The 143,436-nt window shown below is 40.1% G+C and overlaps 9 protein-coding genes across 15 annotated transcripts in view; 2 read left to right on the top strand and 7 right to left on the bottom strand.

The window, feature by feature from the left end:
- The window catches only part of LOC146630817 (inactive rhomboid protein 2-like), a 49,464-nt gene extending 29,902 nt beyond the window's left edge, over positions 1-19,562 (bottom strand). The window contains exons 1-2 of the mRNA XM_085354972.1: positions 19,441-19,562; positions 367-507 (exon numbers count right to left, since the gene is read on the bottom strand). Of these exons, the coding sequence (XP_085211098.1) occupies positions 367-489 (123 nt within the window). The 5' untranslated portion in view covers positions 490-507; positions 19,441-19,562. The remainder of the gene's footprint in view (positions 1-366; positions 508-19,440) is intronic.
- Positions 19,563-22,159: 2,597 nt separating this feature from the next.
- On the bottom strand, positions 22,160-38,615 carry acox1 (acyl-CoA oxidase 1, palmitoyl). 5 transcript variants are annotated; one of them, XM_085354974.1, is made up of 14 exons: positions 38,402-38,615; positions 37,097-37,256; positions 30,997-31,157; positions 29,829-29,936; positions 29,613-29,732; positions 29,382-29,497; positions 28,803-28,972; positions 28,255-28,417; positions 27,415-27,605; positions 26,966-27,145; positions 24,855-24,960; positions 24,107-24,250; positions 23,742-23,948; positions 22,160-23,538 (listed from the first exon to the last, which is right to left on the bottom strand). In XM_085354974.1, the coding sequence occupies exons 1-14, from the start codon at positions 38,508-38,510 to the stop codon at positions 23,488-23,490; spliced, it is 1,986 nt and encodes a 661-aa protein (XP_085211100.1). In that variant the 5' UTR covers positions 38,511-38,615; the 3' UTR covers positions 22,160-23,487. The 5 variants fall into 5 exon arrangements, with proteins under 5 accessions (XP_085211100.1, XP_085211099.1, XP_085211101.1 ...); XM_085354973.1 differs by lacking the exon at positions 30,997-31,157 and adding an exon at positions 33,155-33,315; XM_085354975.1 differs by lacking the exon at positions 30,997-31,157 and adding an exon at positions 33,656-33,816.
- Positions 38,616-38,679: 64 nt separating this feature from the next.
- On the top strand, positions 38,680-43,591 carry ten1 (TEN1 subunit of CST complex). The gene is made up of 3 exons (XM_085356120.1): positions 38,680-38,831; positions 42,193-42,350; positions 42,989-43,591. Exons 1-3 carry the CDS (start codon positions 38,743-38,745, stop codon positions 43,132-43,134), a joined length of 393 nt encoding a protein of 130 aa, XP_085212246.1. The 5' UTR covers positions 38,680-38,742; the 3' UTR covers positions 43,135-43,591.
- A 1,865-nt stretch (positions 43,592-45,456) lies between these two features.
- Positions 45,457-60,626, bottom strand: evpla (envoplakin a). The gene is made up of 23 exons (XM_085356121.1): positions 60,591-60,626; positions 60,287-60,463; positions 55,640-55,739; positions 55,395-55,549; positions 55,085-55,208; positions 54,297-54,428; positions 54,122-54,163; positions 53,657-53,818; positions 53,393-53,500; positions 53,206-53,301; positions 52,975-53,085; positions 52,185-52,331; positions 51,916-52,070; positions 51,724-51,821; positions 51,436-51,608; positions 51,009-51,184; positions 50,707-50,845; positions 50,425-50,618; positions 49,934-50,084; positions 49,650-49,733; positions 49,228-49,335; positions 49,051-49,143; positions 45,457-48,931 (listed from the first exon to the last, which is right to left on the bottom strand). The coding sequence occupies exons 2-23, from the start codon at positions 60,355-60,357 to the stop codon at positions 45,542-45,544; spliced, it is 6,009 nt and encodes a 2,002-aa protein (XP_085212247.1). The 5' UTR covers positions 60,358-60,463; positions 60,591-60,626; the 3' UTR covers positions 45,457-45,541.
- Positions 60,627-63,050: 2,424 nt separating this feature from the next.
- Positions 63,051-77,168, bottom strand: srp68 (signal recognition particle 68). The gene is made up of 16 exons (XM_085354978.1): positions 77,036-77,168; positions 76,561-76,627; positions 76,100-76,213; positions 75,710-75,905; positions 74,725-74,807; positions 74,490-74,599; positions 74,287-74,366; positions 74,003-74,143; positions 68,402-68,500; positions 68,174-68,238; positions 67,533-67,686; positions 67,288-67,382; positions 66,939-67,068; positions 66,483-66,558; positions 66,348-66,397; positions 63,051-65,616 (listed from the first exon to the last, which is right to left on the bottom strand). The coding sequence occupies exons 1-16, from the start codon at positions 77,121-77,123 to the stop codon at positions 65,389-65,391; spliced, it is 1,776 nt and encodes a 591-aa protein (XP_085211104.1). The 5' UTR covers positions 77,124-77,168; the 3' UTR covers positions 63,051-65,388.
- Positions 77,169-78,062: 894 nt separating this feature from the next.
- On the bottom strand, positions 78,063-81,345 carry polg2 (polymerase (DNA directed), gamma 2, accessory subunit). The gene is made up of 8 exons (XM_085356122.1): positions 80,551-81,345; positions 79,902-80,007; positions 79,570-79,675; positions 79,229-79,414; positions 78,791-78,928; positions 78,605-78,685; positions 78,348-78,448; positions 78,063-78,254 (listed from the first exon to the last, which is right to left on the bottom strand). Exons 1-8 carry the CDS (start codon positions 81,026-81,028, stop codon positions 78,089-78,091), a joined length of 1,362 nt encoding a protein of 453 aa, XP_085212248.1. The 5' UTR covers positions 81,029-81,345; the 3' UTR covers positions 78,063-78,088.
- A 1,002-nt stretch (positions 81,346-82,347) lies between these two features.
- On the bottom strand, positions 82,348-96,971 carry LOC146630823 (putative ATP-dependent RNA helicase DDX5). Of its 2 annotated transcripts, none has more exons than XM_085354980.1 (13): positions 96,775-96,971; positions 94,336-94,516; positions 94,088-94,184; positions 93,843-93,976; positions 92,038-92,103; positions 91,449-91,590; positions 91,196-91,356; positions 90,740-90,912; positions 90,362-90,472; positions 89,398-89,459; positions 89,236-89,295; positions 87,576-87,797; positions 82,348-83,194 (listed from the first exon to the last, which is right to left on the bottom strand). In XM_085354980.1, exons 1-13 carry the CDS (start codon positions 96,813-96,815, stop codon positions 82,743-82,745), a joined length of 1,902 nt encoding a protein of 633 aa, XP_085211106.1. In that variant the 5' UTR covers positions 96,816-96,971; the 3' UTR covers positions 82,348-82,742. The 2 variants fall into 2 exon arrangements, with proteins under 2 accessions (XP_085211106.1, XP_085211105.1); XM_085354979.1 differs by having other exon boundaries at positions 94,336-94,519.
- A 33,336-nt stretch (positions 96,972-130,307) lies between these two features.
- On the top strand, positions 130,308-133,181 carry LOC146630824 (uncharacterized). Its single transcript, XM_085356123.1, has 6 exons — positions 130,308-130,452; positions 131,065-131,166; positions 131,246-131,641; positions 132,525-132,661; positions 132,785-132,885; positions 133,040-133,181. The coding sequence occupies exons 1-6, from the start codon at positions 130,308-130,310 to the stop codon at positions 133,179-133,181; spliced, it is 1,023 nt and encodes a 340-aa protein (XP_085212249.1).
- Positions 133,182-140,499: 7,318 nt separating this feature from the next.
- LOC146630825 (nuclear factor 7, brain-like) lies at positions 140,500-142,143 on the bottom strand. Of its 2 annotated transcripts, XM_085356126.1 has the most exons (2): positions 141,892-142,143; positions 140,500-141,546 (listed from the first exon to the last, which is right to left on the bottom strand). In XM_085356126.1, the coding sequence occupies exons 1-2, from the start codon at positions 142,141-142,143 to the stop codon at positions 140,500-140,502; spliced, it is 1,299 nt and encodes a 432-aa protein (XP_085212252.1). The 2 variants fall into 2 exon arrangements, with proteins under 2 accessions (XP_085212252.1, XP_085212251.1); XM_085356125.1 differs by having other exon boundaries at positions 140,500-142,143.
- Between the last annotated feature and the right edge of the window lie 1,293 nt (positions 142,144-143,436).

The following is a 143,436-nucleotide window of genomic DNA, read 5'->3' on the forward strand; positions in this document are numbered from 1 at the left end:
GTGATCAACGTCAGCTCAGATGTAGTAGTCATCAATTTGGATTTCAGCCAGTAACGCTCTTCAGTATCACTTAGCAAATTACACTTTTACTTCGGTTTTTTAGTGGCTAGCCACCGGAAGGCATCCATGATAGTTCATTTAGCATGTACTAATATCTTGTAGAATTCATTGTGTTAAATCCACAGAGAGCAGCAAACTTCAGAGACAACAGAAGCACAGACCTGCTCATGAGTCAGTCTATATTTTCAGAGTTAGGGTCCATGTCAACCCTACGTGTTATGTGACAACACATTTAAATAACTGTTGCATGATACCAAGCAGTGAAGGACAGGGTCAGGTAAAAAAAAAAAAACACAACCAGCCTACCTGGGACATCACTGCTTCTGGTGGAGGGATGGCTATTACAAGGCTGGGTGGCTTCTTGCTCTTTAAACGACTATCTGTTCGGCCCTGGTACGGAGGAGGCTCCTCCCCTTCGTGTGATGCCATCCTGTCAGAGTGCTGGAGCTGAAAAAATCATGACAAAACAAAGTTTGTATTATTATTTGATAATCTGCATATATGCATGTCTACGGTGAGTCTCCATACATCAAACCTCCAGTAGGTGCAGAGATTTACTGGCAGGTTAAAACATAAATGGAAATACAGTGTAAGACAAACACGTTGAAGTCCGGACTCTGGGAGAGGCTAATCCATGACTGATACTGCTCCACTGTTTTTGTCTGTCCAGGTCTGCTTTTACTGCATTGGCAGTGTGTTTGGGATCATTGTCATGTTGAAAAATGAAGGTGTTCATAATTCCATCAATTTTGACAACATCCACAACACCACTGGCTGAAATGTAGCCACAAACCATGCCAGAGTATCCACCATGTTTTACAGATAGCTGCAGACATTAATGGTTAGCCTCTCTCCTTACCTCCTCAGCATATTCATTTTTTATGTTTGAATTATTCATAGGTCAGTGTTAAGTAGTGCAATTAAAAAAACAAACCCAGGTTGCTCCAAAAATAGTACAAGACTGGACTGACAATGAATGTAAAAGCAGCCAAAGTCCACAGAAAATCTCTGAAAACTTCAAGAAAGTCTGGGGAACACTTCAAAAATAAAAAATAAAATAAAAATAATTAGAAAGTCAGGCTCCTTGGAAGTAAAATATAAAATAATGAGGTGTGGCACAGTACTGTAGGCTTCAGTATTACTGTTCATAAATATAGTGATTAATGCTTACTTACAAAATGTTGTACTGAAATATATCGAAAGAATATTGAATGCTCTAGCAGAGTCTTTATTTAAACTGGATTTATGAGCATGCATAATATATATTTATTTATTTTTTTATTTTTTTATTTTTTTCCCTCCCAGGTAAGGTCAAGAAGAAAAAGAAAGAAGAAGGACACATAAAGAAAGAGAATAAAAATGTCATATTTAGAAAATGAAATGCTTTTGTTTGCATTTATATCAGGTCTCTGCTGTGGCAGTGGACCTAATGCCTTCCTTCCTACAGCCAACAATAACCGAAAAAAGGAAACCATTACAGTCTATCCAAACAATCAGCCTCTAACAGCAACTGGCTCCCTTCCAGTTCCATCTGCTACTAAAAGGGGAAAAAAAACACTGCCAACTTTCTTTGCTTTTGCTTTCCTTGCTTTTTGATTCAAGGCAATTTCTTAAGTGATTCTTTAAGGCTTTGCACAGAAATTGTGCTGTATTAAGAAGAGAAACCTTCTCTTACATCAAAGTGTTCAGGTCACTTATGCTTATGTAATTTTAAAGGATGAGGAAAACAGGGCAGAATGATACATCTCCCGAGTGTTTCAATTACATGTATTTAGCCAAAACATCAAATAAAGCAATATATTTGTTTAAGTTTATAGTTATAAATATTCATTTTATTAGTAAAATCTCTTTGTAAGAAGGTGATACATGTGATACTACACTCAACAAAAATATAAACGCAACACCTTTGTTACTGCTCCCATTCCCCATGGGATGGACGTAGAGACCTAAAATTCATTCCAGATACACAATATAACCATCCCTCCCAAACAGTGGTCACAAATCAGTCCAAATGTGTGGTAGTGGGCACATCTGCTATATTGAGATAATCCATCCCACCTCACAGGTGTGCCACATCAGGATGCTGATCTGACATCATGAGTAGTGCACAGGTGTACCTCAGACTGCCCACAACAAAAGGCCACCCTGGAATGTGCAGTTTTGTCTCACAGCAAAATGCCACAGATGCCACAAGCAATGAGGGAGCGTGCAATTGGCATGCTGACAGCAGGAATGTCAACCAGATCTGTCGCCCGTGCATTGAATGTTCATTTCTCAACCATAAGCCGTCTCCACAGGCGTTTCAGAGAATATGGCAGCACATCCAACCGGCCTCACAACCGCAGACCTCGTGTAACCACACCAGCCCAGGACCTCCACATCCAGCAGGTTCACCTCCAAGATCGTCTGAGACCAGCCACCCAGACAGCTGCTGGAACAATTGGTTTGCACAACCAAACAATTTCTGCACAAACTGTCAGAAACCGTCTCAGGGACGCTCAACTGCATGCCCGTCGTCCTCATCGGGGTCTTGACCTGACTCCAGCTCGTCGCCGTAACAGACTTGTGTGGGCAAATGCTCACATCGATGGCGTCTGGCACGTTGGAGAGGTGTGCTCTTCACGGATGAATCATGGTTCACATTGTTCAGGGCAGATGGCAGCTGAGAATGTCCCAGTTCTTGCATGGCCAGCATACTCACCGGACATGTCACCCATTGAGCATGTTCGGGATGTGCTTGACCGGCGTATACGACAGCATGTACCAGTTCCCACGAATATCCAACAACCTCGCACAGCCATTGAAGTGGAGTGGACCAACATTCCACAGGCCACAATTGACAATCTGATAGACTCCATGCGACGATGTGTTGCACTGCATGAGGCAAATGGTGGTCGCACCAGATACTGACCGGTTCTGGGTCCCCAGACCCCCAATAGTGCAAAAAACTGCACATTCCAGGGTGGCCTTTTGTTGTGGGCAGTCTGAGGTACACCTGTGCACTACTCATGATGTCAGATCAGCATCCTGATGTGGCACACCTGTGAGGTGGGATGGATTATCTCAATATAGCAGATGTGCCCACTACCACACATTTGGACTGATTTGTGACCAGTGTTTGGGAGGGATGGTTATATTGTGTATCTGGAATGAATTTTAGGTCTCTACGTCCATCCCATGGGGAATGGGAGCAAAAACAAAAGTGTTGCGTTTATATTTTTGTTCAGTGTATATCTTTTCTGGAAATATACAACATCATGAATGAGTTATTTATCAAAAACAACTGAATGCGAAAAAAGAAATGGAAATACAGCACTAGTGAAAAGTTTGGACAATTAAATACCTAAATATTTTAACTAAGTGATGCAAAAATGATGTAATTATGAGACCACAGGCAGCCCTGCTCATTGATTTTTAAACAGTTAGAGGGATAGCTCCACCACACAAGAAAATCAGTCATACTGTGACTCTGCTCAATAAGGAGACTCTAAAAGAATTAAAGATCTTTGACTTCGAATGAAAAAGCAGCTGATAAACAATGATGTCACATAACGGTGATCAATAGTCTCCGTTAATCATGATACATTCGAGGTGGTGAGTAATCGCTATTGTTTTCTCAGCTTATTTTATTGATTGAATGTAATAATGGTGATCTAATAGCTTAAGCTTCTCCTACTAATGCATGCATTAAAGAATAAAACAAATACCTGTATTTATATTTTTATAATGCAATTGCAATTTTGTCAGTTGTAAGAGCAGCACACACAGCTAAATAATTAGAAACTTGATATTTTCAAATCAATGCACTTTAGTTAATTTTCAAGTTCTAAAATGTCAATCTCAGTTTTATATGTAAAAACAAACAAAACAAACTACAATTAACACTTTTTTACAATTTAAATAATGTGAATTAAGACTAAGCAATAGCAATATAAAGTTTTCAATCATGCAGTGCTGTTTCTGCCAGTCTCAAAGTGAATCATTTCTGATTTCTGACTTTAGTTCAGACAAAAACAAACAAACGTGAAAGTCACTTTGAGCTGCCGCTTCAACCATTTACACTACTTACAGTTTCTGTTAATGTAAGCTGTGGAGATTATGTGCTTATATCAATAAAGCTCCACACCACACTGTAGAAAAATACTCAAAGGACCAACAGGATGACTCCTTTTAATATCACTTTGTCTCACTGTCAGTGTTTACTAACAACAAATCGTATTTATTGAATTGCATTGCGCGGATGACACAAATGACATATCCTCAACTTCGTTAGCCAAGTTGATGGAACGGAGCTGGTGAAATAGGACTCATTATTGTCTACACAGGGACTGAATTATACCGTCAAACTTACTTATCTTTGTCTCCCTGTCTTTACAAATCTCAGTTAATGGTGTAGCAAGCAGCCAGTCTATTCCTGGAGCTCAGAGTGTTTCACATAGCATTACACAGTGCATTTCCAGAGAAATTCAAGGCATTGCAGACATAAAACACCACACTGAACATAATGTCATTTTGCTTGGCTTGGCCAAAACATCCATTATGTCATTATGGTGTTCAGAGCCCTGAATGCTGTCCTGGAGTTGTGGTTTATAAAATCAATGCGAGTCCCTGAGTGTCTGGGACAGGAACGGCTGCAACATGGAAACCTGACACCAGCTCGGCCTAGTTTCCACTACAGAGCTGAGGAATGGCTGCGCAGGGCTAACCATAGTGTAGGCAACACTTACTCTGTCCACATACAAACAAAAAACACCATTTCTAAAATACCTTTATGTTATTACGAGTGTACATTTCAACACGGATCTCAATTAGGTGTGCTAAATATTTGAAGCTTAGACAGAATGCCTGGTTCAGCCCTCCAGAGACAGAAGAGGTTACTGGCAATCCAGCCTCTGGTTCAGTAGAGTAGTGGGCAGGGGCTGGAAATCACTCAGATAATGAAATAGCTAGGAATTTAGCTAATGGATGGAGTACTCGGGTCTAACCAAGTTTATCAATGTATGCAGGCAGTTGTTAGGGTCCATACTAGAAAACATATGGGTACAGATTGTAGAAGGATAACAGCGACATATAAAGAATAGAAACACAAGAATTGTATTAATTTTTGCAATGTTTCCCCCCCACATACACTTTACTTGCTGCCAAGGTAATAATAACTGTTATCCAATTAATTTTTGTGTTTATTTTTACTCCATTTGTATTTTTTTAAATCTGAAACTATCACTCACCCTTCACACTCATTTTGAAAGCTCACTTGACAACATTTTTTGAACCCTGGACCTTTCAAACAGAGAGAGCAGATTTACTTGAACTTCAATTATAATGATGTGTCTCTGTGATATAAAAATAGTGATATAAAAACAAACAAATACACAAAAAACCAAAATGAAAAAACGAAACAGAAACCAAGGATTTGTTTCCTAAGCGTCCTTTAAGCCACTTCAGTGGGACTTTAAGCCACGTCAGCCTTAGACTAGTCTAACTCTAATACAAGTATAATGCATTATCCACCACTTTATGTTGCAACTCTACATGCATTATTTTACAATTGAGCATCATTTTAAGCTAATTTAACAAAGATGTATTTTAGCTTCTGTTATGATAACAGAACATAACACAGCCGTGTCAATTGTTAAGAAATGTTGGTATGACAGCTGAAATCAACAGCAAGAAAAGGATCCTGGCATCCAACTTTTCAAGTTGGTCAAATTTTTTTTTTTTTAAAGAAATTTGGAAAACAAAGAAAACAAGTCCGGATCCTGTTCAACAAAATGTCAAAAGGCATTCTTGTTTGTTCTTCTGTAACTTCATGCAAATGCAAACAGATTGCCAGCATGTTGTCATCAGTCTGAATGAGTCTTTGTCAATGAGCACAACTCGAGGGGACTTGACCCAACTGGCTGCCAGCTGGTTCTATTCTGCCTTTATTCCCATAGAAAAGGAAGGTTAATGAGCATGAAAGTAAAAGTCAAATGTGAAGATCTATCTATGAAGACATCAACCAATATGCCATTTTTGATGATTTATCAAAATTTATTTTAACTGGTGTATTACTAGAAACAGATTGGTTAACACCATGGTTATTGTGCTCTCTGCCTGTCAGAGAGCACCAGGAACGCTAACAAAGTCATATGAATGTGACCATGTGAGAAAAAAAAAGATCATATATGAAACTAATTTAGTCACGTTATGAAACCCTATGATCTTCTCTAGCTGTGTGAAAGCCTTTACCTCAACCAGAAGCAATGACATCAGAGCATATTTTCTAAAGCACCGAGAAGCCTCCCTTTCAAATCCATGTGCATTCCTTCTTTCATGTTGCAGATATGTTTCTATAAAAACTGAAACAGTGATACAAATCAAAAGCCAGCTGTTCAGGTTGGAACTGAATAAGAAACAAGTAAGATGTAAGATAAAACTGTTTGCTTCCACAGAACAACAAGAATAAACCACAAGAAAGACAACTGGAGGGGGAGTAGATTCGCTGAGGAAAGGACAATGACCACAATGACATAATCAGCAGTTTGTCACATGATATGGAAAGTACTGACACATCTTTGCCTCTCTAGGGTCTAATAATTCAATGCCTCACCTAACTGCTCCCTACTTGACCATTGACCAGCAGGGATGAATGTGCATGTGAGTGATGTCACATGGTCCTCTGAAGGGGTGTCATCATGGTTCAGTTTCCCCCAGTGTAAGGCCTGTCCTCCGCGTATTCTTGGTACACTGTCTAGTTTTAGCAACATGTATGGGCTGCAGACGCACACAAGGCACACTCTCTCTACCTGTTAAACCTCATTCACAGCATCTTAATGCATGTGCAATCATCCAGGTAAGTAAATCCCAAAAGGATGATTCTCTTCATCTGGACGTAGCGTTTTCAGTGGGAGAAACATTTTGTCAGTCATCCAAGTGACTTCTTCATTCTCAGCTGACTGCAGGTTTCCCCAACCTTATAAACACTACATTTGCACAATGACTGAACGTAGCCCACTGAGTAAACAATAGGCTGTGAGGTCAGTTTCTTGATCATTAATATGCAAATTGTCACGACCATTGATCAACAACCACTGATCAAACCCACTGATCTCATTCATGGTCCACATGAGGAAAGATGATGAGTTTCATTTTATGCCACACTCGCTTTGCACAGCAACTTAGCGATTCCACTGATCTCAGTGATCAACAATGGTCACCAATCAGCAATAGCTGGCAAGTCAAATTGATATTTAACCAGAGTTCCCCACCAATGATCAGAACAAACAAACAAAATCAAAAAAACTAAACAGAAACCAAGGATTGGTTTCCTAAGCGTCCAATGGGACTTTAAGCCACTTGACTCTTAGACTAGTCTAATACTAATAAGTCATACTGGTTATTACTTAAATAAATAAAAAATATAATTCATCATCTACCAATTTATGTTGCAACTCTATCAGTACTAGATTTATATTCATTTGAATTAACCTCACTATGGTTTCATGTTGACATCCATGGCACATATGCATGCAAAGACTCTTGCAACACAGAACTGTCTGGCCACACACGCAAGTTTATGTCATTACCTCTGCACTGAAAATGAAATGCATGAGTCATCTATTATCATGACCATCATAAGAAAACCGAAAGAGCCAGTATCTGTCTGTTATTCTGATTACAAATTAGACCTTAATAGAACTGGTGAAGGTGAAAGTGGGATGGAAGGCGAGCATTTTTTTAATATAGGAGGGGACTGAAAAATAACTACAGGACAAAAGACAGAAGTTAAGAGTCAGGTTAAATATTATTAATGAATGCCATTTTAGCTGCTCAGGCTATATCTGTCCACTTATAGTTACTATTACACAACGCTCTCACGTGGAGTCTACGTTCTCTCTCTGGAAGTGAGAAATAAACTCCCACTGTGTGCTCTCTCACCAGTGTTGTGTTTTCTGTATTTGGGCCATGCAGCATCCACCTCAGTCCCATTCTCTGACCTGGCAGCAATTCTGTAGTATCATTTACTGGAAATCGCACAGGGGGGTTGACAGGATGATCGGACTATGGCAAAGACCCAAAAACCTAGACTGCACTACTGGTACAGATAAGAGAGGGAGAAAGAGAGCAAACTGCTGACCTTCTAGTTAAGGCATTGCCCACACTGGATCCAGTGTCTCAAATTACTATGCATCACAAAGGCTGTGGTTCCCACCACACTAAAGTCAGCCTCAGGAGATTTTCAGGTACTTCTTCCTGATTTTGAGGTTTGGAGGTGACCCAAAAGTCAAACCCGAAACCCATGCTTGCAAACCTGTTAGCATTCTCAATGTGCTGTAAGTAGGAGTTAGTTCAACTTCATCTGCTCCTGTGAGTCTATTGCTGTAATTTGGGAGCTCATCAGCTAGTCTGCTGACTTCGAATGGAATTATACTTGGTTTTGGATGTGCAACAGGACAGCTGTGCATAATAGTCCTTCCAATTACACTATTTCAAGTCTGCTCAAGTCTCCCTGAAAGATGCATGTGTGTGCATGCACTTACATCCCCTGATGACTGTGAACATATGGAAACACGTTTTAACAAGCTAATAAAAACCCAAATTATTGCAAGATGGAAAATGCAACATTGCTATTGCTCTCTATGAAGATTGTGTACTTATATAAAAATTATGTTTAGGTAACTGCACTTGGCCAACAAGAGGACAACAAAAGGGAAACATTAGTCTATGTATAATATAAAATATAAAACCACAAAAACAAAATATCTACTACGTGTTTTGGCAGCAACTCAGTGTGTATTTTTGGCATATCTGAAGCAGGGGAATGGTTGGAAAAACAAAATCGATTCTGTGTGCCTCCACAGCAGTAAAAACAATGTTCTTGGTGTTTACTGTGTGGAGAAAAAGCAGAAGCTTGCTGAACTGGGTTGACTTCAATGTTGCAAGTACCAAGCCCAGAATTGTTTTTCTACATTTCCATTTTAAGCATTCTAACCAGAGGAACTTAGTAGTAGTTGCACAAGCCTTACATTTGCTTCATGGATGCACATAGTGAGTACTGACAGCAGCAGGAGTTACCAGAGTGCCATGCCACTACATCCAATCAAGTAGTGGAGCTATGAGCTAAAGACAAATGTGAAATCTGAGTTGACTGCTGGCTCCTGACTGCAGACAGCTTGATAATGTTATCTGCACAATAGGCAGACTGTAATGAATATGTGTCATCACTGCTCAGATCGACTGTGCAAGGCATATATCATTTGACTGAATTGTATTCCACTCAAAGACTCAGCCTTGTGAGTTATTGGCCAATAAATCCTCCAAATGTCTCTGATCATACAGTTCAGTGATATCTACCAGGTGTGCAAAATGGTTTTAAAAGGCGTGTCATAGTCTCCATGTCCACAGGTCTGCTCAAGTCCATTTGGGTCCAAGAAACAAACAGAACAGAACAAAGATCGTAAAGCTTCATCCTGACCTCTGTGTGTCTGATTTTTTATTTTATTTTTTTTGCAACCATGTGGACTTGTGTGTAGAGATAATTCAATACAGACAATGCACCAGCAATTAAACCTGACTTTACTTGAATATAACAGGACTGATTACTCAGCCGCAGTAGCTGACTTTTGTTAAGTAAGGTAACCAAGCATAAGAGCATGGCAATAATCAGAAGACGGCTTTCAATCACCAATTCCTCCAAGTGTTCTTGGTTGCCCCCAGAATAAGGAATAAAGCACCGTATGAATGTGTGAATGTAGCCTGAACTAAAGAAGAATAGAATAGAATAGAATAGAATTCAACTTTATTGTCATTGCACATGCACAGGTACAGGGCAACGAAATGCAGTTTGCATCCATCCAGAAGTGCTTAGTGATATAGATATATTACAATATATATTAGCAATAATATAGATATGTAAGTATATTACAGAAATGGGTCTATTATGTTATAATGTACACGGTATGAAGTATGTTGTGAATATTCTATAACTATAAGTATGTACAGGCTGTAGTGAGTACAAGCTATGTACAGGATATGGACAGGATATAAATATGAAAAACTATACAGAATATGAAATAAATAACTTTACAGGAATCTGAGATATACAGCTATACAGAAATGGGAACTATGCAAGTTGTAAACAGTTGTAGGGTTAAAAATTATCGTATGTACAGAATGATTGTTTACACAGGGCTATACAGTAGTGCAGTTAAGGTAAGTGAGGGTGTGGATAATTTCTACAGAGGCTATATAAAGTGCTAGTGGTTGTGAGTGGTGGTTCACTCCATGTTATTATTGTGTGTTTGAGGGTACAGTTGTCCATTGTGTGTGTGTGTGTATGTTCAGTCCATGAGTTAACGTGGGTCAGATGTCAGGAGGCAGAGTTCAGGAGTCTGACAGCTGTGGGGAAGAAGCTGTTCCGGTACCTGGTGGTCTTAGTCCGGAGGCTCCTGTAGCGCCTCCCAGAGGGCAGGAGGGTGAAGAGTCCATGTGATGGGTGACTGGGGTCTCTGATGATTTTCCCAGCCCTTTTCAGACACCGCTTCCTGTAGATGTCTTTTATGGCAGGAAGTGGTGCTCCGGCGATGCGCTGGGCAGTTTTCACGACCCTCTGCAACGCCTTCCGGTCCGAGGCAGAGCAGTTCCCGTACCAGACTGTTATACAGTTGGTCAGGATGCTCTCGATGGTGCAGCGATAGAAGTTCACCAGGATGTCTGAGGACAGGTGGTTCTTCCTCAGAGTCCTCAAGAAGAAGAGGCGCTGGTGAGCCTTCTCGAAGGCTCGAAGTACTAACTATACTACTAGTCTTTTTCCCCATCTCTGCCTTCACTATATTTGGACTAATGGTGCTTACACGGCAAGTTCCAATTTAAGGCAGGAAAAACTCTAAGCACGATAGTGGAGGAGTGATTATTCTCAGAAAAGTATTTAACTTTTAGCTAACTTTTAACTCTTAAAAAAAAAAAAATCTTGATAATAGCCTTGAGTGAGCCAGTGATCATGTCACATGGTTGAGCTTCCAACATGAGTTAAGACCTAAGATGCACAATTACGCTTTACTTTTTGTCATAAAGACTTGTGAATTTACTTCTCTGTTACTTCTATTATATAAAGACACTGTTTTTTTTAAAATTACAAACCCTACTCCAAAACTGCCTTATATGCTTTACATTGAGTCATTTTATGATTTGCACTTATATTGTCAAATTAGCATGCAGAAGAAACAGCTGCTGTTCCCAGCACTGACTTGGAGGCTAAATGAGGAACTAACCCACATTACTGCCTCATAAGTTCTTTTTTAACATCAAGCCTTACACATGCACGTAAAACTTGACAGGCACGCATGCAAAAAGCAATTCTACTGTTCTACTTAAACACATTTGTCTTCAGAATACTTGCAAATAAACAGGAGTGCACTGGTGCAAAACTGTTCACTGAAATGTGAGCTCTTACAGTTTGCTAATGAACAGTCCTTAACCTCTGCAATATGCCACACACATCAGAAAAGAATAAATATGCATGGACACAAATCTAAAATCCATAATTTCACACATGCAAGAACTAAAAGGCTTAGAACAAGTGTGAATCATATTATGAGACATCGGTACAATGAGGAGTGAGAAATGAATAATAACGCAAACTGTAATTTATTTCATTATTAAGCTGAGAACAGCTTTGAGGGTTGAACTCAAAGAAGAAAAAAAGAAAAAAGTTCACACCCTCGCACAGACTACGTCTCACATCATCATTAAGAGCGTGGACAACTCTGCCAAGTGCCAATTTGTATGTGGGACTTGTCTACACCAACACTGCAAGCCTGGACTGTAACATTAACATTGTGTATTTATGCTGGCTGTAGCTCTAAATGAAAACAGGGTAAAAAAGATAATTACATGCCAATAGAAAACGACGCACACTACATCTGAATCTTATGTTATTACATTAGCTGATATGGTGCAATCAGACATCATCCAACATTTCTACATACACATTGACAGCGCAAAAGAACAACTGTTTGCCTGGTGGTAGCTGCAATTAGGCGTCGGGCTGGTTTGTTTCAGCACAATTTCATGTTTTTCATTGGTAAAAACCAGCAACTGGGGTTGTCATGACTGAGCTGAATAAAGTTAAGGCACAGGGTCTCTGTTGCCTTACTTAACAGAAGTATAAACATTTTTCTGTCATTTCTAGGCTTTTTTATTTATTTATTTTAGGTTTTAGCAAATTAAACCTCAATTTTAAAGTTTAGACATCTGGTGAATGTCCATTGGGGCATGGCCAAAACCTCTTTTGGGTTTAACCTGGGGTTCAGCATCTTGCCTAATGATAATTCAACACATGGACAGGAGGAGCCAAGGATCAATCCACTGATTGGTATATGACCCGCTTGACCACCTGAGCCATATGTGATGGCTCAGACAGAACAGTGTGTATGAAATCAGTTAACTAGAATATGTGGCTAGATAGTTAGAAAAACATTCATGTGCTGTCCAAGTGTTACCTCAGGCCTGGTGTCTAAACCAGACAATAATCTGACTGTCAAGAAATGGTACAGTGGTATATATATTCATCATCTGTTATTATTAGTATTATTTCATCAGGTCAGAACAGTTCTTCACTTCTCAGAAAGAGACTGACTCACTGGCTGACCTTTATCAGTCCAAACTTTGCCTTCTAATTCTCACATTTAATGGTTTCCATTCAACATTTTATGGCAAATACAGGGGTGTTATTACTTCAGCCCTTTAACTTCTGAAAGCTGAGGCAACTGGAAGGAGAAATGGGACAAAGTTTTGTCTGTTAAAGGTGCTGAACATCAACGGCAGCAGTCATATTCTTTACTCCACTCAGTTACACAATCAGCACATCTATACTGCTGGGCAGATGTATGCAAACATGACTCTAAACAACACGCTATTTGGGATTAGATTCCTAAATTCACAGCCACATATTTATATAGACTTGTTATAGTCTATATAGAGTGTTTTTAAATATTCTTCCAAACAATCAAGAATCCAAAGTAAAGGACTCATAAAAAAAAGAACATGCTGCTTATGAAAATATATTTCCATCCTATCTAGGCTTGTTAATGGAGCCTTTGTGTCTGGTCAAACAGAGATGGCAAAGAAACACCGTGCTGTAAACGAATGACTAGACACGATAACGAAAGGACTGTGAAAAAGACTCACAACAACCTGGCAAGCAGCCAGCAGCATACCTTAAAGCAGCGGTCTCCAACCCCCGGGCCTCGGACCGGTCCGTGAGTCGTTTGGTACCGGGCCGCGAGAGTTGAGGCTCAGGTGTGAAATGTATAGTTTTCAGGGTTTTTAATCGGTTTTCAGCGTTATTTTGTTATCGTTTTTATCGTTAACTCGGTTTTCCTGGGTCTTTTCACGTGTGTTATGAATAAATCTTTTTTTTCGGTACCGGTACTAGTTTTATTTTGTTGTATTTATCCGCGACACCTTAAAGGCCGGTCCGTGAAAATATTGTCGGGCATAAACCGGTCCGTGGCCCAAAAAAGGTTGGGGACCGCTGCCTTAAAGGTTTTATAATATGTGACAGCGTGAATATTAATATAGAAACAAACAACTACATGCTAGAAGGAATATAGTAGATTACAGCATCCTTAGCAAAGAATGAAGTCATAATCTTGCAGTGCATGCTGCAATCTATCCTCATCATTATCGAGTTTTGTTTATGTCCCGCAGCACGTACATGTCTGTGGATGGGAGAAGATATAAATGTAGCAAGAGAGTGACCTCCCAAACTCCACTGTTAAAGCCAGAATCCAGTCCAGAGTATTCAGTCATGTGGAATAAGACAGGGAAAAGTGCAGTCTGTGCAAAACCCTTAAAAAAAATTTAAATAAAAATAAAGAGTGGGAAAGAAAATTAAGTAGAACAAAATAAAAGGGACCTCAGTAAATCACTTAATGGAATGAAGACAAATAAAATAAGCTTACTAAATGTAACCAAAAAAGGAGAAGCACCGAAAGAGTCAGATGGCATTAAAGTGGCTCAGCATAGTGGATGGTGCACACCCAGTGCTTCTGAATGTCTAATAAATGCACCTGTCAAAATAAAAAGGAGTACTCTGCTTTAACAAAAACCTTTAATGTAATGTTAAAGCAGAGGACTCTTTTGAAGTGAGATTCTCTTGGCTTTTTTTTATAGAAGAGGTCTGATTGTTACTGTTGCTAGGTGTGTAGGGTTAAAACTCATCATGACTGAGCCGACAGTCATTATGCAGGCACAACAGTTGAGTGCTACTGAAGGCGTAGGAGAGTGTGCGAGTTTCAGTGGTGTCTGTACGTCTCCAAAGAGTGAGAGCAACAATCAAAACTGCCCCCTCATTCTTCGCTTCCAACCACAATACCTCTTGATGATGACTGGCTCTAAACAAAACCTTAAATCTTTACTAATACCATTACATTTCTTTGGCTGACGATGATAGCACTTTGGTGGCTAAAACAGATCAATCGTTCCATTTCAGATCCATTAGAAGATGATAAGCACGTTTGAGAAGCACCTTGACTGTGACCTAACCCATCTAAAACGCTGCACCTTTTCCAAGAGTCTTCATGCCCAAACTTGCATACCAGCAAGCTTTGCAATGCTGCAGCCTTGGCCCACGCCATGAGTTCCTTACAATCCTTAACATGAATAACTAATCTTACACAAAACAACACATGACACATGTGAATGTTGAAACGCGACACTCAGAAAACTGCTAGCGTAAGGCTTTTGCCAGATAAATTCCTCTCAGCTAGCCCAGCTTGCCTTTTTTTTAAAAAAAAGCGAAACAGATGAAGCAGTCGCAAATCTGCTGCTGCAGTGCCAGAGACAGAATATGAGTGAGGACATTTTGTCTCCCCTCCGAAACTGGCATGAAATGTGGAAGGAAATTAGCTTTTCAATGCCGCAATAAATATGCAAAGTGGACATGGACTCCTCTGCACTTTGAAGACTTCTACATTATCAACAAAAAGCTTTTTTGCAGATTTACGCGTCTTTGGATTTCAAAGCATTCCTAGAATGTTCCCATATTTTCAGATAAAATGTCATGCATTGTGGAATGAGGTTTGGCATGGAGGAAAAAAAATCCCAGCATATGAGCCAGTAGCTTGATACTCCCGTAACTTAAGTGGGTGGTTTTTTTTTGTTTGTTTGGGGTTTTTTTTTTTTTTTAAAGGGGCTTACCATTTTCTGGGTGTGTTCTTAGCTGAAAACAGATAACATCATGGAAGACCCCCAAAAAACAAAAGGACAAGCTGAGGGCTTTCCATACTTACCACTATAAATGCATGGAAATGAATGGTATCTTTTCCAGCCTTTGTTGTTGAGAGAAAAAGAGGACTGTGGTTTGACAAATGGGGAAGTAACAAAAAATGAAAACTTAAACCTCTGAGCAGATGTATCTGACAATCACAGTTTCACATGAAAAGAAACCCCGTAAGGTTCAACGGAGGTAGAACCTAACAGCTTGTTTCCATCTAAAGACGATATCTCATTTTCTAACTGAACTATTTCTAAAAGTTAAAACTTCCGACACTGCTCAGTCACGCTAAAAGAAGAAGTTACTTTTCATTGCTCCCTTGTCACAAAGAAGTTAATTTGGCAGAGCTGGCAGAGTTTTTGTGTCTCTGGCTGAAACCAAACAGACAAAACTGAACCAAGAAAACTTTTGAGATTAGACCATCCACAACACGAGGACAGTTATTAAAATGCCACTGCGTAGTTTGGATTACTCGCTGTGGAAACAGGTTAAGGTTAGTTGGTTTGACAGTGATCCTTGTCTGAAGTGTTAAAACATTTTATTTTCAGGGCTGGAGTATATGCCACCCAACATAGGATCAATACGTCATCAATTAAGAACCTTTAAAATCAGTTTGACAAACAAGTAAAAGCAGAACACGCAGATAACGCATATCCCATAACGTCCAACAAAACTGTGTACTTTTTGAGAAGTAAAGCTAAGCAGATTAATGGCATGACTTCTGAAGGTAAAATAAACGAATTTGCTGACCTTTGACTTGTTAAACTTGAGCTTAGATCCTTTTGTGTTATTGCTGATTGATAAAAACGGGGACATGTGACATTTTTGGCTTTTTTCTGTGGGAGGCTGTCAAACAAGTAAGATGAACTTTCTGAATGAAACTAGGCTACAGTTTTCTTTTGTAAAGAGGTGACAAATGTGAAACTGGTGCAAACATCACATGACTCCAACCACACAGAAACAGCTGTTTGCTAGCCATTACATGGAAACACCGTGCCTTCTGTGCCTGTTTATGTGCCAGTGAATTTCCTCTTTTTTCTGAATTTCCTTCATGATTGCATAAAGTTAGTAGAAAGTTAATGTAATAAGCATATACCGCAATAATTCTCTTTTTATTTCATGTTGTACACAGAGATGCAGAGATAATACAGGTTTCAGTTTCATCCTGTGATGTCAGTGAGGCTGGGGTGAGCAATATAACATAATGATTTCATTACATGACTTTAAAGTCAAACTGTGTGATGATGTGATACTTATTGCAGTGATCATTTTGATCATATCACCCACCTCCCTCCCACATATCAGGGGTGGGTGACAATGACGCTACACTAAATTTCAATTTTAAAATTAGCTCCTGAAGTAACCGTGATGCTTCGAACTACTTGCAAACCATCATTAAACAAATATGCAGTAAGAGGCGGTGAAAGAGAAGACCTCCACTGAGTATAACTAAAGTATATCTGCAACACTTTTTTGTCTCGACATTAATCAACATGTGCTTGATATGTGTTTGCGTCTACACGGCTTTCTGCCTCCAACCAGTGAATCAGAGAAGGTTCAATGCTCTTTTTAGTAACAAAAACAGAGTAGACAACTCTCTACAAGAGCGATGTCAAACACGTAGCCCTCCAGAAGGTCCAGTTCAGCACCATGGATGGCTCTGCATTGTGTTCAGTCATTAATTATGTCATGTTTTTCAGTAAAACTGATATTTCTGTCGTAGTGTTGGTGCCTGGATTACTATAAAGAAGTAACAAAGTATTTTTGGATCTAGACACATTATTTGAAACATAAAGACATAAAATGCTATTGTTCTATATTTACAAATCCACTATATGTGAAGATTTTGTGCCTGTATAGCTCCACTGTGTACATATCATAGTAAAAATGTATTGACAGTAAATGAATGTGTCAAAACCTGAGATCTATTATTTAAAGCTGCCTCTTTTTTCCCCCCCATTGATGTTCCTGTACTTCTTTACAATGTTCTCAAAGAAATTTAGAGGGATATGTTTCCTCCCCCCCCCCATATAGGTTATTAAATTATAGCTTTAGCCCACTTGAGATCACACTGAGCTTTGTGTGTCCTATGATAACCCAGGACTTAATTCCAGGAAGTAGGTTTAACAAACAACTCTGAATTTGTTAACCATAAGTTAATGGAAAACCCACGTTTTCTGTTCTAGAGAGTTAACTTAAACTCTGAGTTAGTAACCAAGGTAACAGACTCTGCGAACTAAATCTGCTCACTGGCAGATTTTTGTCAACATAGTCTAAGTTTCTCTCTGACTCCTCCCCTCCTGCTGCACCCAAATCAGCTGACTGACCCTCCGATTCATTTTCTCATTCGTAACGTTCTTTAAAATATTTAACTGATCGCTTTTACAATACTTCAGTTGTCAGTCTATATGGACAGAGAAAGCAATTACATAGCAGATTTATGATCAGCTCAGAATAAATTGCCTCCATGTTTCTAAGTATGTGACTCTATGGACAGTACTGCAGCTGTCAGCCAGTTTCCCTCCACTGTAAATATTTTTGGACTGTAACAATCACTCTTTAAAAACAACCTTATCTGTCAAAGCTTTAGAATAACTTACTGGTTAAGGATTATTTATTTGTTGTGCTGTTTTTGGTCACACGGATGGAAAAAAAAGTTTGTCATACTCAAAGATGATTGATCTGTGATTAGCCTTTCTGAAAGTTCTCAAAGGTTCTCAAGTCTATTCTTAAAAGGTTTTTTGAACATGCTTCCTGTAATACGACCCTGCTCTACAGTGCATAAGGAGGGAAACAAACAAAACACAGGAAGTCCTAAAAACTGTGGTTCCTTTAATGGGCACATCCAGCTGGCTCCAGAAGAGCGTCCCAAAAGACTCCCACATTAACATGTCCAACTGTACAGCATTAAAAACCATGCTTACTGCGAGGTATAAAGCCTGTTTTGGCCTCTACTGACAGTTTCCCACCTAAACACAAAACCATAGTGTTTTTTTTTTCTCTTTTAAACATGTCCAACTGAATGCTGGAGTTAAAGGTGTAGCCACTTTAAATGACAGGTGTCCCAACACAGGAAACTGAAGCTGGCTGCTGTCTGGCAGGCTTTGGGTCAACAAACTGAACCTCTGAGTGTTTGTGCAAACTGTCCAGAAAGTTTCTGCTTCTCTGTGCGTGAAATTGTAGAGTTTTGTTAGTCTGGCGGCAGCAGATTTGCAAGTCTGTGGTACAGTTAATAGATGCAGATTGCTAACCAAGCCCGCTAGCTAGAGGATACCGCAACATGCCACTATCTCTCCCAAATATGGTCACATGTGGCTTCAAAAGATTAACACAGCTTAATGCTGAGCCTTCAAAAAGACTCCAAACCAGTGTGCAACGTCTTTTATATACAGTCTTTGGTTTTAACTTTAAGTACACTGACACTTGAACGCAACTATTCCTACCTGTTGTGACTTGGTTAACTTCTAATCAGCATTTCAATAACTCACCGCCCTGCCTCTGTTTTGGTAAAAACTAACAAATGGAAACACACATTTTCAAAATCAGCAGTGACACACAAATGGTTTCACGTTAGTTGTGTCATACTTTCATGTGAAACCGTCCGTTCCTGTCATTCCGGGGAAACATGGTGTGTCAAACCCACCTCTTACCTTCCACGAAAAATAAATGGGAGGGGTGTAAGGCTTACGGCAAATTCAATTTTTCGGCACACGGCGACTACGATTAACTTTAGAGGGAGAACATGAGAAAATCCAAGAGGATTAATTGCATTCATATGCACTTGTCCCAACAGGCAGAGCAACAAAGGGCTTGCCGAGGCGTGCTTTCAGCCGCTACTCTAACATTAGATGTAAACGACCGTTGGAAGCTAACGCCGACACTGGAAATGTCATTATTAGCAGTGCTGTTTGTTCCTGTTTAAACGCTTTGACTCATCTAGGATCGCATACAAAAAAACAGTAAATATTACAGCATTAGTACACCTTATACTGAGCTATTAGGTGCTTTCATATTAAAAGCGTATTAATAATGACCGTTGACCCCCGACCCTAAGTTAAGTTTTAGCGATTGCAGCGTCACAAAAACCAAATAAAAGAGCTGTAGAGTGCTATTCCACTCACCTCCAGGAAGAAATGCCTAGATTATAATTCATTAGCAGAGAGAATATATCCGAAATGCAACGATACTGTGGGTTAGTGTCCAACAGCGTGTCACTACTTCCCTCTTTCTGCTTCCAACATCCTTGAAGAAACCAGGGGCGGAGCTAGGACCCCCCGACACGGGCCTGAAAGAACAGGAGCCCGAGAAGCAGGGGCGGTGTCAGTATATGTGTTCTTGTCAAAGTCTCCACATACACAAAAACTAACCGAAATAATACTGGTTGCTTAAAAATGGAAATTAGTTTTACTCCTTGTAACTTTGGTCAATGTACCAATTCTTTTGCATGTGTTTCTTGAGGCTGGGATGTTATGAAGTTCAGCCTGTGTCATAGTTTCTTTTCTGAACTTCTTAAATTTTGAAACATAGTCACATAGAGATGGAGAGGACATGCTAACTCCACACAGAAAAAAGCCCCAGTCAGATGGTGGATGTGAATTCATGACCTTCTTGTTGTGAGGCAACTATCTATGTAGCTGTCCCTAATGAAATGACAGCTTAAATAAGAGTTTTGATATTTACTGGTATAGAAAAAGGTATTCCCTCCTACAAAAAAGAAAAAATAGCTTCCATTTATGCTTATTGTATTTACTTTACAAGGGAGTTGGGATGATGTCATTCAAATCAAATACATTTTTCTTGTTCTTCACATGATTACTGCCAAACCATTAAACGTCACACTTTGTGTGTGTGCATATTTAATGTTTGTCCCATACAAACATACCCTTTAGCTTACATTTAGAGCTTGTTGTGATACAATCACCATTTGGTGGCAGAGGGTGACAAAGATCATTTACTTGATCAGAAATAAATATAGTGGTGCTCACATGCAGCCATGAATATCATAGTGTTTTGAAACCTGATGTGAGTAGCAAGGTTTAAATCAACTGAATTCTCAATAATCCTCCTAACTCTTAGACTGACCATTATTTACAAAATGAACTTCAAGGTTAATTTACATACATCGACCCCTGCAGGCCATTAAAAGAATACAGGTTTAATGTATTTCTGAATTAGCTTCACTTTTTATAACCAGAAAATACATCCATCTCTTACATGTGCATCATAATAATGGATGTTATAATATAGCTTATTATATAAATAGACAAATCTATTTATCATAAAGTAAAAAATAATAAATAACTAAAGCTTTGAAATAAATATTTTGGAGTGCAATAGCACCCTAACCGTAGCCAAAATACCAAATAAGAAATACATAATAGTGGATACATAACAGTGGGCTACAAGCAGAATTTAGAAACACTTATAAAACTTTTAGTACATTAAAACTGTACTTCAGTAAAGTACTCAGAATAGAGTAATTGTAAAATTACATTATTACTGCAGCTGTCCATTGCCCCCTCACCACACTCATATGCATAGAGGTCATTTACTCCAACTCCTACACAAATATGCAGCATGCTTCATTGCACTGTCTGGTAGCTTATTCATTAGCAAACAAGCTGCTTATTCTACATTACAATCCTGTGATTTTAATAGCAATGTGTGTACATTACTTTGTTACCCATTCAAAAATCAGTCTTAAGGAGTAGTGAACTACATTTTGCAGTAGTTGCTTTGTATTTGGACCAAAGTCATATTTGCATAGTAATTCAACAAGTTCAAAGACTAGTTTACTACTGAAATATTTCTCATTACTATGTAATTTGTTAACCATTAACAGATCAAGCTGTTGCCAATTTCAAAGTAGTAAGGAGTAATTCTGCAGCTGACGCACCTGCATTTCTGGATGTGTCTGATCAGTTTTATTTTATTATTTTGCAATGATGTTAAATTTTCGTTCGTGTAAACTGTAAATGTTTTTCCATGTAGGTTTGCAGTACTTCAGGTACTCGTGTAACATTGCCTACTATATAGCTCGAAAAACATTCCTTTCAACACTTAGGGAAAAATAATATATAGAAACCAAAAGATCAGTGTGAATACAGAATTTGCCTCTAAAGCAAAGTTAAGCTTCTTATTCTCCCAAAATATTTCTGCAAATACTTGCGAATATTCATTTAAAGGAACTCCAGGATTTTAGTGTCCAAACAGTTGGAAGTAAAAATAAGATACTGTTGGTCAAAGCCAGAAAATTCTGAACTGTATACATGTCACTCATTAATTTATTTCTCCAGATTTTTGTGGACTTTTTTGGTGGGTTTAAAAAAAACAAACAAACCCACACACAATGGTGATATTTCAGGTCATGTCTTTATTTGCGAACCATAAAAACTGTTCTTACTCATTGAAACATGTTTTTATTTTAGCTTTTAAAAAAAAAAAACAACAAACCTCAAACAGCTTACTCTTATATAGTGATCATTGTGACCGTTTAACAAATCAAAATAGTTTTGTGAAAAAAACAAAACAAATGAAATGCAATTACTTGTGAGAATATTCTGAATTAGAGTCAAGAAGAAGAAAATAAAACTCCTCCCCACCCACAATGACTGCACAAATTAGAAGACCAGTGTTACGAACAACTTTGTCATCAGAACTTACAGCAGACCCAAACCATTAAATACAGGATCGAAACAGAAGGAGTCATGTGATAACATTCTGAATTAATGGTCAGGCACATAATTATTATACAAATCATCATCGTCTACAGCGAGGTTTTAGATTTAAGCTCACTGCCCAGCAAGTCATTTACAAAAAAAAAAAAAAAAAAAAAAAAAAAAAAGTAATTTTACTGCTTTGCAGCATCACTTAAACAATTGCACTCTGAGATAAAAGGAACATTTTAGTAAACAAATTCATTTAGATTTCTTAGATTGAAATATGTTAGAATAAATGAAAAAACAAAAAAAAAAATCCATCCAGACCTTAACATAATCATGCTGAGCATTTACAGATACAGAGCCGATACTGTCAGAAACTGAAGCTTTGAGAATCCTAGCGTGCTGAACTTGATCTTCTCTCAGCCCCAAATTTTTTCCACCGTCTCAAATGTGCACACTGCCTCTCAGCTGTCCAGTGAGCTCAGCTCCTATTTATGGAGCACCAATACGGCGGACTTGCCATGTGACATAATGTTGGTCATTGTGTGGGAACAGATGCGGAATAAGAAATAAGAGAAGAGGCAGACAGATTCACCTTTTTGACTGAAATAAGACAACTGGAGGATTTAGGCAGTTAAAGGCTTGTGGGGACTACAGCTGGTGACGTGGGTTTACAGCCGACTGCAGCAGATGCTGTTAAAAACGGCCACATTTCTGGGGTACAGATGCTGAACATTTGATACTAAAACAAAATCACAGATTTCAAGTGAGCCATCAGTTAGCAGTGACTTTTACGATCATTTTATTACAATAAGTGACTGAAGAATCTCTCTTTATGAAAAAGTTTTTCAATCGAAAATTGTATCTGAAACAAACGGAAGTCTGCCATGTTATTGGTTGAATCTTGGTTGAATCACTGATGTGAAACTACTCCTTAAGCAGTACCATGATTGATAAATGTTATGGACAAACAAAAGCCTCTTCAAATAATTAAGAACAACAGTTTGTCACCCTGATTTTACCATTAGCCGATTGCCCACATTATGTAACAATCAGACATTCTGTACTTGCTAGAAGAGAGAGGGAGAAGAAAAAAGGAAATTTCAGGCATGCAGCAAAGAAATTGAGGGAAAAAAAAAAAAACTGACCACAAATAATACTTTGCAGTAGATGTTCTGTTCAAAAGGCAGGTCAGTCTAAAATTGTAAATGTGTGATTGTTAGTGTTAAAGCTATTCTTCAGGTCTCTCAGTGGGCTCACTTTATCAATTTTCAGTCTTGGTTGCATTTCCATTTCCCTTCATAAGACACATCTACTCACTTTAAATTCCCTTCTCTCACTCTCTACTATCTTATAGGGTTAGTTCGCCATCTACCATGGCCTTAAGAGGGCTAATATTTGAAATATACCAGCTGGTAGCTAGTAAAAAGCCTCATGGGATAGATTAGTACTGTTGAGCCTGCAGAGTCAAAGGGTCCGGCCAGGAGGTGAGGTTCATGGATCAGTTCACAGTTTGGACCGCAGAGGCTTCAGGTACTTGTGGAAAGATTCGTGTACCTGTAGGGAGGGGGAAAAAAAAAGTTGCTGAAATAATGCATTGCATTGTACACAATGATCACACAAACAGGTTTAGTGTGAGGTTGGATTTGCCAACATCTTCATTTTCATATAAAACACACTCGAGTTCCACGCTGCTGATAAATGCAAAGAGCAGCTTAGCATTAACACTGTGACCATACAACCTCGTGGGCTCGACTGACCTCTGTAGCATTGAGGGGGGATTTGCGAGCCCACTCGAACATGTGCTCATAAACATTCCCATCGTATCGTCCCAGGACCGAATTCAGCTTCTTGTCGTGGATGTCAAAGGCATCCGCCAGGGCCACAGCGTTGGGCCTCAGCTGAGCCAGCAGCTCCTTGATTCGACTAGAAATCTGCATCACCTGAGGCACACTCAGCAGTCCGGCCTAGAAAAAGAATTTGAGAAAAACAAAAAACCAAACCCACAACACCAGCAGCTGTAGAAATTTGGATCTTAGATCAGACCAAGCTGAGCAGTAGAAAGAGCCTTGAAACAGCACTGTTGTGCTTATCTGCTGACCACACACATGATGATTTTGCTTACCTGTAGGAAGTCTCCAGAGTTCTTTGTGATGCCATACAGGGTGTAGAGCAGAGCCAGGGTTGACAGCACTGAGTGTACTGCAGTATCAGCAACCTCCCCAAGCTTGTCAGTAAAGAGTTTCACTACAACATAGTGACAGTGGGCCTGAACACAAGAGAGAGAGAGAAAAAAAAAAGAATATACATATACACACACACATATATACATACATACACATACACGGGGCGATCGTGGCTCAGGAGTTGGGATTTCGCCTTGTAATCGGAAGGTTGCTGGTTCGAGCCCCGGCTTGGTCAGTCTCGGTCGTTGTGTCCTTGGGCAAGACACTTCACTCATTGCCTACTGGTGGTGGTCAGAGGGCCCGGTGGCGCCAGTGTCCGGCAGCCTCGCCTCTGTCAGTGCGCCCCAGGGTGGCTGTGGCTACAATGTAGCTTGCCATCACCAGTGTATGAATGTGTGTGTGAATGGGTGGATGACTGGATATGTAAAGCGCTTTGGGGTCCTTAGGGACTAGAAAAGCACTATATAAATACAGGCCATTTACCATACACACACACACACACACACACACACACACACACACAAGAAACAGAAGAACCGAAGATACTGACTAGTAACAAACAACCTCCAACTTTAGGGCAATATTCAAAGGGTGACAGATGTTTTAGATATTCTTTTCAAGTAAAACCTTCCAAGGTTAGTCATAATTTATTCATAAAAAAGGACAATCAAGCAAAATTGAACTTACATTTGAGGCTCTGACCAGGTCAATGGCGCTGTTATTCCAGGCATCCTCCTGACTCTTCCTGCGTTGTAGCTCCTGCTGGATGCTCTTCGCTGCCAGCTCCACTAGACTATAAACACAGAAACATAGCGTGCATTAAGCAACAAAGCCAGAATTACCTCCTTGTGGTTGTAGGTAAACTGCAGTTTTCCATCCCAGTATGTCTAGACTAAAATGTGTACCGAATGCTCTTCAATGGATCAACATTAAAGATTAGCGCTGACCTACAGAGTTGCATACTGAATACAACTAAATGTGAGTACGATCAGTCTTCCCTTTTCGTTCACAATTATAGATCAAAGAGTGTTTCATGTCACACTAAAGTTGACTTTTAACCTTTTGTGATGGAAAACAAAAAAAGATGAGCCCCTCCTATGACAGTAACTAGTGTTTGCATAATAGACTTAATAGATAAATAGCAGGTTTACACCAAAGACTTGGAGGAAGATAGTACACTAGTTAACCTACAACATTCAAGCTTCAATGAATACATCTAAAATTGGGCTTAGACAGGGATTATGAAGTCCTGGATTAAGGCAAGTAAGCTAAAAATGAGGTTTTATGCTGTGAAATAATGATAAAAAAAACAAACAAACAAACGTTTTTGTGGCATTGCTGATGTTATGACAGATACTGTAAGAGCGGTTTCTTCTTTGGTGGTAAACAAAACAAATGCAGGGGTACAAAGAGAGCATTTTACAACTTGGGGAGGCAGAGCAGCCACCAACCTTAAACACAAATTAACTGAATTAGTTTGAGTCCGAAACGATACAGTATGTGCGCCCTTTGGATGAAACGAGAAACTTCCAGGTGCCTCAAATAATCAGAAACACGTGGATTAAGATAAAAAGGGGAGATGAGAGAAGTTGCCTACGCTCCCTGACAAACACTGCTGAGTCCAAGTTAAACCTGCCTCCCTGATGGATTTATTTAATCTTCAATTTAGAGACGCTTTAATCCTCCCTCTTGCAATCGCCTTAGTTAGAGCAGGCAGAAATGTACGACTGAGCAAATGTCAGACTGTGCAAGTCCATTTTTAAGAAACACCAAACAAGCTTTTTAGTCTGGTTCTTGACTAAAGCCTCACCCCTCCCAAGCCTTACCTACCTGCCAACACAGAGTCAGTGTTTGACACCATAACACTCATTTAGTTTTTTCAGATATGTCAACTCCTCTTATGAAAAACTAGCCTTTTACTACTTTCTTTTCATCTGTTTAGTCCCAATACTTTAAGCATCATTTTCTTAATACTATTAAAAAAAAAAAAAAAAACACCACCACACCACCAACAACAACCACCACCACAACAACCACCACCACCACCACCACCACCAACAACCAATTATAAATGCATATTTGCCTTTTAACCCTCTGATGTTTAAAGTTGGACCACATTTAAAAAAAACCCCACACTTCCACCACAGTTGACACTCCTTGCCGGATGGGTTTCGATAATGACAACTGCATATCATGTCACATGCAGGAAATGACCAACAACTGCAGGTGTAAGTCAGACTTGCACTAGCAAACTGAACTATTAAAGAGATCAGTAGTGACGACTGCAAAACTTGTTTTTAAAAAGAAAATACGGTGTATAACATTTAAGGAAGGACAACACTCAGTGGAAACCCATTCCTAAATATGAATGGGAATCAAAAAGCAACTTTGTCAGAGACCATCGTGATCATGGTTCTCAGTTGTGAAGTGGCAGCATGGAGAGGGCATATTTTACCACCCCGACTGCACTTTACTGTGTAGAAATGTTACTATACACAGTAAAATACACAGATTTCTTCTCTGTACACAGTTTAAAATTTTTTGTACACAACTTCTTTTATGGTTTTTCATTTTTCTAATATCTCCAATTGACTTTTCTTCCTGACTTCTTCCTTTTGCTGCTGGAGCGTGAATTTCCCCAGTGTGCAATCCAATGTTCAAGTTCCACCACCTTTTCTAATGTACGAACCCAGAAAACCTGTACAATTCTACTAGATATATAAATATTAAGGGCAAATAAAAGGAAACGGGTAATATTTCATGTAACAAGGTCATCATCTTTCCCACTGCTTTCTTACATGGCTGCTCGGAGTTTGTAGACCTCCGTCAGGCTAGTCAGGTCATTGATGTCAACCACTGTTGGCCTGGCAGCGACGGGCTGTGGCTGCACCCTCCGCACATCTGCTTCGTTCAGGTATGACACAATGCCGCTCAGCTGCTGGCCTGCCTTAGCCTGTTTGTAGCTCTTCACCAGGTATCTGCAGACACGAGTGTTCAGTTTAACAGTTAGATGCGCGAGATAGCTAGCAGCTGCGTTTCTATCAATTGAAAGCTTTACAGAAATATTTACTGTACCTATTAGAAATAAAAGTTAACATATCTTCATTTTTCAACTAACTGCATGTTTTAGTCATCGGTGTGAAGGTGAGTTTATGAACGGAGCTTATATGTTACACCACCAATACTGACACATAATTCAGCTTCAGTAGTTCTCTAATTTGTGGTCTTAAATGTCACTTTGCGTTACCTGGCAGTCTGCAGCATCATGACTGTATTCTCTCCTTCGTAGGTGCAGGTAGGGGTAAACTCAACATAAATGTCCGGCAAGGCACTGCTTCGAGAGTAACCGTGGCCACCACATGACATGCGGCACACCTCGATGGCTGAGGTCGCTTCCCATGAGGTGAAGGCCTTCAAACCCGCAGACAAGGCATGGAGCTGTGAATTAGAGAGCAAAGCAAGTGAAACAGATTAATTCATAGCTATGAATGAATTAAACTTAAGAAATGGGAACAAATATATGGTTCTGAGACAGGCTGGACTGAAAGTAAGTGAAAAAAAAAAAAAAAAAAGCAGTCTGTCCAAAGAAAGAGGACAGGCTACCATTCCACCAAAAACCAGCAACCGTGCCATCAAACAAAACCATATGCGACACAGATATGCTTCAGAAATGTCTGGTAATTGCTTTTCTAACATTTTGCTCAAAATTCCAAACAGATTTGGTTTTTTTTTTTTTTTTTTTTTTTTTTTTTAAATGTAAAGTGTAAAAATCTATTTAAAAAAAAAAAAAAAAAGAAAGAAAGTGTTTTTAAATGTTATGTGATTAATCTGTCCATTGATCATCAGCACAATTCCTCACTTAATTCTCATTCTAGTACACCCCACCCAGCCCCCAACTTAATTTAGACCCTGACCACAGAAGTGGGATCAACAGAGTGGGTGAACTAGTCCCTGAGAAAAACTCCTGCAGTGGGAGAAGGAGGAGGAGGGGAAGGAAAAAAAAAAAGTGTTTTTAAATGTTATGTGATTAATCTGTCCATTGAGCAATTAAGCTTTGCTGCCCCACATGAGGATGGCTGGTCAGTACCTCAGGCATCTCGCTGAAGTCTCCCTGGTTGATGTCTTCAGTAATGCGGTGGTAGGTCTGCCTCATGTACTGGCCAACAAAAGTGAAGGCATAGGCTGTGGCCAGCAGAGGGAACAGCTTGTACTGCTGTGTCTGATAGTCGAGGATCTGAGGCTCTGGCTCTCTGTGCAATAGAAACACAACTTTTTTTTTTTTTTTTTTTTCATGATTGAAACAGTGACGCAGACGAGCGAGACCACCGAGTTTAATGTCTCAGGTCTTTTTTTTATAGTCACCTATGCAAAAGTTGCAGATGTGTCAATCCTAGCTGTTTGCACTGCAGTATACTTCACATCACATACCGCTGGGATTCATTTTTCCTTTATGCTGATATTCGGGCAAACTAGGAACCACTAGTAGAGTGAAGTACTTTAAAGTACTAGTGTAACGTTCAGCCTGTTCACTTGATTTATTTCAGCTCAACTACAAATTTGTTTTTACTCACTACTTTTGAGTCATGAGATGTTTGTGCAAATGTTTGCATTGACAGCGATCAACTGTCCACTGACCCTGGCCGTATTTCAGACTGGTGACGCACGGCACTGTAGCGGATGGCAATGGTGGAGGACTTTGCAAGGGCTCGAGCTGACTCGGCGACAATCATGGAGCGGATGAACACCATGGTGCCGTAGGTCAGCTTAGTACTTGGTGGTTTCACATAGGTTCCATCTGGCTCCACCTGGTGGACAGAGTCATATTGAAGCCCCACTTGAAATGTATTTATTCTGTATCCATATAACCACCAACAACACCAAGTGTCAATGTATATTACCAAATTGAATAAGTATTTTTTGAGTAATTCTTGCAAGGCATTTGCAAATGTAATCCCAATGAGGACACAATTTCTGACACTCATCAGTTAAACCACCACTGTTAGCACAGATTGGCGCTTGATTATAAAATAATCTGCAAGGAGCAAAAGGACAAGAAATGGTTGAAACATGACCAATAACTGTGCATTATTGCAGTAACGGGGTATAATTTCAAGATCAGCAATTCCCTTCCCAAACATCACAAACAAAGAGCTGAGGTAAATTAATCCACTCATGGCGAATCACTGCTGTTAAAAAGACAAACTTTCATTTCACCTTGGCGTATTTCATCAGCATGTTTTCCCGTGGAATTCGTACGTTCTCCAATTTCAGGAAGCCGTTGTCAACCTCATTGAAGCCAAACTTGGGGCCAATGTCGCCAACAACAATACCTGAGAGAGAAAGATAAACAAAGCTAGTAAGAGAAAAAGTGAGATGGACAGAAAGGATGATGAGGACTTACTTTACAAATATCACATTCAGAAAGTCATCACAGACTGTGGTTACCTGGCAGGGGTAAATGTGTGTTCATATCTCTGATGGGTACGATGAAAGCATGCAGACCATGGCAGTTTCCAAGAGTGTAAAGCTGTGCTAACACTATGGCATGGTTGGAGGTTTTCCCAACTAGAAAGAGGGTGAAATGGTTAAAAGCAAAACAAGAAAACCCCACAAACGCTATTCATGATGAAACCCCAGACCTAACGGAGTCAAAACACTTACGTCCTCCGGGCCACCACTTGATGGAGCTCACAGTGGGACTGTTCAAGACAAACTCTTGAGTGGCTGGATCATATGTGGCTGTGGTCTCCAGCCCTCTAAGGTGTGTGCCTGGAGTGATTCAATATGTCAAAGGCCACCAGACACACATGCAGAGAACACAGTTAAAAAGCAAAAGTAGTGCATCACAATGCTGGTTAGACATTAGCAGTCGATCTGATGATTTTTATGCAAAACTACTACTACTGTTAACAAACATGCCTAGACTAAAAATTACATTTACAGAACACAACTTTAGCATCAGAGATGGAAAAAAAAAAATCTAAGTTTAAACTTATAATAAATTGACAGCACATTTGGCCCTTGAGACTTAAAAATGGAGTATCCAGTATAAATTTACTTAAGTAAAATAGCTGAATCCACTTCTCTCCGAGAGAAGCTTGTAGGTGTTTGACAGATCTTAATTTTCAATCACAATTTTAAGATGATTCAGTTCTATGCTGTTTAAGCTGGATTTTACTGGTTTTTAGTTAAAGACATAACAGCCCATGCTGTTAAAGTATAGTAAAGATTATTAGTGAAGACAAGAAAACAAAACAAAAACACAAACCAGATAAGAAGAGCTACTGTGGAACAGGAGGGGTGGCCAGGGAGTAGAACAGCCAGTGAGAAACTACTCAATGTTTCTCTGTGTTTACATTTTTTTTTTAAAGTTCTGAAAGGAAAACTTTACACTTGTCCAGTGGCCCCGTGGACACAGATGTTATGCAAATGAATCATTAGTTTCAAGATTTTTTTTCTCTTTAACAAAGAAAACACTTCCACTGTTAGAGATATACTGGGTGAATTTACCATCATCTAATCTTAAAGAGCACAGTGGTTTAACTCTTACTTTGTTTGCAGCAGTTCTCTAGTTGACTAAATTTACCTAAATTCCTTGAAGTGTCTTTAAATAAACCACTTGTACACCAGCGCATATTTTGGTTGGTGAATATACATATTTGAATAATAAACCAGTGTTGAATGCCATGCGTAAAATAAGCAGCACTAAGTTCTTTCTTACTTTAAATTGCAACCAACCTGACTCAATAGTTTGTGGGAATATCGACAATGAAATTAAAAATGGCATCGTGTTCCTAACTGGCCTACTCTGTTTCGGACTTCATTTTACCGTGGCCCATCTCAGTCTGAGCGTAGGTGCCGATGATCTTTAGGGTCCAGGCGGGCATGAAGAAACGGTCCATTTGCTCTGGGGTGGCCTGGTTGAGTAGTGTGGGCAGGAACATCCCGAGATGAAGATCCAGGGGCTCTGGCCTGTCAGGGTGCACACATCTTGGCCACGCAAGGCAGTGGGAAATGGGGAAAAAAGCAGGTTGTAATGTAGAAAGGGCGAGGAGAAGGGACGCAGATGGTGGAAATGATTATGAAGAGTTTAAGACCACGTTAGCAGAGATGAATGAGAAGATAATGATGCAGTTTTGTATCCGCAGGAAGAATTATTTACAGGAATTGAAATAGTGATGCAAGAATAAAAGACATGTGCACAAGCAGCAGAGAAAGAGGTGACAAAGACAAATTAAAACAATTTGTCAGCATGACATGCATATTGGAATTGCTGATTTGATCATGTGGTGAGAATCTAACTTCAAACTTCATAAATGCCATTTTCCAAAAGTTTGTCTTTAGTAGCTGGATCTACACATTTACCCATACCACTGACAGGGATGACCAAGACTTGAACTTTAGCCTACTCTCAGTTTGGGTTGCTCAGTTGGCAACAACTCAAAGCCACCAAAAATGTTTAGGGGAGTTGAACGGATACATAGATGTAAACTGGACCTGCTTGTTACAACGCTGACAGAATGTATATTAATTAAGTCTAAAGAGATAACTGGTAGTGTTATTTATATGCTCGTTTTGAATATGATACTAGTCACATGTTGGGAAATCAAGTTGGGATGGGGCAGCCAAAGTGGAACATTTAATTATTAACATGACTTTGTAGTTACAAAAACAAAACAAAAAAGGATAGTGCTTTCTTTGGTCCTGAGATCATTTACAATGGACAAAAATTGTTTAATGATTTTTGGAACCCATGGTTAGAGTGTCCTGCAGGCTAAAGAGGAGAAGGAACATTAAACAGTCCAGTCATTGAAAGGATTCAGTGTGTCGTGAAAAAAAATAAACAAAACCAAACAAACAAAAAAAAAAACCCAAAACAAAACAGAAGCAGTTAGTTCCTAAACAAAGGAGCAAAAATGTGCCACCCCCAACTTTAATAAAATAGTGTAGCAGGCAGCAAATTCAAAATGAGCAACTGTTGCCAACACACAGTGCAGAGTTTTTATTTTTTTTTGCATCATTTTCAGTGAATATGGGGTCTAAATCGCAAATTCCAGCAGTCTGATATTAGGAATAGCCTCACAAGAGTGTTAAGGCACCCTTGACCACAACTAAGTGTTCTCTCTAACTGACCCAGTGTAGGCTCAAACCAAACTGAACTGGTGAGTGAATACAGGGGTAAATATTAAGTGCAGCTTTGTGACAGATTTACAAATTCAAAATAACATCCACCAGGCTTTTTAACAGAAAGCCACCAAACAATAGCTGCTTGGCCTACATTCTCTCTCACATAGATTTGCTAATTTCTCAGATTACAAAGAGACATTCAGAGGCCTCATTATGAACTCATGAGCCACAAACTTCTGCAGCTTATAATGCTGCTTCTCTTACTCTTTCAAGACTTCATGAAAAAGACAACTGAACTAGTTTCATGTTTCTAGTTCCCATCATTTCAAATCCACAGGCCAAACAAAGACAGGCCATCTCTGATCAGTTATTCAGTCTTAATTGTTAAAATCATGCATAGAAAAGAGTGCAAATCAGGGGAGCAATCAAAATATACACAAGCTTCATAATCGGGGCATTATCAACATAGAAAGGGGAATGAAAGAGTCAGTGGGAAGGAAGTAGACTTAGAAACTGCTTATGGGAAAGTGTTGATGACATAAAACTAGTTTAATATTTAGGGTCTAAATGGGAACTTCTACTGAAGCTACGCTAATAGCATGGATAGATCTACATGTAGCGTCTTTTAGAAAAGCATGCAAACTGCAAACACAATCATAAGGACACACATGCAACTACTTTGGATTTTCTCAATATTTTGCTTCTGTCAAACACATACAAGAAATTAGAGTTATGGTTTTAAATGTTTTATTCTTTTGCTCAAATGTGACTGCTGATCATTTATCAGCAGAGGATGATAAAGTTTTGTCCAAGGGCCTTAATCAACATTCAGTAAGTTCAAAGCTAAGTCCAGGACTGACCGTGACCCATCTCAGTTTGGGCATAAGTGCCCATCACCCGGTAGGACTCTGCCAAAGGCAACCATTTCTTTTTTTGGTGATGGTCACATTGGCTGTGCAGGAATGGGATGAACATGGCAAAGTGTAGTCCCAAAGGCTCCTGATTGTTGCCTTTGACCATACTGGGTAAAGGGAAGTGTACACAAGTGTGGTTCAGACAATGTTAACTCGCATATTAGACATGGATAATTTGATTACATCCAATTGGAAGTTTTCTACATACATCAAGTTTGGATCTGTCAAACACATACAAGAAATCAGAGGTATTCTTGGTGTTAAACACTTTTCCCATCCTGCTTAAAATGGCATTTTGCCTGGCCTTAGAGATCATTTATTAAACTTTTTTGGGGAAAAATAAAAATTGTAAATTTGAAGTGTTTCAACACAGAATCATTAAGTTTTGTCTAAGGAACTCCAGAAAAATTAAGTTAATTTGTGTCAAAAGCTAAATCCAAGACTGACCGTGACCCATCTCAGTTTGGGCATATGTGCCCACCACCTGGAAGGACTCTGTCAGAGGCAACCATTTCTTTTTTTGCTGAGAGTCACACTGGCTGTGCATGGTTGGAAGGAACACCCCAAAATGTATTCCCATAGCCTCAGGGATGTTGCCTTTGACCATACTGGGTGAATACAAGGTCAGATTTACCATCAACTCAAATGTTAGATGACTGCATTATTTTATGACATCAAGTTTATTTCCTATATAGTGATATTAAGTTTGGATCTGTCAAACATACAAGAAGAGAGAGACACTCTGTTCAACAGTTCCCAGTTTTGCTAAAATAAAACAACCCCAAAATAGTCTCGTCTTCCCCAAAATATAACTTAGATTAAACTCTCAAAAGTTGCAAATTTGAGGCATTTTAGCACAGCATCATGAAGTTGTGTCTAAGGGTCTTAAATAGTCAAGCCAATAAGTTTAAAGTAAATCCAAGAATGACTGTGACCAGTTTGGCCAGATTTTACCAAGTGGAGCAACCCCCCCACACACACACACACAAAAAAAAAAAAAGCAAAAATGCAAGTGAAGAGATCTAACAGTACTCATTTTAAAACAAAGATGCATGGACTTTAATGTACAAAGTGTGCTAATTAGCCAGTCAAAAATAAATATACCCAATGAACCCAGTAAATAACCAAAACAGTGTGTGCATTAGGGCTGCCACAAACGATTATTTTGATAGTCGACTAGTCACCGATTATTTTTGCGATTAGTCGACTAATCAGATCATCATCCATTGGACGTAAAACATACAGCTTATTGCACCAGCAGCATCTGCTCTTATATAACTATCATTAGCTTACAGCTTTAAGTGTTTAAGGTATGTGCTAACTAAAAATAAAGACAAGATGATAGTTTGTTTCAGTGAAGTTTAATAAACTCCTTGCTATCTAAAATATAACAGGACACTGGAGTATATTCTGGAGCATCTCACACTTCTGATAATCAGTTGTCTGCTTGACGTTTATTCAGCTGTGTAAAAACTAGAACTTTAATCTCAGCCAAACAGATTTACTCAGGAACAAATAAAATACTAAAAGAAAAAAAAAAAAAGCCAAACAATAAAATTTTTAAGTTATCTAAGTGACTCATATGTTTAACCTGAGTAGCGAAAGACGGCAGTGGGTTTGAAAACGATTTGCCGGGAGTCCGGTGTTCTCACGGCTCTAGTTAGCCTAGCCCCCGGCTAGCTATCGAGCTAGTGGGTAACAGACGTCTCCGAAAACGTCGGAGCGCTTTTGAAAATATGTGGTGTCTTGATAAACTGAGCAGATATTTGAGGTTTCCACAGCTACATTCCCGCCTGAAAATATGTTAAACGTTTATTTTGTGACCCAGAAAGAATAAGAGTAATATTAAAACTAACTAGCTGCCGCCATTGTTGGAAACTGAGCTGGGCCGTGCTATGAATTCTGGGACACAGCTTCTTCTTCGGGGTTTAACGGCAGCTGGCATCCTTGTACATGCAGTGCTGCCATCTTCTGTTTCAATCCGTTATTACACTCTTAAATCCTACTACATATTCCTGCGTCTTTTGTGATCTTACAAAGCTTCAAACGACGCGTCGACTATTAAATCAGTCGTCGACAATTTTGATAGTCGACATAATCGTGACTAGTCGACTAATCGTGGCAGCCCTAGTGTGCATGGAAATGCAGATTTTAAACATGTGCTTCTCTACAAAAGCATTTAACAATTCAGATGAACTGGAGGCAGTGGAAGGAAAACCAATAGGGAATGTTTGGTTTTCTTTTTTTCTTTTTAAAAATGGGGCAACCCTCTTAGAAATTGCTGGGGACTGTGTGCAGATAAATCTGTACGATCTCTAGACAGATCCAACAGCTCAAGTGAAATACATGACAAACTATTACAGCGATTGTGTAGATAATGAACAAAGAACTTTGCTTACAGTCAGATCCTGACCCATCTGCTTTTTTAATAAGTGGAAACATTTTTACCTGTATGTTATGCAATGTTGCAAGCCAAAGCCCCATTAAAAGCTGTATTTTGGCAGACATTTCAGTACAGCATGCATTATGTGGTAGTGGGGAAATTTTAAAACATTTAAAAATTAAAACAAACAGGTAACGTGTCATGTTGCAGAGCTCTGTGTGTATGCACCTCTGAGAAAAAGGCACAGAGTTGCTCTTGTGCTCTTTGCAGTTTTCATTGTGGATCAATCTCTATGCAGAAATATGACATTCAACCTGAAACACTCCAAACCCATCTGCTCACTGTTCCTCATCAAAATATGACAATAGTCTTCAGTAATATGAGGACCAGAAGAATGTGGGGCTCAGCTCTAAACATGCAGGGTGAGAACTCAGTGACGAGCTACAGATCATTTGGGGATTTTTGACTGTTAATAAATCTGGTCATGTGTCTTGACAACTCAAAGGATTTGTATGAATATGTGCAGTTTACAGTGGAAGTAAAGCTGCACTGCATGGTAGAGCTTTGAAGAATTGAGTTTAAGTAAATGCACACAGCTCATGAAGAAAGCGCACGATACGTGGCAGATTGCTGCCCTCTAACACAATTTTAATCTTTTGCGAACTTTGCTCCAGCTGCTTTTGTTGTTGACTTAGTTGCCAAGACTGGTTTAAAAAAAAAAATCTACTTGATTGGGTTCAATTTGGAGGGGGGAGGGGGGGCTCTTAACCTCCTAGGACCTGGCGTCCACATATGTGAACATCACATTTTGGGTTATTTAGACCAAAATACTAAAATTTGCTCTACAAGGGCCTGATATCCACTTACGAGGACATTATACTGCTACTGTTCTATCGAAATTTTAAACAAATATCCTCATAAGTGGCTCTCATTTTTCTCAGAAACAAAAATTAGGTAAAACTTTTTTTTTTTTTTAAGTAATTCTTTGTTTTTACATTCATCAGGTTCCAATCAGCCCAAATATCAAAGAGAAATTAAAAATGCATGCCGTGGAAGAGTTCGGGTCTTAGGAGGTTAATTAAGAAAACTATATTAGGGCCGTTCATGTAACATCTGTGACACTGTTTGAGATTATTGCTCGGGAACAAACATTGGTTTTCGTTGCTTTGCATATCGCACACGAGCTGACAGAGAAGGTGGGTGGATAATTTGATTACTGTCAAAGTACAGTCGGGGTGTAGTAACATTAACGTACACCACATACACGATACTTTACCTTTGAGCCTCACATCATTTGCTTCATAAGAACATTTCGTTAAGCCTTTTTATGAGTATACGCTGAAATGCACTGAGTGTGATAAGCCCCCCCCTCCCCACTTATACTTCTACAGATGAACAGCATCTACACACAAATGAGTGGATTTAAACATTTGCAGGCTGTTGTTTAATAACAAACCCATTTACTTTAACAGTTGGCTTTATGAGCAGATTCCTCTACCACATACCTCTTATAGTGGTAGATCTCCTCTGGGTCAGCAATACCATACTCTCTGAGCTTCAGGATCATTTGGGCACTTTTTCTAACGGCTTGGTCATAGCGCTCACTGCGGGACAAGAAGTTTGGGTCTTCTTCCTTAAAGTCTGGGTCGCTGAAAACGAGTGACTCTACAGTGGAAATTCAAACATTCATGCATTAGTAAGGCAGCTACTAATTGAACAGGTATGGCACGCTGAAAAGGATGAATCCCACAAATACCTCAAGGCCAAACACATAGTAAGCCTGTTTCACCAGAATTGAGTAGGACACAACCACTCAGCATCCTATAATAAACTGTAAAGAAGTCATTCGCTTAGCAGAATGGTTTTAGTGTCCCCCCCCTATGTAAAAGACAGTAATTACATTTCTAAAAGAGGTCACATGGGAAGCTGGGATTGCTGCAAAGGTAACTCTACACATAAGCTGAGTTCAGTTCTGCTTAATATCAATAACTAATTCTTTCTCTTTATGAAGTTATTGGTGTGATTCTCCAGTCCCATGTGGCCCCTTGGGAAAATTAATTGTTCCCCCCTGTCCTGTGATCCCTGATGACACAAGAAACAGCTTCCGTTAGCTTGGCATTAGCAGTTTATCAGTTTACATGAGAGACACATTAACCTTTACTAAAAAAACACTGCAAATGCCCGTTTATTGATTTCCACAATGCCAAATTCCAGCTTGAATTTGGACATTGGAGTACCGGATGAAAGATTTCACTGTACATAAATATACCTCCATAGTAATCAGTATGCGCCTCAAGTTGTACGTGCTGAACTAACATTACACGGGACGTGTCAGCAGTTTGGGTTCATCTACCGCTGTCCACAATAAAAAAAAAAAAGAAAAAGAAAAAAAAAAGAAGTGGGTTAAAGTGCATTGCTTCAGTACAGTGAAACGCATGAAACGTAATCATAAATATAAATGACACTAAAGCCGAATTTAGATTCGGATCGCATAAAAATCATTGTGGCACAGTCACCTTCAGAAATGCCACTTTAAACTAATAATTCTGAGACTGATATCTAAAACATATAAAAGTGTGTTGCACCCCGGACACTAAAAGTCACCTGCAGGTTATGAGAGCTGCTAACACCTTAGCTAACAGCCGATGGAAACACGGCTGTGCTAACATTAAACTTCTCTTACCTTCACGTGAGTGTTTTTTACTTAAATACAAGTACAGGTCCCATGATCGTATTAAATCAAAACAGTCAGCAGCACCAAACGCGTTAAAATAACATGTTTTGATCAAGGAAGACATTTACAATCTCACCAATTTCTCGCCTTCTTCTGGTCTTTTCTGGGCCACCGTCCAAAATAAAGGTCAGTTTTTCGACGTCAAACGTGGCATTTTTTCTTTCCTTAACGATATCAGGATTCATGGTTCCGTCTCAGACTGGAAACAATACTTACTACTTAAAACTATGAAGCGACCCAGATCCTAAAACTCCTGCAAACTGACGGCTTCTCCTGAATCGGCCTCTTATCCACGCAGGCGCAGAGAGGCGGAGGTAAGCCACGTGACATGTAGCGCGGAAGTACCAAGTCGTCTTCAGTTAAACGACTCTTAAATTTTAATCATACAAACCAAACATTTTTTTTTAAGAAATCGGGATGCTGCCCTTAGCTGCAGTTTTTCATTTCCCCTGGGAAATAAACTCTGGAAGCGTGGAGGAAGGACAATCAGTCAGGACATTTGGCAGGTGGGTTTTGTTTCAAACTAGAAAAAAATCTTCCGTGTGTGGTTAATGAGATCACGAACAGCCAGTTGTGACAAGCATAATATCTTGTATATACCTGATCTAATGTGGTCAGAGAGGACAGAATCAGACTTATATTAGTAGAGCTACGACTTTTGGTTGTATTTCAGTAAATTCGATATTTAATTTAAATTTTCTAAAGCATCTGTTTGTTGATTTAGCCCACACACCTTTATTCTTCCATAGGCATTAAGAGGGTAAGTAGCAACCAGATGCTGAGAATCAAATGCAGTTGAGCTATTGACCATGGGTAAAATGTGAACTTTTGACAGTTTTCTGGCTAGGAGCATTCAGATGTCTTTTAACATGGTGCCAAGGAGGAAAAATATCAACAATGATCTTTGATCATTAAAGCAATCTTCACTGCTTATCTGTCTGAGATGGATTACAAGACCAACCAATCTAAAGTCCATCGTTCAATAGTGAATTATTCACAAGTGGAAAAATATTCAAGACCGTTGACAGTCTTCCCAGAGGTCCATGCCCCATCAAATTCAACTAAAGGTCAGCCGTCTAATGGCCAGAGAAATAGAAAAAATGTTAGTTGTCAAAGTATCTTGAACTCTACAGGCTTCAGTTAGCCTATTAAATATTAAAGTTCATGATCATACTATTAGAAAACAAGACCAAAGCGGAGATATTAGACTATAATGAACAGCACCACATTTGGCAAATCAAATGCAGCATGTCAGCACGAACATTATGGGCCATAATTCCTCCACAATGATATTAGACACCGATAAAGTCATTTGTCAGAAAACGATTACTTCACGTTACTGTTGTTAAAGGTCAAACCACCTTCAAGTTACTGAATCATGAGGTGTACTTAGTTTTTCACTGCATGTGTTACAGTTAGAGACTTATTATACTTTCACAAATTAAGGCAATAGGATGCAGTACAAGTAAAAGGTGTTTGTAAGATAGTTAAAGTCTGAAAAACTGTTATTAAAACCATACAGTTTCTGAAAATTTCTTCTTAAAAATGAAAATCTTTGAAAATGAACTTTCTCTGCACTCTAGGATTTTTGCTGTCTTCACTGACTGGCAGCAGCACTGAGGGTGGTAGATGTTGACTCAGGCAGAAATGACTGTGTAACTGACATTAATGATTTCATAGCGCTTCTCTGCTCATACACCTTTATTTATCGTTATCCCCTATTCTCCTGTTTGTCACCTAAAACGTAAGTAATTTATAAAGTTTACTTTTATAATTAAAAAGTAAACATATGTCTGAACACAGACAGAACACAGACAGTGGAAAAATGTCAGTCCTAGTTTTACTGGATCTCAGTGCAGCATTTGATACAGTTGACCACAACATATTACTCAAACGACTGGAGAACTGGACAGGTCTTTCAGGAACTGTACTAAACTGGTTCAAAACATACTTAGAAAACAGGAAATACTTTGTATCAATAGGTAACTTCACATCCGAGCAGACAAGTATCACATGTGGAGTTCCCCAAGGTTCCATCTTGGGACCCCCTCTGTTTAACATTTACATGCTCCCACTGGCACAGATTATAAAGAACAACAAAATAAACTACCACAGCTATGCAGATGACACACAAATATATATCACAATGTCACCAGGAGACCGAGGCCCTGTACAGGCTCTTGGTAAATGCATTGAGGAAATTAATGACTGGTTGTGCCACAATTTTCTCCAACTAAACAAAAACAAAACTGAAGTAATAGTCTTTGGCGCCAAAGAAAAACGATTACAGGTCACCAGAGAACTTCAATCTATACATCTAAAAACCACAAACCAGGTGAGAAATTTGGGTGTAGTGATGGATGCAGACCTAAACTTAGAAAAACACATTAAGACAATAACAAAATCAGCTTACTATCACCTCAAGAATATATCAAGGATAAAAGATCTGATGTCTCAACAGGACCTGGAAAAACTAGTCCATGCATTCATTTTTAGTAGGCTTGATTACTGTAACAGCATCTTTACAGGTCTACCTAAAAAATCAGTCAGACAACTACAGCTCATTCAGAACTCTGCTGCTCGAGTCCTCACTAAGACCAAAAAAGTGGACCACATCAGTCCAGCTCTGAAGTCTTTACACTGGCTGCCTGTCCGTCAGAGGATAGACTTTAAAGTTCTGATGCTGGTCTATAAAGCTCTGAATGGTTTAGGACCAAAATACATCAGTGACCTCCTGACCCAGTATGAACCTTCCAGATCCCTCAGGTCATCTGGATCCGGTCTTTTATCAGTTCCCAGAGTCAGAACCAGACACGGAGAAGCTGCATTCAGCTTTTATGCTCCTTATATCTGGGACAAACTCCCAGAAAGCCTCAGATCAGCTGAAACACTCAGTTTATTTAAATCCAGGTTGAAGACTCACCTGTTCTCAGCTGCATTTGAATAAAGCACCAAATCCACACTTTAAGCTTAAATTTCAAAACTTACATTTAACTACTGATTTTATCTACTGTTCTGATTTTATCTGTTTTAATTTAATATACTGTTTTGTTTGTTTGTTTGTTTGTTTGTTTGTTTGTTTGTTTGTTAAGCTTAAATTTCAAAACTTACATTAACTACTGATTTTATCTACTGTTCTGATTTTATCTGTTTTAATTTAATATACTGTTTTGTTTGTTTGTTTGTTTGTTTGTTTGTTTGTTTGTTTGTTTGTTTGTTAAGTGGGTTTAGAGCTCTGGGTAGCTCCCCAGCTGGGTCTAGACTGGGTCTAGAGAGTATTTTAAATTCAGGGAATTTAAAATAGAAAGTAGCTCGTCCACAGAAGGACTGGTAGCTCCCCTTACGATAAGGGTTCAGATCGCGCGAACAGGTGTGAAATGTGTGTGTTTAGTTAGTTTGTTTGTTTGCTTGTTTTAATCAATTTTAAATCATGCTTTTTATTTGTTTTTGTTTCTAATGTCTCTGTAAAGCACTTTGAATCACCTTGTTGTTGAATTGTGCTATACAAATAAATTTGCCTTGCCTTGCCTCGCCTTATTACTATCAATTTAAAAAAACAAATGGAGCAGATTAAACATACAGAAGCTACTGTGTTGTTCACACTTTATGGCCCCATTGGCTGTTCATTAAACCACTAAAACATACACAGATCAGCGATTATATCTTCTACATAGATTTAGACCGTACTGCCCTGTTTACACACTTTTTAAAAAAAAATATTGAAGGGTAGCTTTTGTGAACCGGTTGTGTAAATGATTATTTAAATTGTAAATCATACAAAGTTACTCTTGTATAGCTCAATAACTAAACCACGGATCTGGAAATGAACCAAATTCACTTTAAAATGTTTTACTCATTTTTTTTCAGACTTGTATGCTATCAGCCTGAGGAGTCCAGGGCTACGCTGTCAGCACAGCATGCTTCTAAAGAGCACCGTGTGGTTGTCCACACCTTGTTTGTGGAGCCCTTCAACCCCATAATTGGAGCCCAGTACACTGTGCTGGGTGAGATAGAAAATGATGAGAGTAAGAGAAATATTTCACACAGACAGACAGTGTGCAAAAATGTTGCAGGGGACTGTTCAGATGTTAATTTACCCTCACATAACTTAAAAATGGGAAACATTAAGCAAGTGTCAGTTTGTCCTGTGTGTGGTTGACCTGATGCCAGCTTTAAATGCTATGTTTGTTTGTTTGCGTTTGTTTTGGAGCGACCGTGGCTCAGGGGGTTGGGAAGTGTTGGGAAGCGTCTGTAACCGGAAGGTCACTGGTTCGATCCCCGGGCTCTCTGTCCTGGTCGTTGTGTCCTTGGGCAAGACACTTTACCCTTCCGCCTACAGGTGATGGCCAGAGGGGCCGATGGCGCGATATGGCAGCTTCGCTTCTGCCCCAGGGCAGCTGTGGCTACAACCGCAACTTGCCTCCACCAGTGTGTGAATGTGAGAGTGAATGAATAGTGGTATTGTAAAGCGCTTTGGGTGCCTTGAAAAGCACTATATAAATCCAATCCATTATTATTATTTTGGGCAAATGTAAATTGCAGTTCAGTACCAGTGAAATTTCTTTGACTCTATTTAGCTTTATGCTGCCTTTTGAAAAATTTAATTCAGGGATGATGTTTTAGTGCTATCACCTGCCTGTGTTTGTAACTTCTTGTCCTACAGGAGTCGGTGCAATGGTCCGTGCCCGTGTGCTGAACTGTGTTGACGGTGTAAACATTGCCCTTCTGGAGAAAGCCATCACTGAACAAAGAAACTTCTTCACAGAGAGGGAGCGCAAACTGGGTGCACAACCTGCAGATGCAACATGATCAGGGACTTTATTCATGTGGTTTCTTTGGTCATCAGAGCTGCAGTGATGCCCCTTGCTGTGCTGTCTGAACAGTGAACTTAATAACTGTCTAAATTTGCGTAAAAGACACGGGTTCACTTCTGAGAGTTTAAATGACTGTCCTGATCTGGGATTTTTCTGCACTTGATCAAGGGATTGCTTTTAAACAGCTAAAGCCCCGCATTAGTGGGGCATTATTAGATTTTCTTGTAGGGTCATTAAAGAGTTACAAACAGATGGTTTGGGTTTATGGCTCATAAATATGTCACATTTTTAGTTTTGTCTGTGATTCTGAAGACTCAAGGTGATGATTCGGCATGGACACAGCTTTAAAGATATGAGCAAATATCCGTATGCATGTAATATGATAAAACTTCACTATATGTCCAAACATACTGGGCCATCAGGAGCAGCTTGGCCATGGAAACATCAGTGCCAGAAGAGGTTAGGATTCTGCAGCTGTTAAGCCAGCAGAGTTTTGGTGAATATTATGCATTGCACCTCAAGCTGGTGCCCCCTTTCTGTAACTGTGCGTTGTCTGCTACTTTGAGACTGAATTGCGTCCTAAAAACTTTGCAAACGTAATATTGGGAAATCTCATCTGACTGTTAAAGTTTAGGTCAGGTTTATGTTGTCTGTCCCATTAATTTTATCAGCCAAGTGTGTTCTTAGCAGAAGTTAATATTAAGAAATGATCAGATGTAGAAATTTTTGTACAAATTGAAATAAAGGATTGTTTGAGTCATCAGTGGCTTCCTTTTAAGCCCCTTTTTGGAATCTATCATTTGCCTTAAATGTTTCATGAAAACAATTTTAATATTAGTCTAAGATCACCCAAGTAAATTTAAAAATACAGGTTTTATTGATTAATTTATTTAATATTTGATGATTTAATTTATTAAGGAAAAAAACTATCCAAACCTACGTGGCCCTATGTCAAAAACTAATCCCCCCACTTTTTAAGTCATGAATTAACCGTGATTGAAAACTTTTTGTTGGAAAGCTGGGTTCTAGTTCACTAACCATACCCAAGCCTGATCACTGTCAGGCAAGTAGAATAAAAAAACCCACTTAAATAGAACCTGTTTGATAAAGTGAAGCGGCCTAAAAGAACTCACAAAGCAACACATCATGCCACTGTCTAAAGAAATGGCTGAGAAACAAAGTTACTGACATCTATCAACCTGGAAATGGTTACAAAGATATATCTAAGGCAGTGTTTCCAGTGAACAACCCTGTGAGCCTTTATTCACAAATGGAGGAAACAGTGGTGATCCTTCCCAGGAGTGGCCAGCCAACCAAAATTACTCCAAGAACACATCATCAACTCATCCATGATTTCACAAAAGAACCCAGAACAACAGTTAAGGTCCGTGTTATTGATTCAACAACGGGAAAAATACAGGACAAAGATGGGAGAGTTCCAAGATGAAAACCACCGCTGAACAAAAATAACAGAGAGTCATTGCATATTTACCAAAAAAACATCTTACTGATACCCAAGACTTTGGGGGAAGTATTCTGTGGATTGATGAGATAAAAGATAAACTTGGTGGAAGGGTTGTGTCCTGTTGCATCTAGTTGTTTCATAAAAAGAACATCAACCCAACAGTCAAACATGGTGGTGGTAGTGTGATGGTCTGGGGCTCCCCTGCTGTTTCAGGACATGGACGATCAGTTCATTCACTGAAGCCCAAGCTCACTTGGACAACGACTAAGAGCACATCAGCAAGTCTACCTCTGAATATCTCAATAAGCAAATAAAAAAGAAGGTTTTGGACTGCCCAAGTCAAAGTCTTGTATTTAATCTTGTTGAGATACTTTGGCATGACCTCTATTACACGATTATATTATATTTTTCTAATATTAAAAGATGTTTGATGATCTGAAACATTTAAGTTTGACATATATAAAAAAAACTAAGAAATCAAGATGAAGTAAATACTTTTTCATAGCATTTTTCTTTACTTTAGAGACTGCACAGCATTGAAAATGAGAGTCCATACACTTTAACCATTATAATTTATTTTATTGATATTTGTTTCTTTATAAGGTATCAAACAAGATAAAATTCAATGAACAGTTTTGAAGAAAACCCAGGAGTAATACAGAATCAATTAATCTTGGCAAATACCATTGCACCATGTCCCAGTATCCCTAATAACACATTAATATTAAAGATAAACTTCATTTATACTGTTTTTAAATTAAACCAAAAAAGAAAAATCTGCCCACATCAAACATTTTTAGTAAACAAAAAACTCAGCAGCAGTTATTTTGGCTAGAGAGAAAGCTTTGCAGTAGAAGACTTTTCCTGAGTCAAAATGTCCATTATAAGTAATGTATGGATTTCATATAGAAAAGATGTCTCCAAAAAGTAAACATATCTAAAATCTTGCATATCTAGTCGAATTGTACACTGGACTATAACCAGACCCTTTGGAAGAGGCAGGCAGCATTGGTAAGCCTGTATTTGGGTCTTTCCTGCAGCGATTCAGAGCTTGCTTGTAGTTGATTTTCTCCTTTGTGATTGGGTCTATAATATCTTTGATGTAGGCGGACTCAGTTTCCAGGTCTCTCATTATTGTGTTGTCAATCATTCTGGACCCAACGGCATCCAAGATGCTAACTCTGTGACCGGTATCTGGATCGACCAGCCCTCCGGTCAGGTGCTGAGCCTCCATGAAGCGAATGGCAGTGTCCTTCGGCATCCAGCCTTTCTGAACAGCCTTTCCCACAGACAAACGCTCTTTGGTCACAGGGTCTTCAACTCCAGTGAAAGCCTTCTGTGCATTGAGCAGTCTCTGGATTTGACTATCCTCGATGAGGGCTCTGTTTGCTGCCTTGTGAACCGTGTATCTCCCTTTATTGCTGATGTCAATGATTCCTCCTGTTGATGCCTGAGCCTCCAGAAGTCTTTGGGCAGTTGTGGAATCAATTAGCTTACTCACGGTGGCATTGCGTATTGTGTAGCAGGTGTCAGTGTCTGTATCTATTATTCCAGCAACTGGGTAGGTTTCTTTGGCAGCAGATAGGTTAATAGGTGCTGAATTGAGTGATGTGGTGGATTTTGGGGTGATTGAATTGAACTGGGACTGCTTCTTGTTGTCACCAGCGACGAGCAAGGCAAATTCTGAGATGGGAATTTTTCCTTGTTTGTACTGTTGCAGATCATATTCTGTCAATCTTCTTTCCTTCAGCGCATCTTTGATGGAGTACTGCTTTCCACTCTTGCGATCCTGGAGTACAGATATCTCCCCATCAGGTCCCAATGAAGTGATCGCCTCCCAGTCACACTCAAGCTCTTGCAAGTGAATGTACTGCGGACGATCAATCAAGCCCTGAAGGTAGGCATCATAAGGAGACATGTCTTTGCCGGTAACTGGGTCCAAAATTGTGATCTTTGTAGAGACATTGGTCTCTTTGGTTCTTGTTTCTGCACTCTCCTCTCTCTGTAGGTTCTGTATAAGCTCACGGATGATGCTATCTCGCTGATGGATCTTGTCTTTTTCGTCCAAGATATCCCTCTCCAAACGCATGACATCAGACTCCATCTTAATGCTTCTCTGTCTGCTCATCTGTGTTCTTTCACTCATCAGTCGGCTCTGCTGCTGGAAGGACAGGCTGATATCGTGCCTCTTGCCATCAAGGGATCTAAGTTCACGAGTGAGGTCTTCCTTCTCTCTCTGTAAGGCATCTCGGTTCATAATCAGGGTTGTCTCCTCTCTTGAAGTAGCAGATTTGCTGTTCATTAGGAAATGGATTTTGTCATTGAAACGTCTAAGTTCATCCTCGAGGTCTTGTCTGGCAAATTTACTTTGAGACACCTGTTCTCTCAGGCGATCCCTCTCAGCCTCAACTGCCTGGTCTTTTTCAACACGGACAACCTCTTTGTAGACTGTCCTCTCACTGGACTTCTCTTTCTGCAAGATTTCAAGCTTTATGTTGATGTTACGGATTTCTCTCTGCAGTCTCAGAATATCACTGGTTTCCTTGTCCATGTCTGACCGCAGACTGCTTGTCAGCCTCTCCAGTTTCGGGTCTCTCTCCACCTTGAGCACCTCCTCGACAACTATGTTTTCCTCAACAGGTGGTGGGGCATTTTCCAGCTGTGAGATACGCAGTTTAATCTCTCTGACTTCAGACTCAGCTTGAATCCTCTTTTGGCGTTCAACACTCTCTCTGAGGATCCTCTCTTTCTCTTCCACCTTTGTTCTTAACTGTTGTAGCTCCAGTTCAAACTGACGCCGGTTCGTTACTTCTTCATCCAGGTTCCTGCTAAGCCTTTCATGCTCGACCATTTGCCTTGGGTCTTTCTGCAAACGAACAACCTCTTGGAGAACCACCTTCTCTTCTGGTTTCTGTCTCTCCAACTGGATGTATTTATTTTTCAGGTCAAACACCATCTCTTCAATGGTGCGCCGAATCTGTGTCTCTTCCCGCACATTATTTCTCAAGCGGTCAAACTCTTTCTCTTGGAGTGGATCGGGCTCATACTTAATAACTTCTCTGGTGACAAGTTGGGTCTCTACCTTTGACTTTTCAGCCTTCCACTCATCTCTCTCTTGCCGGAGCATTCTCAGCTGGTCTTGGAGGGAGTCGTAATTGCTGTGTAAATTATGCACCTGGTCATTTAGCCTCTGAATTTCTCTCTCATTTTCGGGGCTTCTTTCCTCTTTAACCACCTCTTGGAAAACTTCTTTTGTTTCAATTCTTGGCTTCTCTGACTGAATGATGTTGAGTTCAGTTGTCACCTTGGTGAGCCCTCTTTCAAGGTCAGAGCGCTGCTTGCTGCAGTCTTGTATCTCTTTGCGGAGCCGCATTATCTCCACCTCTGTGTTTGGGTCTATCCTGTAGATCTCGTTAACAATTTCCTTCACCTCAACTCTGGGTTTCCATTCGTAAACTTCTCTGTAACGGTTGTGGAGCACCGTCAATTCATTGACCAGAGAGTTGTTTTCAATTCTCTCTTCCTCCAGGCTTGTTCGAATATTCTGGGATTTGTTGATTAGGTCTTGGTCTTGTTCAATCTTTTTGACTTCTTTAGTGATTATCTTAGGCGCAATGTTAGGAATCAGCCTCTCTAGTGCATTTATCTGACTCCTTGTTTGGAAGATGTCATCATTGAGGAGCTTGGTCCTTTTGCTCTCGTCAGAAATTTCTGTCTCAAATGTTCGCACTGCTCTCAGCATCTCTGGGTCTTTCTCCACTTTAACCACTTCCTTCTTAACCACCCTCTCTTTGATTGTTGGCCTCTTCTGCTGGAGAATTGTTACTTCTGTCTTCATCTGAATATGCTCCCCATCCCTCATCCGAATTTCTTCTCTCATCTTCGTTATTTGATCTCTCAGCTTAGCAGCCTCTGTATCCAGCTGGGGATCTTTCTCAAACTCTGTCACCTCTCTAGTCACCAGTTTTGGTGGAGCGCTCTTTACGGTTTCTGCCAGGGTGGTGACTTTTTTGTTTGTAACCTCAACCTCAGTTTGTATGGTGGTGCGCTTCATGATTTCCTCATGTAGCGTCTGCTGCAGAGCCCTCAGATCACTTTCCACTTTTGGGTCACGGTAGTACTTTAGTACTTCTTTCTCCTCGACACGTTCAACTCCACGGCGACTCTTCAAAGACAAAAACCTGTCTTTGAATGTTCTCAGGTTTGTCTCAGCATGAGTCCTCCTCTCCTTCTCCTCCTCCAGCTCTTTTACCAGACCATCTAACTCAAAAGCACTCCTTTCAGACCGCACTTGCTGCTGTGCCACTGCTTGAACTGTCTCTTCATTCTGCAGCAGGAAAAGCAAATTTATTCAAAGTAATATTATTTGCAATGTAGCTTTAGTTTTATGGAAAGCATAATCTAAATGCATACAAAAGATAATAAATTCATTCACTGTTTTCTTACTCGTGATATGAGATTCTTAGCCAGGCCCATCTGTTTTTGGCGCTGGGTGTTTTCAGCTTTTGTTTCAGCGTAGCGGTTCACCAGACTCTTTTCCTGTAATAAGCAAACCTCATGTCACCTCGATCTATAAATAAATGTGAGAAGTGTGTATCATGTTGAAAAACACACAGACATTACCTCTTTCTGAATAGCCTCAGACAGTGTGGGCATACGTGGTTTCTTCGGAACGGTGGCGCCGGCGTCCTCAAGCGTACTGTTGTACGTGTCAACGTTGGTCTCGTACTCCTGCAGAGACGTGAAGATTTAAAATCTTTGAATTGTTTCATGTCATTTGTTGCCTATTTCAAAATCTTTAAGTACGAGCCATGTCTGCTAATGTTAAAATTAAAATGTATTAATTTACTTTCTGTGTTGCCTAAAATGCATTTATGCATTCTATGCTTTTTTAACTTTCAACACATTTGTCTTTACACTGGATGCCCTTCCTGAGGGAAGTCCCATTAGCCCCAGGATTAGCATTTCCTCCCAGGGTTGTACCGCTACACCATGGTTCCATAAATTATTGTATTATATTATTTATTATAAGTTAGGAGTCTTACATTGAGGAGTTCCTGCAGGTCTTGAGAGAGGCTTGTCACCTTTTCCATGTCAGCTTCCTTCCGCGTCAGGTCGTCCATCACCCTCTGCAATGAGTAGGTATAGAAATATTAATCACCTAAAGTTACTGTCCTGTCATAATCATAGTGAATTTCTACAGGTTCATATTGAGAATAATGTTTATACATCCATAAATCAAAAAGACATTATGTGTGGAGTGGGTAGCCAGGTTGTTATTTTATTCTTATGTGATACTTAAAGGTAAATAATCAGAAGACAGTCTCACCTCTTGAGAGCTCTTCTTAGCAGCAATCTGAGACAGATCGTCATTGGGGCTTATCTTGTTTGTTGGCAGGTTGTCCAAGAATGAGTTCAGGGATTTACATGTGCTCTGGAACTCCTGGTTCTTTCCTGCAGTTTCGAGTAAGGTGCTTTCTCTGAGAGGAATATGAGAGGTATTAGGCACATTATGAGGTATTGGTGTGTTAGGTACATTATGACAACAGAAACGCCTTATGTAATGAAACCTGTTTTACCTTTTAGTAGTGTAGTAGCACATTTTTATAGGTTATATATAGATGTATATAGATTTATAGATGAAGTACAGATGAACCCCATTGCAGGTTGCAAATACCCGATCTAATCGTAAAGGTACTTCTCACTTCCTTGTTGCTTGATTTAAGTGATTTAAAAGGCTGATGAGGGAAAACCACTGTAGTCTGTCTTTCTAATAAAGCTGAAGGGACTGAGATGATGTGTTCACAGTCTGACTCTCACCTCTCCTTCAGCTGGTTGGCAACATTGGTATAACGTGCTTGTAGCTGCTTGACCTCTGTTTTCTGGCGCTGGATGTCCGGGCAGTACTCCTGGTAGTCCTGCTGCAGAGAGCTGCACAGCTGCTCTGTGGTCTCCAGATCCTTGCTGAGCTTCTTCATGTCATTCTGAGCAGCTGCCACAGACTTTTGCTGGCTCTAAACACCACAAAGGAGATGTTCAATTCAAAGTGAACATTAGAGATATGCAAGAGAATTCAAATTTGTATGGTCAAGACTTCCTTACTTGAATTTCCTCAGCACGGGTTTCAATTGCTTTTGGGCCATTAGGGATCGGACCATCTTCACTCAGCCTTTTCTCAAAGCCGGAGACGAGACCATCCACCTTCTTGATCTGTTTCTCCAGGTTAAGTGAGGCATTTGCTCTGCAGAAAAGAAGATAAATAAACTACTAAATATACTAAGGTTATCTGTTATCTAGATCATCTACTCAAGTAACACAACTTAACAAAGATGGATAGAAGAATGAAAAACTGATTTTAAAAATGTTGTTCCAAAATCAAACCCCGCCATAAAACAAGCTCTTACTTCTTATTGTAAAGGTCAGCAAGTGCAGCAAGGTTGTCAGACTTGTTGCTGGCAGCACTGAGTTTGAGCGGCAGTCCCGAAGAGGTCCCGTTGGGATCTTTAGCCAGCAGGGGCTGCATGCCAGCCTGTGCAGCCTGTTGCTGCTGCTGTAGAGCCTGTAGTGTCTGAGCAGTTTGCTGTAAAGAGCATCCATACAACCCTCCATTAAACATCAGATATAAGTATAATTCACAGCATAATCATTTCATGCTGACAGTCTGCAGGAGTGAAGAATCCCTTTATGCTGTATAGGGTATGAATGCATACACACACATACGAGGATAATAACAGCAAAATAATGGCTTTTATATGGTTTGTTTTAGTTTCTTGGTGTCACATGGTGAATGATATTTAGCTGGTGCTGATGTTAGTTTGTGTTTTTTCTCACCTCCTGCTCCTTCATCCTTTTGGCCAGATCACCAGCGGGATCACTGCGGCTCAGCGGGGCTCGCAGACGGCTCAGCATGCTCTCCTCAGCTTTGGCCAGGTCATTGTCCAGCTTGTCCAGCTGCTGAGAGAGGGCTGCTACTTTGGGGTCCATGGGGGCAGAAGACACTGGGGCTGAAGGAGGAAAAGGAGAGCTTTTTAAATGGTTGATCTCACTTTAGTTGTGGTTTAAAGATGCAGTGATTGCATATAATGAGGACACTTATGCATTTAATTAATTGACAACAACCTAACTGCTGGGCCCTGGAGATTTCTGATTTGTTATTCTTCAGGGAGTCGGCCAGAGCGGCTCTTCTCTTCTTGATGTCTGCAAGCTCCTGGCCCAAACTAATGAACAAAAAGAAAGGGGCGGAGTCAAAGAAAGGGCAGACGTCGGATGTGCCATTTGAGCTGTTTAATAATAAAGCTTGTCAGCACTTACAGGTCCACTTTATCAATGGCCTCTGAGTCAGGTGGTGGGATCTGGAAGCAAACTCCTGGGAATTTTTTAGTTTTTCCATCAGTGGAAATGACATTCCAGTTCGCAACGTCTGAGTTTGATTTTAAGGTGAACTTGTCTCCTCTTTGCAGAGAATCCTAAAAAAAGAACGATTGATTCAGTCAGACAAGTCACTTTTCAAAGTTGTTGTTGTTTTTTACTGCAGCCACATGCAGTTAGAGTTTTACATTTAGACAAACATTGTTCCCCACCGTGCCTGTTTCCCAGTCGCACAGGGACTTCACAGTGATGGCTCTGCTGGGGGTCGTACGTCGCAGTTTCAGTGGAGCGATGGTGGTGCTGCGTTTCCTCAGGTCAGCCAGCAGCTGTTCACATTTCTGCACATCTTTCTCCTCCGCCTGGTAGGAAAAACACGCAAAGATTAAAAAAAGATTCCAAACATATCTTTTCACATAATTTTTCTGCTGGGTTTAACAAACTTAGTGTAATATCCCACAAAATGAACCTCTGTTTCTTCCTGATTTCAGTACCGTGGCAATGAAAGACTGCTCTATAACACATCTCAGTCAGTGGGTGGTGGCAAACCAGGTGTGTGAGCACCTTTAACTCATTTTATGTATTTGTTTTTGTTAGTTCTGGTGTATATTGGCAGGACTGTAAAGTTTCATGTGACCTGCCCAGCAAATTAACAGTTTTCCTTCAGTCTGCTGTGTTTACACCTTATATTTTCTCATATATATGTCCATTTACATATGAATAAATAAATAAACTTTGAGAATTATTCAATAAATATAACTCAAAGACTTTATAATTTCCCTTTTTAGGCTTCCACTGAACAGAATCAACTTTTGGAGACTTTCCCTGTTTTACTTTTGAACTTTGGAGTCTCCTTGTCTCCAGCTTTGCCTGCCCCAGTGCCTCATTTTCTATCCAAATCTCCTTCTCATTCACTTTTTTAAAATCCTCACTGCTAGCTTGAAAGAGGGGTGCAAGCTGAATTTCTTATGTGTGCTGAGTTGCAGTACTGGTGGCTGGACGTACCTCAAGCTGCAGCAGTTTCTCAGTTTTGCTCTTCTTGCTGAGAGTCTTGGGGTCCAGGGTGCTGTTGAGCTTGGTCAGCGACTCTGACAGCTGCTCGCTGTCATATTGGTACTGAAAAACGGAACAAAGCACACTTTTTGTTTTGTTTTGAGTTTATGCATAAAATCTGCAAATGGTGATGACAGAACAGGTTGCAAACTGAGCACTGCATTGCGATGAACTCTGTCTCACCCTTTTGAAATCCTCCACGCTGTCCAGGTGCGTCTCTTGACAGATGCAGAGATTGAGGAATTTCTGCCACTCATTTCGTACATCATCTCTTTGAGCCTGGAAATATAATGAAGGGAGTTGACATACCTTTAAACAGCATTCAGGATGAAAGAGTGAAGCTGATGTTGTTAACGGGCTTTTCAAGTACCTGTATTGTGTCGCTTGCGGGGTGCTTCATCTCAACAAGTCTCTCGCCTTCGTCCTGGAGTTTGTTCACCTCGGCCTCGTGGGACAGCAGACTGTTGTTCTTGAAATTCTAAATGAGATCAAATCAAAATTGATGTATTTATGTGTGGATTCATCCAGGTACAGAACCAAAACAACTTCTGTCACACTGGACAGGCCACACCTCGTGATTGGTGAGCCTTTCAATTCTATTTTTCATCTGACTTAAAAACGCATTAATCCTAACCTCATACTGCCTCCGAACGTCAGGAGGGTCCAACATGTGGTCACTCCAGTCTTGCTTTTTGATCTTATTCTGCTCTTCTGCCAGGAAGTTCAGCTCCTTGTTGCAGCTCTGCATGTACTCGTATAGGCTATTAAGGTAGTGACGGCGCCACTTGGAGTTGTCCTTAGGAGAAATAAATTAAAATGGAAAGACAAATGAGTACCCCTAAAATAATTTTTTATTCATTTATTCATGTATTAATTATTATTTCTTTCTTTCTTTCTTTTAATTTTTTTAATTTCTTTTAATTTTTTTTTACTTTTTTGGGGGAAATTTTAAGCAGAAATTTACATTTTTCATTTTTTCTCCAACAAAGAAAAAAACAAAAAATAGAAAAATTCCCTCACAGCTTTTTACACTGCCAAAACCAAAAGTGAAATAAGACTTGTGTTTATCTTTGAACATTAAGTGACTGAAGCAACTCACCAATAAGTTGTTGTACTGTTTTTTCAGAGCGTCGTATTTCTCCTTAAAAAACAAGACAGCGAATGTGAGCGGCTGTTTGAAATGCTTTTTGCTTAATAAAGGACACAAGCTGCAATCAGTTTTAAGTAGAACACATCATGCAAGCATGTGTTCTTGTGTAATCATGCATGCAGACCTTGCTGCCAGCAGAAGCGAGGCAGAGCTGCGTGTTGTAGGCGTCAATCTCTTTGTGTACGATGTTGTGAGCAGCAATCTGCTTCTCCAGATCAGCCATACTAGGGCCAAACTGCTCCACATCCACCAGTTTCTGAAAGCACAGACACCAGAAGAAAGCAGTTCATGGAAATGTAGTGATGAGATATCAAAGGACAGGTCTGACAGGGTGAGGCCGGTAAATCAGTCAGCTCTGCTTGGGAGATTTATTACAGTACAGACAGGTGCAAAACGAAGAAACAAGTGCATTTAGATTACATTAGGATTAAAGGATACAGTTAATGTTATTTATTATTAAGCAATCCTGTGAAAGGGTGACTGCCATTTTCCCCACCCTGTAGTTCCTAATGGAGACTTAAATCTTTTTAAAAGACTGCAAATATTTAGTTTGATTTTTTTCAAAACACTTGATGTCGAGGGGGTTTGCAAAGTGGCTTGCAGGGAGAACAGCAAGGGTGGCCAGGTTAGTGCTAGCTAAAAAGGGAACTATAGATAGAATTACATAGAAATTACAGATTGCTGACATCATGTCAAAGGAGTCTGATTTCTCTACGATGCTCAAATAAGCAACAGTGCGACTCAAAGTTTGAACAGTTTTTGTTACAGAGCGTCTGACTACAGAGGAAAATACTTGTTGGTGGCAGCAGTTTTAAAACAGTTTTTTGTCCTTTTTGTTGACAATAAGAGCATTAATATTTAATAGAGTATGAAAGACTGACGTGGATGTTCAGACAGTGTAACAGTACTTACTTGCTTCTCACTTAAAACAGGCCCCCAGTCAATTAAGGGCATCCGCGACACATCATCAATCTGCTCGTAGATGTCTCTGTAGACGGTACAGTCCTTCAGCCAGCGCTCATGAAGATGAAGGACACTGGAGTCATCAAAGGGCAGAAAAGACACAAAGAAACAAACAACTGTGGTTAATGTGGAGCTCCAATGAGTTCAAAGTTAATGATATTAAACAGCTAAAATGTTTTAAAATCCTCAGTATGTTCTCAGAGGAGGGACCAGGTATACTGCAAATCTTCTGTGTTGTATTTATTCTGCATGAACTCACTCGCTCTCTATGTCTGTGGCTTGTGGATGTTTTAGGTTCTTGGCTTTGTCAACATCTATGAAGAGCTTCTTCAGCAGGCCCTCAGCTTCACCCAGCTCATCTGAGATCTCCCTCTGATGCTGGTACGGCAGCTCTTTCTTGTCATTTTCAAAATCCTGTCAAAGGCAGACAACAGATAAGGTGACGTTTTTACAAAGCAATGAGGGTAATCGTTCATAAAATTAGAGGTTTTGTTTTGTTCTTACCACAGCAAGCAGCTCCTCAGCCCTGAGGACGTTTTTCTCCACCAAGTCTGCATCTTTTTGCATCTGGGTGATCAGCAAGGCCAAGTCGGTGGCCTGTGACCTGCAGCAGACAACAAAGGTCAGAGGTTGAACAGCAGCACACATCATTTCAGGGATGATACAGAATTGGTAAGTATACGAGTACTCCCACGCAGAAGTTTTGAATAATTAACAGCTTGATTACAGTCAAACCTTATGGTGTGCATTTTTATGAGCACTCTCACTACCAACAAAGACTTATTTATATTTGTGGACAAACTTCACATCCCCAGGTCATCCTTTATATAAAAAAAATCTGCACAGTGAGGGTGTTTTTATTTTTATTTTTTCCATTCAGTGTTTTTTATTTTGCACAAACTGCACAGTTTCCAGATCTTTTAGGATGGAGTAGGATTTTTCCACCCTTCGCACCACACCCAAAACGTTCCTTAAATTCTACCCATTCTTGAACTTTGACTGTCACTCCCTCTGTCAGTGTTTGTGTTGATTGTGTCGCTGCTCAGAGTAAAGCAAAGCAATGACTAAGATTGTCAAAATGAGGAGGAGGAAGACATTCCATTGAGAGATTAGCTACACCCATGAAGGTGAAGTCTTTGGGATTGGAGACAAATATTGTATTTGTTTTATTTAAGAGGCTTTGTATCTACTGCCTGAATAAATCATGGGGTAGAGCTCAGTTAAAAGTTAAATTAGATTAAATCAAAGTTTTTGCAAACTGCAAACTGGGTTTTGGAGATATGTTTGTGTATAATTGGTTCAGCAATGTGTGTGTGTGTTAAAAATAGACTTTTTAAAATCCAGGTTTTGCCTCATTAACCGAGATTTATGTATTTTACACAGCTGTATAAAACTGTATACCACCTCCACACACACACACACACACACACACACACACACACACACACACACACACACACACACACATTCTAAATATGGCAACTTTCAACATATTACACTTTTGCTTTTGTTAGTAATGAAATGTGCGATACATTGCACAGCAGTCTCTGAAGTTTAAAAAATGTTGCTAAAGTAGAGCTACAGTTCAAAAAATACAGATGAAAAAATCTTAGCAGCACAATTTTTTGGTGTATCTGTCAGTGTCAACATTAAGAAAAGAGATATGAAAAGCTGTCAGACTGGGCTGGACTGGGACAAAAAATCAGCCCAGGTATTTTGACTAGAGACCGGCCCACCAAGTATTATAGGAAAAACCATAAAGCCTTTGAATGAAAACAAACGCTGTTGTGACAGTGATGCACAGTCTTGTTGGTATATATGTATGATTTCTATGACGATGAGGGATGAGAGAAGAAGAGGAAGAATAAACACACAAATACACAGAATAACTCCAGCTTTGTGTCTTTTTTTCATTCTAGCTGAAGTATGGGACAAATCGCTTGCTTTTCACCTCAACATGGATGTATTGTAATTGGTCCAGCCCAGAGTCGATCACAACCATTGGACAATCCACCACCTTTCATTGTTTATACCGTTAACATAAAAACGAAAAATCACTATCTGCCCACCGGTAATAACCATGTTATTATAAAGAATAACATGGTTATATTAACCAGTGTAAGTAAGTTTACTTATGAAGCCCTTTTAACAGATAAGTAGTCACAAAGTGTTGCACATAAAATAGAGTAAAATAGATTTAAATGTGAAAAACATAATAAAAACAAGCTCAAAGATCAAGACAAAGAATAAACGAAATCAAGAAAATTAAACGATTTTAAACTGCTTTTTTAAAAGAGAGTCAGCGCTTTTGAAAACTGCTTATAGAGGAAATGACCAGTGGGCCGAGGATTCAGTCTGAGAAAGGTCACACTGATGCTGAAATTACACTTATGTGCAAAACGAAATCAAAGAATCTGGTTCTGCAGCTGCTGTCACAACGACTGCCCTGTTCCTGCTCACTCAGCAGGAGGGACAGGTATGCATTCCCACCTTTGCAGTCAAAGAAAAACCTGTTTAGTTACCATTGTTTATAGAAACAGTAGGTGCAGTGGGCTGTGGAAGAGATTTATCCTCTTTGCTCTAAAAAAACAAATGATCAAATAAATACATGAAAAAAAAGAGTCTGTGATCATCAGACAGAGGAGCATGAGCCAAACATACCAAACACTCGCTATACTACGCACGGCGCCATTTTTCCAATAATTGCACTCAATTTGGATTTTTAAAGGTAAATTTTAAAAGTGGCTTTAATCTCTAGTTTGTCTTCTGTAATATACAGATCTTTATATTTTACTTTTTTACTTTCCTACATGTCGGATATTTAGTTCTGAGTTTGTCTTGATAAAGGTGAACTGTGTAGGGACTGAAATGAATAAAGGTCTGATTTCTGATCTCTTTTATTTAAAGCTGTCACCTTTGGTTTATTCACTTTATTCTTTTATTAATAGCAGATAAGAATTACTGGTCACACCCATACATTGATGTAGACACATACAGTATCTGCATCAAATGTGTGCTTTTTTTTTTTTTTTTTAATCAAGCAGCAGTGTGATATTCCTGTGCAGGAGTGGCTGTGCAGGGTTTTCCAGGAGTGTCTTGTAAGGTGATACTTTGAGTTTCTCATAAGGTGTTTTGGGGGAACTTTATGCTTTCCTCAGCATGAATCAAGTATTTGTGCGGGCTGCTTGTGTGGTCATGCTGAGCTTTTAGCCAATTTTAAAAAAATGGTTAAAGAAATCGTTAAACTGCTCTTCTTCAACAGTTGGTGGTTTTTAGTAAATTATTAAATGAATGACTGCTACAGAAAACACTACTATGAGACCAGTTTAAACTGGATTATCTGCATAATTTAGAAGGGCTTGCCTGCATTTTTTAGATGATAGTAAGATCTCACATCTTCTGCACAAACACCCTCATTTCCCCCTCAAGCTAAACTCATATTGTAAAAAAAAGGTCTGATTTCATAGTAAAATTAGGTTCAAGAATTGTTATTTTACAACATGACCACTGGAGCAAAGAAATGGATGTTGAATGCCGAAATGAATCTGTGCTTTACAGTCAGCAGAGTCATTATTAAATCCCTGCGTAACCAGCGCTCTAATCTGTGATGTAACCAAAGGCACCAGCAGAACAAGATGAATGTCTGAGAGCCGCCCAGACTCAACACACACAAATACAAATTTTTCCATGACGTCTTTGGGCTTTTCGACTTCTTGGAGACTCAGCCTGACCCGAGCATTAGCTGCCACTTTTACCTTTATTTGTACCTTTATTTTAAAAACGTTAAAAAACGTCCCAGTGCCATGTCTAATGCACAAATCCATACATCGCAGCTCTCCAGCTGTCCGTGTCATTTCCAACAAACACCCAGGAATCATCTTTGATTGCGATTCACAAATTTTTCTTAAACTAATAAATAAACAATTATCAGACAATAGAAATGACTGAATGAAATGAACAGCACTTCCTGTGCGTCACTCTGTAATGTACAGTTAAAAACCAACGCCCACATGAGAGGCAGAAACCAGCTGAGCAAAACGGACAACCCAGCCCTCATCACGCCTCAGCAGAGAGAAAATATGTCTGAAGCCGAGCCAAGGTGAAGGCACAAGCCGGACACCACCTGACGGTGAGATCACGTCAGCGGTCTTTTGTTACTCCCAGGAACAAAAAGGTGAAGTGGTCGGCTTTGCAGCTGAATGTGGGGCTCTTTCTATGAATAGAAACTGATCCTGAGGAAACCTGAAGAAAACCCATCCTCAATACTATCCATTATTTAAAAAGGTGATCATCCCACTTCGCCGCTTTGAATGCAGCGACTTAAATGGCGTTCTGATCTGTGATCCGGAGACTTTTGGCAGATTTGCCATGAGTTAGATTCAGTGGCTCTTCATGAGCCTTCTCTTTATATTTAGCACATGAAAATGACCTCACCCACATTATGCATCAAATGGAATTCATTTTTATTCGCAATCCTCTAAAGCAGGTTGCTGTCAGCTTTATGTAAATGTTTGAAACCTGTGCCACCTGACTGTCATATTTCCATATCTGATCTGAACAGCTGCCTAGCCTGATAGGACTCCCTACATCTTCAAGCAACAAAAGCTCTCCAATAATCATTTTGCACAGACAGAAAGTTTCTCTGTGAATGATTTTTTTTCTCCAGTACAATAAAATTACTAATACAAATGATCTGACACCTGTCAAGGGTCTAACACCAATAAATTAGGTTTAGGGTAAATTTCTGCCTGATAATCAGGATGACAACATCTTTCAATTTCACTTTTAGTCGTAATTCCCTCATTTCACTCGTCCTCTTGCAGGACACCGATGCACATCGTGTTTACAAAGTAAACTTGACCCCTGGCTTGTATTTAGCTTTTGCTTTTTCCAAAAGATTAACTCTCACATAACTCAGCACTTGAAAGCAGTGAAGGAATTCCCTAGGAAAACATGCATTAAAACCTCATTTAAACTTGTAATATAATAAACCACAAAACAGACGCACACAGAGAAAGAGGGCAGCAAGAACACACAGGAAACATGACACAGTTCTTGGCTTTAGAAGAACAGGAACAGGAGGAACATGACAGAGATACAGTGTCACCACACTCATACACGCATTCATAAAATCCACAGTGAATAACTCACTTGCTGATCTTCCCCGAGACCTTGAGTGTACCATTCTTAGTGTCCTTGGAGCTCTCCTTTTTCTTAAACATCTTGGCGGATGTCAAGCAGAGATCCTGAGTAAAAACTCTCACTCTCTCTCTGTCTCACTCCTTCTTCGTCTCTGACTCCCGCTCTCTCTGGTTCTTGTCAAACACACTGAAGTATACAAACACACACACACACTCATGTCACCACGGTGTTTAATGCCAGTGGCTCCTCCCAAACAGGTTAACAGGTGTGTCAACGCCCAAACATCCACCTTGCAGAGGACGACTGGACCGACCTGTTCTCTGCACTCTCCCTCTCTTCTTCCCTTCTTCAGGCCAGCCCTTCCTTTCATTGGGCCCCTGACACATATTAGATTATTCTGTTATTATATGTTACCTTATATATGTAATCAAAGTAGTTGAATTAGAATACTGCTGTAGATCACATTATACCCTTTAATATAGAGTGTGTGAGCTGTATGTAGTTTAGTTCTCATTATACTTTTGAGTTAACAGAACATATTCACATATTAGTTCATTAGATAAATGTGCATCACTCTGTATCCTTGATCTGCTGGGAATGTGTTACACTGTTTTCTTGACATGCTTAATTGTTGAATCATGAAGAGAAGGTTGTAAGCAGGAGACTCTGTGTCTAAAGACAGGGGAGATAGATAGACCACATTCCACACCCCCACCTTACAGAAAGCAGAGAAACAACTGCCGAGGTCATAACTTAGGCGCTGTAACAGAGAAAAAATGTGATGTTTTGGCTTTTACGACTAGCTGGGGGCCACTAGAGACTATAAAAAGCTGAGCAACCCGTCACCATTTTGAGACATGTGCCTGACCCTCTGGTAGCATCTCTCCCGTCCGGACGTTGTAATGCTCTTACTGTTGAATTGTATGGAAATAAATGATTGTTGATTGAGCATTTATACACCGAGTATTGTCCTTCCTTCAGCCCAAAGATTCAAAGAATTGGGAGAATTCAACAACTTGGTGCCGTGACCCGGACCTGGAGAAAGGACTGCCCCAATTGGGGTCAGAACCAGGACGGACTGACGGACCTGTGCCACAAACACTGAGGGACACTGTGTACAGTCAACAGTGGAACATCCAAAGGGTCAGAAAGTAATTTACATAACACTTTCATATAGTGGTACATGCCATAAATCTACTGATTACAGGTTGCCCCATACACTGGAACGTTTAGTGTGCAGCATCTAAAGACGTGGAAGTTATTCCAGATCAGGGCGTCTCTCTGCTGCATAGCAACAATTGGAAATCACGAGAAAAAATGTAGCTAAGCAGCTTTCATTGCAACAGCGAGAGCACGCTGTGCTCATTGGTCCAGTCACACAACGTTTCTCTCTGGGTGGGTCTACGTGTCTGGAGTAACATACTTTTTCACTTGCTCACATATATTGTATATTGTGGTTGCACCCAGGTAACAAACTGTAGCAATACTTTCATCTTAAACCTCAAGTGAGCTGCTGAAAATGACGCATAGACAGGGGTCATTTTCCTCTATATCAGGGGTGGGGAACTCCAGGCCTCAAGGGCCGGCGTCCTGCAGGTTTTAGACGTGTCCTTGATCCAACGCAGCTGATTTAAATGGCTAAATTACCTCTTCAACCTGCCTTGAAGTTGTCTGGCAATGAACTAATCATTTGATACAGGTGTGTTTACCCAGGGTGATATCTGAAACCTGCAGGACACCGGCCTGAAGAGCATGACAACACTCGTGTTTATGTTTTACATTCAAGTTTTTATTGATTTTGTATGTTTTTTGAAAACATATACTTAAACCTGTATAAGATGGGAAAAAACAAAACAAACAAAAAACACAAGAAAAATGCCGGTGTGCACCCCTCCCCTTAAAACACTCATGTTTTTTAGTGACAAATGCCCCCTGAGCAGGGAGACAAATGTCTGCACCACAAATGCAAGACCTCGTGGAAAGCAATCATTAAGATTCTTCGGGATTAAAGGTCAGGCGTTTCTCCGGATGTCAAACCTGCAGTTCACACACATCCTGCAGCTCATTTTGAGCCACATTAATGTAGCAACTATGTATCTGTATACCTGTAAATTCCAAACAGCTGAACAGAGAAGAAACAACAAAGGCAGAGACACTGCAAGGGTGTGCCAGCCTCTTCATTCACCTTACACACAGCACAGCTGTCTGCTCATACTTTGATGGTTATTCTAAATTCTGGACCTCTCTTGGAGGAAAATGCGTGACACAGTAACACAGAATGTTGTTCAACAGTTTTAGCCTTTGGTTTTGTTCTGCAGATAAGCATTCATCTCCACCCCATAAAGGCTTAAATATTTTCAGTCTATTCTAAATAGTACACATTTCTGAAATACCACAGTAACAGTGCGCATGTGTAGGTTGGGGGGACTTTTTACCACGGAATATTCTTGGTTAGAAGATGGGGAGACCCCCCCACCCCAAAAAAACCCAAAACCCACTAATGTCAGATCGAGGTTAATAAACACACCTATATCATTATTCTCACTTTTCAGTGCACAAACAAAGTAAAGCTAAACATTCACACCCTGCTCAGGCATCCAATGCACTCCCACACCCTAACACAGGAGCAACTGAACACACACACCTCCATGCCTACTGTCCTCAGAACACGTCAGTTTAACAGCAGTTCTTTAGCAATCAAACTATGCCCGATCAAAATAAATACTGCCAAAAAGAAAAATGTGAATGAAGAATGACAAAAACAGCATTTGGTGCAAATATACTTTAATTACCAGGCTGGAAACTACATGAAATCATACGATCTCCTCATTTCATTACTCTCGTCACACACACACAAACGTTTCCAGCATCTACAGATTATAGCTATTTTGTTTTCCAGGCTAATCGAGGTAAAGTGCTGGAACTGTTCCAGCCCATCCATCTTACTTAGCGTAAAAACACATGAGTAGGGAAGAGGGGGGGTGAAGACAAAATTAAGCAACAAAAAAAAAGAAAAAAAGAAAAAAAAAGTTAAACATGTTAGTGAGACTGAAACTGTCCTTTCCTAGTGTTTCACCAAGTCTCACAGGCAAACCAGATCACATAAAGATCAGGGGTTTCAATACATCCCGACAAATATGTAAAACAGAAAATCCACAGACATGTCAAAGGTGATGAAAACATTTTTGTAGTCCTTCCCATGACAGACAGAGGTGTGGTGTTGGCAATGCGATGAATGAAAGGTTGCTAACAGCTCCTTCAGTGTCCTGATGTCTGCCACTGTCCTTTGTAGATAAATACACACCATTAAAAGCTTTACAGTAACAGATTACAGTCTCATGAGCTGAACCTGCCGTCAACAAGCAGGTACCATTTGAAAACATGTAGCAGAGGGGCCTTTAAAGAGCTTTCTACTTCCAGCGAGACGACGCTATTGAAGCAGTTGGACCTTTGACAGGACGTCAAGTTTGAGGGCAAGAAAAATGCAACAAAGTACAAATAAACCAAGTAGCTAAAACTAAAGCAGGATAATACAACTGTCATGGAGGGAATCCCGCCATTATTATGACTGTAAATAAGCAGCCTCTTACTGCAGTGTGTGTTGTATGTGACTGCTTTAGTTCTAGCTGGTTAGTGGATCTAATGAACTGCCTAGTGAGTTTAGGCTCTAACTACCAAAGAAATAAAAACACTGGCCAATCCAGCTTCTTTTATTCAGAAAGGATCATTTCAAACTGTGACTCATAGCTTTGTCATTAGTCATGCTAGCCCTGTCCCAGTTTCCTGAATTCAGAGGCTGGGTTTCGAGAGGCTTTGGCGCAATGACATAGGACGACAGAGAAGAAAAAACAGAAAACCACAGACTGGAAAAATTTCTTCTTGCGATTATTAAAAGTACATCACATCTGCAGATGAGGGACAGCCCTACACCTTTGACAGTGACAGCTTTGTTTGTTATGATGTGGTGCCCACCCACAGGGCACTTAGGAGGAACTGGATGTTGTACATGTTCGGATCCTCGCCGCTACTAAATCACAACCAAGTGGAACAACTAAAGGACTAAAGGTGTACTCACACTTGTCCTCGTGTGCCTGCACTCAGGCCTGAGTATGTTTCTGGAGGTTATGCTCTGAAGATTTTCTTCCAATTTTTCCTTAAACCCAAATTCAAACATCTCCTCTCCACTCAGAGACACGTGCTACAGTTCACGTTATAGAGTTTAAAGTTAAAGACAGGCACACTTACAGTGAAACCTTGTTCTTTATTTACCACTGATTTATTGGTTAATAACTGAGATGTTGAAGCAGCGTTTCAGCTACGGACCCATGGCCACCTGTTTTCTTCTAACAGTTACACACCGGTCAAAACAACTGAACACTGGGAGGAGCAGCTCAGTGCGAGTACACTCTTAGGCACCTGAGCAAGCTGACATTTCTTGTCCCAACACAAGGTCTTGTGGCTGTACAGTGTTTATGAGGATTTTTATGCCGTCAAAGCAACAAGGGGCAAAGATTAAGAGGACAAACTTTAGTTTGTGATGACAGATGAAATCATACAGATGATTACAGTTTGGTCAGCTATAGGTCTTGTAATTAATGTTGAGGCTGATGAGATCAAAACATATCTTTTTGTTTTTAGAGGGCTAAGAAAAATGCAGAACAATCCATTTACAAAAGGAAAAAAAACACAATATGAAGGCGCATTTAAAACACAGGAGGGAAAAAATGTAATCTTTTACCGTGAGATTGACAGCTTGACTTCACTCATCAAAACCACGGCATATTAATGTCTTAAAAGTTGCCAACACCTCCATTGCTCAGTTTAAGGAGGGAGCCTGTATGCTGTGAAGCCATGCAGGCTGATACGATTACTGAAGCTGGATGTGGACTTGGGTCATAGTGCTACCATTTCATTAATCTTTCCGAGAAGACTATATTGACTCCGTCTTCCTCAGAACTGCCAACTCCAACCCCTCTGCACATAGGCACTAAAAATTAAACATAAAAGACAAACTGAAATGATTCTAACTAACAGCTGACCCAATTCTGGCTGGTTGCAGTAAACTCTGGGCCCTGTGGCTCTCACATGGAGGTTGAAGTGTGGGTTTAGGTTTAGCTGCCGAAGCCAAAAATGCCCTTGATGTAGCCAGTCAGACCGCCCTTGCCCTTCTGTTCCACCTTGTCATCCAGCGGTGGGAAGGCCACATGGTTAAGAGCAAGGTCAAAGAACAGAGGCTTGCAGGGGATTGGCTGGAAGTCGGGTGGGAACTGGACCAGACTGGGCTGTTTTCCGACGAGACTGGGGTCAAAGCGGAAGGTCTCCAGGTGGTCACAGAGGGGCTGCGTGAAAAAGAAGTGAGGAGATGAGAGCACTGGAATCATAGGGAACAGAAAGTTCAGCTAAATGAAGAAATAAAATAAAAAAGCAGCAGAAAATGGAGTGATGACAACCTCATCAAACTGCATTTCTTGTCATAAATGTTAAAATGGCAGATCACATCAAGCATGGACACAAATTAAAATGATGAGATTAGCATATGTGCAAATAATCCCTTGCTGCTCCAAACACTCATTTTCCAAAAAGAGGATATCCCTAATCTCAGCTCTGTCTGTTAGAGCACAAGCCCCGCCCTTTGTTCTTCAAATATTGTGTCTGTGATGGGCAACCAATCAGAAGAAAGCTGGCCTGACACGAGAGGAGCAGAAATTGCTTGCGTTAGGCCAAGGCCAGCATGACAGATAAGATTTCGAACTTTGACTCATGCAACTAAAGCTACTGCAGTGCAGACTGTGACAGATCCACTCAAACTTATTCCAGTTATTGAAATTCCTAAAAATTAAGTTTTATCACAAAAATAGATAAACGTTAAATGACATCATCAAAACCACTTTTCAAGTTTTTATGTTGCAGTTTGTTAGACGCAAATATACAAATTAAGCTTCACCTCGGCTCTTCAGGAGTAATATGACCGATAAGTAATTAATCCACAGACGTACAGACACAAACGTGCAAGAACCATGTGTCTGTGTACGGCTGTAGTGTTGAGCAGCCTGAGGCTTCCTCCTCTTACCGTGTTGTCTTTCACCAGCTGCTGAGGAACTTCAACTATCTCGTCGGTGTCTGAAACACAAACACATCTCTTCAGGACTGTACAACAGAGAAGACGACTGCTGGTTTAACTGTTTAACAACTTCGAGGCTCGCACCTAAAATGGCAGCAGCTTGAAGTGAGTATTTTTCAGCGTTGACCTCAGCAATGAGCTCCTGGACATCGGGGAGATCCTGCAGAAATTCATGATGAATGTAAATTAACGTAGCGCAGTGATATTTTTGTTAAACTTTGATGTACCGTGTGTTCGGGTCTCATTGCATTTCCCTAACAAACAACATGGTTTGCTGCACAGTTACTTATACTAACTAAAAATCTAGCAATTTATTAGTGTTACTTAGAACAGATTAGCAGGCATCTGCATCTTTGTGATCCATAAAGCTTTTTACCATAAAGCTTTTTAATAACATCTATTTGTCTAAATATAATGTGTTGTAAATAACTAAAATGGCAACCTAGATAAAGATGAGGCTTTGAAAAGAGGCCTCCACAATGAGTAACGCCATGACTCATGTTTGAGGTGTGTGTGTGTTTGCTTGCATGTTAAACCAACCTTGAGGCTGTTGTTGAGGCTCTTGGCCTTAGATTGGACTTCCTTGGCATATTTCAGCACCCTTTCATACAACACCAGCGCCTCACTCCACTTCTTCACTAACACATAAGACTGGGCTATAAAGAAACACCTGCAGGAGGCCAAAGAAAGCAGCTCATTAACAACATGTGGGTTTATGAACTGCAGAAGCTTTCATGGAAATGTGAAATGGAACAAAGCTTAGAGATACTTTTCACATCAGGACGCAGGTGTATTTGCGATTGTAAATACGACACTTGTTGCACTGTTTGAATTTCAGCTGCATTGTTTGATGCAGAACATGTTGAAAACCAGGCACAAAAACACTGACCTGTAGGCCTTGTAGACCAGGGTCTTCAGGGACACCTCCTTTTGGAAGGCGTGGTCATCCTCCAGACCCTGCAGGGTGGAGAGCTCTGCCAGACTCTGGATAGTTGGAGGAGGTGGTGGTGGGGGAAAAAAACAAAACAAAAACAAAAAACAAAACAAAAACACAAGATGCACATCATGTAACTATGGTAACACAAACATCAGGCTGTACACCTTAGAGACAGAACTTGATAACAGGACATTCACCTGCAGGATGATGTCATACAGGCGGATGAGATCCTGTGGACGGGGCCCCCTCTTGTTCTCGTCGGCCTCGGGCTCCTTCAGTTTGGCCTGCAGAGTATGAGCCATGCTCTCATTCCTCTTCACCAGTGTACACAGCTTAATGTAGGTCAGGTAGCTGGGAGAGAAGAGCAGCAGTGATTATTCACTTACGGCGTGCGATCCCTTTAAACTCATCAGGTCTGTAAACCTCGGCTGAATCAACTGCAGACATCGTCAGGAACCATTAACATGCCTCACAGGCGCTCTGCAAGTTGAACCAGACTCACCCGACACGTGTTCAGCCTAATGATGCCCCGACCTGACAGGTTTATACATGTCTGTCTATCAAAAGATGTTAGAAGTTGCTAGTAATGTTTCCAAACAGCCAAATGTTCTCCGATTTCATCCTCCCAAAAGTAAGCATGTGTTTGTAATTTCACAATAAACTGAAGATCTGTGTGTTACAGTGTTGTCTGCATGAAGAGACGAGGAGGGGAATGATCAAAGTGTTATTGACTTACTGAGATAAGTGGTAAAGCATTTAGCTGCAGCTATAATCCTATGACTGACTAACTTAACAGAACCAGGAGTAAAATCGAAGTACATTTTTCTTCCTTTTTTACCTGTGCAGGTACTGCAGGTTGGACACCTTCCCAGTGTCACCATCAGAGCTCCTCTCTCGCTGTTTCTACAGTGATAAAAAAAATTGATAGATTTACAAAAAGGAAAAAAAAAAAAAAAGCTCTTTAGTTGAACCTTCTAGTATTCCCAGTTTCAGGTATTTACAAGCTACATCTTCACCACCTCTCATTCTTGTCAACATCACAGCTTTTCATCCTGCTGAATCTTACCGCCTCAGTCTTGAGCTCCTCTTTCACTGCCTGGATGGTGTCTCTGCACTCGGCCAGCAGGGTCTCATACAGATGTTCTTTGGTTTCCTCATTAGCTGCCTGAATGACACAAACAGATCCAAAGATGAGGATAAAGGAAAAAAAATAAATGTAGAACTTACTGAATAGTAGAGAAGGAGGGAGACGGGCGTGTTTCACATTCTAAGCAGAGAAACGTCTCAGATCGTACCAGCACGGTCTTTACATTTTTTCATCATAGATTTAATGCAACTAAACGTCTAAGTTGGCAACAATGAGGAAAACCCAGGGGGTGAAGCCTATGTGTGAGGATGGCACATGCTGAAGATGAGATGATGTACAATAGATGACTCTGGAAAGTAAAAACAGAGTACCTATCAAAAATGCAGGTTCAGCAGTAACACGACACACTGAACGCACTGAAGCAGTTTTTCAGCCTCCAGTTTGGCTTCCATGTATCTCCTTACTTCGATTCAGCTCTCTGTACAGGTCAGCTAGGAACATACTTTAACACTTTCAGTTGCTTTTCTTCTGCTTTCTTGTAGCTACAAAGACTGCTTTCAGCTAAAAGAACACTCAATACTCTGAGGCCATCCTAGGCACACACAGGCAGAGCGGAGAAGGGGAGGAAGCAGTCGCGCCTCTTAACATGCAGACTGAAAGTGGAGATGTTCACAAATCCTTTTTATGCTTTTTGTAGAATAACTTCCAAGCAGATTTACGCAGCGATAGCAGCCATTTAACCAGACTGATGAGATTTGGCTGAAACTTGATCAGATCATAAAAGGTTTCTACCAGATTGTGCAGACGTATCTCATTTAAAACGCGATCAAGCAAACATTTGATGCATGTAACAGTTTTAGTACTTTGATACAAAGAGCAACAGTTAAAGCAGGAATGCGACTGACAAACTCGGGGAGAGACGCAGGTATGTGGCCCGGCAGGCTGCTGATGCATTCCTGCACATAACTCATCAGCAGTTAAGACACTGTATAGTTTCAGGGTTCAGGTCTTTAAGAATGACACGATTGTTCATCATCTAAGCCGTCTTTCATCACCACACTAATACAACAGGCCTGTGTTAAACTGAGATAGTCTCAGAAAGATGCAGGATGGGTTTTACTAACACTGGAAAAAAGCAAAGTGAGAGCAATAAAACAATTACAGAAGGACTGATCACTCATAAAAATATCAGTTTTAAGTATTTAAAAGATTTTGTGGATTACATTACTGTGTCTCTGTTGTTGCGAAAAGTTGAGAAAACACAGTAGAGGAATGTTACAAAACAATTCCTTGTGGTGGCAAACCTGATAACAGATTGTTCACAAGCCTTCTCTCTCCCACCCAGAAAGGTGATGCTGCTACGCGTTTCACACTTGTGCCAACACCCTAATAAGGCCTAGAACAGCCAGTTCTACCTGTTGAGCATTCTGTGCTGTTCGGCAGGAGGGCTGGATGGATACACTGGTTAGAGGAGGAAACAGCCCTTCAACTAGGGTTGACATTTGGCCCTACAGTGTCTCCTGTCCCCTGAGGCCACAAGCAGAAGAACAGGTGCACATTGTGAAGCTAAAGGTGCTAGAGCTGTGACACAATATAATGTGCATACTATGCAAAAATCCTTTAATTGTGACCAATAAGAAAAGCCAAATGTGATAAAAACTGCCAGCGCTGCAGTTCTTCTCCACACAGTCACTCACAGCCACCTTTAACCGCCTTTTATGCGACAGTCAGACCTAAAATGCTCCATCTGAAACTAAAATGAGCTGCTGGGTGTAGCCCTGCATTCATGTGCGAGGTGAAATGCGTAGAATGCAGTTGTCCGATGAGAGCAGCTGCATGCCTGAGACCTGAGTGGCAATGGGTGTGACAGGTGTGTCTGCAGGGTGTGCTGAGTACTCGGGCACAAAACAGAAGTAATGAGCTGTGGCGACAGCGAGGGGACATGTGATACTATCAAGAACAGAGTGCCACCTACTGAGATTTTATGGAACTGCACTGAGTGCTCTCAGGGTTGTTTTATGGTTTTATTAAACCGTTTTAATGCTTGACGAGTACCCGACAGCCTCCAGCAGGATGAAAGATTATTTAGTTAAGAAGAGACTTTTATGCTTTTACTTATTTCCTCTCATATATTCACTTTTACTTAGAGCTGGGCGATAGAACGATAACGATATGTATCGCGATATAACTTTTACTCGATAGAGAAATTAAGCTATCGCGATAGACCTCGCCGCTCTTGTCCTCTTAAGAAAAAAGAAAAAAAAAAAAAAAAAAGGTCAGCCGATCCAAATTCAGTAGCGCAGAACTGAACCAATCACAGCCGCAGCGTCACGTTGCGTGACTTGCTACGTACAGCACAAGTGCCAAGCCGCACGTGTGTTTGTTTGGGAAGCAGCCAGCGCATAATGGAGGAAATGAGTGTGCCGACTAGAAAAATCAACCGAGCGTGACCGAAGAGAAAACCGATGATGGTTCCAATGCCGGAGAGATTGTCGAACGGAAGAGCCATAGAAGCTCCGTAGTGTGAAGGTATTTCGGCTATTTCAAGTCTGACAAAAAACAGAGTAGCGTGCACTGTAAATTGTGCCGAAAGCAAGTCTGGAAATACAATAAACTGGTGCATGCGTCACACTGTGTACCACGTTATTGTTTCGGTGAAATGAATTTCTACAATACTGTTACTGTTAATTCTACTCTCTGCAGTGTTTAAATGCTTACATATACACACAGTTACTGTCCCTCCACACATACGACTCGGTTCTGCTTCTATGCCCCATCTATGTTTACTTTTTCCCACCGAGGCTTCTAGACTTCTGATTGGCCAACATTTCTGCACGGTTAGGAATCTAGCGCCACCTGCTGCTTTGGCATGTTCATAGCAGCGTTTTCCTTCATTTCTGCCTTTATGTGTGGACGGGATTATTTTTTAAAACGAAAACGGAAAATCTCAGTTTTCAAATATACCCGTGTACGCGTGGACGTAGCCTCAGTCTCTGACTGGAAGCACTAATTCGTCATTCGGCTTTTGTCAGACTAAAGTAACTGTTAAAACTGTTTGAAAAGCTAAGCTATACAACAAGGAGAGATTGAGAATTTCCTTTTAGTTCTCAGTTTATTTGATATTGACAAAAGTTAGTCAGTTTTGTCTGTTCTTCTGTAAAACAAACTAAGATTTATTTTTAGAATTAATATTTTGTTTCTAAGTGGAATTGACAATTTAGTCTGTTTCATTTGTTCTATTTTGAAACTTAAACGCTTTAGCGGCTGCCTTTTGTGTAGTTTGCAATATTTGCCTTTATTTATCTGAAAAAGTCTCATGTTCCTTAAGTACATCTACCCTGTTGAACTTATTATGGGAAATAAATATTTAAAAACAAGCTGCTGATTATTTCACATTTTACTTGTGAGCAACGGCACATTTAAATCTTACAAATATAGTTATTTGGCTGATATCGTGATAGATATCGTTATCGCCTGAAATGAAAAAAACATATCGTGATATGAAAAAATCTCATATCGCCCAGCTCTACTTTTACTGTACCGGACAGTCACTGAAAACATGCAAAGGTTTTGGATATCGAGCTCATCTATATCAGGGATGTCAAACTCATTTTACATTGTGATCTGTTTACATACTTTGATCTTAAGCGAGGCGGACAAGTGAAACTCCCCTTGCTGTCATTGTAAACAAGTGGAACTACACATTTAATCAATGAGACATCTTAATAAAAGAAAAAGTGTTTTCAGTACATGATAAAGAAATGCCGCTGTAGTAAATTAAAGAATCTGTCAGCACGACTCTTTAGGCTTAAATTACAGAAAATTAATATGTAAAATTACAAAAAGTTATAAAACAAAGTGTTAATTCACAGAAATTTTAATTTTACTCTGAATTCACTGAAAAAGAACCACAGTTTCTTTTATTTCTCTTATAGATAGTGAAAGTAGTCATTTAATTGCTTTAACTATCACTTAATTGTGTTGTTTTAGTATGAATGGTCACATACGAGGTCTTAAACAGATGGAAAAGCTGCCAAACTTATGAAAATATAGTTAAAACACTTAAGACATTTTCCAAGTCAGTCCAACAGGTAAGACTGGAGTGTCTGTACCCAGGAATTATGTTTGTCACTACCTGATCTATATGCAATTAATCCTTATAAGCTTAAAACTCAAATCAAGGCCCAATTTAAGAATGAAAATATAGAAGTGGGCCTGAATTTGGAAGTGAAAACAAAAATAACAGGCTCGCCTTCTAAGGATATAAAAGGCATGTGGCAGCGGAGAATAAGAAACAAGGTTGAATTCATTACATTAAAACATTGGCATTTATAAGCAGTCTAAATGGGTCATATGAGCACACAGAATCAGTGTTGTGATACATACTGGGTAGTCTCTGATAGTAGCTCTGCATGAGGCAGTCAGGAAACATAAGGAGGGGTAGGGCTGCTCGATTATGGCAAAAATGATAATCACGATTATTTTCACTGAAATTGAGATCTCGATTATTTGACGATATTTATTTAACAATAACAATGTGTTGAATAATGACTTTAAAGATTGTCAAAAATAATATAAAATAGTGTGCAAATACTGATAACAGTGCAAATGTTTGCAATATAAAAAATAAATGAAAAATGTAAACATCTATGTTTAGTGAACTTTGCAGTGTTGCTCTGTGGTGCAGCTACGACACTGTACCAAAGTTTACACACTATGTCTACTTGATCCACGTCTGACTCCACGAACCCATAATATTTCCACACCACTGAAGTTTTTTTTTACCTCTCTTTTCAACCAACGGCAGTCACTCTCCTCTCCAAATAACTTCTGCTTAGCTTTCCGAGCTTTCCGAGCTTCCCTTGGGTCCTCTTAATCAGCGGTCTCCAACCCCCGGGCCTCGGACCGGTACCGGTCCGTGAGTCGTTTGGTACCGGGCCGCGAGAGTTGAGGCTCAGGTGTGAAATGTATAGTTTTCAGGGTTTTTATCGGTTTTCAGCGTTATTTTGTTATCGTTTTTATCATTTACTCGGTTTTCCTGGGTCTTTTCACGTGTGTTATGAATAAGCCTTTTTTTGCGGTACCGGTACTAGTTTTATTTTGTTGTATTTATCCGTGACACCTTAAAGGCCGGTCCATAAAAACATTGTCGGGCATAAACCGGTCCGTGGCGCAAAAAAGGTTTGGAGACCGCTGCTCTTAATTGTTGTGACACGTGTTCGAAATGCAGAGAGGTGCGCTTGATTTGCCACACGGAGAGTAAAGCACGAGGGAGGGGCTAATAATCGGCTCAGTCATTTTTAATGATTGTTGAAAGCCCAGATCGTAATCGTGATTAAAATTCGATTAAGTGAGCAGCCCTAGGGAGGGGTAATGACCAGTGATGAACACGATTATATTTGTACTACAGAAGGAATCTATTCACTTATTGTCTTTGAGTCAATGTCTCTGCAGTTGTTTCCATTGTTTGCAGCCCAAGAGACATAGAAAGGACAACCAACATTAGGAGGTGCAACAACATGCGTTTCCCACTGAGTTTGTTTATATGCTTAAAAAAGAAGGAATGTGTGAGAGGCTGACCTGAGCGATGGCGGCCTCGTTGTCTGCCAGACCCAACAGGAAGACGCGAGCCTTGTCAATCTTCACAGGCACCGTGCGTCCTCGCCACTCCACTTCACTCATAGTGGCCGCCTGCTTGGTTCGCGCCTGAGTAATCAGTGCCTTGAGGGAAACAAAACAAACCCTTCTGGATGTAGTACACGATTACACAGCTGTGTAATATTCTTGTTTGGTATGTGCTCCCCCCAGCAGTTTAATCATGAATTACAGACTGATTAACAAAAGTTTTACCCCTTCGTGTTTACCTCTAGTTTCTCAGCCATCATGCCACCTCCTCCACCAGTCAGCCTCATCTGCATCAGGTCATTGATGGCATTCTGATCACCTAAAATCAAATACAACCAGGGAGTGAGTGTGTGTTTGTCAGTGTGCAGAGGAAGGACTGAACTCAGGATCGGTGTTGTGCATCAACAATGACACTGAGAAGAACGACTACAGCAATGCTGACCAATATTGTAAGCGCAGTAGCGAATGTTGGGCGATATCTCGTCTACACGCTGGCGGTACAGAACTGCCAGGTCCTCAGTGAAGGCACTGGCCAGCTTCTCATAAATGGTCCTGACAAGACAAAAGTATTTATCAGTGGTTTAAAAAAAGTGAAAGAAAAACAAACAAGAAAACCTCCCATTATTAAAAGAAGAATTAAAAAACAAAAAACAGAGTGCAGTAATGTTAACGCTCACTTGCACTTGTTGAAAGCCTCCATGGCTTGTTTCCACTCCTGCAGCTCAAACTCCACCATTCCAGTCAGGTATGCAGTGTAGGCCTGAAATAACACCACAACACATGATGAGGAGCTCCTCTGTTCATTCCCTCACCACACTTCATCAACAGTAAAGGTGGGAATCACCAAGACTCTCCATGATATTATCACATTATTTCACTCATGATATATTATTGTGATTTAACATTTTTGTGATATCTGCAGTAGCAAGTACTACAATTTATCATCTTCTTTCAACTCCAAATTATGTCTCCAAAGTTACAGTTAAACTCATTTTTTTTCTTTTGTTGCAAAATAAGTACACAACACTGTCACTAAAGTTTGCTGTAGAAGTTGCCATAAGACAGAATCAGTCTGCTTTGAAACTGATATCAGTCTGCGATGGAACAGGGTCAAGTTGGCAGTTACATACATGGAAATCTGTTGTCTACGCAGACAGAAATGACCCTCTTTTCTACAAGAATATAGCCAGAATACAATCAGCTGGCAGCCAGTTTAGTTGAGTCCCCTCAAGTTGTGCTCACTGACACAGAGTCATTCAGACCGCTGACAATCTGTCTGCATTTATAGATTAGAGAAAGCAACTATTCACAATCCTCTGCCAATTTCCCTGAATAACTGCAGTCAATCCAAAGGCACACTGCAACTGTTTGCAGAAAGGCTGCCTCCTCCAACCTTTCAGCCCTCTTGTTCAAAGTATTCCAAAAGTATTTTATTGATTAAAATATCAATATTTGGTGTCCCTGTGTAGATAAAATATCGTCATGAAATATTCTGCACTGTTTTTCTAATTAACAGTGTTTGAAGTTCTCAAATCTTACAGTTGAAAGACAACAAATCGAAAAGTTAAAGTTATTCATCTCTGAGGCTGGGACCTCGCTGCACATCCACTTGTTATTCCACACACCTACACGGGTCAGTTAAGATGAATTTGACCTGTGTACCTGTGCCTCCAGTTTAGTTTTGGCGTCCACACGGGGGCTTTCGCAGAGCTTCTCCAGCTTCTCACTGTGCTTTGCAGCCTTACGTAGTCGTGACAGCAGGTGGAAGCGCTTACGTGGCTCTGTATTGGCCTCCTGCTTCAACTGCATGGCGTAGCTCCATGCACGCTCTGCTTCCATCAAAACCAGCAGAAGATACCTGAAAAAAGGTGGCATAGCTGTATAAACAGTTTGTTTTTTTATGTGAAAGCATCAAGCCACTGAACTGTTCCACATCAAAGCAAAGTGATCTGTTTAAGTGTTTCAAACTGGAATTTCCTTAATGTAAAGGTTCCCAAACCAGCAGCCAGTTAACTACACGTGAATGACCAGTTAAAATTATCTAAGTCTAACCTGTTATCAGAAAGCATTTCCACAGTGACTTTCTTCCCAACAAACTTGTGTCGGTTTCCCATCTTGAAGCCAAGAGTCTTGCGGAGGCGCCGTAGCCTGCGGGAACAGTAGCCCCTGGAAACAGACAAGGATTTTTTTAATTCTACATTACAATAAATGAAATACAACATAGACAAAAAAAGTCACCACGAAACTTAATATGCAGGAAGATCAAAGAACATAAATTATCTATCACTATATCTTAAACTCCGCAAATATGAAAATGTGGCGAAGATAGGTGGACATCAAAAGCTTTGAGTTTAACTTTAATCCACACCTGTTCCATTTAACTGCATTAAACCATAAATCTGAGCCCAGCATTGTGAACAGAAGTCTCATGTCAGTGTCTTTACATTGGGTGGGAAAACTGCTGCACCACACACAAATCTCCACCCTGTAATGTATGACCTGAGCCAGCTCACCTGTATCTCTGGTAGTCTCCATGCCTGAGGCCGTGCTGCTGCTGGGATTCTTTGATGATTTGCAAGACTGAGATTAAACTTTAAGGTACAAACCTTATGTAACCATCACACACGTTACTCTGAGGGGCAGTTAACCATTTATTTTGAAGCATGAACGTTTCAGTTTTGATAGCAGTTATTGTATGCAAGCACCAAGACAGGCTGTTTTAACTATTGTAACCGCTAATGAAACTCAAAGATGACATCACATAATAGCTAGCAATCTTAAAATATGTCCTCAGACCCCCAAAATAAATTGTGAATACATAAAAATCCCCATTTACCACTGACAGCCTGCTTCAGTATGACACGTAGCCTAATAACCGCTAGCTTATCTTCCAACTGAGTTAGCTAAAAGCTAACGTTAGCTTAAGAGCGTGAAACATGCTCGCAGAGGGAAAACGTCAAAGAGCACGTGTCGTGTTCTTAAGGATACTTTCCAGTCCGAGTCCTCCATCCGGTAAGTTTTCTTTATTTTCTTCCATTAGGGAAACTTTAGCGTCGTTTTGCTTGTCTGCGGCCATCGCTTCACGCTAACAGCTAAGCGGCACACATACACACATGCCCAGTCAGAGGTGCAGCCAGGGACCAATGAGTGCGCAGGGAGGGGCAAAGGGGCAAACTTCGCGAGACTTTGCTGATGTGCCTCATGATTCAGTCGATTCATACGCCCCACCGCCCCCGGAACAACAAATAAACAAAAACAATCTAAATAAATTAAAAATAAAAAAACTTTTATTCTTCTTATTATCATTATCAATACAGCTACTGCTATTAATTATAATTAGAATAAATTATATCATCATAAAATTAAACCACCCCTCTTTGCCTTTAGCTTCCTCCCACAGAGCAAGTAACATTAATAATATTCAGAGGTTATAAAGGGATAGTCACCAATGTACTGACCAATTTATTTGTGTTTTATTATAGCAGTTTCAGTCCTCTGTACCTGTGTGGTATCATGCTGTATTTTAACTTTATATTTGAACTAAACTACAGTTTACTAATACGGTAAGACTATTTTCTTAACTGCTTGTTCCATTATTGTGAACAGTCTTTGAACCTTCAGGAAACAAGAATCAAAATTGCCATCAACAACCAGAAAAAACAATACAATATAAATATTAAAGAGGGATTCCATATCTTTTAATAGAAATGTAGAGACAAATCCAAAAGCTTCCTCCTCCGTGACCACTATGTAGCCACCAATTACGCACAGATAAATAAACCTGATATAACCATGTCAGTGCCTTGAATGTACTGCGAAGAGACTGTAGGATCAGTAAGAGCTGAGTTAGCAAAGTTAAGAATACAAACTCTTGGGGTACATGTATACACACAGTGGGTTCATGTGCACCTCTATCCCAAAAAGTCTCTTATTTTTGGACCGCTCTGAGGAAATATGTTTCACAAGCATATCCCTGACCATAATTTTGTTTTTAAAAGGAATGCAAACTCAGGCAGGTGTTCGAAAAAACAGCAGGGGCATTCAGATGTTGTCAGCTGCAGAAATGTATCTGAATAGAAAGTTTTTGATCTCCGAGATGTGCATGGTCTCTTTGATGGTTGTGTCTCTGCTGCGGACCTGAAGAAGGCCACTTTCCAACGTGTTCTCACCGATGATGATGGTGAAAAGAACGCCCATCTCATCGTATCTGCATTACATCCACACAGAAACACACAGGCACGAGTTTAAAGAAAGGTAACGTAATTCAATTTGCATTATGTGCTGATTTAACGGCATTTACTTGGCATTCAGCTGCTCCATTGATGTTGGCAGAGTTTCAAGATATCCAGGCCACACAGAGATCTTTGCTTCCAGGAACTCCTGCAGAAGGCCTTCACAAATCTGAAGAAATATATTTAAAACACTTTTAATGCAATTTGATGCAAGTCCACAGAAGGAACACATTCAATCAGATCCTTTTAAGGTGAAAAATGTGTATTTGCACAGAAAAACTCCACAAAGAAAAAGCATGCAACATGTACTTCATGTTATCATTACCTGCCTCAGCTCCACAGTGGCTCCTCTACCAATATTTAAAGCCACTTTAATGGGAACCAACACTGGATGCAGCTTCAGCACCTGAAATCAACAGTGCAACAAATCTCATAAATAAAAGTCACGCCACAAATAGGAAACCCACTGACAGTTTTTCTGCACGTGCAGCGAGCTGTTAAGCACAATCACCTTTCTCTGGTGCAGCTTTTTCTTGCTCTCTTCTCTCTTCAGCTGCTGGAGTGAGTTGGACAGAAACGCCATCGCACCACGGTCCATGTTTGCGGTAACGGAGACGACATGAGGAATAGACCTTCGTCCATCTTGATGCTGAAAGAGGTCAGGTAAGAGAAATGACACTGCGTGTGATTAAACTGAAGAAAAGCAGCAACAGACGAGCAGCTGCCCGTGTTTCTTATGAGACCTGGTGGTTCTTCTTCCTAAAGCCGTTTAGTTCAACTGAGATTTCTGAAAGCCTCTATCAGCTGGGAGCTAAGGGAATTTTTGATATCAATTTGACTTCCTGTTTTAAGACATTGTCAGAGAACCAGAGCCTCTGCAATAGCAGCTTAGGAACATGACTGAATCTCGATCCCGACTTAAAGCACACTCTAAAAGAAGCAGACGGACCTGCAGTTTGGACCGGTCTCCTTTGTGTATGTGCAGCAGCTCGGCATCTCCTCGACTCCACAGTGTCTCCAGGACCTCCTGACCCCACGGGAAGTTGTAGATGATCCTCACACCGCGAGATGCCGCCTGTTCGAGCTCCTCCTGCTGGACTTCATTGCTGCTGAAGTCGGACGGGGAGAGGGCAAACTGGATAAACAGGACGAAACAAAGAGAAAAGCTGAGTTATTAATGTTTGTAGTTTATAAGGCTGGGAAAGTGTTCTTACAGGAAAATACATTTATGCACTGGTGCATCACACCGTTTTAAATTTGTCTGAGATGTTTCCCTCCTCAAAGACTCACTTTTCTCCACCACTTCAGCCTCTGTCGTGTCCAGTGGTCCAGCCACTGGGACGATGTGCGAGGAGAGCAAAACCACACTAGAGATGTTTGCGTGACCTCAGCTGAGCTGACAGAAAATAGAATATACAGTGTGTTAATATGACATACTTACCTCATAAGGTCTGAAAAAGGTTAATGTGAACTCATGAAATACTGTATTAATATTAAAAGTCTAGCTCAGATAAACAATATAAAGAAACAAAATCCCAGTGAAGTTTGTTTGAATTTTTATTTTTCATAAGTGTATCCACACAGACACTCACACAGGTAAGAAACAACAGACGAAGCCTCACCAACCAGAGCCTTCTGCAGGCTGGAAGCACAGACCCGTCTCAGCCAGACCAAACGGCAGCTTCCTGTTCACCAGCTCTAACGAGGGGACAAACTGCTCCAAGGCACCTGGAAACAAAACAACACGCGTGAACCATCAAGACTAATTTGAAAAAAATAATTATTTTTTAGTTTTACAACAATGTAAAAGACAGAGACATGTTAAACAGAAATGTTACTAGCTGAGTTTCTGAAGCTGATGAGCACTTTCACACAACACTGAAGTCCTGGCAGTATCCTTAACATGGTATTTCAGCTCTTGCCATCATCTTTCTTGCTTACTGAGTTTACTACAGTGTGAAAATAATATTCCAAGAACAGCTCGTTTCCATTCACCTTACTCAAACAAAAGTACCACAGTGTTGGCATCAAACTGGACAAACAAGTATCAAAAGTATTCATAAACCATTAAAAGAAATACATGGAAGATCATAAAAGCAATAACGTGAAACAGTTGGTATACACGGTGACTTTGCTTGTAGTTTATAAATCATCTGTGGTGTCATTACTTTACTGTGCATGTTTAATGCTAGCTCTCAGTATAGAAATAAAAACGTGTATGTTATGCTCTATTATCATCATTATTTATTACAGGTGTGTGAGGCAACTTACCTTGCAGTAAGTTTGTTCTCATACTTGGGGACCTCTGCAGGAGCATGTGCACCTCCTCAGCGAGCCGCCCCTTGCTTAGCTGCTTCTGCCCAAGTCTCTGTTTCAGCTGTTCACATTCAACAATCCTCAGCTGGCCCTGTCCACCTGTAGGTGCTTCCCTGCTGCTGCTGCTGCTCAGGGTGTTAATCCCAAAAACCTGAGCTCCGGACCTAGTCACTGAATGCCACCACTGGTCCAGCAGGTTTCTCCTGAGCTCCATGCCCAGAGGTCCATAGCTGCAGCACAGCCCGCGCTGAAACAGCTCCACGTTAGCGTGACCAGGAGAAACGAAGAACCTGTCCACGCAGAGCTGCAATAACGTAGTGACCTGGTCCACAGTCTCAGTCTGGGATGTGCTGCAGCGTCTCCAGCTGTGCCGCTTCAGCGTCACAGTGAATGCACTTCTAGACAGGATGTTTCTTACACACCGAGTAAACATGATGAAGAACCCGCTTCAGAGAAAGTTTCATTAGCAAACAACAAGCTTTAAATCCTGTAGATTTAAAATATTCGCTAAGTGTATGGTCCTAAGTGGCCGCATACCGCAGTGAAAAGATGAGTGCATACGGTGGTTTGAATAGTACATGTGAACTGGGCTCACTGTGTTAAATTCCCAATGAAAGCTAACTTTAGCGAACCTTGCTAAAAGCAGCGTCTACAAATACAGACGGCTGTCGGTGCATTTAAGAGTCGGACGGTTTCCCTGCTGTCACACATCTAATGTCCAATTAGCCGCTGCTCACACTTCACATCTCATGGGAGACACATATTTCAGCGTTAGCAACGTATCTGTTACATGTGGTGGGTGATCCGGAAATTAAATCCTTATATCCAGGTAAAGGAGACTTTCAAAATAAAATGGAAACATCTACATCCTTCACCGATTCAGTGATATGAGTGCTTTTCTGGCTCACAGATTAAACTTAATTCGGAAGTGAATGGAGGTGGTGATTGAGTCTGTATTCATTACTGTACAAAAACAAAAATAGCAGTTTAATTTAAATAGATTTTTTTAAAGTTCATTTATCTGATTATAGCGTACACTATGATTATAAAACTACAAAAAATGAAATTAAAAAAAGGGTACTTGTAAAAATTATAATATAGTTAATAGAAATGACTACACCTCTGATTTACCTTTAACCAATCCTTGACCTTTACTGTGAAATATTTAATATGTGTATTTCATTTGATTTCAGTTGAAAGTGCGTTGCATAGATGTCGCCAGGTGCTTGCTCATAGGGTGTCTTCTGAATATCTGAGGTTTCTCTGTATTATTTTGGGGTATTACCAGTTAAAATCATCAATTGCACCATAAAACTTTACTTTCCATAGACATTATTCTCTGCGATAATTAAATAATAATAATACACCCCCCCCCCCCCAAAAAAAACAAACAAACAAAAAAGGCAGGTAGGGCCAGAATATTTTTGAAAGACTGCATCTCTCAGCTGGCTCGGGAACTCTTTGGTGTTCCCTAGAAAGAGCTGCAGGTTGGCAAAAGGTTTAAAGCTTTGCATTACGTGTTGTCCCAGTGACCCAGATAATCAACAGAAAAATGGATGGACACACGGGTGAAAATTGACAAAAAAAAACCAAAACAGCAGAACAGAGCTCTGCCAGCTTCCCTGTAACACCACTTAGAGGTATCAAAATCTACCCCCCCAACCATCCAAAAAAAAAAAAAAAACAAACAAAAAAAAAAACCCCCACAAAAATCCCCAAAGAGAGAGAACACAGACACACAAGGTTACCATCTTTTCTTATTTTTATTGAAAAGGGCCACACGCACCCCTTTTATAGATGATCTCCATAACATCACTTTAGGCATACCACAAACTGAAAACACTGTATTACCTAGTAAAAATAAATTACTGAGGAATGTAACAAAAAAAACAAACAAACAAAACAAAAAACCAAAAATAGTCAAGGAAAAGTGCAGCAATCATGGTTGCACTATAGGAGACGTATTTATGACTCCATGTAATGCTCTGGGTTTACGGAATAATTCCAACCCTGCTGTAAGCAAAACAAAGTTAAACAGTACAAAGGATAATAATATTAATAATAATAATAGTAATGATCATCATACTGTAAGATTTCAGAACGAAACAAAAATCATGTTGGTTCCATTTATTGTGCATATATCATATCTACTGAGGGAAGGGTGGTGGCATGGTGTAGGGCACCATTGGTGGTGGTGGCGGCTGCTGCTGGGCCTGTGGGGGCGGCGGCTGGGAGTTGAATGGGAATGGTGGGTGGTTCATACCATTCTGAGTGGCCCTCTGCATACCCCCAAACTGAGGGGGACCCTGGAAGCTTTGGTTACCAAAGCCGCCCACCTGGTTTGTAGGAGCGCCAAAATTACCCTGTCCATTGCTGTTGCTGTAATTGCTGCTACCATAGTTACCACTAGAGTTACCACTATTGCCTCCATAGTTGCCACCATTTTGGGCCTTACTGCCACCAAAGGAGCTCTTCGGCCCACTGCCAAACCCTCTGTCGCTGTCCCTGTAGCTACTACCACTGAAGTTACTCCTCCCACCCCCAGAATACCTATCCCGGCGATCATCCTTGTAGCCACCTCTTCCCCCCCTTCCACGACCTGTGTGAGACAAAGGAGAGAGAAGGAAGGGTGGGTTAAAACACCGTGGCTGTGGCACCAAGACACAGAAACCAGCATCAGGGCTGCTATGAGATCGTAAAACCCCCCAAAACAACAAAAAACAAACAAACAAACAAAACAAGTCACAATTCCCCTCCTTGAATCGCTACCTTATCGTGGTGGAGGGGTTTGTGTGTCCCAGGGATCCCAGGGGCTATGTTGTCTGGGGGCTTTTGCCCCCTGGTAGGGTCTCCCATGGCAAACTGGCCCTGGGTGAGGGACCAGACAAAGAGCGATTCATAAGACCCTTATGAAAAGGACACCGAGGGAACAGTTTACCCTGCCCGGGATAGGGTTACCGGGGCCCCGCCCTGGAGCCAGGCCCGGGGAGGGTGCCCGAGGGCGAGCGTCTGGTGGCCGGGCCTTAGTCCATGGGGCCCGGCCGGGCACAGCCCGAAGAGGAGACATGGGCCCATCCTCCCGCAGGCCCACCACCCGCAGGAGGCGCCATAGGGGTCGGGTGCATTGTGTGCCGGGTGGCGGCCAGGAGCGGAGGCCCTGGCGGAGTAACCCCCGGCTGCCAAGACTGGCAATAGGGACATGGAATGTCACCTCTCTGGTGGGGAAGGAGCCTGAGTTAGTGCGTGAGGTTGAGAGGTACTGGCTAGATATAGTCGGGCTCACCTCTACGCATGGCTTGGGCTCTGGAACCAGTCTCCTGGAGAGGGGCTGGACTCTGTCTCAGTCTGGAGTTGCCCCTGGTGAGAGGCGGCGGGCTGGGGTGGGTATTCTAATATCCCCATGGCTTGCTGCCGGTACGTTGGGGTTTTTCCCGGTGGACGAGAGGGTTTGTTCCCTGCGCCTTAGGGTCGGGGAACGGGTCCTGACTGTCATCTGCGCTTATGCGCCGAGTGGCAGTTCAGAGTACCCAGCCTTCTTAGAGTCCCTGGGGGGGGTGCTGGAGGGTGCTCCACCTGGAGACTCTGTTGTCCTGCTGGGAGACTTCAATGCTCACGTGGGTAACGACAGCGAGACCTGGAGGGGCGTGATTGGGAGGAACGGCCTCCCTGATCTGAACCCGAGCCGTGCTTTGTTATTGGACTTCTGTGCTAATCACAGTTTGGCCATAACGAACACCCTGTTCGAACATAAGAGTGTCCATAAGTGCACGTGGCACCAGGACGCTCTAGGCCGTAGGTCGATGATCGATTTTGTAATCGTATCAGCAGACCTGCGACCATATGTTCTGGACACTCGGGTAAAGAGAGGGGCTGAGCTGTCAACTGATCACCACCTGGTGGTGAGTTGGATCAGGTGGCGGGGGAGGACGCTGGACAGACCTGGTGCACCTAAACGCGTAGTGAGGGTGTGCTGGGAACGTCTCGCAGAGGCCCCAGTCCGCGAGATCTTCAACGCACACCTCCGGCAGAGCTTCAACAGCATTCCGAGGGAGACTGGGGACATTGAGTCCGAATGGACCATGTTCAGCGTCTCCATTGCCGAAGCTGCTGCATTGAGCTGCGGCCGCAAGGTGGTTGGTGCCTGCCGTGGTGGTAATCCCCGAACCAAATGGTGGACACCAGAGGTGAAGGGAGCCACCAGGCTGAAGAAGGAGTCCTATCGGGCTTGGTTAGCCTGTGGGACTCCGGAGGCAGCCGACAGGTATCGACAGGCCAAGCGGAATGCGGCTCGGGCAGTGGCTGTAGCAAAAACTCGGGTGTGGGAGGAGTTCGGAGAGGCCATGGAAAAAGACTTTCGGACTGCCTCGAAGAGATTCTGGCAAACCGTCAGACATCTCAGGAGGGGAAAGCGGTGCTCTACCTGCACTGTGTATAGTGCTGGCGGAGCGCTGCTGACGTCGACTGAGAAAATTGTCAGGCGGTGGAAGGAATACTTCGAGGACCTCCTTAATCCCACTGACACGTCTTCCGAGGAGGAAGCAGAGTCTGGGGATGAGGGGAATGACCCGCCAATTTCCGGGGGCGAGGTCACTGAGGCAGTTAAACAACTCCTTGGTGACAGAGCCCCTGGTGTTGATGAGGTCCGCCCCGAGTTCCTGAAGGCTCTGGACGTTGTAGGGCTGTCCTGGTTGACACGCCTCTGCAATGTTGCGTGGAGATCAGGGGCAGTACCTGTGGACTGGCAGACCGGGGTGGTGGTCCCCATCTTTAAGAAGGGGGACCGGAGGGTGTGTTCCAACTACAGGGGGATCACACTCCTCAGCCTCCCTGGGAAAGTCTATGCCAGGGTGCTGGAAAGGAGAGTTCGTCCGTTAGTCGAACCTCGGATACAGGAGGAACAATGCGGTTTTCGTCCTGGTCGCGGAACACTGGACCAGCTCTTTATCCTCTCCAGGATACTTGAGGGTGCATGGGAGTTTGCCCAACCAGTCTACATGTGTTTTGTGGACTTGGAGAAGGCATTCGACCGTGTCCCTCGGGGTGTCCTGTGGGAGGTGTTGCGGGAATATGGGGTGTCTGGCCCATTGCTATGGGCCATTCGATCCCTATACAACCGTTGCAAGAGCTTGGTTCGCATTGCCGGCAATAAGTCGGACTCGTTCCCGGTGGGTGATGGGCTCCGCCAGGGCTGCCCTTTGTCTCCGGTTCTGTTCATAATTTTTATGGACAGAATTTCTAGGCGCAGCCAAGTGGCGGAGGGCTTTCGCTTTGGTGGCCTCAGAATCTCATCTCTGATTTTTGCAGATGATGTGGTTCTGTTGGCTTCATCGGGTGGGGGCCTCCAGCTCGCACTGGAACGGTTCGCAGCCGAGTGTGAAGCAGCGGGAATGAGGATCAGCACCTCCAAATCTGAGGCCATGGTTCTCAGCCGGAAAAGGGTGGAGTGCCCACTCCGGGTCGGGGGATGAGTTCCTGCCCCAAGTGGAGGAGTTCAAGTATCTCGGGGTCTTGTTCGCGAGTGATGGGAGAAGGGAGCCGGAGATCGACAGACGGATTGGGGCTGCAGCTGCAGTAATGCGGACGCTGCACCGGTCCGTCGTGGTGAAGAGGGAGCTGAGTGTAAAAGCGAAGCTCTCAATTTACCGGTCGATCTACGTCCCTACCCTCACCTATGGCCACGAGCTGTGGGTAGTGACCGAAAGAACGAGATCGCGGATACAAGCGGCAGAAATGAGCTTCCTCCGAAGGGTGGCTGGCCTCTCCCTTAGAGATAGGGTGAGAAGTTCGGCCATCCGGGAGGGGCTCAGAGTAGAGCAGCTGCTGCTCCACATCGAAAGAAGCCAGCTGAGGTGGTTCGGGCATCTGACAAGGATGCCCCCTGGGCGCCTCCTGGGTGAGGTGTTCCAGGCATGTCCCACCGGGAGGAGGCCCCGGGGCAGACCCAGGACACGCTGGAGAGATTATCTCTCGGCTGGCCTGGGAACGCCTTGGTATTCCCCCGGATAAGCTGGAGGAGGTGGCTGGGGAGAGGGAGGTCTGGGCCTCTTTGCTTAGGCTGCTGCCCCCGCGACCCGGATAAAGCGGATGAAGATGGATGGATGGATGGACAAGTCACAATTAAAAAGTACAATTACTTTATTAGATCTAAATATAAGGAAAAACACCTAATAACTGATAGAAGAACGAATTGCAAAGTTCAGTAAGGATAATAAAAATCTAGTGCTCTACTTTGAAGTCAGTTTATTTTCCCCCCAAAAAATCAGATTTGAACATTATAATAAGCAACATTTCATGGTTATTATCCATTCTTGGACTGTACTGGAGTAGCTACACCTGTATGCTGTATCAACATTTAAGGTGGAACTACTATGCTTTTCCTTGAATATAACACTTCTCTCTTATCCACAAACACACACACAAATTGTAGGTGCAGCCCCGTGACGGAAGGTGGGGTGAGAGAGAGAATGAGAGAAGTCAATTACAATCAATATATTAAAAATATGAAAAGAAAAAAACAAAAAACTTTCTAACCTTCAGTTGTATAACTGAGTTTTAAATGGCCAAATATGAAATAAAAATTATAATAATTACAATAAATATATTCTTGATCACCTATTTTTGATGCTGAAATGTCAAAAAGAACTAAAATGGAGACGTGCCAACCAGATGCTAGAGAGAAAACTTAAGGTGTTGGCGAAGCTGTCCCAGCGTATGCCTGAAATAACCATATTAGGCATATCCGTCTCTTGTATAGGTCCATGAACAACGAAAACTGAGTGTTTACAGCAGTCTAAACCATTTAACTTTTATTTAGAGACTAACTCCTGATACTTGGATCTCATTTTTTGGAAAAGACTAATTGGTTCACTTTAAATCGCCTCTCTAATAACATCACTGATCAATAACAAAAACTGAGTATCTACTCGTCAGTAAGTCTAGCTCACGTTTAAATCCTAATGTAAATAAGAATGACATTTTACCTCCTCTGTCCTCTGCCATCTGGATCAGCTTGGGGTTAATGGCCTGGTTGGCCTCGCGGAGCACAGAGATCAGGTCACTGGCTTGTTTCATGTTGTTGGGGGTGAAGAAGGTGTAGGCTGTGCCCGTTTTTTGACTTCGGGCTGTGCGTCCAATGCGGTGGATATAATCCTCGGAAGAGTTAGGGTAGTCATAATTGATGACAAATTTCACATCCTCCACATCTGTGAAAGTGTTGCAGTGTGGCAAAACAAAACAAGGAGGCCACAAAAGATTTTGCACACCACAACAGCCAGATCAAAGGGAAAAATTAGCAACTGGGAAGGCTGGGGAAGAAAGGCGACTGTTAGCCTGTGGAGGAAACACGTTAAAACATCAGAATTGCGTACAAGTCTACTCCATGGGAATACTACTGTGGGAAGAGAGAAACGATGCACACTCCAGTTGCTTACCATAATCAAAAGACATGACTCTCCCTTTTGTTAACCAAGGGAGAAAAAAAAATGAATTTAAGTCTTACCATTAAGGAGTATGCATTCACTAGTCCTTTCCCAATGCAGCGAAATCCCCCACAAATTGTCAAGTGACATCCAGGAGCTTCTACGCAGTTGGGCCACGATATGCACTGGGGCCTCCTCGTGCCAATATAGGACCATTGAGTGGTACATTTTTGCATGTCCAGGCTTTTCCCAGTACACTCTCAAAAGAAACTTGTTATTAAAGGCCGCACTGCGCGTCTTGCCAAGACAAAATAGACCGAGTACTAATTTAAACAGGGGCCCGCTTCAAAAACCATGAAAAAGAGCCAAACATTGAACCCTGTGGGACCCCTGAGCGAACACAGAACAATTACCACCACCCCCACCCCCTTCATCAGTATCATCAAGGCAAGATCTTCCAAGAAGCCAGTGTTCACTTGAGAAAATGTCTCTTGTTGGCAGGTCTCGACATGACTATAAAACGCAGGCGAGGGAGGAACTTTGGTTTGAGCTGACTCTCTCTTTTTCCACTCACTAGATGCTCCCACTACCCCCTAAACACATGTGCCAGGTCTCCTCAATTTTCAGAGACATGATTTCAAACTGCTCTCTCCATTTTCAAGGAATCCAGCACTTTGACGGCAAAAGAAAACAACTGAAAGCTTTGACAAGCTCACACCCATGCTATGTGATACAAGCTCTGAAAGGTAACAATTGTTCCAAATCTCAAACAAGTGACTTGCAATACAGCGCTCTCTAACACAACAGCATGCAAGGCAAAAGTCACAGCATCAAGCATATCTCTGTTTTTTAACGTTTGAGTTGGAAACAGCTGGATGGCATTTGTCAGGTGAAATCCATGGACAGAGAACAGATGTGAGCGTTTTTCAACAACATATCAGAGACAAAGGCTTAGCCACACAGCCTTTTGAAGATCACTGGCACACAAGAGCTTTCACCTCTCTAGGCCCACTGGGTGGCAAGCCAGTTGAGCAATTCCAATATGTCATCCTGCTCCCTCTCGAGGCCTGGGACTGTCATGCCTAGCGCCTGCCACAAAGACTCCACCTTAAGGTGAGAAAAACTCAGAAAATGCATAGAAAAGTTAAAGAAAGCAAAAGCACTTTCTTTAAAATAAGTGTAACACTGATAATAAAGTAGTACTATTCAATGCCATACTGACCTAAGCCACGGGAGGCCACATCTGTAGCAATGAGAATTGGCGCTTTGCCATATCTGAATTCTGGAAGGAAAGGGACTAAATTGAGTAAAATATAGAGTAACAATGATTGTTTCAATATTAAAACCCAGATCCATTTTATTAACACAAAATCATATATCTTACCGTTAAGGACCCAGTCTCTCTCCTGTTGGCTCTTGTCTCCATGGATTCCCATTGCAGGCCACCTGTCTCACACACACACACGCACACACACACACAGTCAGCCTAGATTAGTCCACTGTCAGTCCACTGAGGAGCATGTGTTGCAGCAATCTTGAAATGCCTATAGGCTCTTACTTAGGCAGTTAATATGAACCTTTATCTAAAGTAACTTTAATTTTATGTGTTTCTGGGTCAAAACCTGCATGTATATTTACAGCAAATGTGACACATGTTGCTTCAAATATTTGCTGAACTTGACTGTAAATTAGGGCTGTTCGATATAACGATATATATCTGATGACGATATTAAAACGTCTATCGTTTCATTTTACGCTATCGTTTGTTTCGTGGTGTCGCAAAATAAACTCTTTACGGCAATATTTTTCCATCGTTTTGATGGTCACTGTAGTGGCTATATTAATTTCTTAAAGTTCTCTCTTTCTCTTATATTTAATATAACCACACTACAGACGGACAAGCGCTTGTTTTTATGCATTGTCGTTAGCAACAACGACGTTAAAACCATCGCGTGTCTGCTTGTTTATGTTCCACATAAACCTTTCACAATAAAGCTCAAGATCCTGTTGAGACTTTTCAAAACCTTAGACTCAAACATTAGAACAGGCTTTTTCCCGCAGCACGCCGTGTAATAAGTACTCACAAAGAAAACGGCGGCCGTTACAACCTATGTCTAAAAATGTAGTTTCATGCACTCGACTCCAGGTACGCGACGCCCAGCTGGAAACATTTCACGCAAGTCGAGCTGCCCAAGATTCACAGAATTTACAGAAAATGTTACATTTTTGTGATTTATATCGTTATCGGACGATAGATGTCTTAATATAGGGATATGAGATTTTGGTCATATCGCACAGCCCTACTGTAAATACGATTAAAAAAAAAATTAAGGATATGGACTCCTTACCCATCTCTCCTCATCCTCCTGGTGAGCTCATCACAACGTCTTTTGGTCTCCACAAAAATAATGGTCTTGTTCTCCTTTTCACTCATGATCTCTTCCAGCAAACGGATCAGTCTTACAGAGAGCAGACAACAGAGAAAGTCTACTCATTATTCATCTACTAGCTGAATAAAGTTCTCTACCAATTTAAAGCACGTAAATTTACGTTTTGTGTCTAAATGGTTAAAGTAAAATACTATGAAGATGGTATGAACACAACAGGATTAGAGCCATTTTAGATTTAATAAGACATTTTTCTTTATCTACAGTACATAATTAAATATAGAACATGGATTTTCATGTTTAAGCACTCGTTAAGGGTGGTATAAAGCATTTACTCACTTGTCCTCCTTCTCAAGGTCATTGCAAACATCAACTATCTGCAGGATGTTATGATTGGCACTGAGCTGCAGTGCTCCAATATTGATCTGGACATAGTCCTTCAGGAAGTCCTCGGCCAGCTGACGAACTTCCTTAGGCCAGGTGGCGCTCCACATCAGGGTCTGACGGTCTGGCTGGTAGAGAAAAACAAACAAACAAACAAACAAACAAACAAACAAAAAAAAAAAAACAGAAAAAAATAAATTTTACCAACACAGGTTTACTTGATGTATTCTGGTTCAGTTCTAGGTCTTCATCAAATTTTTGAGGCCCTTGCCCTTAAAAGACTATGCAAATTACGTATCATAAGAAACCACTAAAATAGCTGCCATCTTTGTGGCATGAAAACCTGTTTTGACACAGATTCTTAGAAATATAATGTTAACTGTCTGCAAAGCAAAAGCAGAAACAACCTACCCGAATTTGGTCCACTATTTTGCGGATCTGAGGTTCAAACCCCATGTCCAACATGCGGTCAGCTTCGTCCAGCACCAGATAGGTGCAACGACGCAAATTAGTCTTACCGCACTCCAGGAAATCAATGAGACGACCCGGAGTGGCGATGCAAATCTCAACACCTTAAACAAAAACCGAGAAAATAGCGTTTTTAAACTTAAAACCAATACAATTAAACTGTAATCCTTAAACAAAAACTTTAAAGAATATATACCTCTTTCAAGGTCCCTGATTTGGGGCCCTTTGGGCGCCCCGCCATAGATGCAGGTGCTCTTCAGACGGGAGGCCCTGCCATATTCAGCCGCCACTTGCTGCACCTGCTGGGCCAGCTCACGGGTTGGTGCCAGCACCAAGCACTAAAAAAACGATTTACATTCTTTTTAAGTCTGAACATTTCAGCTGTTCTTCCACATGACAACAAATATGGATGACACATGTTTATAGATTAAATATCAAAAAGTGTGGGTCTTGAAAGTACTGTAGATGGGCAGCAAAAAGTCATAAATGGAAGAAAATGTATTTTTTTAATTATTTTCTGTTTGAATTAAAATGTAAATATTTAATATAAATATTTTTTCATTTTAAAGTCAAACTTGTGCCTTGTCAATAGATGGAAAAAACTAAAAGACTGCAGAGGCTATGAGGATGTAAAAAGGCATCAAGATATATAAATGAATCACTGAAAACACAAAGGAGGAAAGATTTTCAGATTTCAAAATGGCAGTCAAAAGGATGGAATTGGCTGTTTTACACAGCAAGATTTGTATATTTACACAGACAACATGAATATATTTTTTACTTACAATAGGCCCATCTCCATGCTCCAAGAATGGCTGGTGTTGGATGTGCACAATTGCAGGCAGAAGGTACTAAAAAGGACGAAAAGGAGTGAATCTTGCAAGTAATGCAACTATTAACATAACAGTGTAACATCAGTGTTTTGAAAGAATAAAGAGTTGTCTGCCATATCTCCATAACATCAGTGCTGTGAATTTCTTACAAAAGACAGCAGTGTTAACATGGTTTTAACTAAGGGTGGGCGATATAAACAATATACGATAGAAACGATATAAATTTGGCCAACGATAGAGATTTTGACTCCATCGCTCTATCGCATGTTGATGATGTCATCAAGCTGCGCCTGTTTTGGTCGAAACCATTATCATCTGCAAATTATGGCGGGCGACAGTCATAGCAAAGAGATAAAGCACTTTTGAAATATGGGGAAAGCCAAAAACTGCGCTTCCTCCACTTCCGTAACATTGATTCATTAATGTTGAATTCTCTCGCAGCTGTTCTATTCCCATATTGTTGCAGTATATTAATAACTAACCTTGTATTGTGGATGAATAATCTCAGTTGTTCTCCTGACTGAAGTTTGGCCCGTGTATAGCATCCTGCTATGCGATTGCATTTGTCCCTGACCACCAGAATCCCTCACGTTAACTTTTATCGAGTGGAAAAAAAGTTGGCGTTCATCCTCCAGCTTCACTGTGCTAATGTTATGCTAACATAGCTGTGTCGCTAGCAATCACGTAGCACAACATTATATACCAGTTAGTCCAACTTCAGTAACCCTGCAAACGCCACTGCTGTTTAGTTTTCTGTCTTCATTTATATTGGAAGTGGTAGCAGAGCTGTGCATTTTAATTAGTTTCAAAAATCTCTCAGTCAGAACATGCTATGTCATGTTTAGGTGTAAACTAGCGAGCTAACTTCCTGTTAACTTGTAACTCCTTTAAATTTAATAACTTCTGTTTTCATGGATGTTAAACTTAATTGTTACACCCGATAAAGCAGCAATGCTGATGATTTTATTAAAGATGAAAAAATTTAGACCGTTTTTAACTCTCAGTGTTCGTTTGACTTTGGGACCTGAAGGGGACGGAGTTTTGGATCCAGATTACTCCACGAAGCTCCTCACTACGGCAGCCGTATAGTGCAGCTTACCAAAGTTGTACTAAAACATTTTTTAACAAATTTCGGTTCGAGGTCAGTAAGCACAACCAGAATTCATACATAAGGCACACTCTCGATTTTTGAGAAAATTAAAGGATTTTAAGTGTGCCTTATAGTGTGGAAAATATGTTATACAGAAGAAAAGAATATATCGCGAAATATATCGTTACTGCACCTGCTTCAAATTATACCGCAATATGCATTTTAGGCCATATCGCCCAGACCTAGTTTTAACTCAAAACATTTTGTCCAAAATGGATATTTTACAACTCATAGCATCTGGTCAGTCTCAACGGAGCCACTCTTAAACTTGTATACACTCACTGTTGTCACCTTAAAAAATATCAACAGTGTTATACACATTTTTTTTTCAATTTTGCCTAGTGAGTGGTGCAGTAAGGTTACCTTGCCTTAAATGGCTGTACTAAATAATACAAAATGACAGAATAAAGAATTTATTATGTTTTTCTCTTTGGTGAATTTAGCCAATCATGCTGCAAAAAATTCTATACTGTATTATGTTTTCAAATGCTTTGGAAAGCAAAAGTAACCACATAGCACCATTAATTTTATTCCCCATCTTGGTTGAAATGGTTTAAAAAAAAAAAAAAAAAAAAAAAAAAAAAAAATCTAACTGTATAACACTTACTGCAAGGGTCTTCCCAGAGCCAGTCTGAGCGATTCCAACCATGTCTTTGCCACTCAGGGCTACGGGCCACCCCTGAGACTGGATTGGAGTTGGTTCAGTCCAATTTTGTTTGACAATTACATCCATAACGTAGCCTGAGGAAGCAAGACATGCAAGTTTAGTAGCTGCAAGTTGAAATATCAGCATAGGGTAATAGAGCAGGCAGGCAGTTCTTAATTATTTAAGCAGCATGAATTTGTACTCACTTGGAAATGCAGCTTCGTGGAACTTTACGATCGGTTTGGGGCAATCTCTGCCTTTAACCGTCACTTCTTTGCTTCTTCGGTACTGTTCGACCTCTTGCTGGAATTCCAAAAAGAAATAAAAAGACACAAGTTCACATTAAAGCAGCAATACCCACTGAAATCATGTATAATTTTAAGAGCTTTACATTTTATGTTTTTTTTTCCTAGTTAAAAAAAAATAGAGAAAATTATGCAAAATCAGGCCTTACAAGTGGTCTGCGGGTGACATCTGGGTGCTCCTGGTAGAAGTTCTTTTGAAACTTGGGAAGCTCATCGAGGTTCCAGTGCTTCTTTCGCAGCCTCTCACCAGGGTTGCCGAACTTTCCAGGAGGAGGTCCACCCCTATTGCCTCCTCCACCACCACCAAAACGAGGAGGCCCACCGCCATATCTTCTTGTGAAAAAAAAAGAAAAAGAAAAAAAGATGCCACGTATAAAAAAAAAAAGAAAAGAAAACAAAGTACCCTTTTGTTAAAATAACAATTAACTGCTTAGCCATTCCTATAGAAATATTCTTAAGGATGCAAAATGAAACACTGCAATTGTTTAAATAACTGCAGTCTAGACTTTTTCAGGTTGGCTTAAGCTATGAATGAAGTTAATCGCAGCATCACTGCTGAGGTTTTCGCCTGTTTGGTCAATTTCTTCAATCGCAGCGCTAGATGTATTTCCTGTCTCCACAGTTTTATAGCACTACAAGGAAACAGCCTTTGTAAAATAAATATAAAGGCATTTGTTACACAAAACACAATCTTTCTATTATATCCATTTTCCATGTATTTATTTACTGGAAGAAGAGGGTATTTGTGCCCACTTAGTTTGTAAAACTTAAATATTTACTTTACAGAAAATCAGCACCTGTGGAATTTCGGGAAAACGGAAAAGTGATATGATCGAAGATATGCTTTGTATTTTGTTTTTGAAAATAACAGCATTCACCAAAAAGTACCCATAGATGAAATAAATGACAGCAAAGAAATTCATTAAATGGAATAAATACAAGTTTAGGACCAAACATTTGTAGGTTGAATTTTTTCACTTTCACTTTCTTTTTTTTAGAGGTTTTAGCCAGAGCCAAAGAATACAAACTGGCACTGTGAAATACAAGTTATTTTTTTAAGCTCATTTTGGTATTTATGGTGTAATTTAGATTATTATAATATACTTTTTTAACTTAAATAATCAGACAGCGTAAAAACAAACAAACAAAGACAGACTTTTTGCCGAAGGAGATCACATACAGTGCTTTGGAAAAACAAACAAACTTTTCCAGATGCCACCTTACGATCTAATGATTGCACCTCTATTTAAACAAAATAAGATTTAGATCCCTTTTTTAAATACTTAATAATTGATTTTAAAAATTGGTATATGAACAATTCAGCTTTTTAAGTAGGGCATGGCAGAAATTTAAGAACTACACCCTTAACTGTCAATAAACTAATCTTTTAGACAGGCGTGGTCAGGACAACCAGAAACCAACAAACAACAAGAAGCTGTTATGTCAAATGCATACGTATAACAGGCTAATAATTACATATGAAATTTACTTTAAAAAAAAATTAGATAAAGCAGTTAAGATTGTCTCTCTCACATAAACCATTTAAAAAATATTTTAATTTTAAAGTCCTTTGGTTTAAAATGTGTTATGCAAATAAAACTTGAAACTGTAATTATCATCTTTATGAAACGATGGCTTTTACTTATGTATATATATATATGTTTTTTATTTAGGAATATTTATTCATTGTAGCTTTCGTTTTTGATGAAACCTAGTACTGAATAGGCTAAAGCTCCAGGCTGCATCTTTTCAGTATATTCTATGTTCTTTCCGCTTAATTCAATCCTTTGCCGTTCTGCTTTTTTTTTTACTTTTTTTTTTTTTTAAAATGGGCATTTATTTAATTGTCATTTTCCGAGAAACTGCCTATAACTTGCCTTTTGCAGTAATTTCACAAGTACATTTAACCAAAACAAACGCTAAATAATGACAAAAAAATTGTAATTAAAATGTTTCATAAACAGTCCCACATTATATGTATATATTTAACTTTATGTTATTGTAGTATATGTATACAACACCAGGTTTACTAACATTAAAAACCCATATACAACTATGAATGCTGTACAGACTGAACAGGTTCAAACCGCTTATGCGGAGCCATCTTTGAATACCGCTTCCGCATAAACAATAACATGTCACATCACCGAGCCTGACGTGACCCGGTTAATACACGGTTAAACGGGGCTGTTATGAGGTTTCGTTTTGCCTCCGGTGACAGAAAACGACTCTTTAGTAATAAATTGGGCCTCAGCGACATAAATCTTGCACTCTCAAGAGAAGACACTTCTGCGTCACATGCTCCGGTAACGGGAAGGCTGACGTGCAAACGCCGACACGGAGCCGCCGTTCGCTGCCATTTTATCTCCAAACGGCAAGGAAATGGATTACATTACACTGACAGGGCGCCGCCCGCATAGAAACAAGCGTACATTCTAATACACGCCTTTACTTACTAACAGAAAGGCGACAATAAACCACGAAACCCTCGCAGTGACATTTGTTTTGATACGTAAGACAACGCTGCAGCCAACGGCCGAATGCTACACTTGGCATTTTTTGCTAATATTAAGGAAACCCACACTTACCCTCGGTCTCTGCCACGATCTCTGTCTGAAAAACCTGGCATTGTGTTGTAGACTGCAGTGAAAAAAATGGGATAAGAAGAAATATCAGCTGCCGGCCTATAAAACAGGCGAAAAAAATCTACGAGCTGAAAGCGCACCGGCGAAATAAAAAGAAAATGCCGGCAGACAAAAGTCTGTCTACCGAGACGGAAACGAGGTCAGACGGGACGGATAACATTTGTATCAATGCGCGTTTTTCATTCGTATTAGCTGTGGTACTATTTTATGTTCGCGTTCAGGACTGTGACGTTTATTTCTACAGTTGATACAAACCTGCTTTCTTTGCTTTCTTTCTATCTTTCCTTTATCCGCCCCGTTGACATCAGTAAAAGCATTTTTCAAAAGCATTTTTCTGAGAAGTGTATGACAATTGAACAGTAGTGCAACTACCTCCTCCAAAGTGAATAAAGTAAAAAAAAAAAAAAAAATCTACACTCCTTCCAAAAAAACTAGACATCCTTTACATCCATTAGACCTAACGAAGATCCTGGCAATTGAGTATATACAGATGTTTATAATGCAAACCTTTAAAATGGTCCACATTCAAAAACAAGTCTGTGATCTCTTACTGGCATGATGTTTGGGTAACTGGAAATATGTTGTTTTCTAAAACTCTTTTGCCTGAATTCTTAGATACAGTGTGTTTATTTAATGGAATTTACATGGGATTTATCACGTGTATGTGTTTTGTTGGTGTGATGGGGCTCCAAGGTGTTTAGGATTTACATATTCCCAACATTGTGAGAGAAGGACAACAGCAAGAGTGAAAGGGAAAGTTTACAAGATGTGAGACCTGCTGTGATGTAGGGTTTGGAGAAGGTGGTACTAACTAAAAGATAGGTGACAGAGCTGAAGATGTTAAGATTTTTGTTGGGAGTGTGCAGAATGGGCTGAGTTGAAAATTAAAAAATTAAAAAGTACATCAGGGAACAGCTCAGGTTGAGCTGTTTGGAGACAAACGCGAGGAAAAGTTGAGATTCAACATTATGCACTCCACACTGTATATAAATGCCACTTGTTTTGCACATATTCAACTCTGTATATTTTATATATTTTATTATTATTATTATTATTATTATTATTATTATTATTTTATTTTATTTTTTTACTATTTAATTTGTAAAAATGTGTACACACACACACACACACACACACACACACACACACACACACACACACACACACACACGTAGGAAAATATTTAGTATACACATCCAGAAATGCATACACTATTATATATTGTACATATATTTATTAGTTTCAGGTTGGCCATTCTTGTATTTTGCTCGTTTGTGTTGTTGTGTTTGCACATCTCTGTTGCTTGTGGGGCTCACACACAAGAATTTCACTCGCATGTGCTGTGCCAGTGTGCCTGCACATGTGATGTGACAATAAAAGTGATTTGTTTGATTTGATTTGATTTGAGATTGTTTGGATGTTGGAGGAGGGATAGTGGATAGTGGAACAAAGGATGATAATATGGAGCTAAAAGGGAGGAAGAAAAGAGGAAGACTACAGGGAAGGTTAATGGATGTGAATGAGGACATGCAGAGGGTTGTTGTAACAGAGGATGATAGGGATAAAGTTAAAGGGAGGCAGATAGTCAGCTGTGGCGACCCCTAAAGGGAGAAGCCGTAAGAAGAAGAAGAAGAAGAAGAAGAAGAAGAAGAAAGTGTGTACATGCCCAGAAACTGCAGATAAAAATTATTAACAAATTGAAAATGAAATTCTCCACACATCTTTTATTTCCACTTCATCTGTTTACTTGTGCCTGTTTCACTGAATATCCCCAAAACTACTTAACAGATTTCAGTGCCATTTTGTCAACAACAATGACAATACTTTTACAATTTTCTTTGTTAAAAATACCGATGTTTACCAAATGTATGGCAATTTAAAAGAAACATAACTCAGTAGAAACCTTGCCCACTTTAAATTTTGTACACTTCATTGTACTCACTAAAATATCCCTGGGTTATCATGTGGAAATAACCAAATGCTGAGTTTCTTTGGTCATTGTGATACAGAATACTTGACATTACATTCTTAATCATTAAGCTATAGTTTTCCTCCAGATCTTCCTTTAATTGAACATGGCCAGTAGTGTGTAAATGTTAAAGTGGAATAAATTTCATAACTACCTGACAAAAAAACCATTATAACATTATCAATTTGATGGTTCATATCTTGAGCAGCGTGGCATGCCAGATGCATAACCTCATTTTTTGTTCTTTCCAGCAATATCCAGAGTAACAGCAAGTAAACATTTATTTGACAAATAATATTGCTAATTCACACAGTTCATTCACAATTAATCAGAGATATAAACATTATATGAAAAATGTTTATAAGCCACCGGTTAATGTACCTGCAGAAACAGAAAAATAAAAATAAAATTATAACTCAGATATTTTTACCACAGGCAGTCGTATTTTTGACAACGATGAGTTGTTTATACGTCTTGCTTATTATAAATCTTTTTTTTACCTTGCAAATTTTGTATTTCTTGTACAATTACACAAGAACACTATCACTAAAATGACACGTGTGAATGATTAACATCTTCTTCATGTATATCATTACATCCTATTTTTTCTTTAAATGACACAACCTATGATAGCATATAAAAATATGACATTTTGATCTGATATTTGAAGCTGACACTGCACACAAGCTGATTTATACTTGATTATTTTTCAAAAGTTATCTTTGAATCAGTGTTAATATAATTGTACAACTATGTAAAATGCAAATGTCATGTTAAAAATCAGTAATTCTGTCCAAATGTGTTTGAATGAGCATTTTTATATATACGTAGGCTACTGTTGTGTGGTCAGCAGTGCTGTTGCATCCATCCAGTAGCGGTTTTTGATACGGGCGACACGGGCGGTTGCCCGGGGCAGCATCGTGGTGGGGGCGGCATCACGGGCATCGGCAAAAAAAAAAAAAAAAAAAAAAAATGCTCGTACTCATGCTGCCCCGACATCAGCCAGCGCATATTGGGAATGGCATAGGCACCGATCGGTTTTCTATCGCCCATTTCCTGTCCTGGGAGTAAGGGCGCCTGCTGCTTGCTGCACAGGGAGGAGAGGGCGGGGCGGCGGGGGATTCACTGGCTGGCTGAAGCAGCATCTAATAACCAACTCGCAAAATAAAAACAAAACAACAAACACGAATACACCAGACATCATGATGCAGACTTATAATTTGCACCGATGTTTTTTCGAAATTCTATACGCGAAAAGTGAGCGCGAGAGCCCTCGGTACTGCTGAAGTCAAAGTAAACTTTATTGTCATCTCCGCTACATACAGTCCAGTATATAGAGAGACGAGACGACGAGGCTCCAGTTACAGCAGTGCAAGTAAACAAACAATAAATATAAGAAAAGTAAGAAAATAAATATACACTTTAGGACCAGGGGTAAAGGGATCAATAACAATTTAAAATTTATAATTTACAGTTTGATGATTTAATGTCTCACACACAACCCGTGGAAAGGGGTTCATAATGTTGTAAATCCAAGCCCATTATGTATTCATGATTTGAATCCTGAGTTGTGTGAAATCCCAGAAATACACCTTAGACAAAGTGAATCTGTGAACTAAGGTGTAGGTGTGTTAGATTATGTTGTGGTGATCCTTGAGTTGGGGGATTTGTGTTCATACTGGAGTGCAAAATTAAAACCAATGTAAGATGGACAAGAAAAGTTCAAAGCCATCAGGTGCTCAGTTTAGAAAAAAGAGAAAAGAAGAGGAGGAGAAACGAACAAAAGATACAGGTAAGCAGATGTGTCATTGGATAATGGCAGGTCATCCTGAAACAATCAGAATCAGAATCAGAATACTTTATTAATCCCTAAGGAAATAATGTGGATTACAGTTGCTCCAAGAAGAAATGGTCAAAATAATAACAGTAACAGACTAAACTCCAAACAATACATTATGTTACAGATTTTAATATTAATTAGTCATTGTCAATTGTTGATTTGTCCTGTTCTCATTGTATGACGAATTATGATGGCTGTTTGGTAGCCATTTGCATACAATGCATACTCTCTCTCTTGATATATATGTGTGTGTGTGTGTGTGTGTGTGTGTGTGTGTGTGTGTGTGTGTGTGTGTGTTTCTCTGGTGATATTCAGTATGGTTCCGACAACAGTTTTATGTTAATGTATAATCCTTAATATGTTTTATGTGTGTGTGTGTGTGTGTGGGGGGGGGGGGGGGGAGAGAGAGGGTGTGTTCGCCCGGGGCACCAAACAGGCTAGGACCACCACTGCATCCATCCATTCTCAGGTCCTTCTTTGATCACGGACATTTACACTGAGCCTTGGAATTTTCTACAGAGGGAGAGAGAAAAACATGAGTAAGGAAGTAGTTTCACAGTAAACACTCTGCTTTAAAAGTGTGTTTAATGGATGCTTTGGCTACCCAGTTTATTAAAATCTAAAATTTCAATCGATTACATTTTTAAAAACAAAAATATATTACATTATAACATTACGTTGCAATATAGTTTAAGTAAGCCAATTTTTGAAGTTCACATTTGAGCAAATTTGCCTTTTCAGCATGAATGATTAACTTGGTTAACCTTAAAGTGCCATGGCTTTGACAGCAAGACCAGAAGGAAACTTTACATTACTCAATTACTTTACTGAAGTACACTTTAACCAACAATATTTTGAATTTAAATATTGTACTCCAAGCAATATATTTTAAAGGTTTTGTTTCCATATATTATAATATATTATGTCTTATTGTTATAGATAAAACTGCCCAGCCAAATTAATTAAAGTAAGTTATGTAAATAAATAAATATCTAAGACATTAATGTAATACATGCATTCCTTAATAAATATTTATTGTTTGCTAATATAATGTCTGTTTTAAATTAACTACAAGTTTAAAATTATTATGTCTAAAATTATTGATTAGAATATTATTTATTTATTTATTTAACTTGCATAAAGATAAAAAAAACAAGATAATTAGATGATGACCTCAAGCCTAATATGCTTTATCCTAATTTTGGAAAACTCATTAAAGCATTAATTTTCACTATAACTTAAACACTTATCTAACAAAACAATTTTCAGGTCTCTTACAACACCACTTAGACACAGACTTGAACCTGACAGTTTTCTACAGTGTGTCAATCCTGGCTTCCTGTGAGCACTATCTTCATTTATTTATTTATTCTTTTTTTTCTCTGCTTTCTTGGTCCCCCCTGTGCCACTCTTGGGAAATATCTCTACTTTTATATAAACATGTGAACAAAGAGAACTTGTTTGCTTGACTCATTGTCTCACTTATAAACACAGAAGTGAGTGTGCTGAAAAGGTTAATGTGGAACCTGAAATCGCCTGTGTAACAACACAACAAGGAACACTTTGCCTTATTTCCTAATTTCTGCGTAGATTAATGGCATCAGACATTCATACCAAATTTTTTTTAAACCTTCTGTCTTCTTTTTTTTTCCTTTTCAAATTTACATGTGCTATAGTTTACAGATTGTTATGTGAACTGTTTTTGTGGCTGTAAAAGCTAAAATATTTGTTTTAATAATACAGATTAAATCATAAATTAAGTAATGCATTTTTTTTTAAATGGAGCTCCTTGTGGGTAAATAAATTCTAGTAAATGTGTTTGGCACAACATCATATTCAGATCATCATCATCATCATTGCAAAAGCTGTCAGACTAAAAATATATATAAAATGTCTGTTTAGGGGATGATCCATTCTCAGATCCTGTTAACAGAAAAAAATCTTTCCAAATTGCTCATTGAAAGACAAATCGCAGAGGTAACAGTCTACTTACTACAGAAGTCCCGGCAGAAGCATTCTCTTTCATTTCTGAGATTTGCCAGTAACTGCAACAGCTTCTCACAGTTGTTTTTGTTGTTATTCACTGTTGTGAAAGTAAACAAATATGTAAATATTTATAATAAAAAAAGCAGTACATATGTTCTATGATATAATTTGAAATTCTGTTATAATTTGTAAATTACATTTGGAAAACAAAACAGAAACTCACTTTGGACACCAATGCAGATGATCCCAACCAGGAGGAGAAGACACAACAAACCCAGAAACATTGAACAACTTCTGAAATGATTTCTCTTTCTGGTTTTCTCAGTGACTAAAGGTGTTTAACAAGAAAAATATAAAAGAAATAGACGAATAATTATAGATTCATAAAAGAAGCCTAAATTATAGTGCAGTACATCTAAACACATTTTTAGAGGTAACATTATTGCATTTGCTCTAGCAAATCAGCCAATAAATTAAATATGAAAATCTGGTAAATAGAATAGAAATGTGTGTGTTATTGTTATTCATACTTCTAATGAGCATACCTGTGTGCTGAACTCCTGTCGGTCCAGGGGTGTTTGGTGACGTACTCTCCACCCAGGGGTTATCATACACTCTCAGGCTTTCTGCACTTACATAGATGTCGACTATACTTTCCTTCTTCTTGTCAGAGGGAAAGTCTTTGATGCTGCCCGGGTTAGCGTACAATCCTTCCGACATTATTTTGTCAGGCTATGTTACATTAAACACACACCTGTTGCAGTTTTTTCTACTGTACTCTAAGTATTCAGAGTATTTTTGAAAAACTTGATATAACAGCAGTTGTGTCTGATTTTTCAAAAAAGAGGTAGGACACAAAACAAAAAGAGGAAGATCATAAAAATGGGAAGTCATAGATAATTACCATTTGGACACCCACTCATTCTTTTTAGAAACTGATCGGTGCTAAACTTTGCCATTTGATTTGTGGTTAAAATAATGTAGATAGAAGTAGATATTGTGTTCACAGTTCCTGACCGAGGCATTGTTTAAACAGAGAAGAGAAACAAGAAGTAGGCGAGGCTGAAACAAAGGAAGGGACTCTATAGCAGTGGGCACGATGACTTCTTCAATGTCAAATATACATATAAAACATATGAAAAATATTAAAAAAAAATGTCAATGAAATGGTAGACTTTTAAGTCTGGTCACGAATATCAACTTGCAGAAATTGTTTACTGACATCATGGTAAATGATAAATGGCCTGTATTTGTATAGTGCTTTACTAGTCCCTAAGGACCCCAAAGCACTTTACACATCCAGTCATCCACCCATTCACACACACATTCACACACTGGTGGTGACAAGCTACATTGTAGCCACAGCCACCCTGGGGCGCACTGACATCATATATCATGCAGCATTCTTCTACAGAAATGTCCTCCAGCTGCATGATGTCAGAAAACAATGGACAACAATGTGGACTAAATCCTAAAATATCAGTGGAAAACATTATAAAATGCTACGTCTGGGATTTTTAGTTATTAGTCAATAATTGCCTTTAAAACATTTTTTTTAAATGTTTTTCTGAAATAAACACAAAGTCTTAAAAGTCTATACTTAAAAAAAGTCTTTTTATAGCACCTTTATGTGAGGGGACTGTTTTCAAAGAACATGTATAAACTGTATGTGTGTGTATTGTCTTTGATTCCCACATAAAAATTTGGTTTCTCTTTTAATGTAATGTATGATTCAGTTACTCCTCCAACATTAAGGCTGCCCCAGACAGCAAACAAACTTCAAAACTTTTAGAACACATGGCTCGCTTTTGGTAAATTCTCTGATTGGCTCAAAAATCACGAGGCGAACCTTTGCCTGAGTTTCTGCAGTCATGCTTTGATCTGACTGCAGCTTTAGGACAAATTTGAGCCAAACATTCATTATTATGTGTGTCTGCACATCTGTTTTCCACAAGTCTTTCTACTTACAGAGCCTAATTAGAGTTTCCTTTCCCTACTGCTTTTTCTCACACTCTTTCTGATAACTTGTTCTTCCCAGTCTAACGCTTAATTTTCATCTGACTTCACGATTAATGAGGCAGCATAATGAATTCACAGCAGTGACAATAAAAAAGCGCCATGGCTGTTTCCAGCTGAAAAAATCATCTCTTTAAACTTCTTAAAATATGCTCTGTGCAAAACATTGTGGGGAAAAAAAACACATTCTACTGATAATGACTTACAGACTCAATTTACTTAAGAAATTAGACTGTAAAGTTTTTATATGATGTAGCATTTTTTGTATTAATGGTATAGATCACCACTGCTGCTGAGGAACAGAAAATGGGAACATAAAGCATAAAATTGTTGCATTCAAAAACATTTTCACATACAATAATAAAAATGGTTAACTAATGCCTATCAGTTGAATAAACTGAACCTCTTCTAAATGCTACTATAGTAATATAGGATTCAGTAACAGATATAACTAATTATTCAGTTATTTTAATTAGCATCTTTAGCCTGTGATAGCTCATAAAATTAACAAGAATTGATAAAAAAAAAAAGATTTATCAGTTGGTTTGTTTATTTATTCATTTGTTGTCACTTATTGTATCACACAGCTATTTATACATGAAGAATGCAGACTGCAAACCCAAATGCTCAAAGTCATTAAATACATTACACCACAAGTAATTTGAACTTAATTTTAATAAAACACTCCTACAAACTCAATTTCTGAACTGCATATCAATAGTCTGATCCTTTGTTTCTCCAGACTGGATGCTGAAATATCAGTGAGCAGGACACCAAGCACCAGCTTATTTAGTTTTCAATCTCACATATGAAATTTCTTTGAAGATTGCATTGCAAATCATTCCAGTTTGAGTTTGGCTTTCCTTCACTAAGTTCAGCACAGTCTTCGTGTGATTCCCAATTATCCGGCTGTGTGTCTCTCCAGTATCTACAGATTAACAAACAGTTCAGTCAAAATTAAATTCACTTGATGTCAAGTAATAAACTTTCAGATATAAGTTATGATGGCACAAATGATTGTTTTATCGACAGAAAATGACGTTTAAAAACCCAGAAAGGTTTATTTCAATTGGAAATCAGATCTTAGATTCTTATTATTGCTCAGTTTCTTTTCTGAACTTGCAACAGACCAGTTTTGTTCAGCATACAGCTGCTTTGGAGTGTGTTCACACCCCTTCAGCTTTTAAACACATACAATGACAACCCCTCTCGCTCAGTTGTTGGCATTTGCTCTTCCTCAGATCTCTGCTCTGTGTGCTGACAGACATCTTTGGACCAGTTCTTAGTGTGTCGCTTGCACTCTCAACATCTCTGCTCCGTGCACGCTCAACTCTCTCTGTACACCGTTGTAAATGTGCCACAAAACCAACCAATCACAGACTTGGATGCCAAAATTCTCTTGGCTGTTTTGGTTTCCAATCAGCTCGCTAGCTACTGCATTCCGGAAACACTGTCCAAAGTGTAGCTAAATCCATGTTTTGGTCAGTATGTTTAATTATTTTATTTTAAAATATATATATATTTTTAAGACCGTTGTTGGTTTTAATCTAGTTTAAACCAAACCAGTCCATTGGATTTAGCTACATTCTGGACCGTGTTTCCAACTGAACGAGAGGGGCTGTCCTTGTGTGTGTATATGGATAATCGCAAACACTGAAATACATTTCTTGCATGCAGCAATTAATTTTGTTTGCTCAAATGAAACTTTTCTTCGCTAAAAATTATTTTCTCCTCAAAATGCAACATTTGTAATTTCAAAGTTTTTTTTAAAGTGCGCTGAGAATAGAGGCACAAAAATGATGCCATACTTTTGTACTAGACTGCGTCTATGACTGATATGTGCAGATAGAAGCAGAAGGCCATTAATATCATGAGGAACTGCACCTACACGCCATGTCTGCCGTGGTACAATGGGACTTCTGCTTCTGAACCTCTGTGCACAGCATCTGCAAATCGGGGCTGTACGAAGTCACTTCATCTTTGCGCAAGACTGTAAGCTGTCATCTGTATGGAAGCCCGTTTTCCGCCACTAAAAAAAAAAAAAAAAAGATCCATAACTCGAAATTTCGAGTTATTTTCCTGAAATTTCGAGAAACCTGGAACTTTTGATCATTAAATGTCACCCCTTCTGTCTTCCTTGGGAATTCACCATAGTCATAGCCTGCACAGTCTACATTCTGCTTCACACAGACTTGGACACTGCCTTATGCGAGCTACACAAGGCTCTCAAACACTTCACCAGGATGTTGCACTCATTGTCATGGGAGATTGTAACAAAGTCAATCTCAGACGCACATTTTACAACCTTTACCAATACATCACCTGCCCTTCTCAGGGGCAGTAGTACACTGGACCACTGTTCTACTCCGTTTAAGTACTGTTACAGATCACAACCCCTGGCGGCATCTGGGAGTCAGGCCATTCCGCCATTTTCGTTATGCCTGTTTAAGAACAAAGGCTTAAGCAGGAAGTACCAGTCACAAGGGAGATCGCACACAGGACGGACCAATCCATAGCCACGCTGCGTGTTTGATGATGAGCTTTATGACTGGGACATGTTCCGGCAAAATTATGATGACATAGACATGTTTAAGGAAGCGGTTGTGGGATTAATTGGGAAGCTAGGGGTTGATACAGTAGAAAAAAACTATCATCTGAACATTTCCAAATTAGAGGCCATGGGGGGACAAAAACATCTGTGAGTTTCTGAGGCTGCACACTGCCACCTACAAAGCAGAGCTCGCCTCTTTTAATATGGATCAATACAAGGCTACATCATACATTGTGCGCAGTGTGGTAAAAAAGGACAAGCCGAACTATGGGGGAAAAAAACAGTCTGACTCTAGGAGCCTATGGCAGGGACTGCGCACAATAACGGACTATAAACAACAAGCCTCTACAATGATGAATGCCGACACTTCACTGGTCCACCAGTGAAGACAAGGCGCTAATCCTCACAAGGCACACCGTGACGAAAGCTTTCAGTAAAGTGAACACCAGGAAGGCCACAGACTCAAGGCAACAGACTCAATGAGCAGCTAACACCGGTGTTCACAATCTCAGTGTGGCTCAAGCAGTGGTTCCCAGGTGCTTCAAACAGTCGGTGATTGTTCCTGTTCTAAAGAAATAACAGCTTGCTTGTCTCAGTGATTACCGCCCAGTAGCACTGACTTCATTTGTTATGAAGTGTTATGAGAGATTGGTCAAAGACTTCATCACTTCTTCACTTTCTGCCACCATTGATTCACTACAGTTTGCATAGTAGACCAATTGCTCCATGGACAATGCCATATCACACCTACTACACACAACCCTGTGCCATTTGGACTCTGGCAGGGGAAACTATGTTAATCAGAATCAGAATCAGAATCAGAATACTTTATTGATCCCTGGGGGAAATTATTTTTTGTTACAGTGCTCCATTTTAAACCAACATTAAGACAAGACAGACAATACGCTAACTAAGAATAGTACAATATATACATATATATACATACATACATACATAAGTCACTTATAAATAAATATTTGGAAAAGAAACATGTGTAGTTGTAGCAGCAAACAGTGTGTTAAGTGGATGCGTTGTACAGGGAGATGGCCACAGGCAGGAATGATTTCCTGTGTCGTTCAGTGGTGCTTTTCGGTAATCTCAGTCTCTCACTGAACGAGCTCCTGTGGCTGACCAACATGTCATGGAGTGGGTGGGAGGTGTTATCCAACATTGTCTTTATCTTGGACAGCATCCGCCTCTCCGACACCACCTTGAGGGAGTCCAGCTCCATCCCCACAACATTGCTGGCCTTACGGATCAGTTTATTAAGTCTGTTGGCATCTGCGACCCTCAGCCTGCTCCCCCAGCATGCAACAGCATAGAGGATCGCACTGGCCACCACAGACTCATAGAAAATCCTCAGCATTTTCTGGCAGATGTTGAAGGACCTCAGTCGCCTCAAAAAATAGAGACGACTCTGGCCCTTCCTGTAAAGTGCTGTGGTGTTTTTAGCCCAGTCCAGTTTATTGTCAATGTGTACTCCAAGGTATTTATAGTCCTCCACAATGTCAACACTGACCCCCTGGATTGAAACAGGGGTCAAGTGTTTCCTGGTCTTCCTGAAGTCCACGATCAGTTCCTTGGTCTTTGCCACGTTGAGCTGCAGATGATTCTGCTCACACCACGTGACAAAGGAGTCGACCACAGCCCGGTACTCTGTCTCATCATCCCTGCTGATGCATCCAACCACCGCAGAGTCATCAGAAAACTTCTGAAGATGGCAGGTCTCTGTGCAGTGGCTGAAGTCTGTGGTGTAGAGGGTGAAGAGGAAGGGGGAGAGGACAGTCCCCTGTGGTGCCCCTGTGTTGCTAATCACCTTGTCAGACACACACTGTGGGAGACGTACATATTGTGGTCTTCCTGTCAGGTAATCAACAATCCAGGACACCAGAGAAGCATCCACCTGCATCGCTGCTAACTTATCACCCAGGAGGGTCGGCCTGATGGTGTTGAAAGCACTGGAAAAGTCAAAAAACATGACCCTCACAGTGCTCGCCGGCTGGTCCAGATGGGTGTAGACACGATTGAGCAGGTAGATGATGGCGTCCTCTGTTCCGAGACGAGGCTGATAAGCGAACTGAAGGGGATCCAGATGTGGTCTTACTATGGGTCGCAGCTGGTCCAGGATGAGCCTTTCCAGGGTCTTCATGATGTGGGAGGTCAGTGCCACGGGCCTGTAATCCTGGGGGCCACTGGGACGAGGCGTCTTTGGTACAGGGACGAGGCATGATGTCTTCCACATCACCGGGACCCTCTGCAGACTCAGACTCAGCATAAACAGTTTATGAAAGACTCCACACAGCTGGGGGGCACAGGCCTTGAGGACAAGGGGACTCACTCCGTCTGGTCCAGCAGACTTGCCTGAGTGAAGTCTCCTCATTTGCATCTCAACCTGGTATTGAGTGAAGGTGATGGGTGGGGGAGGGGTGTCAGGAATCTCACAGGAGGCAACATGTGAAGAGAGAGGCTGGCACAGTGGTGTGGCTCTGGATTCCAGGCTGACTGCAGGTGAGGTTGTGGGGGTGGGAGCAGACACTGTGGTGTCGAATCTATTGAAAAACAGATTCAACTCATTGGCTCTATTCTCACCTCCCTCAGCTCCCCTGCTGTTGGTTGGCCTGAATCCAGTGATGGTCTTCATGCCCCTCCACACCTCTCTCATGCTGTTCTGCTGGAGTTTCCACTCCAGCTTCCTCCTGTAATTGTCCTTAGCCTCTCTGATCTTGTCCTTTAGTAACACCTGGACCTTCCTCACCTCCTCTTTGTTGCCCCCTCTGAAAGCCCTCTTCTTGTTGTTGAGGAGGGCTTTGATGTCCTTAGTCACCCACGGCTTGTTATTTGGGTAACAATGAACAGTCTGAGCTGGAACAATGGAGTCGGTGCTATTCGTGGTCTACAGTTCTGCATTCAACACAATAATCTCCTCAAATCTTTTTACCAAGTTGAAGGGTCTAGATCTCAGCTCATCACTATGTCAGTGTATCCCCAACTTTCTCACAGACAGACCCAGCAGTGAGGCTGGGAAAACATGTCACTCCCTTTATCTCACTTAGCAATACCTCCATTGTCAAGTTAGCTGACACTGTGGTGGACCTGATTTTTGATAACATCGAGAAGGCCTATGTGGAGGAGATCAGGAACCTGGAGAACTGGTGCCAGAAGAATAACCTTCTCCTAAACATCAGCAAAACTAAGAAGCTGATTGTAGACTTCAGCACAAAGCAGGTGAGAAATTATGAGCCACTTTACATCAGTGACGTGTGTTGTGGAAGTTTTCCATTAAATAAAGCCTGCAGACGAGCAGTGAGCGGTAGCTAACATTCTTTAATCAAAACACACAAAGAACAGACAACCAAGCTTGTGGAGAGTGTTCATCTTTAATCTTCCCCACAATCTAAGCTCTCACATGCAAATGGCAACAACAATAATACAGAGGAAAGACCTTCTCCAGAGTGTCAAAGTACTTTGCATGGCAAAGTGAAACAGCATTAGGTGGTCATTTCCAGTCACGGTCATGGCTCCTGGTGTCTGTGCCATCTACAGAGTCATAATTCCAACGCTGATCTCCCTCTGCGCTGTCACCTTTGGAGCTTGGCACGCTCTCTTCATCCCTCGATTTCTGTTCCAACGCGGCTGTAGATTAGGAGCAGAGCAAGTCGTACACTCCTGTAGTCTTCCTCAACGTCAATGTAGAAACTTTTTCACTTTATTTTAAGATTTTGCTGTTCAAAATCTCCTCATGACAATCTTTCGGAAGCCCAGTGCCCACTTCTGCATAGCATTCCGTGTGTCACTTGTAAATAAAGCTCACTTGCAGTAAATCAGTGCCGGCACTTGCGTCCATCTCTCACCACTTCACATGACTGCTGCCGCAACTGTGACAAAAGGTTTGTCCACTACTTTTGATTTCTACCTGCAGGTGCTGAATTTGTAAAGCAGAGTTCTTGCAGAGCTGCTGTAATTCATCTGGGCCTGCTGTGTCTTTTCCTCCTGATGGGACTCATAACCCTGGTTTTGCTTTGTAAGTACAACAGAAATATAATTAGCATGCCAAAATCCTCACAGGCGATGCATGTATTTTATGATGATGTGTCCAACACAGTCACCCAAGGCAAATCTCAGTGGGAAATGGAGGCAGTGATGCTACACAAGCTTTACGACAACGTGACCAGCGAGAGTGACAGTTGCTGACTTGAGCAAATTCTCAAAAACTTATTCAAGACAAATTATGCATTCCCTCTGAGACCACAAAATGTGAAAATGCTTGACATAATACTTTTTAACATATACAGCTTTTAAATACATACAATGATATTTTTGTAAAACTGGATATGTTGTGTGCAGTGCCTTTTGTTTCTGTTTTACATGAAGTTTTTTGAATTTGTACCACTGATTGCTTCTTCAAAGCAATATTTTGAAAGGCTCATGATTGGGATTATATGGATCACAGTAAGACAAGATTAATCTCATTTTCTTAAACAGACTATAAACAAAACTGGGTGGCCTCTAATGGCAGTTTGTTCCAAGTTTCTTCGGAGCCGAAATCCTGGGAGGAAAGCCGACAAAACTGTAGTCAAAAAAGTGCAGACCTGATGATTATCAACAGGAACAGGTTTGTGTGTGTGTTCAAACATAATACAGATGTGTGTAGAACAAAGAATTAAACACTGAATGAAAACAACTGATACACTGATACATCACTTTAAGTTCTCTATGGTTACATTTTGTTTCTCTCTTTCTAAGAAAGAACTTTGTGAACAAGTTCAAGAAGAATTTGTGGATTGGACTGACTGACTCAGAGAGAGAGGGGACATGGAAATGGGTGGATGGGACTCAAACGAGCACAAGGTTGAAATAAAAATAAAATCTGTCTCTTGTCCATAAAGTATTTTTGTGTTATTGTGTACTTTAACAAAATTAATTGGGTTAATAGGTTACTGAAAACAAAAGACTGACTGAATTGTTGAGCTTAATTCTTATAATTTTATCTGTATTACAGCTTGTGATGTAGCATAACTTAAGCAGCAAGGAAGGTGATAAGTAAATAGCATTAGCAGACGATTGAAGTTCTTTTAAGTAGTGATGGGACGTTCTGTATCGAGGCTTCGAAGCTTGTGTCGAGTAATGGAGGGGGCGTTTCCGCGATGCGCGTATCGAGGCTTGCTTCATTTATGGGAGGAGCTGAAAATGATGACTTCCGAAGCCTCGCTGCCCGGCTGTACCACGTGACTGGTTCATGACGTGGTTCGAACTTTGCCGCGAGATATGACAGCGATATAAACCCCTCAGACTTCATTCAAAATGTAGGTGTTTGATGGAGAGTTGCGGTTAGTGAGAGTTTGGAGGTTTATGAGAGTGAGGAGAGAAAGTCAGGAGAGAATGGAGCCAGCTAAGAAGAGGAGGATGTCCTCCCCTGTGTGGGAACATTTTGATCTTATTCCTCCCAACAAGGTATGTAAATTTCTACAGAAGATGTATTTTCATAATACTGATGGTGCGATACAATTTATGTTAAGCTGTCTTTACTTTTGTACAAGGTGAAGTGTTTGCTATGTGCCAGGGAGCTGGGATATAACAACAACACCTCATCCATGCTTAGGCACTACAGAGCTTTGCATGAGAAAAGAAAACAATACTATACAAAATGAAAAACCCTCCATTTGGTTACACCCAGCGATGCAATCATTGACCTCATGACCCTGTATAAACAGGAAGTAGTGGGCGGCCCTCCCCATACACCTGTCTCCCATATAGGACCTGAATACACTGAGTATAACCAAAGCAACATAAAGAAACATAATTTACCAGACATGTGCCTGTAAACAGAAGAAAATTCAGATGATCTGATGGTATAGTGTTTGCTTTAAAACACATGCATGGATGCATAGCTGGACTGGCCATCGGGCATACCGGGCATTTGCCCGGTGGGCCGCTGGCGATTTTTTGTTTTTATGGGCCGATGGATTTTTTTTTTTTTTTTTTAGGAAGGGTATATATAATGAAAGGTGTTGGATTGGCCAATTGGTCATGATCGACTCTGGGCTGGACCAATTACAGCCGAGGAGGCCGAATGCACCCGCCCCCTTGTTTAGCAATCACGTGATTTTCGCGCATTGAATGCCGGGAACTCGTGGCAAAACAATCCAAGTACCGCATCAAATGCAAGCATTTGCAGCACCGCAAAACGTTCATTCTCCGGTTCCAATACCTTATTGTTTTTTCTTTGCCGCACAAAAAAGGAATGTACAAAACAAAAGGAGAACAATGCCGGTCCGTACAAAGACAGACTCGACGAAAAGACAAAGAAAAGATACGAGGAAAAAATCAAAGGTGTGAAAGGGTCAGACCCTTACGAGCACACAGAGGGACAAAAGACGTCAGCGTGCTGCCCAACTTTCACCACGCTCATATTTATAATTACACGGTTCTTGGAGTGAGTGCACACACTCATGAAGTTTAGTAACTTCAGGTCACTGCAACAAGCCCAGGTACAGTTTACCGACGGATGGGTACAGGACCTTGAAACGCACCGTGTAGAACGAAAGACCATCGTACGAACAAAGGTAAGTTTACCAGTCTCACAAATCGTCGTCATAAATACACATTCGTTAACCGTTTATTAATAGGACCTTTGAGCTCAACGGTAATTAATTAGTAGTGGAAATAATTTCTGGTTCATTACAGAAATGTAGCAGTGACAATAATACTGTATGCTGTAATCGTACTGGACAATTAGTGATACAAAACAACTGTTTTATCCTGTGAATAAAAGTATATGTTTTTGTCAATGTACCATAATAACAGAAGCGAAACGCAATATTGTGTCAGGACAATTTACTATTTATGCACAATAAACAAAGGAGCATAGCGCAACAATTTCTGTTCAGCGCCAGACTTGCTTGTAACCTATATCACCAATTATGTTAAGAAAAATGACGTATTAACGACTAAAAACTCTGACCTTTGTGGGAATGCTTGGAGCAGACTAACATGTGAGCTGGAGTGTTCTGAGACGTTATATTTGGTATATCCAGACCATCCGTCGGCTCTTACTTTGGAAACATGGCTTAAAACATTTCTCTTCAACGACGTAATCCGATTTAAAAAAAAAACGATCGGCTTCCCGTGGCTGTCATGCGACCGGCTGTTGCAGTTGATAATACAACAGCTTCTTGCCATTTTTTGTGTTTCTTTTTATCGCTGTGTAACTGAGTTCAATTGAAAGCCTGCGTGCGCTAGTACCTCTTGCCAGAAGTTCCCAGAATCCTTTGCGGTTTTACCCCTGAATGACGTCACATTTTCAATCTTTATCCTGGTGGGCCGGTCTCTAGTCAAAATGCCCGGGCCGATTTTTTGTCCCAGTCCAGCCTTGCATGGATGTAAAGAATGTAACTACTGCTACCACAAACAAAACCCGGGATAGTGTGTGTTAAGAGAAGTTACACCAGCAATGTCTAAATTAAAGCATTATGGCTGACTGTAAAATAACAGAACACAAAATAACAATATTTGCAAGTGACAAATGGCAAATCAATTCCGTTCTAGCCACTTTGTCACACAGCTACTGGAATCAGGGGAATAAAGAGCCAAATGGTGGCACACAGCAAAATTGTGGAGAGATAAATAATTACAATGCAGAAGACAGCTGGAATGATCCACCATGTTCCAATAGACAATTCTGGATATGTGAGAAGAGAGTTTCTCCTTAACTTAACATCCACACCCAACAAATACTGAGATGAGATGACACATATGGAAAAGACATATCTCAATCTTATAAAGTTTGTATCTGTCTTGTGTGAAACTTGTATGAAAAGCATACAAGAGTGAAAACAGATTCATCCAATTAGGCTGTCAGTCGTCTGTCACTTTTTGCCAGCCAGGAAGGAGAAGCCAAACCCCAGGTAACTCAAACTAAGAAAGATGTATAAATATAACATAAAACAGAACTTTGACCTTGCAGTGTTAATATGTGTGCACACTAATGATGGCCAAATGAAGCTTTCTGAAGCACTGAAGCTTGTATTGAAAAACAGTTCACTACTCGAAGCTTTTCAACACAGTCCTCTCTAGTGACATCTGGTGGCCAAAAATATGAAGAGCAGCTTGAATCCACAAAATAAAACCAACTGCTTCATTATGATTGCCCACTCTACAGAGTGGAATTCTGTCTGATATTGGGCCGCCGTTGTGTTGCTTTGAACTTGTATTCTTTGGTGGTTAAAAAAATGTGGTTTATTTGTTTAATAAATAATTTTGACCAGTAAACTTTCCTTGTTCAAACATGCACTGGTGTGGTCTTTCTTTGCTTGTGACTTATTGATGTTGGTAAATACAATAATTGAAAAATACCACATTACATAAAATATACATATAATAATGTACAACACATTATGGAGTATTATTCTGCTCTGAGGTCCTGCCTCCATGCACTTATGCAATTAACCGCTACACGGGTATATTTATAAATAATATTATATTAGGGAAAATTTCCAAGACATATTTCTGACCTTGGGGTAGAATTGATTGTGAACTGGAAAGGGAAAATGCTTATGAACTTGCAAATTAAAAACATGATGCATTTAAAGTAGCCCTTTTTCATTTTTATTTAAGAAGAGAATTTGTTCTAGTGTGCGATGGCCGAACCTGTTCCTTTTCGTGGAGATAATTTCTCCTGCCCTAAGGGAAATCCCTTCACATGGCACAGAAGAGGCTGGAGTGCAGAGAAACTGGTAGAGATGCAGTTATACATTCTAACTGGACCCCACAAACTATCAGATAAAGAGAATAAATAAATTCAATTGCTGCACATTTGGCAGACTAACATTTTCAGATTAATTAAACAATAAAATATATATTTTTACAACATTACATATAAAGAGTCAAGTGGAAGTTTTTCTAAAGTTATTTAATGATATTTATATTATGGAAGCAGATTTTTGATATTTTACCTTTTTCCCGTTTTCAGATATAATAAACACGCACAAAACCAAAGCAAATGGCAAAGTAAACTAAAGTGAATTAACTGGTGGTGAGGTGTGGAGCTTACCACGTGTGGCTTGCCATCACTTGCATACTTCGATTGGCCCAATAGCAGCGAGACTAGTATGGGACCAACGTGTAATACAGTATTCAATATGAGCCAGTATCACAGAGTACAGGAATGTAATCGCTGCTGTGTCTATTCATGATGTGTGGATATGTCTAAAGTTCCGTATATTAACATTTACACTTTTCACTACATTTTCAACATGTTTTTTTAAAGGGATAATTTCGAGACTAGTAGCACTCCCAAATACTTAAATTCCTCAACATTAATTAGTTCTTGTGCACAAACAACCTTGTGCACAAGGTCCACAAGTTCCACTCATCCAACGTGTGAAACCTGCTGTGAGGCCAATTAAAGTGTGGCCAGAGGGGACAGACGCAGATTTAAAAACACTGGAATATGTTCACCCACACAGACCTGGACCAGTACGCCTCATCTGTACTGGATTACATCTCCAAAACCACAGACAGTGTCACCACCCAGAAACGGATTACCATGTACCCCAACCAGAAGCCTTGGATGAACCGGGATGTTCGTCTCCTCTTGAAGGTCTGCAACACCGCCTTTAGGTCAGGAGATGCACACGCCTACAGTACAGCCAGGTCTAATCTAAAGAAGGGTATCAAAAAAGCCAAACACCATTACAAAAAGAAGGTAGAAAAACACTTCTCCAACTCCAATCCCTGACGCATGTGGCAAGGACTCCAGACCATTACAGACTACAGGACCACCAACCCCTCCCCCACATCCTCTGATGTCTCCTTCCTCAACGAGCTCAACAACTTTTATGCTCGTTTTGAGCGAGGGAATCCCACAACCACAACCAAAGCAGACATGACGCCAGACCAACAACCTCTTACTCTGACTTCAGTTCAGCATTCAATACAATCCTCCCCTCACAACTCATCAGGAAACTGACAGACTTGGGCTTCAGTTCCCTCATGTGCATATGGTTACTGGACTTCCTGACCAACCGCCCCCAACATGTCCGGCTGGATAACCACTGCTCATCTACAATCACAATGAACACCGGTATACCACAAGGCTGTGTGATGATCCCTTTCCTGTACTCCCTCTTCACCCATGACTGCAGACCTGCCGATGGTTCTAACACCATCATTAAGTTTGCAGATGACACCACGGTGATTGGCCTCATCAATGACAACAATGAGGCCGCCTACAGGGAGGAGGTGGATCGTCTGGCTGAGTGGTGTGACACAAACAACCTGCTGCTCAACACCGAGAAGACCAAGGAGCTCATCGACTACAGGAGGAATGCTGACCCACATCCACCCATCTACATTAAGGGGACGGCTGTGGAGCATGTGAGCAGCTTCAAGTTCCTGGGAGTCCACATCTCCGAGGATCTCATCTGGATGACCAACTGCTCCAAGCTGGTCAAGAAGGCTCACCAGCGCCTCTTCTTCTTGAGGACTCTGAGGAAGAACCACCTGTCCTCAGACATCCTGGTGAACTTCTATCGCTGCACCATCGAGAGCATCCTGACCAACTGTATAACAGTTTAGTACGGGAACTGCTCTGCCTCAGACCGGAAGGCGTTGCAAGGGGTTGTGAAAACTGCCCAGCGCATCGCCAGAGCACCACTTCCTGCCATAAAGGATATCTACAGGAAGCGGTGTCTGAAAAGGGCTGGGAAAATCATCAAAGACCCCAGTCACCCAGCACATGGACTCTTCACCCTCCTGCCCTCTGGGAGGCGCTACAGGAGCCTCCGGACTAAGACCACCAGGTACCAGAACAGCTTCTTCCCCACAGCTGTCAGACTCCTGAACTCTGCCTCCTGACATCTGACCCACGTTAAACACATGGACTGGACATACAGTGTACAGTCGAGTCTTAATAGCCTACTTACAACTGGGCTCATCAGGCACTCTTTTTGGCTGCATTGGTTATTATGATATTTACCTGCTTCCATCTCCCGTTTCTGGTCGGTGACAGCTCGTACTTTTCCACTCTCCTTTTTCTCCCTCCTCGCGCTCACAGACACATAACGGGTATGGCAGTCCATTCTCCCTGCAGCACAGACTACACTGCCCGTGAGGCTACATTCTTTAGGGCTATGCCTGTAACACTCTGCCTATTGCCTTCATATTAAATCATTAAAAAAAATATTTCTTCACGTCATTATGAGACACGAGATTGAGATACAGGCATTAGAGCCTCTTAATGCGTGTTTTGTTTGGGTTTCCAAAAATAGAGAGGGCATAGACTAACATATGAAACAGGGAAACACCGCCGTGTAATCCCTGCATTTCAACAAAGTAACAGTATTCTGAATACCACCTTTTTAAACGGTAACTGTAACGAAATAAAGTTACTCATATTTTGTATTTTAAATACGTAACGGTGGTACATGTATTCTGTTACTCCCCAACACTGCCCATGTGTTTCCACTTCCCCTGATCACCTCCTGTCTGTATATAGTCTGTGACTTTTCATTCTTTGTAATGTTGTCTGTTATGTTTTACACCATGTTTCCAGGTTCCCGTGTTTAAAGTCCATTTTTTTTCATGTTTAATTGTAGTTTAACCAGTTTAGGTTAGTGTTTAGTTTCGTATTGGTTCACCTTGCCCTTTGTTTTGCACCTTTTGATCAGCCTTCAATAAACAGCTTGCCTTTTGTTAAGATATAGATTTGCTTCTAAGTGTCTGCATTTGGGTCCTCCTCCTGTCTCCACAAGGCCTGCCAGTGCAGACAGTGACAGCACTAGAAGATACAAAACTTTCAGACTGACTCTGCTGGAGGAAACAGGGCCGTAAATTTCTGGGTTTAGAGAAGCTCTCTTTCCCCTTTTCCTTTCTCCCTCCCTATCTCTGTATGCAGGCCTGACCGGAGTGCAAGAGGTGGTTGCCACAATAATGAGAGTGTTTCCTGCAAAAGGGTAATCTCTATATAAGGAGATGTCCAGAGAGGTGCAGAGGAAGAAACGTGAGCTGGTATGAAACATAAGGCCACCCTCAACTGATTCTTCCAGTCATGTTTTCATTCGGTTTCAGTGACCCGCAGTAAAGATGTTTACTGTCTGTGTGTTGTGCTCTTTGTTCATTTGGGGCCCCTGAGTGAGCAAAGAGACACGCTAGCCATTTTTCAGCTTGAACCTTTAACTGCTAAATAAATTTAAGAAAATGCACTTAGAACATATTTGTCTCCTCTGTCTCGAAAATGAACACAACATTTGTCTGATTTTTTTTTAAATTATTATTTTGTGTATTATTCTTCTAAGTTGTGTTTTTGGTGATTTCTTTCAGTGGTATATTATTTTATATTATTTATTTTATGCTTTTTGTTGACTAAGTTGATATTCTAAAACAATTTATTTCATTTGATTTATTACATTATTTGATTTATTACAAGGTCTACAAATCTCCTTCCAGTATGGCTGGAGGAGGGCCGGCCATAGCAGATGCACAACACGTACAGTTCATGGTTTTCTGTATTTCTATATATTACAGTGTTTGAAAGTAAAGAGCCCGGAGATCCAGAACTGTCTTCTGCCTCTTACTTATGAGCCAGAACACAAAGCATTGGCTGGAGTAATGCACACGAATGGGTTACAATAACAATGCATGTGTTTTCTAAAGAGTAAAAGTTAGAAACAGCAGAATATAGAGCAGGAAAGTAGAATGGTTAAAATAGCACAAATTCGCAGAAGTAGTAATAGAATAAAACAAAACACGTATGTAAGCAACTTGAAGGAAAAAGAGGAAGAATAAAGAATAAACAGAAACAGAACACAATTGTGTGAATTGTTTACAGCATTTACAGAATTAATAAACAGCTTGGAGACTATACACAAGGGAGATAGCAAGATGGACATCACAACATGACACCATGAGAAAAAAAATGCTTTTTGTTTTTTGCATGAATAACACCTTGTTGTGACAAAATTCACATTTTTTTTTTTGAGACAATGAGCAGGCATTTGAGTACAAAGACAAAGCAACAGAACAGGCTGTTACAGGCTGCCGGATACTGGCACCACCAGTAGGTAACGGGTGAAGTGTCTTGCCCAAGGACACATTGACTGAGACTGTCGGAGCCGGGGCTCGAACCAGCAACCTTCCGATTACAAGACAAACTGCTAACTCTTGAGCCACGATTGTGCATTTATCTCTAACAATATTTTTGTCTCTTTAACACTTTAACAAATGTAGCTTTTTAAAAAGCATGGTGAGGCAGGAATCCTGGGTTTGTGTGGTGTGTGTGGAGTTTGCATGTTCTCCCTATGTTTGCATGGTTTCACTCATTCTCTAGTGGGTTATGATCATTCAAAATTCCCCATAAGTGTAAATGTAGTTGAAAATGGTTGTCTGTCTGTGTGTTAGCCCTGTGTCAGACTGCCAATCTGCCTCTGAACACATGCCAATCCCCCCGCGGCCGAGGTAAGGATAAGTGCTATAGAATGGATGGACAGATCTTGAGAAAGGCCTTTGAAAAGTAAAGTTGTAAATGTAATGTCAATTTGAACTAAATCTAATGTGAGTGAAAATATCAACATTCTATATGTTCACATTTAGACAGTTTCTAATAGCTTGTTGATTGTTAAAACTTGCATAGACAAACAAAAACAAAAAAAGAGTTTAGCTGACTTCTTAGCTCCAATTATATCTGCAGCCTTCTTCAGTTCTCACACAGCTGAATATAGATGTGGTGATGCTTGTAACACCATCAAGACTTCAAAACAAGAAGAGGACAAAAGAGAAAAGATCATTTCTCTCTAACTTCTCTCTAACTCTAAGTGGTGGTTTTCAGTGACAATTGCTGACTCGAACAACATTATTAGAGACAAATTATTAGATGTGAAAGCACTCCCTCTGAGGCCACACAACACAAAATTGTAAAATGTTTAACATATACAGCACATACAGTTTCAGGGAATTTAGATCTAGATTTTACATAAGACTTGATAAATTGTGCTTAGTCATGTGTATATTTACTGAAGTGCTTTTAATTCTATGTATGCTACCTATCACAAAGCAAGCACAAATTATTATTCTGTTTTTCTTAAACAGATTGCCAAGAAACATGGGTGGCCTTCAGTGATAGTTGGTACCAAATTTCTTCAGAGCAGAAATCCTGGGAAGAAAGTAGACGAGACTGCCTTAAAAAAGGTTCAGACCTGATGATCATCAACAGCCGAGAAGAACAGGTTTGTGTGTGTGCAAACATAGATGTGTGCAGAAGAAAGGATGATGATACATCACTTTAAGTTCTGAATGTGTACATTTAATTTTTCTCTTTCTAAATAAAGAACTTTGTGAACAAGTTCAAGAAGCATTTGTGGATTGGACTGACTGACTCAGAGACAGAGGGGACATGGAAATGGGTGGATGGGACTCAAATGACTACAAGGTTGAAATAAAAATTTAATCTCTTTCTTGTCCATAAAGTCTGTTTATGTAATCAAATACATTAACAAAAATTATTTGGTTAATATCTTGTTACTAAAAACCAAAGACTGACTGACCTGTTGAGTTTAACTCTTATAATTTTATCTGTATTTCAGCTACTGGAATAGTGGGGAACCAAATGGTGGCAGAAATGAAAACTGTGGAGAGATAAAAACTTACAACTCAGAAAACAGCTTGAATGATGCACCATGTTCCAGTGCAAAATTCTGGATATGTGAGAAGAGAGTTTCTCCATAATTTAACATCCACGCCCAACAAATACTGCAGAACACAGAGCCATGAGATCAACTTCTGAAATGAAGCTGAACAGAAAGCAGTGGACACTTACAGCGAGTAAAATAAGTCCCCAATTTTCTGAGTAAACATATTTCTAAAGGTATAATTAACATAAAATTCTTGCCATGTCAGTAACAATCCATCCAGTCCATACAAGTCATTATTACAAGCATGTATAATAATGAAAAATGACACGGAAAAAGTATTGAACACATGAAAAAGGTGCAAAAAGGCATGGAGAGCTGTGACACCAGCTGAACTGTATTAGTAATAAGAAAGCAATTCTGTCACTTAGGCAAATTACTATCACCTGGTTCAGTCTCAACTGATGGGCTATAAAAAGCTGTGTCATTACTGAGGTTTTGCTTAACAAACATCTCATGATGGGTAAAACCAATGTGGTCTCTTGAGACTGTTGCAACACATATTGATAACAGAAGAATTTCTAAACTACTGAAGGTTCCAGTGAGCACTGTTGGGGTAAAAAAAGAAGTTGAAAGAACATCATTATACCATAAATTGATCAAGACCTGATGATCCCAAAAAGATTTTAGACAGAGAATTGAAAACGATTATTAAAAGAGATGTTCAAGGCCAAGGACCCCTTGCAGAAAGCTACAGAAACTAGCTGATACAATCATTTCAAAGGAAATAAGTAATGCACACAACTGTCATGGCCTGTGTAAATGTTCAATGTGGAATACTCCATTGGTGAAGAAATAGCATATTAAAGCGCATTCAGAGTTTGCTGAACCACACTTTGACAACCCTGTGAAATACTGTTAGAATATAGTCTGGCCAGATGAGACTAATACATAGCATGTTTGAAGGTCAAAAGTCATATAACCCAATAAACACCACACAAATAATGAAGTTTGGAGGTGGGTTCATCATAATGTTGGGTTATTTTATTTTTCAACATTCAGCACTGGCATCTTTCATATTATTGAAAGGAGGATGAATGTAAAAATGTACTGTCGCGAAATCGATCAATGTAGAGCAGTGTCACAATCCACGGAGGCCCCAGAAAAGTGCAATCAAACGGTGAGTTTATTAACAGCTAGGAGAAAACATCAGCATATGTCTTCTGACAAAAATACATATGGAGAACACTTATAAAGCAGCGGGAGAGCTGCAGCGGGAGAGCTGCAGCGGGAGAGCTGCAGCGGGAGAGCTGCAGCGGGAGAGCTGCAGCTCTGAGTGCGAATGTACAGCAACCGTGTAGGGATTAATAAAAACTTATCAAAATGCCACTGGGTCTGCCGTGTATGTTTACAAAGACATTAGTTACAGTGAATGGTACATCTTGTACATCTTTAATGGCTATAAACAGACATAGAACTTCTCTTTTCTATAACACCTTCCATACAAGGTAATAAACTTCAAGCCCTCAGGGTCTCTGGGGCAAATTATTGACTCTGGTCATCTGTTACCAAGTAGACTAAAATACAGTTAGAAGCTAAATGAGTTAAGGCCTCAGGCCTGACACATTCCTAGATTATATGTGTTATTGTAAGCATGTATTGCAGTTATCCTTTATGCTCTAGTCTCTAACACAATAGATTGTGAAGACGTCGCGCTTCACAAAGCTTAAGACCCTCTGTAGACTAAGCAACAACTCTTAATGAGCACAAATACTATGCAATGTGTATGAAATACTTCTGACTGTACTTGTAAAAAAAGTTAACATAATGGAAGGATCCTCAAATGAACATCTTCAATAAACAACTTTAATGCAATATCAATACTGTGAGAAATATTATTAGATGAAATAATGCTGTAAAGAATGTTATCAATGCGATTATAATGATGCAGATTATATGGCAGCAATAAAAGAATTTCTGTATCTCCACAGTACCAAGATTTTCTTGATAAACATCTGCTGCCATCTACCAGGATGATGAAAATGAAACGAGGGTGGATGTTTCAGAAAGACAATGATCCCAAACACAAAGTTAAAGAAACTCTTAGCTGAAAGAAAATGGAGCTGCTAGAACAGCCCAGCCAATCGCCTGACCTGAATCGAGCTGAAAATCTATGGAAAGAAGCAAAGCTCAGAGTTCACAGAAGGATCTACAGAACCTTCAGGAGTTGAAGATAGTTTGTGTGAAAGACTGAGCCAAAATCACACCCAAGCAATGTAAGTAGGCATCGTAATTAAAGCAATCATCGCAGACAAAGGCTTTTGTATGAAGTATTAAATACATTTGAGTAAGCATGTTTAATACTTTCCCCCTGTGTTATTTCTCACTTTTAAACATAACCTAATCTATGCATATCTATTGTTTGATTTCTTTACATGTGTGGATTGAATGGGTTGTTACCGACATCTGATGGAAATTTCATGGCGGTTGCACACCTACAAATACATTTACCTAGATGTGTGTAATACTTATCCTTATATCCAGGATCTTTAACCAGCAGGGGATCTGCTTTAACGTGACTTGTTATTACACTAGATTGTAAGCTATATTTGATTTAAAAATTACACATTTAAAAAGGAGAATGCTTAATTAATCAATGCTGTGCTTAAACAAGCACAACATTGCTCACTATCCTCATAACAGTTTTTTCACTACCCTCACATACATGTCTGCCACTCATGACTTACTTATGTATGCTGATTCAAATTCTGATTACCCCAGTTCCTCTTTTGCCTCTCGGAACAAGTGACAGTTTTTTCTCTAGTAGCAAAAAAACTGACTAAATACAGGGAGTGCAGAATTATTAGGCAAGTTGTATTTTTGAGGAATAATTTTATTATTGAACAACAACCATGTTCTCAATGAACCCAAAAAACTCAACCACAACCACAGCCTCCCAGACACTGTTCAGAGAGGTGTACTGTTTTCCCTCCTTGTAAATCTCACATTTGATGATGGACCACAGGTTCTCAATGGGGTTCAGATCAGGTGAACAAGGAGGCCATGTCATTAGTTTTTCTTCTTTTATACCCTTTCTTGCCAGCCACGCTGTGGAGTACTTGGACGCGTGTGATGGAGCATTGTCCTGCATGAAAATCATGTTTTTCTTGAAGGATGCAGACTTCTTCCTGTACCACTGCTTGAAGAAGGTGTCTTCCAGAAACTGGCAGTAGGACTGGGAGTCGAGCTTGACTCCATCCTCAACCCGAAAAGGCCCCACAAGCTCATCTTTGATGATACCAGCCCAAACCAGTACTCCACCTCCACCTTGCTGGCGTCTGAGTCGGACTGGAGCTCTCTGCCCTTTACCAATCCAGCCACGGGCCCATCCATCTGGCCCATCAAGACTCACTCTCATTTCATCAGTCCATAAAACCTTAGAAATATCAGTCTTGAGATATTTCTTGGCCCAGTCTTGACTTTTCTCAGTTCATGGGCAGTTATTTTGCGCCTTGGTTTTTCCACACGCTTCTTGCGACCCTGTTGACTATTTTGAAAAAAACGCTTGATTGTTCGATGATCACGCTTCAGAAGCTTTGCAATTTTGAGACTGCTGCATCCCTCTGCAAGATATCTCACTATTTTTGACTTTTCTGAGCCTGTCAAGCCCTTCTTTTGACCCATTTTGCCAAAGGAAAGGAAGTTGCCTAATAATTATGCACACCTGATATAGGGTGTTGATGTCATTAGACCACACCCCTTCTCATTACAGAGTTGCACATCACCTAATATGCTTAATTGGTAGTAGGCTTTCGAGCCTATACAGCTTGGAGTAAGACAACATGCATGAAGAGGATGATGTGGACAAAATACTCATTTGCCTAATAATTCTGCACTCCCTGTATGTGCTGTCATTTAACATGAAGTTTTATTTGATATTCTTTTCACTTACGATGTATGTATTGTTAAATAAGTTAAAGCAATTTGTTTTGTTCAAACAAAACAAATCTCCACTGTCTTCTGGGCATTCAGCACCAGGTTGTTGTGGCTGCACCAGGACACCAGACGTTCAACCTCCCTCCTGTAGGCAGACTCATCCCCGTCCGAGATGAGTCCAATAACGGTGGTGGCATCTGCAAACTTGATTAGCTTGACAGACTGGTGGGTGGAGGTGCAGCAGTTAGTATACAGGGAGAAGAGCAGGGGAGAAAGAACACAGCCCTGAGGGGAGCCGGTGCTGATGGTCCAGGAGTCCGAGACATTCTTTCCCAGCCTCACATGCTGTTTCCTGTCCATCAGGAAGTCAGTGATCCACCGGCAGATGGGATCAGGCACATTCATCTGGGAAAGCTTGCCTCGGAGATGGTCTGGAAGGATGGTATTGAAGGCAGAGCTGAAGTCCACAAACAGGATCCTGGCGTAGGTTCCTGGGGAGTCCAGATGCTGCAGGATGAAGTGTAGGGCCATGTTGATGGCGTCATCTACAGACCTGTTGGCTCTGTATGCAAACTGCAGGGGGTCCAGGAGGGGGGCCATGAGGGTCTTGAGATAGGAGAGAACCAGGCGCTCAAAAGACTTCATGACCACAGATGTCAGAGCCACGGGTCTGTAGTCATTTAGTCCAGTGATCCTGGGTTTCTTGGGGACAGGGATTATAGTAGAGGACTTGAAGCAGGCAGGCACATGACATGCCTGCAGTGAGGAGTTGAAAATGCCAGAAAACACTGGGGCCAGCTCGTTTGAGATATATAAATAATGTCTTAATAATCATGTGCTGAGTGTAATGAAGGTTTGTGGGAATGATATAAATACAACTTTGGAAAGACTGATTGGCTGGTCAGTTTGAAGAAGTTGTATGTTACCAGCGGGATAGGAGGGACTAACATGAAGTTAAAACAGTGAAAGAGGAGTCAAGATGGCAGTTTTCAAAGGTTTATTTCCTGCTAGTTTTAAAGTTCTGGTCCAGACTGACATTTTGGACTTTCGTTTTGGATAACAGTCAAAAACAGAGGTAGTCACAGGAAGAGTAAAACTAGTATTCTCCATGGTAGGACAGTCTTTAGTATGAGCAACACCAAATAATTGTGAAGAGGAATAAGACAGTCTGAGGAAGGCGTCTTTGGTGGCTTAATGACTGCACCTCTGCTAATGGGATTGCTGATGGCTGCCCCACCAACAGTCATTTTGTTACTGTGTTTTGACAGGAGTATTCTCAGTCTTAGATATTTCATAATTGCGAACATTCTTTTCATAGCTGAGCCCATAAACCAGCAAATCAGGATCCGTTTGCATGGCCTCCATAGAGAAAATGTGACCAGCAAAAAATAGTCACCCACCTCACGCTGTTGTAAGCCGCGGTGGTGATGTGGATGGTTGTGGAGGCACCCCCCCCCCCCACACACACACACAACACACATCAAAGTAACAGAGCTCTACTCAAAAGCAGGCAACAAACAATACTACTAACTCAAACAAACTGACCTACCTAAACAAGAAAAAGGGGAAACTTAAATAGTGGTCAAGACCCAAATTGCAGTTCTCCATATGGGCTTGCTCCATCCCTTTTCCACCTCTTAGCTTATCCAACAAGGGACTGGGAGCAGATTCCATTGAGGTAACTCAGAAAACAAAGACAGACTAAATCATAGACATAACAGTATAAACTAAAATTTGTGCACTTATTTTAGAATACAGTATTATGTGATTTTATAAGTAAATTAGTTCTAAACCAAAACCAATTCTTTATTACCCAGTAAATTAATTTACATATTTAAAGAAAGACAAATATGTAAGTGTAGTGTTATTGTACATCTTTAATGTAACACTGATGTTTAGTTGATATTACCACTGTATCTGGCTGTAATTGCAGCCGTCACAGCTGCTGTTAGCTGCTGTAATTTAGAATTAGCCGGCATTACTGAAACCTTCTTTTAAGTGGATCAAGCAATGTTGTACTTGGTCACTTAGTGACTTTCATACAATGTGAGAATATAATCAAATTGTTTATCAGAAGGAAAGCATGATTTTTTTCCAGCCAAAAATTTCCTGCTATAATGTTAGCTTATCACCCGCAGAGGTTTTTCTTATTTAGCAGGCTTGTTTTCAGCTGTCTTGAGACAAAAAGGTGTCTAATCTTCTGATAATAAGTCATTGTCACAATATCGGGAATAAATAAGCATGCATATGCAGTTATTTGTATGTTAGTTTCCTGACTTCGGTTAAGGTGAAAAGGTTAATATTTTATCTAGATGCCAGTTAGGTTGTTAGGACGTCTTCTCAGATGGTAAGAGATAGAAATGATCCTTCACATCTGGAGTCTTAAGGTGCAGACACAAATTAAAATTTGCCCCTACAGTAAACAAATGCCCACAAATTTTATTCTTCTCCTCATTTGGAATACAATGTATGTGGCTGGTCTCTAGCCAAAAGTGCAAATAAATAGAAAGGTGGTGCACACTTCAGCTAGTGTATTCAAGATGGTGGGGAAACATGGTGGTTTCCACTGGTAGCCATATGTAATTTTAAAGGGTTAATTCTAAGTTTATCAGAGTGCATCAGTTTCATTTTTCTGTTAAATAAACTAAAAAAAGAGAGAGCGATACATCCAACTTAGTTCACTGAATCAATTACAAAAATGATAATGGCTGCTTATTGGTGGTGGGTTCACCTAAAGAATGAAGTATATGTCCATCTCTCTGACCTGTCTGTAATGTAAAATATAAATTTTGCATCAAAAGTAGTCTGTGCTGTGAGAAGAAGTTACAAAATTAAATTATTTAATTATATATATATATATATTAGGGGTGCAACGATACACAAAATTCACGGTTCGGTTCGATACTTTGGTGTCACAGTTCGATATTTTTTCGATACAAAAAAATGTTCATGCTTTTTTAATTTGTCATTTATTAAAATTATAAATATATATTTTAACTCAAACGTACAGTTTTTAAATTTAATGTTGCTGAAACAACAAGGGGATAAAATAATAATTCTATCTGATTGGGAAAACACTCATCTTTGGAAAAGAGAGTTTATTACAGAGAAATGGCTCTTTCCAAAATAAAAGCTATACTATATGCTTCTTCCAGGGGATACTCTCAGCAGCATATTAAATATATCAGGTCCCCATAAGGAGAATCATGTGCTAACGGCTGTCTAAATGACTCGGGTAAAGTTTGTAGCATGCATGCTTGTTGTTTTTGTCTGCTTCCACTTATCTTTGCACTAGGATGATGTCGGCATAAATGTGCAGTCATATTCATTTTGTTCCCACTAGTGCTGTCAGCGTTAATCTGAAATGACGTTAACGCCACAACATGGTAAATCTCCGTTAACGAGCTACCGCCGATCGCCCCGTGCATGGGGCTGGACGACGTCAACACGTTAACAAGCTAACTGCGCTAACACAGTAGTTCCCACCCATGTAATTGAGCATTGCGTGGCACATTCGACATACTGTTTTACTTTTGTCCATGACGTGCTTACCTTCAGGGTCATACTTCACATGAAGACCAAGATAGTTCCAAAGGCCAGATCTGAATGAGGGTGGGGGAGGTTCAATTTGCCATGTTGCAATGAGCTTAGCTCCTGTCTTGCTAGCTTGCGCTGCGCTCAGTGGATCTGCGCTCGACAGTGCAGCCTAGGCGGAGTAGTCGAACGCAGATCCACTGAGCTCGCAACACAGACAGCATCGTCAGAAGAAAAGTTGATCAAATAAATTAAAAATTTTGTATTGTTCGATACATATGCGTACCGAACCGAAAGCACTGTATCGAACGGTTCAGTATCGATACGAGCATCGTTGCACCCCTAATATATATATATGGGATTTCCAGTGGTGGCTAACCAACCGGACATAGTCAAACAGTAGTGATAGATGTAGTGGTTCCCAATGTCAGCAACATCAGGAAGAAGGAACACGAGAAGCTCAAGAAATACCAAGGGAGCACCAGGTGTGGTGACCAAACTAGGCGAGTGGCTCCAGCAGATCCCAGGAACAACATCGGAGATCTCTGTCCAGAAGAGCGCAGTCCTAGGAACAGCTAAGATACTGCGCAGGACCCTCAAGCTCCCAGGCCAAGGACCCGAGCTTGAAGGATAGACCGCCAGCAGGGGCGAGCGGGAGAGGAAGTGTATATATAGACAAAAAGTGTTCTTACCGTGCCAGCATGTGTGCAAATGAACTCCCATGCAGTGGTCATTTCTACTGTTCTACTTGTACTCCAAGTATGACATACAGTAATTGGTTTCAGTTGAGTGTTGTCTGTGTATTCAAAGGCAAAGACAAATGCAGTCATAACCCAACAACAGTCCTGAGGTGTGCCAGGATTCAGGGAAATGAAAGCAGCATTTCATTCCTCTAGCTCTTAGTTTCCTGTTAAATAAAGAATTGCTTGTGCCAGTGGATTTTTACACAGTTCACACGCTCACAAAATGCTGATCGCCTCAGATACATAAGGACCCAACTGAGCCAGCAATACCAGTAAAATCATGGATCAAGCCTATATGGGCATGGAAGAAATATCAGGCAGCAACATAAAGTTGAGAAGGCTGGTAGAAACTTCAGAAGAGAATTATATCGATGATGAAGTGAGTCAAACTGTGCAATGTGAAACGACTGGACTTGGACTCCCAGGTAATAAACAAAAACAAGTAAACATGTTAGATTTAGATACTGCATTGATATGTGATGATGAATTATTGTGCAGAAATAAAACAAAAAGTAAAACTAATACCGGGTAGATGTAGGGTCCGGTTTGCTGCAAAGTTACTGTAGTTTTGGATGTTTTGTTTTTAATTTTAAAGATTTATATTTTAAGGTATTTTTTTAATCTGTATTTGATTGTGCTGAAATGACTAATTTTTGTTTTTAATTCAGGACAGGCTCAAACACATTCAGCGTGTGTTTATTTCAGTTCAGTTTTAATAGTTTAATAAACCAAAAATCTTTGGTTTTTATTAGTTTCAGTGTTAGTTTTTATTTATACTGTGGTGTGTGGTTGCCGGATTCTAAGTTCAAAAGAGAAAATAATACAATAAAATACTGTGCGACAATCACAGTATTTGTGTCACAGCCATAATCACACAGAAACAAGTTTGCTTCTTTGTGGTCAGATGTTGATTTCAAGAGCAGAAGTTCACATGTTACTTTGTAGAGAAAATAGTATTTTATGTTATGATAAACTATATGAGGATGTAAATATTCTTCACCTTTAGCATTGTAACAAATATAAACTTCTACCTGCAGAGTCTGAATTTGTAAAGAAGAGTTACTGCAGAGCTGCTGTGGTTCTTCTGGGTCTGCTGTGTCTTTTCCTCCTGATTGGATTCATAACTGTGGTTTTTCTCTGTGAGTACAAGAAATATGTAATTAGCATGCTAAAATCCTCACAGGCAATGTTTTTATTTGATATTGGCATGTCCTACAGTCACCCAAGGCAAATCTCCTGGTGAAATGGACACAGTGTTGCTACACAGTCTTTACAACAACTTGACCAGCGAGAGAAACCAATTACTGACCAGTTACAACAGGCTGACAACCGAACGAGAACAGTTACTGACCAGTTACAACAACTTGAAAACTGAAAAGGACCAATTGCTGACCAGTTACAACAACCTGACAACCGAACGAGAACAGTTACTGACCAGTTACAACAACTTGAAAACTGAAAAGGACCAATTGCTGACCAGTTACAACAACCTGACAACCGAACGAGAACAGTTACTGACCAGTTACAACAACAAAGTTAAAGAGAGAGACCAGCTCCAGACAAGATTTGAAGACATGACCAAAAATAGAGACAATCTTCAGAGAAAACTTCAGGGTAATTATTTGTTTCCATTTTATCTCGTACAGAAATGTTTTCCTTTACATTTGAAGTTAACATTCAAGTACATGACGGTGTTGTTGTTGTTTTTTTCTCATTTAATGCATTCTTGAATCACAGCGTTAACGATACTGGTTAAGACTTAAAGTGAAATTCAGTGTCCCTTAAACCATATTAACATCTGGACAGTTCCATACTATTAAAAAAGAAAGCCTCAGTAAAACCTAGAATTAAATGTAAATTAAGCTTAATGTGAATATATGAATATTTCATATGTTCTACGTCTATTTAGATATAGCTCATACTGGTGCTTTAATCCATGTAGAGAAGGAAAAAAGATTCTCGTCATTTTTATCTTCAACTTCAACCAGTATGTCTCAGCTGTTTTTTTATTTCCATATTTAGTTGTGAAAGACACCTAACCAATGACAGAAATTTTAATACTGCAGTTTCAGTTCACAGTGTGTGCTATGTTAGAAATTACTAAAGCACCATGAAGCCTTCTAACTGAGAAGTGGACCTTGGACAAAACCTCGAGTTTCTCCTTATTTTCAGTGGTCAGTAACAGTTGCTGACTCAAGCAAAATCCTTAGATAAAATATATATTTCCCACACACTCCTTCTGAATGCACAAAAATGATGCATTTCTTTTTATGTTCTTTTAAAACACAAAACCAAAATAAACCTTTTTTATTTGATGTAAAACTAGACATATTGTGCAACAATAGGACAGTGTTTTTTTTTCTTTCATATGTTAAAGCTTTGTGAATTTGTACAACTGACACTTGTGTAACAAATATGTGAGGCTAATTATGAGATATTAGCCTTAAAGATAAGATCCTAACAAAGCCCAAATTATTATTCTGTTTTTCTTAAACAGATTGCCGAGAAAACTGGGTGGCCTTCAGTGATAGTTTGTACCAAGTGTCTTCGGAGAAGAAATCCTGGGAAGAAAGCAGACAAGACTGTCTTCAAAAAGGTGCACACCTGATGATTATCAACAGGCGAGAGGAACAGGTGTGTGTGTGCAAACATAAATTAATGTACTATGTTCAGAATAAAACACTGAATGAAATCAGAGAATGCACTGACACATCACTTTAAGTTCTGTATATTTACACTTACTTGTCTTTCAACTAGAATTTTGTGAACCAGTTCAAGAAGTCTTTGTGGATTGGACTGACTGACTCAGAGACAGACGGAAGATGGAAATGGGTGGATGGGACTCGCATGACCACAAGGTTGAAATAAAAATTAAATTCCTCTCTTGTCCATAAAGTCTTCTTATATCATCAAGTACATTAACTAACTTAATTTAATTCATATCTTGTTACTAAAAACAAAAGGCTGACTGATCTGTTGAGTTTAACTCTTATAATTTTATCTGTATTTCAGCTACTGGAATAGTGGTGAACCAAATGGTGGCAGAACGGAAAATTGTGGACAGATAAAGGTTTACGACTCGCAAAACAGCTGGAATGATGAAACATGTTCCAATAAACACTTCTGGATATGTGAGAAGAGAATTTCTCCATAACTTAACATCCATGCCCAACAAATAGTGCAGAAAACAGAGCCATGAGATCAACTCCTGAAGTGAAGCTGAACAGAAAACAGTGGCCACTTAGGCTACGTCCACACATACACGGGTATTTTTGAAAACACAGCTTTTTCTATGCGTTTGGGCCTTTTGTCCACTGAAAACTGAGATTTTTTAAAACTCCTGCCAGGGTGGAGATTTTCGAAAAACTCAGTTTTTGCGTTTACATGTGGACGAGCAAAATGGAGATCTAGCCACGCAACATCAAAGGTGTGCGCCTTTTTTAACGTCAGATCTGCAGTTTTTACATGCTTACATATACACACGCAGTTGCTGCCCCTCCACTTGGAAAGACAGAGTGAACTTTGGACGTAGCTTTTACATTCAACACACTCTCACAACCTAAGTGTAATATTAAGGAATAATTCCACCTCACTGTCTGTCCACACATAGGACTCATTTCTGCTTCTATGCACCATCTAGACTTCTGATTGGCCAACATTTCGACACAGCATTATATCATAGAGATATTTTAATAAAAAGGAACGTGTGGAAGATGTTTTTTTTTTTATTAAACGAAAATGGAAAATCTCCACTAACAAAAATACCCGTCTATGTGTGGACATAGTCTTAGATGGAAACAAGTTTAAAGGGTTTTCGCTTTGCTTTCTAAATCAAGAATATCTTTTGTTACTATATCCAGGATCTTTAATCAGCCGGCGATCTGCTTTGGTGTGACTGGTCATGACAATTTTAAGACGTGTTAGATTAAAAAACTTGCTCAACAATCCCATGCTCAAAAATTCTCATCTTATAGAAAAATATTCTGTTATCATAAACTTTCCATCTGTATTTACAATTTAATCATTAAAATGTTGACAATTTGGACTTGTTTTACTCCACCTGACTCATTTATTGAGGAAAGACTGAAGATTTAGGAAAAAATCCTCTCAGTGTGCTGTGCAAAAATGCAAAACCCAACCCAAGTTTTCGCTCTCATGTATTCATTTCTAATATTGTTCATCCTAGTCCCAGTGAAAGTCTTAACATATACAGCTCTGCCTCCCATGTTTTTGTTAGTGCAAAAACCATAACCTGAACCATACATCACAGTAGGCCTGCTGCCATCTTGTAAACCTTCCCTTTCACGCTTCCTGCTATTCTTCTGTCCCAAATCACACCTGACACTGATCTCCACTCACTCTCCAGTGCACTCTGAATTGTTAAACCCAGGAATTTAAACTCATCTATCTTTACTACTTCTACTCTTTCTATCCTCACTCATTCTGTCTTACTTGCATTCCTCTTCTCTCTAGATTATGGCTCCACCTCTCAATAGTCTCTTCCACCTGGTCCTGCTCTCACTACAGATAAGTATCGTCTGCAAACATCATTGTTCACAGAGACGTCTGCCTGACCTGATTTGTCAACTTGTCCATCACAACCGCAAACAAGATCTCTGATGATGGGCTCAGAGTAGATCTCTGATGCCCTCCATGCCCACCTTTAACCCGTCTGTCACTCCTATTCCACTCCTCACGACTATCTCACTGTCCCACATTACCCTTTGTTCTTCTCTGCCACTTCTGACTTCGTGCAATACCTCAGCTCCTCTGTTTTTTCTAAATTCATAAAAGACACAGTGCACCTCTTCTGACTTTCTCCATACCGAGAGAAGCACTCTCACAGCAAACATCAGCCTGTAGTGCTTTTTCTTGGCATAAAGCCATACTCCTGCTTGCTGATCATTATGTTGCTTAAAGATGGTATGGTTCATCAACTTTATCCCTATTCAATCTTTTTTCTTGCAAGTACCCAACAATCAATAAATGCATCCAAGTATATAAATTTACTGAATATTTTTATTCAGTAAACTTGTATACATCAATAATAAACACAGTTGAGACAATTAAAGCAGTAGTGTTATTCATCTGATTTATCTGCACTGGTTTTTATTTTGGATCAAAGTAAGAGTCATTGTACTACAACTATTGTAAATAGAAAAACTATTTAATCATTTTGAAAGCAGCATGCTAGGTTACCATAATGATAATAAAAGCTGAGCTGCAGTGGTTTCTGATTGCGTCCAACCTGCAGTAATACCACTTATTGTGATATGTAGGAGGAAAAAAAGTTAATTATAGTGCATATAGTAAATGAAAGCTTTTGACCGTACTTCAGCCAAAGTAAAAAAAAAAAGCAATTTAAAATTAAAATTACAGAAAGAGAATTTTTCCAGGATAACAATTCTGTAAAAACAAAAATTTTGCATACAGGAAGCTTAAACTAAAGCATTAACTTCAGGATTAATGCTGGGTTTTCAGTAGTGCTCTGGTTTTACTGAACATACTTCATAGTGCATGCTACAGCTGGAACTTGTTTGTATTGAGTTTTAATAGTTTAAATAGCACTTTCCTGTTTAATAGACAACCACTTGTGTTAGTGGATATTTGGAACTACAACTTGCAAATTCAGAAACTCACAAAACGCTGTTCACCTCAGATATCTGAACACCCACCCACCTGAGTTAACAATGCAGATTCAAATCATGGATCAAGGCTGTACAAGCACAGAGGAAATATCAGGTGGTCAGAAAAAGGAGTTCAGAAGAGTAAAATAATACATGTAATGACTGGGACCCACACACTGTTATTGTGCATGTTTATTGCAGTTGCACACATATTGTTAGAGAGTTATCTCTAGGATGCCAGTGCGATGGCTTCCTCAGGACAAGGACTCTTTCCAGATATACTTTAAGGAGCATTAACTGGTTGAACAGCAGGCCAATAGGTACAGCAATTGGCATACTCAGTGAGATAGTGATGTGTCGCAGCTGTTCTGATATTCTACTTATCTATGTGATGTACTTCTGTATGTTTTATCTTTTACGGCAATTTTTACCTCTACATTTGAAGCTAACACTTTGATAAAATGATCTTTTTATCATAATTGTGACATAAAGCAGACATGATATCTCATTTAATACAGTGGTCAAAATAGAGTATTAAACATCTCAGGAAAAGCCTTTGATAAAAAAAAAAAAAGTCCCAGTTCATACTATTAAAAAAGAAAACTTCAGGAAAACCTCAGAATTACATGTAAACTGAGAATAATGTGAGTGAAAATATTAATTTCCCATACATGAGTTAAAACTGAAGTAGATCTGAACATCTCATCTGTTCTGTATTTCCATGTTTAGCTGGAAAACACACAACTTAGTTCAGGAATGTTAATAAAGAGAGAAGTGGACCTTCGAGAAAAGCTCACTTCTCTCTAACTTGACCTCCAGCTTTTTCTGAATTTTCAAAACCTGTGGTTTTCAGCCACAGCGGCTATTGTACTGGATTCTTCTGTGACCTCCTGGATAGGGTTCTCTATTTGTGGGAAATGTCTCTCACTGCAGTTTGAGGGTGTCCCGAAGCCTTTGAAATTGTTTTGTAGCCCTTTTCCAGACTGACAGGGATCAATGACTTTGTTTCTCATCTGTTCTTGAGTTTCTTTAGATTGTGGCATGACACAGTTCATACTAGTACTTTAACCTGAATAGACAAGAAACAACCTTTTGAGGTTTAACTGACTTCTCAGCTACAACTGAGATAATTCATGATGTCTCAGCTTTTCTATATTTAGGATAAATGTGGAAATGTTAATACAGCAGTTTCAGTTCATGGTGGGTTATGCTAGAAATGACTGACCCTTCAAAGTAATAAGTGGACAAAAGTTCACAAAAGTTATTGTAATGCAAGCTCACTTTAATTATTTGGTAAACTGCAGTTTTGTGGGGCAATCATGGTAACCAGTTTGACTGAGGAATGCATCTCAGATTTTGGGAAGTACCCCTCATATTTCTTTAAAACTGGAAAGAGGTCATTAATCAGCATATGTAGCTAATCTAAAGCATAATTAAAAAACTGCAAAGCAAAGAAAAATGTGTTGCACTCACAGCTGTCCCAGTGAGTGGTGAGTTCATTGCACTTTTGCACCAAGAGAAAATGTCTCTCCTGTTTGTTTATTTATTTGACTCAACAATATGTCAGATATTTTTCCACTTTTACAATTGTGGCTTTACTTGAAAGCTTTTTCAGTGGGAGTGGGATAGCAAAGTGGCTTTAGCCAAATTTGCCATCCACCCTTGGCAAATTTGCACCCTGCCCATTGTGATATAACCCTTTAAAGTTCACCCAAAAAGCATTTGTTCAACTTTTCTCCTTTGAGTACTGAGAAAGAAGATGACCATCCAGTGAACTAATACTTGCTCCTGTTATGCATCACAGTTATTAAAGCAGTGGAATCTGATATTGAAACTACGATATCTGCTCATGATGTTTGCCAGGAAGAAAAAATGCATGATTTTAGATTCAAAACCTGAGACTTATAGGTTTGGTTTATTAATTTACTTTAAAAAAAAATCATTAAATGTGTTCTTTTTCTGCCTTAAAAAGTGTGGGGGAGTTAAAAAAAATGAAAAATGCTGGATAGTTTTTGTTTCTTACAGTATGAAGGTTAAAACTGTCGTACAAACAACAAACAAATCCTCTGATTTTGAAAAGGTCCAGTGGCAACCTCAGATTTGACTGATTTTACAGGGAGCGGCACAATGCTGTTCAAGTAACTTGCCTAAAAACTTTCATTTGTCACAATTTAGCGTTTGAACCAATGAATAAGTGTAAAATAGAATAGAATAGAATAGAATTCAACTTTATTGTCATTGCACATGCACAGGTACAGGGCAACGAAATGCAGTTTGCATCCATCCAGAAGTGCTTTAGTGATATAGATATATTACAATATATATTAGCAATAATATAGATATGTGAGTATATTACAGAAATGGGTCTATTATGGTATGTTATAATGTACACGGTATGAAGTATGTTGTGAATATTCTATAACTATAAGTATGTACAGGCTGTAGTGAGTACAAGCTATGTACAGGATATGAACAGGATATAAATATGAAAAACTATACAGAATATGAAATAAATAACTTTACAGAATCTGGGATATACAGCTATACAGAAATGGGAACTATGCAAGTTGTAAACAGTTGTAGGATTAAAGATTATCGAATGTACAGAATGATTATTTACACAGAGCTATACAGTAGTGCAGTTAAGATAAGTGAGGGTGTAGATAGTTTCTACAGAGGCTATATAAAGTGCTAGTGGTTGTGAGTGGTGGTTCAGTCCATGTTATTATTGTGTTTGAGGGTACAGTTGTCCATTGTGTGTGTGTGTATGTTCAGTCCATGAGTTTAACGTGGGTCAGATGTCAGGAGGCAGAGTTCAGGAGTCTGACAGCTGTGGGGAAGAAGCTGTTCCGGTACCTGGTGGTCTTAGTCCGGAGGCTCCTGTGGCGCCTCCCAGAGGGCAGGAGGGTGAAGAGTCCATGTGATGGGTGACTGGGGTCTTTGATGATTTTCCCAGCCCTTTTCAGACACCGCTTCCTGTAGATGTCTTTTATGGCAGGAAGTGGTGCTCCGGCGATGCGCTGGGCAGTTTTCACGACCCTCTGCAACGCCTTCCGGTCCGAGGCAGAGCAGTTCCCGTACCAGACTGTTATACAGTTGGTCAGGATGCTCTCCTTAGAAAGGTATTCTAAGAGCATGTTCACATGGTTGTTTTTCATGACAGTGACAGTAAATATCTACTGTACCACTTTATTTTTATAAAGCCTTACTCTACTCTCAGATTTATTCATTTTATATTCTACTGTCTAAAGCAAAAGAACATTTACTGTTACAATAACAGTAAATGTATGAAGAGATAAATGTATTTAAATTTTTTGGACTTTGGATATTTTTGACAAATATCGATTCTACCTCCAAATTCAAAATTTGTAAAGAATCAATTAATTATTTTTTAAAAGCTTTCTGGGTTGTGTTGGGTTCTGCTCAGAGGAATGCAGCTTTCTCCAAAAGGTTTGAGCTGCACTTTATTAAAAGTGCTTGTATTTGAGCTGCTCGTTTGTTAGAATAGCAATCAGTTTTAATTTCTAATTCATTTTGTTGTTTTTCAATTGTAATGGTATTCATCATTGAACAAGAAAAAAATAATCCACCCTGTCTAAAAGAAAGTATCAAAAAATGGGTGTTAAAGAAGTGATGTAATGAGTCGCCCTCTTGTGGTGGGTTTGATTTGTGATTAGATGTTTAATGTCAGGAAGATGGGTGCATGATCACTATGAGCAGATTGTTGCATTTACTTACTTGCTGTGAGATAAAATTACTGAGGAAAAGTTCTGAAGGAAAGAGGACAAGTAAGTGTCTTCTCTGGAAGAGGAATTTCTCACCTTATCCATAATTAATGTTTTTTTTATTATGTTTGCAAATATTATGTCTCCAGATTCTTGAACTACCGAATGAGTTTGAATGGTGAGCTAACGATAATTAGAGTCTCTAACTAGTAAACTCTGCTGAATGGCACTGTGATAAAAATTATGCATGAAAGATGGGAGTTTTTGAGAATGTGGATAGTTTAATTTTAGAATAGAGACTTTCATTTATAAACACTGGCAATCCGCCCTGTTTACCACTAAATGGTTGAGAGAATATTTTGTCATACTTGCAGATCTTTTGCTTTTTGTGGATTTGTGATGCAAACACAATTTATTTATCCTTTATGAGTGAATAACATCATCACAGGCATGACCAAAAGAAAAAAACAAGGAAAAAAACATTCTCAATTGTCAACAGTCTTTTGTCATTTTAAATTTGCCTTTTTGTATTTGATTTTTCTACATTTATTTGAAATATATCAGTTCAGGAGCGAATGTTCAGAATTTAGACTTCAAATACAGGAAATTTTATTACAGCAAGTTAGCGAGAGCAATGCAAAACCAAAAGCAAATAGTAAAAATCACAAAACCGTAATCAGCCTACTTCAGCTATACTGAGCTAGTTAACCTTCTCTGAGCTAATGCTGATTTTGTTCTTGTCTTTTGTGAGGAGAGGTTTGAGAAAGGATGAGCATGTCTGGATCCAAAGATGCACTTATCCCAGTGTTCCTAGTTGATGATAATTACTCAACAGGGAAGCAGCACATAATCCAATTTTTCATTTATATATTGATAAAACGTATTCTTCTATTTATCTTTTAATAAAGAACAAAAATGTTTTGTAATTAGAAAAAAATTTAAAGACTATTTTGCCTCAGTCAAAATCAGCATCACTCAGACTTTAAGCTCAATTTAAGATGAATATGACATAAAAACACAAAGAAATCAATCAGAATCAGAGAAGAAAAGAAGACCAAATCAATCAGTGTCACCAACGAATGTGTTCTTAACACAGACTGCTACATATAAAATCATTTTTCTACTCAATGTGATTAATGGGAGGGATGAGGAGAGGTGCAGAGTTTTTGCCATTGTCGTTATTACAGGGATTGAAGTATGGGTAGAGTTTCTCAGTGAAGGAGCAGCCAGTAAAGGAGTAGATAAGAGCTGCTGCATCTATATCATAAAAGGAAACCACACCCTCCTCGTAATCTACAAACACTCCCACCTTCTCAGGACCAGACGGACGACAGACACAGACATCATGTTCATCGAGAGCTTTGTACTCATTTCCATTTCTCAGCACTACAGTCCAGAATCCATCCTCGGGACTAAGAGTCATTATTTTCTTCCTGTCGATCGACTCTCTGGCCACTCCCAATTCCCAGTCAGTCTTTCTTTTAACTTGAGCCTCATAGTAAAATCTGCCTGAAGAGAAACTCTGCTTTCCTAAAACACAAACACAGTAAGAAAATCTCTCCGGGTTGTCAGGAAGATTGTGCTTTTCATCTCCATGATTCACTTGTTTTCCATCATCAGACAAGATGAGCTCAGGATGTGCTGTATCAGCATCAAGACTCACATCCACAGCATACTGCTGGACCCTCCTCAGCTCAGCCTCAAACAGCTTCTTCATTTCTATCCTCAGTGTCTCCTCCAGCTGAGCCACAGCTCTCATCACAGTCCCCTCATACGTTGGTGGAAGGACGATGACCTCAGTCCAGTCCTTGGTAGGTGGAACAGCTTTCAGAGATGAGAAGCTTTGAATAAAGTGGAGGTGGTCTTCAGAGCATATTAGATTCGTCACCTCAGAGCTCCTCTTCTTCAGCTCTGAGATTTCCTGTTCCAGCTCTTTGATGAGACCTTCAGCCTGTTTCTCTGTTGTTTCCTGTTTGTCTTCTATCTCCTTTATGACCTTCTTCAGGCCTTTCTCAATAAACTCCTTCAGAACAGTGAAGATCTGAACACCTTCTGTTTTCTGTTTGTCTGCAGCATCTTTACTCATCTTCACTGACTCATTGATCTCCTGAATCTTCTGTCGTCTCTTCTCGATCATTTGCTGAATTTCATCATCCATTTTCCTCAGCTCTGTCTTCTTTTCTTCAGATTCTTCTCTCAGAGGTACAAACTCATGAGTCTTGTGGTCTAAAACAGAGCAGAGCGTGCAGACACTTGTCTGATCGGTCTTACAGAACAGCTCCAGATGTTTATCGTGCTTCATACACATCCTGCCTTCCAGGTTCTCCACAGGCTCAATCAGCTGATGTCTTTTCAGACCTTTGACTGTCAGATGAGGTTCTAGGTGAGTCTCACAGTAGGAGGTCAGACACACCAGGCAGGACTTCAGGGCCCTCAGTCTGGTTCCAGTGCAGATGTCACAGGGAACTTCTCCTGGTTTGGCAGCTTGTTGCTCTGCGCTGCTCCTCTTGGCTTTCTGTTGAGTTTCATCTCTGAACTGAGCAACCACCTCAGAGAACAAAGTGTTAACCTTCAACAGAGGTCTACAGTAGAAAGCCTCTTTGCACATGGGGCACTGACAAGGAGCATTTCTATCCCAGTGCTGAGTGATACACTTCTTACAGAAGTTGTGTCCACATGGTGTGGTGACTGGATCAGCGAACACATCCAGACAGACGGAGCACAGAAACTGATCTTCAGATCGCAGATTACTGGCAGCAAACATATCTGCACTCTGGGAACAAAAGTCAAAGCATGATGAGTTAAAGTCTAACGATTTTCTGTGAGTGGTTTAGAACTGTCGAAGTGGGATCATGACAGCAATTTCAGATGAGGCAAAGAACTTGAAAAAATCTTCAAGGTATAACTATCTTATGTTGCATGGAGTCCAAAAATCACAGAATCACATCAAATAATTTAAGAGTAGAGTAATCCACTGAGAGACATCACCTGCACACTCACTTTATGTTTCTACATGTAGAGCTTACTCACTAAGTGCTGCCGTTCACTACAATCTCCTGACTGGAGGACTCACCCCGAGCTAGTTTTAGGATTTTTAGAACTGTGTTATATCAATCAGGTCTAAGAAGTTAATCCCAGGACTTTATGTTTGTTTACAAGTTTAAATAAATTTCTCATGTTATCCTGCACTGTTTCAGATGAGAGTGTGACTATGTTTGGTTTCATAACCACTTCTTTAATTCTAGTCATAGTTTAGTCCATGGAAAATCATTCATCATCTCTCTTCAGCCGTTTTTTCCGGTAAAATATCTTTAATATATTTATAAAGCCATGCATATTCTTTTTTTTACTTCACACTTCCTGGTTCTTAAGTAAGTGGGGGTGAATTGGAATTTGGCACTCTTAAAGTTTCAAGATTTTTGCAGCAACTTTTAACACTCATAACTTCATATGGATACAGGAGGAGACTGAAGCATGCCGTTTTCAGCTTTAAAAAAATTACATTCAATTGAATTCTACACTGGTGTCATGATTTTTCTGTAGCATACTTTGAGGATCAGCATCGTGGGATATCAGGATATTAATAAATTGCACCAGTTTAATGTTGGTGACGTAGAGAAACAGAAACAAGTATCGGTACCCTGTACTTTCTATGTGTTTTCTGATCATTCACTGGAGGAAACTTAAAAAAGGCAATTCTGGCTACATTTTGAAGGCTTATGTCACCATGTGGTATAGGTGGTTGCTCAGTGTTTAAGGACAACACTTTCTCAGCATCTTTTCAACAGCAAATGTTGTAAAATCCAAAATATGTGATATAATTCCAAAAAATAAAAATCAGGTCTGCTTGTCAAATGCAAACAAAACACTATGCATCATGTGTAAGCTGACAGAAAAAAAGTATCACTTTAAGAGAAAAATTAGCTGATTTTGAATTTGAATTCAACAACATTTCTGAGACTTAAAAAAAGAAGGAGAAACATTCATGAGAGTTAAGTTTAATTTAATATAGATAATTAAAACAAACCACTGTAAAAAATGTACTCTTAAAATTTTA

Source organism: Diplotaxodon limnothrissa, linkage group LG6 (genome assembly GCF_057381915.1).
Source record: "Diplotaxodon limnothrissa isolate DT_005_m linkage group LG6, D_limnothrissa_male_GT1.1, whole genome shotgun sequence".
NCBI classification, from domain to species: Eukaryota; Metazoa; Chordata; class Actinopteri; order Cichliformes; family Cichlidae; genus Diplotaxodon; species Diplotaxodon limnothrissa.

Bases quoted from the DNA above. Each gene is read 5' to 3' on its own strand.
- acox1 (XM_085354974.1), bottom strand. From the start codon at position 38,510: ATGAATCCTGATATCGTTAAGGAAAGAAAAAATGCCACGTTTGACGTC. The intron at 37,257-38,401 runs GTGAGATTGTAA...TTTCCACTGTAG, and splicing joins CAGAAGAAGGCGAGAAATTG to AGTCACTCGTTTTCAGCGAC. The intron at 24,251-24,854 runs GTAAGTTCAATT...TCTTGTGTTCAG, and splicing joins ACCTGGTCAGAGCCTCAAAT to GCCCACTGTCACTATGTTGT.
- LOC146630825 (XM_085356125.1), bottom strand. From the start codon at position 142,143: ATGTTTGCTGCCAGTAATCTGCGATCTGAAGATCAGTTTCTGTGCTCC.
- LOC146630823 (XM_085354979.1), bottom strand. From the start codon at position 96,815: ATGCCAGGTTTTTCAGACAGAGATCGTGGCAGAGACCGAGG. The intron at 91,591-92,037 runs GTAAGTAAAAAA...TCGTTTTTTTAG, and splicing joins AGCATGGAGATGGGCCTATT to TGCTTGGTGCTGGCACCAAC. The intron at 90,473-90,739 runs GTGAGTAAATGC...GCTCTCTGTAAG, and splicing joins GACCTTGAGAAGGAGGACAA to ACTGATCCGTTTGCTGGAAG.
- srp68 (XM_085354978.1), bottom strand. From the start codon at position 77,123: ATGGCCGCAGACAAGCAAAACGACGCTAAAGTTTCCCTAATGGAAGAA. The intron at 75,906-76,099 runs GTTAGACTTAGA...ACCTTTTTTCAG, and splicing joins GAAATGCTTTCTGATAACAG to GTATCTTCTGCTGGTTTTGA. The intron at 68,501-74,002 runs GTCAGCCTCTCA...TGTGTCATTCAG, and splicing joins ACGAGGCCGCCATCGCTCAG to GCAGCTAATGAGGAAACCAA.
- polg2 (XM_085356122.1), bottom strand. From the start codon at position 81,028: ATGTTTACTCGGTGTGTAAGAAACATCCTGTCTAGAAGTGCATTCACT. The intron at 80,008-80,550 runs GTAAGTTGCCTC...TTTTGTTTCCAG, and splicing joins GAGAACAAACTTACTGCAAG to GTGCCTTGGAGCAGTTTGTC. The intron at 78,686-78,790 runs GTGATTGTGCTT...TGTTGATTTCAG, and splicing joins AAAAGCTGCACCAGAGAAAG to GTGCTGAAGCTGCATCCAGT.
- ten1 (XM_085356120.1), top strand. From the start codon at position 38,743: ATGCTGCCCTTAGCTGCAGTTTTTCATTTCCCCTGGGAAATAAACTCT. The intron at 38,832-42,192 runs GTGGGTTTTGTT...ATTTTTTTTCAG, and splicing joins TCAGTCAGGACATTTGGCAG to ACTTGTATGCTATCAGCCTG. The intron at 42,351-42,988 runs GTAAGAGAAATA...CTTGTCCTACAG, and splicing joins TGAGATAGAAAATGATGAGA to GAGTCGGTGCAATGGTCCGT.
- LOC146630824 (XM_085356123.1), top strand. From the start codon at position 130,308: ATGGATCAAGCCTATATGGGCATGGAAGAAATATCAGGCAGCAACATA. The intron at 131,167-131,245 runs GTGAGTACAAGA...CATGTCCTACAG, and splicing joins CATAACTGTGGTTTTTCTCT to TCACCCAAGGCAAATCTCCT. The intron at 132,886-133,039 runs GTTGAAATAAAA...TCTGTATTTCAG, and splicing joins GGGACTCGCATGACCACAAG to CTACTGGAATAGTGGTGAAC.
- evpla (XM_085356121.1), bottom strand. From the start codon at position 60,357: ATGTTTAAGAAAAAGGAGAGCTCCAAGGACACTAAGAATGGTACACTC. The intron at 51,609-51,723 runs GTTGTTGTCAAT...TTCCTCCTTCAG, and splicing joins CTCCAGGGCCCAGCAGTTAG to CCCCAGTGTCTTCTGCCCCC. The intron at 50,619-50,706 runs GTAAGGAAGTCT...TGTGGTGTTTAG, and splicing joins CCCGTGCTGAGGAAATTCAA to AGCCAGCAAAAGTCTGTGGC.